This window comes from Pelodiscus sinensis, chromosome 5, assembly GCF_052426305.1.
Source record: "Pelodiscus sinensis isolate ZL-2025 chromosome 5, ASM5242630v1, whole genome shotgun sequence".
Classification (NCBI taxonomy): Eukaryota; Metazoa; Chordata; order Testudines; family Trionychidae; genus Pelodiscus; species Pelodiscus sinensis.
In genome coordinates, this window is record NC_143056.1 from 114,076,389 (window position 1) to 114,220,567 (window position 144,179).

The 144,179-nt window shown below is 42.5% G+C and overlaps 4 protein-coding genes across 7 annotated transcripts; 1 reads left to right on the forward strand and 3 right to left on the reverse strand.

Moving 5' to 3' along the window:
* Positions 1 to 6,118: 6,118 nt before the first annotated feature.
* On the reverse strand, positions 6,119 to 22,206 carry SAAL1 (serum amyloid A like 1). The gene is made up of 12 exons (XM_075928104.2): positions 21,715 to 22,206; positions 19,662 to 19,775; positions 17,485 to 17,568; positions 15,541 to 15,620; positions 14,146 to 14,205; positions 13,751 to 13,866; positions 12,788 to 12,971; positions 12,206 to 12,288; positions 11,912 to 12,100; positions 10,433 to 10,629; positions 8,927 to 9,019; positions 6,119 to 7,966 (listed from the first exon to the last, which is right to left on the reverse strand). The coding sequence occupies exons 1-12, from the start codon at positions 21,835 to 21,837 to the stop codon at positions 7,874 to 7,876; spliced, it is 1,416 nt and encodes a 471-aa protein (XP_075784219.1). The 5' UTR covers positions 21,838 to 22,206; the 3' UTR covers positions 6,119 to 7,873.
* A 3,061-nt stretch (positions 22,207 to 25,267) lies between these two features.
* On the reverse strand, positions 25,268 to 27,461 carry LOC102461675 (serum amyloid A protein-like). The gene is given in 4 exon segments (NM_001286929.1): positions 25,268 to 25,486; positions 26,155 to 26,293; positions 26,960 to 27,078; positions 27,417 to 27,461. Coding segments are annotated over 3 exon segments (384 nt in total). The 5' UTR covers positions 27,063 to 27,078; positions 27,417 to 27,461; the 3' UTR covers positions 25,268 to 25,344.
* A 5,505-nt stretch (positions 27,462 to 32,966) lies between these two features.
* HPS5 (HPS5 biogenesis of lysosomal organelles complex 2 subunit 2) lies at positions 32,967 to 76,835 on the reverse strand. Of its 4 annotated transcripts, none has more exons than XM_075928107.2 (23): positions 76,697 to 76,835; positions 72,531 to 72,703; positions 70,910 to 71,020; positions 68,563 to 68,627; positions 67,711 to 67,903; positions 64,760 to 64,893; positions 63,085 to 63,300; positions 60,063 to 60,134; positions 59,340 to 59,428; positions 57,462 to 57,640; positions 57,047 to 57,205; positions 51,213 to 51,372; positions 47,673 to 47,796; positions 44,636 to 44,785; positions 43,752 to 43,826; positions 42,693 to 43,312; positions 41,124 to 41,244; positions 40,688 to 40,843; positions 40,180 to 40,299; positions 39,399 to 39,512; positions 37,148 to 37,254; positions 36,151 to 36,436; positions 32,967 to 35,268 (listed from the first exon to the last, which is right to left on the reverse strand). In XM_075928107.2, the coding sequence occupies exons 2-23, from the start codon at positions 72,636 to 72,638 to the stop codon at positions 35,208 to 35,210; spliced, it is 3,420 nt and encodes a 1,139-aa protein (XP_075784222.2). In that variant the 5' UTR covers positions 72,639 to 72,703; positions 76,697 to 76,835; the 3' UTR covers positions 32,967 to 35,207. The 4 variants fall into 4 exon arrangements, with proteins under 4 accessions (XP_075784222.2, XP_075784220.2, XP_075784221.2 ...); XM_075928105.2 differs by having other exon boundaries at positions 76,676 to 76,814; XM_075928106.2 differs by lacking the exon at positions 76,697 to 76,835 and adding an exon at positions 76,457 to 76,592.
* A 114-nt stretch (positions 76,836 to 76,949) lies between these two features.
* GTF2H1 (general transcription factor IIH subunit 1) lies at positions 76,950 to 114,636 on the forward strand. The gene is made up of 15 exons (XM_075928109.2): positions 76,950 to 77,181; positions 84,084 to 84,252; positions 86,218 to 86,410; positions 92,389 to 92,551; positions 93,322 to 93,415; positions 94,186 to 94,335; positions 98,137 to 98,216; positions 99,023 to 99,153; positions 100,120 to 100,207; positions 102,980 to 103,068; positions 104,501 to 104,618; positions 106,472 to 106,562; positions 109,542 to 109,657; positions 110,844 to 110,936; positions 111,886 to 114,636. The coding sequence occupies exons 2-15, from the start codon at positions 84,099 to 84,101 to the stop codon at positions 111,970 to 111,972; spliced, it is 1,647 nt and encodes a 548-aa protein (XP_075784224.2). The 5' UTR covers positions 76,950 to 77,181; positions 84,084 to 84,098; the 3' UTR covers positions 111,973 to 114,636.
* The last annotated feature ends 29,543 nt before the right edge of the window (positions 114,637 to 144,179 follow it).

The window sequence follows — 144,179 nt, forward strand, 5'->3', positions numbered from 1 at the left end:
AGCTACTCCTGGGAGGGGTGGCCCCTGTGAGCGCTCCTGCAGGGGCGGACCTGGACATGCGGGGCAGGCCGCACGGGGATGTGGGCAGGAGGGGGCATTCTAGGGGTGGCTGGAGGGGGCATTGCAGGAGGGGGCATTGCAGGGGCAGGAGGGGGCAGTGCTAGGGGAGGGATGGTGGGGGCATGGGGTAAGGCCATGCCATAGTGAATGGCATGGGCTATGTGGGCAGTGAGGGTGGCAATGGAGTCAGCCATGCACGTGCACTGGGCCTGGAAGGCGCCCCAGGCCTCCTGGCGCCACTGCAGCTCCCCGTCGACGTGCTGGCGAATCGAAGCCTCGATGCACTCGACGGCCTGCACATGCCGGCAAAGGAGCTGGTCCCAGTGGCGGAGCCTGTGCCTGTGTGGTTGGGCAGCTGGGGGTGCCGCTGCTGCCAGACTGGAGGGTCCCCGGCTTGTGCTTGGTCCTGCTGCAGGGAAGAGAAGAAAGGATGGGTCAGTCAGGTAGGCCGTCCACTGTCCCCACACCTCATGCCCTCCACCCCTGAGCCCAGGTGACCCCACGGAAGTGTGGCTTGGGCCCACTCGGTTCCCTCCCTGCCCCCCGTGTTGTATGTTTGCAAGGAGGACCGCCCCTGGAGTAGGGTCCTCCTCCATGTATTGTAACCACCGGTCTGTGTCCTGGCCCCGTGGAGGGTGGGAGGGTGCTTGTGTTGCGTTAACCTTTGGAACTCCCTGCTGGTAGAGGCTGTGAGGCTTTGGGCTAATCACTGGTGTTTGACAGGGAGCGAGATGGATCCACACACAGTGCCTGGGAGCACATCTGGCAGAGGTGGTCTGGGCTCTCAGATCTCCATTGTGTGGGATGTCTCCTGGACGGAACCAGGAGAGTTACTTGGGGTGGGGTCCCATCCCATCTCTAAGGGCGGCCCGAGTGCTTCCCCCCCTTCTCCCTCCCACTATCCCTCACACACGTAGCCCAGGGACATGTGTGGCTGCAGTGGGGACTTCCCTCGGGGAGCCAGCCAAGGCACCGGGAGCAGGCAAGGGGCTCGGTGAGGGCCACGGTCACAGGGCTGTGACACTGTGGTTTACCCAAGAGCAACTGGCTGTGCCTCACAGCCAGGCATGGGACGGTGTGCTGTTCTCTGTGCTGCACCCTTGCGGAGGTGCGGGCTCTGGGCTGAGTCCCTGGCTGGTTCCAGCCGGCATCCACCCTTCCCCCTGGTCCCGCTGAATGTGTGAGAGCAGCGCAGTCCCAGGCGTGCCCTGCAGCTGCCTGCCGCGGCCATGTGCTGCTCGGTCACCAGGCTGCACGTGGTTGCACGTGCTGCATGCTGCCTAATGCTACACAGTGTGCAGCTCATGTGGCCTGAGTGACATGCTCTCCCCCTTCCCCCTCCGGGTGCCTAGCTCCACCCCCCTCTCGCCCGCCGCCCCTGTGAGTGCAAAGTGCAAGACTCACTGGTGGATCCTTCTCCAGCCTCGGACAATGCGCGGGAGACGTCAGGGCTGCTGGAGGGGACCTGCTGGGTGGCAATGCTGGCCTCATTCTCTGATTCAGTGCTGTCTCCTTCCCCCGCCTCGGTGGTCCTGGTGATGGGGGAGGGGGACGCACGCTGCTGTCCACAGGCACGTCTGGGGCTTGCGTGGCTGGCTGGCCCAGGATGGCGTGGAGCTGGTCGTAATGGGGGCAGGTGTCTGCTCCTGCCCTGTGGCTCTCGCTGGCCCGCACATAGCCTAGGCGCAGCTCCTTGACTTTCGCCCAGACTTGTTCGAGGGTCTGGGCTGGATGGCCTTGCTGGGCGAGCACCTGGGCCATGTGGATGAAAATGTCCGCATTGCGACGCCGCGAGTGGGTCTTGTGGAGGGCCTCCTCCTCCTGCCAGAGGTCGAGCAGGCTGTTCAGCTCCTCCGAAGACCAGGATGGGGCCAGTCGTTTGCGGCCCCTGGGGGCCTCCTGCGCTGGGGGTGCAGGTGGCTGAGTACCCGGAGCTGCCATGCTGGCTGCGATGTAGCTGCTGGCACGGCAGGGGCACCATGGCAGACCTCAGGCAAGAGGTCTGAGGCATGCTCCTGCCACTTGTGCTCAGCAGCCTGCGTGTGCTTTAAGAGCTCGGGTTACCAGGAAGTCTGGGGCTCCTACCGGGTCTCCCAGCGTTCAAACCGCTTTTTTCCGTCTTAGCTAGCTGTCTACACTGGCCCTTTTGCACAAGTTTTTCACAAAAAGGACTTTTGCCTGAACAAGAGCGTCAAAGCTTTTCCGGAAAAAGCACTGATTTCGGACAGTAAATCGTCAGTGCTTTTGCGGAAAATCAAGCGGCCAGTGTAGACAGCTGGCAAGTTTTTGCACAAAAGTGGCCAGTCAAGACACAGCCAGTGAGTTTTATTTCGAAATAGCGCCATAACACGATTATGCAAATGAAGCACAGGATATTTAAATCCCAGCTTCATTTGCAATTTCGAATGTCTTCATTTGCATCCCTATTTCAAAATAGGGTGCAAGTGTAGACATACTATATATATAATTTTGTTTTTCTCTAAGGGTATCATGAGCTGTAGTGGGCAAAACCCATTTCTTCAGATGAGCTCGTGTGGAGCTTGAATGTAATGAGATGAAACAGATAAAGCAGAAATTCAGCCTGAATATCAGAGGAAAAAATATCTCCCAACATTAAGCTGTATGGGGTAATGTCCTCATAAGGACAAAGGTAAAAATCCTGGTAGTTGGGACATATACATGTATTCTTCTAAAGCACCTTCAAAGATTGGGACAGAGTACAAGCATGCATTGGCAGGGAACTAGATTAAATGTTGTAACAGTCCTATTCCAGTTCTAGTTTCAAAGGTTTTATGACAGGAGGTATAGAAATTGCAATTTTACATAAAAACATGGGCCACATTAATCTGTTGTAACTCCCTTGCAGATAAATCAACAAAATTACAACATAAATTAATCTAATTTGATGCTCTCAAATACAATTCCTAGCATGTATAGAACCAGCTTAAACTAAGCCTTTTCTCTTCATTTCTCAATCTCCCATCACTGTAATAACTTGGCACTGACAAAGATTCATGTCAAGTGCAGTTCCATTGGGACCAAAATTCTGTCATCTTCCTTCAGCACTTTCATATGTTTCTCTTTTAGAACTCTGTCCTAGTCAAAGAGATGTAGCTTTCTTTTAATGAAGGAAAGGTCAGATGCCACTAAAGGTAAACAATTCCATTTCAGAGTAAGTTACCTGCCTGCACGAACAGATATAGACATTCCAAATCACTATGGTGTCGATAGCTCTGGTTTGGCCATGAGCATGATAACAAAGCTGGAAATGAGAGCCAAAACTAAGACTAAAGATTATAATCTAAACAGCAGCATGATATAAAATCCAGGCTGTGAGAGATCCCTTGTGGTGATTATGAATACTGCACTTGCATAATATCTGCACATAAGCCACCAACTAATGTAGAAACATCACTTGCAGCATTTCTGAATGCTAAAAATATTATACACTTGCCAAGTGTGCAGGGAAAATGCACACTGCCAGACTTTTGTTCCACAAATTTTTTATCACAGTGCTGCAGAGATGTAATTCTACTGTCTTTACCATTACACCAGTTTTTTTTAAAAAATGCACCAAGTCCAGAGCTTCAGCAAACTTTCTCTCTGCTCTAAATATTATCAGGAAAGAGATTATCACCAAGAAACAGGTCATGACTGACGATATTTTAAAATCCCAACTTCTCCCTTTCACACTTTTCTTGAGAATTTAGCCCTAGCTAAAAAAGTGCAACTCAGCAGCCAGCAAACTAAGATCCCTCATATGTAGACTAGACACAGATGAACAGCCAAAGCAAAAATAACTTTCCTTATACTCTCCTGACAATACACCACCGTTAAGGCAATGAAGGGCTGATTCTGCGAGGTCATGGGGAGAGAGTTTAGTCTACATTTCCATTTAGGGAATATCAGAGAAATTTTCTGGCACAATACAGACTTGTATTATTTCCAATACAAGTCTCTGTATGGAATAATATTGCAGAATAAAGTAATTTTTAGGCCAGAATGCAAGCACAATAATTACTTTTGACACAAAATTACCTTTATTCCACAAGAGGTCCATACAGAGACTTGTACTGATATAATTATAAGAGAATAATAATTCCATTATAGCAATGCCATGAAATTTCCCCAAGTAGACAAGCCCTTTGTCAAACAAATTTAGTTCAATACAGGGTTAGCTCGATGCAATTCTTTGGCTTTTGTAATACAGGACGTAAAACTAGATGATCTACTGGACACTTCTAGCCTTAAAATCTATTAATTTAACTAGAATAGTGTTTCCTTGTATTGACTGAAATCCTGGAGCTGGACAAGGAACTTCAGCTAATCTCATACAGGCCATCACGGGTGGTAACAACTTTTTGTCACTATCAAATGAGTGTGAGCAAATTATGGTTGAAATCCTGGCCCCGCTGAGGTCAATGGGACTTTTACCATTGATTTCAATGAGGCTAGGATTTCACCCTAATGATTAAAAAGAAACAAGCAACTTAGCTCATGTCACTAGTTGACTCTACTCCACCAATAAACTATTCTGTTCTAATAATCATTCCTGCACAGGAAAAAGCCCGAGGAAAGTAAGAGCTGGAATCTTAAAGCTTGGCCTGAAGGTTGACATTCTAGCACTCTGTCCGAACAGTGGGAAAAAATTTCAGAAGGGAGAGCTGTTCGCTGAGGAGTCCCTATACCCACAACAATCTATCCTATGACCAGCCCAATTTCTTTTAAGTCTCGACTTTTAATTTTAAAATTTTGCAGATGAAACGTTTAACCATGGTTGGCTTAGTTGCAAAAAGGCAGAATGCATAGAGTGGGGCATTTTCCATTCTTACAACATGCCAAAAAGTACCCATTCTATATCTTTTTGAACCATTTTACAGGGATTTAAGATAGCCCCATTCATGTTTTTTATATGACACTTTCCTGAATTTAAAGTCACCCAGGTCTAAAAAGATCTCATTTGTTTTCCTCTGTTTAAAAACAAAACGTTAAAACCAGTCACTTTTTATCCATAGCATGCGACGTTCATGATATTTCTTGTGATACTAGATATTACCCAGCCTGTGGCAGAAAGAAAATCCCTGAAAGATCTGAATCCTCTCATCCTCACCCAGTCACTTAAAAGACACACAACCTACGCATAATAGTGATAGAGATGCAGCCGTGTTAGTCTGGTCTAGCTGAAACAAAAGACAGAACTATGTAGCACTTTAAAGACTAACAAGATAGTTTACTAGGTGATGAGCTTTCGTGAGCCAGACCCACTTCCTCAGATCAATATGTGGAAGAAAATCGGCACAACCATATATAACAAAGTGATACAATGAAAAAAAAAAGTGAAGCATGTGAAATTGACAAATCAAATTTAGAGTGGGGGTGGGGGGGGAAGGTTAGTGTCTGTGAGGTAATGACATAGGGGTGATAATAGGGGAAGCTATCTTTGTAATGGGTGAGATAATTAGAGTCTTTGTTTAGACCCATACATAATTTTGACACTTTTACTTCTTCAGATGACAGGAGTATTAGCTCTGAAGTGGGTTGTGCCCACAAAAGCTCATGATACCATCTTCATGTTTTTTTAGTCTTTAAGGTGCTAAACTATTTGTTGTTTAAGTTTTTCAAATTTCTATGACACTTACTTTAAGGAGAGTTTGTAAAGCACTTACACATCAGGAGATGCCAACAAGCAAAGATGGTGGAGGCTGAAAGAAACCTATGGTACCTTTCCAATAAAGGTACATCTATGGTATCCTCCTAGTTAAACTACTGTAGTGAAAAGGTCAAAGGCTACTTCCACTGAAAAAAATGCTAATATGTCGCATTAGATTCTATCTGTGCTTTTGTCTCGTCAGCTTTACTGACAACATAATAAGTTAAAATATTTTGAGAAATGGCATTAAAAATAAATTTCCGGCAAAGGAGGACAAGTTTCACAAGATATTTGCAATAGGAAACAGGTTTCCATTGTTTTTAGAAATTACCTTTATTCAAGACAGTAGCAAATACATTACAGTTCTTCAGAAGCTAAATTTGACACAGTAAAAAAAAAAACCCGAAATGTTTTTAAGAAATAACTTTATTACAAACCTGTAGTTTTAATAAAACACTCAAAATTGCCAAAGTAGTATGAAAACCCGGTAGGCATACACGGTTACCAACTGCTTCCAACAACATATAAAAATGCCAGGAAATCACTGCAATTTTTGTGGTGACTTCAATCAGCTTTTTCAGGCTTTAAGTCCTGTTGCCAACAACAGCAATGCTGTCAATAACCTGATGGGAAGATGGAATTAATACCACCTCTGAAAACTAGAAATTGGGATGAAAAGACTGAGCATGCGCACATATACTGTATCTTTAATAATTACCATATCTAGAAGTAATTCATGGCCAGGCCCGCTGACAGGGAGGAGCAAAGGGTGCAACTGCTCCGAGGCTCAGCGATTCAAAAAGACCTGGTGCTCCCCCACGCAGTATGCTTCAAGTGGCATTGAGGCTGCTTTGAGAGTTTAGTCTCAGCCCCGCCCCTTCTACCTGAGGCTCCACCCACTGCCCAGGGTTCCAGCAAGTTTGTCTGCTCCACCGTTCATGGCAAAGTAGAAGCCAAAAGAAATCTTTATAGCTGCAGAATGTATGTATGCTAATGAGTTGTTATCCATGAACTTACTTCATCCTCCTTTATATCTCAAATCAATTTTGTGTACTTGTTGCCAGTTCCAGTTCATAAAAATAGTATGAGCCAACATATTGTTGCAATATCCTTGATGTTCAAATGCAGTACAGAAGATGAGCTGCACCTAGCTAAAACACGTAAAATCGTACTGCCATTAAAAAATATGAAGAGTGAGAGATTTTGAGAAGAGTTTGAGACAACTGAAATTCAATGAGAGTTGGGATATCGGACTCCCTTAAGCTTCTTCGAAAATCCCAGCCTAAAAAGCCATTTCTAATTTCATTCAAAACAATTCAACGTAATAACATCCATCAATAAAGAACAAGAACTGTTTGATACACACTATTTTTCTGAACTGAAGCATAAAGATCATTTCTAAAAAGCAGGGTTTTGCTTATAGGCAAGAGATTAAATCCAGATCTACTCTATAACTCTGAGTCAGACGATGTGACAACATGCAGAAGTTGCAGAGTACCCTGAATGCAACCCATTTAAAATGGCTTTGGAGCCAGAATCCCTAGATTGCCCCATAAAGAAAGGAGCTTAGAAATTAGATGTACAGACATCGTAGCAGAATAGGCCGCAACATTTCTGCTAGAATATTTGCACGTCACTAACATCTTCCAAAACAAAGCAAGCCATTTTATCAGTGTGATTTAGCTGCTTTTCTGAGGTGACGGAAAAAATAATTGCTTTGCTTGAAGATATTTAAGATGTCTTATTGAAAATCCTCTTACCAACAGCAACTTAAGAGAGGTCAGTAGCATTTTAAAAGATTCAGTACATTTCACTGTTCCAACAGATGACAAGCACAAACTCATGGGTTATTAAAATACAAAAGTATATGTACTTCTGCTTTGTGTACTAAACAAGCAGCTAGAAATCAAAAGCCTCGGTTCACAAAAGCTGACAAGACCATAGGATGAAGAACTGACTCCAAGTGAGTTTATTTCCTTCCCCATTCCAGATCAGGTTAATCCAAGATTACCCAGGGATATCTGTGAAATTTCTCAAATACGATCTGGAGGTAAGGGAGTTAAACTTATTCTTCTGAGTTTAGTGATATGCTGATTTCTAAAATACTGTAAAGAAACAGTCCACATCCTCATTCCATAGGAAGAAAATATTTCATGTACTTTCTTATGCCTGGAGCCTCAGGCTTGGGAAGTGTTTTTCTAGACTGCCAGCAAGTATCTGATCAGCCTCACGCAGTGCTTCAAGGAAACTCTCCACCTATAAATAAAATAAAAAGCTGTCAAATGCACTGAGATGGAACAAGGAATTGCCTTACTGGACCAGACCAGTGGTCTGTATATTTCAGTATCCTGTCACCGACAGCACTATGTCAGAAGAAGGTACAAGAAACCCTGCACTAGGCAGTTATAAGATAATCTGCCCCCAAATGGACAAAATTAGAAGCTGGTTTAAAGCCTTAAGCACAGGGATGGGCAATAGTTTTTGATGGAGGGCCACTACAAGATTCTGGAAAGTGGTCAAGGGCCGCACTCTTCCATGATATTAATGGAGGAGGTGTGGAGACCGGGATGGAGGTTGAGTGCAGAAGGTAGCTTGGGGTGCAGTAGGGCATATGGGGTCTGGGAGGGAGTTTGGGTAAAAAAGCAGTTGTGACCTGGGGCACGAGACTGGGGTGCAGTGTCTCGGAGGGGGTATGGGTTCAAGAGAGGAGCAGAGGGTTATGGGTTATGTGGGGTAGTGGGGGTTGGGGAGATGCAGTGGGAGGAAGGGGGGCTGGGGTGCCAGAGACAGACTGTGACTGGGAGACTTACCTGGGTGACTCCCTACCAGTAGCCCAGCAACATTCTCAAGCAGACTCCCTTCCTGCCCTATCCCCACCCCAGCTTCAGGGGGCTGTGGATGTTGATAATAGTAGGCTGAGGGGAGAGGAAGGGTGCTTCGCAAGCAGCCTGTTCTTCCCCTGGGCTTTTGTACATTTCAAAAGTAGAGAGCATGGGGGCCAGTGGGGCACTGCTTGAGACCCCCGCTGACCCTGTGCTTCTCGCGGTGCTTCCTCCTTTGAAATGTAGCAAGAACTATTTTGATTAGTTGATTAATCAAAATTTAACATTCCTAATGTTGTATTAGACATTGCATCTAAACCCTTTCACTAAACCCGGCAATACACTGCCCTGCAAACCATTTTCACCCAGGCTAAAGATTTTGTCACATACTCACTGAAGTAAAATACAGGGGTAAAAGATTCTGAAAGGCACAGGAACATTTCTGTTCACTTAGATGTCCCTGGTTCAATCCCTCTAATATGTTTTCCTAAAAAACAAATGTAAAAAGTCAACACAACTAGTATTCCATGAACAGTTTCTGAATATGCAAACTCTCAGTCATATTTATAGTTTCATATACAAAAGCCCTTTTGTTTTCAGTTTAAACTGATTTAAAAAAAAACACCACACACACACACACCCACCCACCTACACCTTCCTGGGTTTTACAAAAAGTATTATTCATTTTGTTCTGATTTTGTAGCATTCAAATATATTAAAAAAAACCTTGTTTTATTAAGAAAAAAATACTTTGCATGAGATACATATTACGATAATACATTGTGTGTGTGTGCGCGCGCGCGTGCGTATATATTATTGTTGAAGTAAGGCTACATTAGTCTAGAAGATACACACAATAAAACAGGTATGCACATAAGCTCTGAAGTATGTGCACATCTGAATACCAACCATGTATACATTTCAAAATGTTAGCAGATAATAGTTTAAAGATTTGACATGCAAAAAATGGGGGGGGAAAACCCAAAAATCTATACCACAATACATTTCAGGACTTGAGGAAGTATTAAAAAAAACAGAAGAAAAGGATAAAGTTGAGTGCATACGCTGCGAATGATGTGGCACAATTAGCCTATAAATATTTACATTTAATAATAGTTGTCAATCTACAATTATAAACTCTTTATTCAAGTGAAAAATTAGTTTGGGGATTAGAGATATATTGTTTCCTTAAACTCAGAGGTGGCATTTTGAGTTCTGTTTTAATTGTGCAGCAAACCACACTAATGAATGGAATTCAAAGCATTAATCTACTGAATATTTTCTCCCCATTCTTCCATCCACCAAAATAAACTGCAATATTTACCCAGAGAAATTATTAATAGTTTATTGCGCTGATTTTCACTTATTTTTGTTGTGGTGGTAATTAATACTGATAAATTCCTGGGTATAATTGAATAAAAACAAGTGAAGGGCCCTACATATATGTGTCCTCATTAGGGACGTAAGAGTGTAGCTGTGTACACAAAACTGAATAGGAGTGTGGGAAAACAATCTCGTAGCTTAAATGCTCTCATAAAAAATATCTTCAGATTTTCTTAGCCAAGAACTGAGAAACTGCCACTTAAATAAAGACATACATGTATTCTTTCTCTGACGTAAATTATCTTCTTGATGTACATTGATAATTCCTTTTTGAATGTGAATTAATGAATTTATCTGACAAAATAGATTTAAGTCCTCAGAAATATATTGATCTGCATCTTGTGCCATATAAGTTACAGTTGTACCTCCAGTTACTTCTCTAATCAGAACCCTACACAACTCAATTTCTGGTACATAATTATATGTAGATTGAGCAAAGAAAAGGAAAAGAATCCCCCTGAATAATATTTCCTGTTTCCCTGCTCTGCATAAAATCCACCGAAAATTTCCTCTTTACCTTAGTCAATTCTTGAAGCAAATTGGAAAGCAATTCACAACAGATATCCTTCAAGATTTTCAAATGGAAGTCTTCCTCAACTGCTCCCGACTTCTCAGTCTCCTCTGGTTCAGATTTCTTTGAGTTATCAAAAGATCTCTTCCCACAATCCTCCATGTTTTGTAAGATTCGAATCAGGCTACCAATTAGAGGCGTATCTAATATACAAAAACAGAAAGCCACAGTTTTACAAACTGAAAGACAGATTTGGATTTTTTCCAGATACTGACAAGAAGATCCATTTTAAAACATGAAGATTTGAGAAGGATGTAAAAATGTACATTCTAATTGCTTCAAGATGATGTATTATCTGTAGATGTGACTGTCAATCTTTTCAAAAGTGTTAGGAGATGAGCACAGTTCAGGAGAACTGAATTGCTACATGCAATTGGTATCTCGTTCATTTTCATAACTGCACACCACTGCTTTCTTTAGGCTACACTGCGTCTTTAGAGGCATAGCCCTATAACATGGGAGAATTTCCCCAGGAATAGCTCATCCCAAGCACAATACCTCTCATTTTTCTGAAGATGCCTAAGGCAAACCAATCTCCCCTGTTTTACTGAAAGGGTATGTGCTTTCTTGTGCAGGTTCAACTCCTTGAACCCTCTCTCCCATTATTGTACATGTAGGCTGTAGGGATGTCAAATTCCATTTAATTCATTAAACCATTAAATATAGTGCTAACGTAAACTTTACACAATAATAAACCCAACTGCCAGCCAAGTGAGCAGTACAGGCCATCCTTGCTATAAGTCCAAGATAACAAAAAACTTGGATTTATAGCAAAACAACTTAAAGTGGGGAATTTTTTTCCTATGTCTGACTTCCATTTGCACAACTTAAGAGCGGGAAATGGGAAGACTTATAATGCATCAGTTCCTACAAGCGTCAACAACTTTAGTGCAGAATGGATGTATACCGGGGCGACTTATAGCAGGAACATAGCATACAGTTTTCTGCTTCTAAAGACATCAATTCTCATTCCATGTCACTCCTTTTCATCTTAAAGGCTGGCCTATGTTTTCATCCATTTTTGATGATATTCACAATGGTTGATGCAAATGATAAAAAATCATGAATTAAATGCAGAAGTCTCCCCTACCCCTTAAAATACTGCAACCCAGTGTTCTTCAATTATTATTTCTGCAGTTCAATTACTTACCACCATAACTGGTATAGAGGACACTCAGGTGAAAATACAGCTCCAAATACTCACAAAAGTTTAGAAAATTTAAAAATTTCTATTCTGTTTTACATAAGAATTTTGCAAGCCACTCCTTTTTTTTTTAAATGGGTCAGTCTGTTACCTTTAGGGTGTTCTGAATCTATAACATTTCTGTGTCCTCAACCAGTCTCTAGTAATCAATCAAATACCCACACCACTATTGCCATGATTCTAAAGTAATCAACTGTACAGAAAGTAAAAATGAGACTTGCTTTTTCTCATCTTGACATATTCTTGTTGTATCTGTGAAGCAAACATGGCAGACAGTACAGACAAGATAGATGCCAATACGCTCTTCTGCTCTTGAATAATGATTGGTGGATCATCTGGCTGGCACAGTTCATGGCAGACCAGATCATAAAGTAAAGTCCAAGTCTCTTTTCCTCCATCAGGAGACTGCACTTGAGAAAGAAAAAAAAAATCAATTCAAGGAGAGAAAAACATTTTTTTTTAACTTCAGTATCTATCATGATCTAACTTTCTCCATAATATACAAAATATCTTACCAATTGCCTGAATGCCCTCATCCACTGTGGTCAGGAGTTGCAAGACATGCATATAAACATCAAGCCCTTCTGGATTATCTGAGCTACAAAAACAAGACAGATGTATTCATTATTAATACAAAAATTACTTCATGAACACCAGAATCCAAGGATTATCCAACTGACCCATAAACAGCAAGAAACTTTAGAACAGGAGTCCTCAAACTGTGGGTCAGGACCCACTCAAGGGATCATGAGGTTACTGCATGGGAGGGGGGGGAGGACATGAGCTGCCAACTTCCACCCCATACCTGCTTTGCCTCCAGCATTTATAATGGTGTTAAATATATTTTAAAGTGTTTTTAATTTTTAAGGAGGTTTCACACCAGCAGCTGCTCAGTGAATGGGGTCATTAGTACAAAAATTTGAGAACCACTGCTTTAGAATAATGAATCGTTGTCTTCTATATGAAATCTCGGGAAGCAAATCCTATTACTTATAAAAGTAGCCCTACTGAAATCAAGAGTTTCAGGATTAGGCTGTAAGAACATAATCAACAGTCATCCTGTCCCCAACATTGAAGGAGAAATAAAGCACATGTACCGGACTTGTTTTGCTGCTTCAAGTACACAAGGTACAATCTTAAAATCTGGACGTTCTTCTGGAGAATCATCCGTAAACTGTCCCACTGATTGAGAAGAGCCATTTTTAATCCAATTTAACATTAGTTCTTCATCCAAATCAAAAAGCTTGTCCACTACCTCACCCACTTTAATCAGCAATTCAACTGTACAGACAAAAACAGAACACATTTTAATGAATGAAAAAGATCAGCATACAAAATTCTTACCCATGTTAACACACAAAAACAGAACTTAGAATAAGTACTTATGCTGAGTAGCACTTCACTTTCAGCATTCCCACTTAAATCAAACATATGAGAAATTCATCAGAAGAGCAAAGTATTATTATATCTTAAAATAAGGTCGGGCTGACATTTTTCTAAGCCCAAAAACTGAAATTTCAGGATTTTTGCACAAATATTATACTGTTTTTATTTTGCTGAAGATTAAAAATATATTTTTACAGATGTGTAATATTTTTAATGATAAAAAAGCAACAGAACAGCTGCCTATTACTTGCTTATTTTTCTCAAAAAGTGTTTTTCTTGTTAGGACTAAACTGAAAAGAGTATATTTCAATATCAAACCTTAAACAGAGATACACTACACTGAAATAACTGAAAACATGGGCTTGTTTTAAAACAATAAAAAGGCTATGTACATGTACTTCAATTAGGATCATGTGCTTTGCCTTACTGAAAGACATTTTATCTGGCACAGATGTAAATCTAGGGCTGATTTCATTCTTCTCTTTTTCTTTAGAACTAGGACACATCTATAAAACCTGCGAGAGTGGACACAGTTAATTCTGTATTCATAAAATTTACTATTTTTAATGTATTCTACACATTCCAAACAAAACCATTTGTCTTTACAATTCAAATATATTTCAGCAGTGTGTTTTATGAATCAACATCAATACTCAAATTACTTGGCAACTTACCATTTGTAGAGCTTGACATAATAAAACACACACAGTCGTACACAGATGGGTTTTCTTTGATTCTTTCAACCCAGATATTGGCCACCTCTGCTTGAGAGAGGCAAGTTAACAACAACCTAGATAATAATTGCAATTTTAGCTTTACAGGTAATTAAAAGACAGTGGGTCAGATCCTAGTTACAGTAGCGCTCCGGTGGATTTACACTAATGTTACAGGTACTATGAAGGGAGAAACAAATCAAGCCCATGAGTGATGAAATCCAAGTGCACTGGAGAATTTAACAAGGGAAAGAAATCAAAATAGTCAGCTCACCCTCAAGGACTTTATTTACAGACATTGGAACGTATTAAAACTATCAAATATCAGTAATTCAGTTCTTAACAAGATGCCCTACCTGCTTGTTTCCAGCAGAATAGGAGAGTCTGAATCACATAAATGTTGCAACAACATCTGTCTGTAAATAAAAGTTACAATATGAAGTTTAACTAAATTGTCCTTAAAGAAAAATATTTTAGAACAGGTTTAGTTTCACATCAATTTTTCATGCCAGCAGTTTAACACAACATAAAAGTAAAAACCTCCTCAATTTGTGCAGAGATGTTTGATTTTTTTTTTAAAGAATTGGAGACAAAAATGCATGCCTGGGCATCTATCAATATATATTCAAGTGCTTATGATGAGTGACAGGAGGGGACTCATCAATAACTGACAATTCCTCACTTTTTCATAGCTTTTATTTAAACACTGAAATTTCTCGAAGTGACATTATTCTCCGTTCAGTAACTAGTCAGCTGAAATGCCTGAACTAAGGTGGGGCACAAGATGAGAAACTCTGTTCCTCTTCTTAACATAACCAATGTGAGATACAGAACAGTGGATTAATTAAGCTCCACTACACTTCTCAAAATAGACAAGCCCAATAAATGACGCTCCCTCCCTTTTTTGTTAAAAAAAGAAACACTACTATAGGAACAAAAATATTTATGATAAAATAAAATGTTTAATACTTAAACCAGGGATGTAAGCCACTAGTCAACTATCCAATAAGCATAAGTAGGAGACGGTGCAGGGAGGCGTCAGTTTAAAAGCTGGTTCCCCCCCAACACCATATCTGGGGGAGCAGGGGAGGTAGAGGCACAATAGGTAGAGGCGCAAGCAGGAACTGAAAGTCTTCGCTAGTACCACTTTCTGCTGCGATTCTGCTTTTGAAATGTAAAAGAACCCCGCCAGGGCTCTTGTACATTTCAAAGGCTGAGGGACCGCAGGGCTCTAGAACATTTCAAAGGCTCAGACGTGGCAGAGAGCACAGGGACAGTCCCCGACTAGCTCCACACTCCCTGAGGGGCTTCCATTTTTGAAATGTAGCAAGAGCTCGGCATGGCTCTTCATAAAATCCTAGAGCTGGAAAAGACCTCAGGAGGTCATCAAGTCTGGCCTTCTGCCCAAGGCAGGACCAATCCTAATTCTCTTGCTACACATCAAAGGTGGAGACGCCCTTATAGACTAATCAGTCTATAGATGGAAAATCCCATCAACTATTTCATTAGTTAATCTAAATGTAACATCCCTAATTTAAAACCTAACCTATTTGATCCAAAATCTAAGACTAAAAAGGGTCTTATTGTTTAATCCATATTTTGTAATTATCAGGGCTCAACAAATAATGTAATCTACTCATCCATGGCGAGTAGATTACAACCCAGAAGAGCCGGCGCAGAGCACAAAATCGCGTGGCTGGCGAGCCCTGGTAATTATACACATGCGATGGAAAGAAAAAGCACAAACTTACCCAAGATTCTCATCTTTACTAATAGACATGCATATGTCTTGGAAACAGGCCATATTACCCAATATTCCTACACAGATTTCCTGCAAAATCAAAATAGAGTAGGATTAGAGGACGCATTATTGGTGACAATTTTCTCTCCATGATCTCAGTGTACAATCTAACTGTGGAGGAACTGGTTCGCACTTTTATTCTACATGAGTAAGTATAAAAATTAACTTTCCACATAGATGGAATGTTCTTAGAGATGTCATGTAGGAATGACTTGGCTAATTACACAAGATGGGTAAAAGATGGCAAGTATTCCTCAGGCTTATCATAGTAAGGTTTTTTTTTAAAAACGAACATACATTTTAACAAGCTTCCCTGGTTTTGTTAGTTAAGACAGACAAATACATACTGCATATACTTGAATATAAACCCATTCGTTTATAAACCGACCCCCCCCAAATTTACAAAGAAAAAATGGTAAAAAGTCACTGACTCATTTAGAAGCCAACTCCAGAGTACAGACCTTCCAATTTTAGCTTGTCAGGGTCTGCATTGGCTGAGGGACGTGCAGGCTGCAGTCATGAAGCCTCTCAGCTCCCACTGGCTGCTGTTCCCAGCCAATGGGAGCTGAGAGGCTCTGTGCTGAGCCACAGGATGCAATGCAGGCTGAAGGACTTGCTGACTGCCAGCACAGAGCGCCTCAGCTCCCATTGGCTGTAAACAGCAAACAGCAGCCAATGGGACCTGAGCTCAACTCATCTGAGAGGCTCCAGGCTGGCAGCCAGCAAGTCCTTCAGCCCACGATGCTTCCCAAGATGTGGAAGAAACCCGTTCATAAATCGACCCCCACTCTTCACAGTGGGATTTTTTTCTCCCAAAAATAAGTCATCTTATGAACAAGCATATATGGTATGTTGTGCAAATCTATTTGGAGCTTAGCTGAATTCCACACCTTAAAAATAGTATAAGTGTGCAAAGAACTCAGCACACAAATGGAATCCCGTGACACATTCCCCTCCTGACAAAAGAAAGGATCTTCATTAAGCACGCAAAAAACCTCAATTTCTGACTGTAGTATTTTTTTAAAAACAAAATGCAATAGATACCACCAAAAGACTATATTCACTCCTGGACTATGACCAAAAGTATGTACTGCTCCACACAGAGATCAAGGGCTCCAAAGTATCTTGTGAATAACCAGTTCGAATAACAAATGTCACCAGAAACCTGGAAATCTCAAATCTCCAGAAATGTAAAGCTTGGATTCTAGCCCTGGCAGATCAAAAGGTTGAGAGAGAGTCATTTTTTACTCTAGTCTTTTAAAAATACCTTTAAATTACACCTCAGTTTTAGTAGTTACTTTGTCAATTTACTAAGGAGAGAAGCCAATCTCATGGCAGTATGTGTTAATTTACTAAGGAGAGAAGCCAATCTCATGGCAGTATATGATCAAAGAATTTTGAATCCAGCTTAAAGAATGAGATTTTCAAAAGTATTAGTATTAGTTTTAACTCTTCAGTGGGAGTGAAGACAACACTGAGCACTTTTGGAATTCCTAATCGTAATTACTATCTGTAGTTGAATTATGTGGTAACAGACTACTAAAATCACATGGAATCTGAAAAGCGGTGGCAGGGACAAGAATGATAGAATTTTGTATTGATATCTGATAATCCATTAAGACCAATAGCACTTTGAAAGACCAGAACAAATACCTACATTCAATATCTGTAACATTTTCTAAGCACTGATCATAGACCAATAAGCAGAAAGAAAACTGAAAGTACCGGATGTAGTATATTTTATAAGCTACCCTCCTCTATCTTACCATTCAAATCGGATACAAATAAAAAACAAAGGAAGGAGAAAGGGAAAAGAGGAGGATATTTTGCAATTGTATACTCAGGACGGTTACTACTATTAAACAGACAGCACTTTACATTAACCTATACTTACAATAAGTCGAGGACACTTAGATTTGGCAAACACTCCCATAAATATATCAGGGGCATTAAATTCTTGGAGAAATAATGCAACATCCTGTGGAGAAAATGTGTTAATTAGGCATCTATTTCCTTTTTAAAATATAATTTCCACATATAAATCAAATGTTTCTCTTGTGGAATCAGGCTAGGTCAAACATTTGTCAAATTCTCTAGGACATATGAGTTATCTACTAACCCTTGCAGACTTGTCAATTACAATCATTGACAAAAGAAAAAGAGACACACATGATTGTATATACCTTTGAGCTTGACCTTTTCTCTCAACTTCCAGTTGTTATAGCTTTGCCTTCCTCATGCTGATATTCAAAGCAAATTTCCTGATTTCCGAGTTTACCTGACAATGCTATGAAATCAATATCCTCTCCCAGAATTTAATCCTCCCACATGAAATGAGTCATCTTATCTCTCAGTGCTAATCCATATTGCTTCCAGTACCAAGTTGACCAAATCAACTGAAGTACCCATACTTGTCTCATGCCTACGGTTATCCTGAATTTTTCCATCAACTTCTGCTAAATGCTATCAAAAGACTGTTTTAAGTCTCTAAAGTTGTTATAACAAATTTGGTTGTGTTCCGTTTCTCTGATATCTGTCTCATCACAAATAGCTGACTTAATATTCCATTCCTGGTTTAAATCTGGCCTGCTTTATGTACCATTTCATTCTCCTCTCCAAGGCCCTGATAAGTGCTTTTCTGTACACACTCAGTAAACTGATTCCTTTATAGTTTTTACACTCATTCTTCTCTCTGTCAAATAGTTGTACATTGCTTTTAACATCTGTTCCTCATCTACTTTTAACTGCTCTGAAGATGTTTTACCACTTTCCAGCACTTTTTCATTTTTCAGACTTTTTAGTGAAATCTTTGCTTCTCAGAAATCTTGCTTCCATTCTCCTTCATCTGTACAGAAAAACTTTTCAAGGACCATTTTATATACTATAGTCTGAGCTCTGTACTGCTCTTCAAAATAGTCTCTTCCTCCTTTATGCTTTGTTTTCATCCTCAATTGTTTGTTCCGCTTGTCTTTCACTATTGATATCTTCAACTCATATGTCCTGTACAGTTCTCTTATCTTTCAATACTACTTGTTTCTCATTTTTTACTATTGCTCTTTTTTTAAACCCAATGTTCTATGTCATTTCAATGTTTACTACTTTTATTTTTTTTTACGAGAAATGTGACGTTTTTCTGCAGTTTGTGTTTTCTTCAAACATTGCTCCTTAATTTGTCAGAGATTTTAGTTCCTAGCATGTTTTCAGTTCTTAACCCCAATGCCAACACTAATATATGAATTGATCCAATATCTGCCACAAGTGATCTGCATGACAACACAACTGATTCCCACCTGTACTTCACAAGTACAAAGCCTACTGTATTCTTCCTTTGCCCATCAAATGTTAACCAATTCCATTCCTTCATCAGCTTTCTTTGTTGGAAAAGTATGTTAATTCTCACCCAGTTGTTACAGAGGCAGAAATTTAGTAGCCTCTCTCCCTCTTTTGCTTTCTTCACTGAGTTTGAATCTGCCTATTGCTCCAGTCCAGAAATCCAGTTCAATCCCACTTTCACATGAAAGATTCCCAACATTATAACATATCTTGTCTTCAAACTTCTTGCATTGCTTTCTGTACATCATAATAAAATCCATTGGTTTCTTTCTTGCACACACAGGTCAGTGCATATACTTGTACTATTTTGACTGCAGCAAATACTGAATTTTAGCACTCATGCAACTTCAACCCCTTCTCTTCCTGGGACCCATCTGCCTGTGTCCAACTGATGGTCTTCCCTCAGAGTGTTTGCTTTAGAGTGCCTGAAAAAAAGCTTGCTATTCACAGCCTGATACCTGAAAAAGCCTCGTGACAGGTAGATGGGGTTGAAACATCTTTTTTGTCAACTTTTCAGGCACACTCAGTTTAGGGGACCCTCACCAGATAAATGCCAGCTAAAATAAAGGAGCAAAACCGTTCAAGTTGGGAAAATAGCAGAGAATGTTTGTTTCTAGGTCTTCTACTAACTAATGCTATCTATACTCTTCTTTGAGGAAATTAAATTTCCACTGCAGGGAAATTTCTCAGTTTTAAAATTGTATTCTGCACATTGTTAAAGGCTGCTCACCAACATACCTCGTCCATTGACATGTCCCACATTTTACAAACGTCATTCTCCATTTCTTCATCTAGTTCTGTCTTCACTTCTTCACTGTTCAAGTTGGAGTCATTCTTTTCAGGGCTAATGACCTATCAAATGAAGTAAAAGAAATGGTGCAATAATAAGAGACAGTGAAGAAATAATTAATTTTTCAAGACAATCTATTGTTTTAGTTATCCAAAGGTAGATGTCACCTGCAACCTACTCTATTTAGATCTTCCAAAACTGTACTGCTCATTTTTAAGCATTTTCTAAATGAATCTTCTTAGGCAGAAAATACTTTCCTTGAATGATATGCAGGCTGCACCACAATTTCCCCATCTAAAAACCAGGGACAAAAACACTTACTGTACCTATCTGAGAGATTGCCAAGAAGTTTAATTAACATTTGTTAGAGGATGTGAGAGCCTCTCTTGAAAAGTTCCTAGTATTGCTTCCTTTTCAGAGATATTACACAATTGTGTGTACTGACCTAGCCATATTAAAGTTATTTCATCATAGAATGATATTAGACATGTCTGGTGAGCTACAAAGGACTAAAGCTGTAGTGAGAACAAATCAGTCACAGAGTTTCAGGTCAGAAGAGACAGACAGATCATCTAGTCTGACCTCCCATGTCTCATAGTACACCCGCGTCACCCAACACCTGGACAGTAACCCCCAACAACCAAAATGAGACAAAAATTGTACAGTCCACAAGAGACTGGACTATTATGTGAAACAGAGAATAGGAAACACTGAGGTGCATCAGTGCCTGAGATATACACCCCTTTTCCCTGCCTCCCCCTCCTCCCCTACCATGGGAGGGATATAATCCATTATGTGAGATTATGCACTATAATCCAGGCAAGTAACCCACACGCTGCTGAGGAAGGCAAAAATCTCCCAAAGCCATTGCCAATTTAAACCGGGGGGGGGGGGGGATACTCCTACCTGACCCCACATACAGCAATTGATTAGATCCTGTGTCTATGTTTATACTGCAAGCGTCTTGCAGAAAAGCAAATGTAAATGGAGCACTCATTTGCATTTCCTCTTCCTTTCCCTTTTGCGCAAAAAAAGCGCTGTGGAGATGGCTCCTTTTTGCATAAAAACCCCCTTTTGCGCAAGAGCTGTTCTTCCTCATTTTTTTGAGCACTCCATTTGCATTTGCTCTTACATAAGAGGCTTGCAGTATAGACATAGCCTGAGCGTGTGAGCAGGAACCCGCCAGTCAAGCACCTGAGAGAGAGAATGTTTGGTGCAGTGCTTTTTTGTGATGATACTGCCCAGGATGCAGTATGGGCACCTCCAGACACCATATTGGCACCTCCAGTCAGAGCTCAACAACTTTTCCTCTGGAGTACCGGCACTTTTTTTTTTTTTTTTGGTAACAAGAAAGCACTGGTTTGATGCCACCTAAGAGTCCTGGCTTCTCCTATATGCACATTTCTATCTCTAGCCCCAGCTATCCCTTCAGAGGAAGGCAATTAAAAAAGAAAATCGCTCCCAGAATACACCCCCCCCCCCCCATCACAATCAACCCTGTCAGACACTGACACCCAGACATTTACCCAGCATTCTCCTAACACTGAGTTGGTGCCCAAACCTCACAACTCCTAGGGAGGCTGTTCCTACCCCTCTGATGACTAGAAACATTCTTCTCCTTTCCAGCCTGCATTTGATCATGGACTGTTTACACCTGCTTATTCTAGCACCAACATTGTCCTTTAGTTTAAATGGCTCTTCAGCCTCCCTTATAACAGGGAACAGGTAAAATCCTGGCCACGCACGGAGGTCATTTTCTCTCCATGTTACCACACCCACTGCCCACCCCGCAGGCCCTGTGCTTCCCACAGCAGGAGCTCAGTACCTAAGAGAGTCCCCAGGCCGATGGGTGGGACTTATCCCCAGCAGGGACAGTAACTGACAAATTCTTACAGGTACCGTCCTATGGCAACCCGGCTCCCTGCCGGCTCTTCAATCGCTCCCTGCTGCCCTTTGCCGCAGCTCTCGCCGGGCGCAGCCCCCCCCCCGCGTGTCACGCACCTGGATGAGCTTAGTGAGGACGCTGAACAGCCAGTGCTTGCTGTAGACGGTGCCCCCGATGCAATCCCCCGCGCCCGCCTCCTCCTCCGCGTCGCTGGAAGGGGGCGAAGGGTTCCGGTCCATGGCGCAGACACCGCGCTGGGCCGGGGCTGCCCCGCAATCCGGCTTGTGTCCACACCACGATGGGCACGGAGTGAGCCCAGGCAAGCGCTGCCAGCCGCCCCCCGCCCGCCTCGACTCGCCCCCCCTCCCGGGCACCGGCTCCCCCGCCCAGCCGCCGCCGCTCGGGCAGGGCAGGGACAGGGGCACGGTGCGGAGGGATACAAGGAGCCGGACCCGGCCCGCTCCCGCCACCCCTCCGGGAACAACGCAGGCCCCGCGAACGGCCGCCTCCCGCCCACGGGGTTCACCTAGCACCGGCTCCCCGCCGCCCCGGCAACAACAACCCTGCCCGGCAGCCCGCCAGAGAGAGACCGGCAGCGCGCGCCTCCGCCGCCCCACAGCGCCCCGTACAGCCTCTAGCGTTCCTTGCAGGCCCCCAACACACTGCGCCTCCGCTGCCCCACAGCGCCCCCTACAGCCTCTAGCGTTCCTTGCAGGCCCCCGACACACTGCGCCTCCGCCGCCCCACAGCGCCCCCTACAGCCTCTAGCGTTCCTTGCAGGCCCCCGACACACTGCGCCTCCGCCGCCCCACAGCGCCCCGTACAGCCTCTAGCGTTCCTTGCAGGCCCCCGACACACTGCGCCTCCGCCGCCCCACAGCGCCCCCTACAGCCTCTAGCGTTCCTTGCAGGCCCCCGACACACTGCGCCTCCGCCGCCCCACAGCGCCCCCTACAGCCTCTAGCGTTCCTTGCAGGCCTCCGACACACTGCGCCTCCGCCGCCCCACAGCGCCCCCTACAGCCTCTAGCGTTCCTTGCAGGCTCCCGACACACTGCGCCTCCGCTGCCCCACAGCGCCCCCTACAGCCTCTAGCGTTCCTTGCAGGCTCCCGACACACTGCGCCTCCGCCGCCCCACAGCGCCCCCTACAGCCTCTAGCGTTCCTTGCAGCCCTCCCCTCCCCCCGACACACTGCGCCTCCGCCGCCCCACAGCGCCCCCTACAGCCTCTAGCGTTCCTTGCAGCCCTCCCCTCCCCCCGACACACTGCGCCTCCGCCGCCCCACAGCGCCCCCTACAGCCTCTAGCGTTCCTTGCAGGCCCTCGACACACTGCGCCTCCGCCGCCCCACAGCGCCCCCTACAGCCTCTAGCGTTCCTTGCAGGCCCTCGACACACTGCGCCTCCGCCGCCCCACAGCGCCCCCTACAGCCTCTAGCGTTCCTTGCAGGCCCCCGACACACTGCGCCTCCGCCGCCCCACAGCGCCCCCTACAGCCTCTAGCGTTCCTTGCAGGCCCTCGACACACTGCGCCTCCGCCGCCCCACAGCGCCCCCTACAGCCTCTAGCGTTCCTTGCAGGCCCTCGACACACTGCGCCTCCGCCGCCCCACAGCGCCCCGTACAGCCTCTAGCGTTCCTTGCAGGCCCCTGACACACTGCGCCTCCGCCGCCCCACAGCGCCCCCTACAGCCTCTAGCGTTCCTTGCAGGCCCTCGACACACTGCGCCTCCGCCGCCCCACAGTGCCCCCTACAGCCTCTAGCGTTCCTTGCAGGCCCCCGACACACTGCGCCTCCGCCGCCCCACAGCGCCCCCTACAGCCTCTAGCGTTCCTTGCAGCCCTCCCCTACCCCGACACACTGCGCCTCCGCCGCTCCACAGCGCCCCCTACAGCCTATGGCGTTCCTTGCAGGCCCCCTCCTCCCACACACACACACACACACAGGCACACAGCACCTCTGCTTCCCCACAGCGCTCCTCCACAGACACACAGCACCTCCGGTACCCCACAGCGCTCCCTGCAGCCCCCCCCAGACACACAACGCCTCTGCCGCCCGACAGCGCCCCTTGAGGTCACCTACAGACAACTCCTCAGCCACCCCACAGCACCCCCTCAGCCCGGCCACATCCAGACACCCACTCCAACCCACCTAATTTTTTGAGGTGTAGGAAAGAACAGATCAGTTAAAGTAATTAACCTACTGATGTTATTCCATGCTATTCCAGCATCCCTGTAACCATCCTTCCACAAGGGTTAAGAGATTTTTGGAATAGGGCTTTATTTTGAAATTTTGTGTTGTGTTGCGGAAATACTATGCTGCTCCCGTTCAGGCAAAAGTCTTTTTCCGAAACACTTTTGCGCAAAAGGGCTAGTGTAGACAGCAGAGATTTGTTTTCCGCAAAAAAACCCCGATCGTGAAAATGGCGATCGGGGTTATTTTGCAGAAAAGTTCATCTAGATTGGCAGGACGCTTTTCTGCAAAAATCTAGACGTGATTTTCCAAAAATGCATTTAACGGAAAACTTTTCCGTTAAAAGCATTTCCGGAAAATAATGCCAGTGTAGACGTAGCCAAACAGAAGTGGAAAACAGTTGTGAAACAGAACATTTTAAACTATTACTAAAGGGAAGAATGGGACATGTGCTGGGAGAATCTCTGTGAGTTCAAATTGCAGAGTTCCAAAGGTTTCAAGTGGAGTGGGTTTGATCACCTATGAAGTAGACAGCAAACACAGACCCTCCGCTTCACACAAGTACCAAAAACGACAGAGAAATAAAGCTGGAGGAAATCTAAGCGAATCTGTGTTGAGGCCCATATCTTAGATCAGTGGTCCCCAAACATTTTACTTTATCCCTCCCCTATTACTTCTGTTCATACCCACAAACCGCATATTCATTTTGATATGGTGTTGTTTCTCCTTTCCTTTTCTTTCTTTTTAATTTCAAGTTATGAGCATTGATCCTTTTGAATCCTCCTACGCTTCCAAGTTTTTATTGATGTACATCAACTAGTCCTGTACTTAGTTCTGCCCTGCCTGTCACTAGCTATTTTCACTCACTCTTGCTCTCACACAATGGGAGCTATGCCTATAATCCAGCCTTTCTAGCCTGACCTCTGATGGAACAGAGATTATACCTATCTGACGACAATATGGCTACGTCTACACTGGCCCCTTTTTCGAAAGGGGCATGCTAATTTTCCTTCGAAGTAGGAATAAGAGATCCTCCGGAATAGGGCTTTATTCCGGAGGATCGGGCCAGTCTAGACGCTTTTTTCCGGCTTTTCCCCAAGCCGGAAAAAAGCGGCGGACATCTTTATTTAATTCCCGCGGGGGATATTTAAATCCCCCGCGGATTTCCCTATTCCGAAGTTTAAAATTAGCATGCCCCTTTCGAAAAAGGGGCCAGTGTAGACATAGCCTATATGTTTAAAACACAAACATTATTACTGCTCATTAAAATGAAACCGGGTTCCCAACCCCATGAAAAATACTGGCCAGTACCCACTGCTTCAAAGGAAAAGGCAAGAAATCGAGTTATGGATAAGAATTAAATAATCTGGAATTTTCTTCCACACCTGGTGCAATTAAGGGTTTCCTTTTCCTCTGACTCACCAAGATAATGTCGTATATTGTTTTATTATCTCTTCTCATGTAACCGAGAGCGTCAGAATTTTAAGATTTTATTTATTGTGGGTTCTTTGCACAGTTGGTACAATAGAACTACTGTTAACTATTATGGGCTGCATTAGTATTTCGAGGGAAGGCCCTTTGGTCTGTAGCGGTTTGGGTCTCCTCCATTTCTACCCCAGGCATTTGCCTCCTGGTCTTGACGGGTGTCTTCTGCTCCTCTGCCACTAATGCCACCCTGCCAACCTTCCCTGGCATCACTGGAAAGAGGAAAAAAGATTATCTTAGACAGTTTTTAATTAAATCACAATAACTAAATTATTTACTTTTCTTCCTCACCACCAGTTTAATCCCTACATTTCTATAAAACTGAGGACACACAAAAACACCACCAAAAGATATTAGCTCATATTCCTTCTCACTCACTCTCTCTCATACACACACCTCTACCTTAACCTGTCTCTGAATAGCAGAGGTCATACCAGAAGTGCAGTAGTTCAAAAGCCTTCCCATTACTTGCCTCCATTAAGTTTTACCCACCCGTCATAAGCACCTTTGTATCATCACCATCATGTTCAACAGCAACATTCACAAACAATCCTCATTAAATGACCTTATGATCATTGTGTCCGTGCATGAAATAGCAAGGGCAACAAATACTGGTTCTGAAAGAGAGGTTTTGCAGCTTTTTAAATTTTAAAAGCCCTGTGGTGTAAACATGGGCCTCCCTATACACAGTGAAGTGATCTATATAACAGTTGGTCAGCTCAGAAACTGTCTTCATATTTACCCAATTCAGATGCTAAATAAAAAGGTAGTTGCTTCAAACAGGATAACAACTATTTATGAATTGCAGTGTACTTCATAGGTCTTGGATTACACAGGTCTCTACTGACTTTTAACTCATAATCCAAGTAGAATCAATTACCTTATAACTTTTGCTGCCAATGCACCACCAGGTCCTCTTTGGGCAGCATCATAATTCCCACGAGCATGGAAATATTTGTCTGCATTTTTATAGTTTGCCTCCCGCATGTCATCGTAAGCACGCCACATATCCCCGGCACCTGGACAAGAGAGAGAGGATTACAGGGGACTGTAAGTATAAAATCTGTGAGGTTATTCCATGCACCTGCCTCTGAGGTAGCTAAGCACCATTCTAGTCACTTCATAATGATAACTTCAAGTACAGTGATTCCAGAGAAGCCAGAAAGTCTCCTCTATACCCCTGAGCAAACACTAGAGTTTTTGGTTCAGTGGAAGATCTGAGAAGTCCCCAAAAGATGGTTTAGTTTCAAACCAATGCAGAATTGTTAGGGTTTCCCGCATCAAAATGAAAAACATAAAAAATGTTCAGGTTGACTTGAATAGACATTTCTGCAGCAAAATGTAAGAATTGTTCATTGTGAAAATTATTAGTTGTGACGTGTTTTTTCAACAAAAACGATTTGCCAAATTTCACCTAAATTTATGGGCACTACTAAAACTTTTTGCAAATTATATTTTTTAATGAATTTGGTATCCCCTCCCCAAAAATTTTCCCCAGCTTTCCTTGGCACACACGACTCCTATTACAAATACAGGGATTTGCAGCCATGTATGTTATTTTATTAACTGTAGATTGCAACACATGACATCTTTGGAGGAGGATATGAAAGAGAACTGCATCATCCTGCTGCACATAAGTTTTGAGGACACTTCTGAAGAAGAACATACAGTTAGTAAAAGCATACCTCGATAAGCATCCCTTATGAATGCTCCAGCATTAGTGAACCAGTTCTGGGCACTGACACACAGTACCAGAGACAGTAACAGCATGCAGTTGCAGAACTTCATTCTTCACTTATTTAGGCTGTAATATAGGAAAAGTAGGTGTCAGAAAACCAGGCCATATTTTAAAGACTCCAGCCATAATGCTCATTGCTCTTATAAATACTGTGGAACAGCTACATGTATCAAAAGGATCACACGCAATTCTGAAGCATTACCAAAGTGATCGTTTTTACACAGAAAAAATTAAATCCCCTCTGCAATCACAGCACCAGGCAGGGAGACAACACATAAATCTAGAAGTTTGAATTTCCGCTTAACAGTTTTACACCATAAACAGCTCTTGTTCGAAGACAGAAACAGAATTAAAACAAGGCAAAGTGGTACAAATATGAAATTTCCTCTTACAACCAAACTTACCACTGCTGTACTGCATAGTCCCTGAAATGCAGAGTTCTGATGGATTCTCAAAAGGAAAAATGGTCCAGTATTTATTGGAGGCTTTATCTTAGAGAGCAAACAGGAAATAATTTACATAAACCTGCTAACTTCAAATTGAGCAACTTTTTGCTTGTTGACTGCAAATAGACATTGCTTCTGCTGGGAATTCCTCTAGAGACTTCCTACTTTGATTTGGTCAATGCCTGCCTTGTCCATTCAATTACAGCATTTAACTACTGCCCACTGTGATGAAATATCCATCACTTACTGGAAGTTGCAAGGCAGTCACTTTCTGACTTGCTTAACATGTCTTTAAATTAGTAAAATGAGCAATATTTTGTATCAGATTTTTAGATAGAAGTTTTTAGTAATTATTTTGTATGTACCATACATGCCAAACCAGTTTTACCCTTCCCCAAAAGAGATGCCATAAAGTAGCTGGAAAAGCATTTGCCATCAGCTTGCTAGGGCATGAATTGTCTTTTCATTTTGTTCATACAGTGCCTCATCCACGGGTTCTACTCCATGAATTTGGGTCCAAGAGGCTATGGCAATAGAAACAAATAAAACATAATTACTGACCAGAAATGAGATGCCATCTTTGCAAAAATTTTCTTTATTTCCCTTTTTCATTTTTGAATTTTGAAAAATATCAACTGGCTTTTATTACCACCATTATGAATTTTAAAGGGAGATTATAGTTTGTTTGAATAGCAGTTCACTTACTGAGTAACTTTGTAGTCAATATCTGTGCCATAAGATATATGAAGTTAAATGTAAAGAGTTTAAAAAATCTTTTAATTCAAATACTACCAGTGGATTGGAATTATCAGTTCTATCAGTAATTCAGCTGACTTTGTAAAGTGAGTTTTCATTTCTAATAAATCACAGTCTTATTTCAATTGTTATTCATATGGAGTAGATGCAGTTTACATTTTTGTATCATTGCATGGGAGATCATATGAAATACTCCTATTGATTCTAATTGGAGAGATGAAGGTAAATACCTAATTCAGGTCAGACATTGACCTCGAGTTTGTAAACAAAAAAGCAGCTCTTGTAAATGTTCAGCGTGGTTCTTATGGGAATGGAATCTGAATAAAGTCATTATGATTGGGAAGATATTGTGAAATAGTCCTAACTCAGTCCTGTGCACTAGCCCAAAACAATTCTAGGACTTTTAAGGACAACAGAGTATAACTGTGTTGTCCTTACTTAATCCCATTGAACAATCTGGCTTTGAGGCGTCTCTCAGTAAACTTTCTCTGTAGAATCTCTTCCCTGAAGATATCAAATTTTCTTCCTGCATTTTTAGAGAAATAATTTGATCTTAACACATATTTATGACCAATTTACTTCCCTCCTGGCCATTCTGTAATTTGGGATTCTATGTAAAGCTCACATGTGATTTTTCAGAAATGGAAACTTAATACATCACAGAATTAACACAATAGGACACGTGACGGAAAACAAATTACGTTCATAATCCACCACCTCTTTCGTAACTTCTCACATTGGATGGAAAGTTAACTGAGTCCAGGTCTGCACTAACGGAGGAGGTTTGCTTAAGATATGCAACTCCAGCTACGAGAATGATGTAGCTGGAGTTGACACACTTCAAGACAAATTTCTCCAGCATCCCCACAATGGGAGGTCGATGAGAGAAACTCTCCTGTCGACTTCCCTTACTCCTCGTGAGTGCGAGGAGTACAGGAGTCAATGGGGATGCCTTTAGCATTTGATTTAACAGGTACTTACTAGACGCTCTAAGTCAAATGCTCGAAGATCAACCTCTGGTGCATCGATCCTGTGGTAATCATAGACAAGCCCTGAATTATTCTAAAGAATAATCATTCCCGTGCTGAAATAATTCATTCATATGTTGTCCAAGCTTTAAAACCTGAACTGAAATTTTACAAGTTTGGTCTTCACCCCAAAGGTAAACAATTCATTTTTTAAAAAGAATCTCACCTTATGTTTAAACATTGATAGGTATGATTTTAGGCTCTTTTTAACTAGTTTCCTAAGGAAAGAAAAGGTGTGCTGCTGTGACTAAACTTCACCAGACATTATGCCTTAGGGCCTGCCAGTAGTATGAAGCAGGATGGTTGTAATATACAATTTCATGCACAGAGCCCCTTAAAATTCCTCAGTGTTAAAACTTCATTTGTTCCATGTATAAAGTTGTTAATTTAGTAAAGTGCATAATTCAGTGAAACATGCTTGTCCTACAGAATATATTTAATTTTAAAAGCTTAAAAAAATACCATAAATTTCTAAATTTAAATTCACAAAGGCAAAAATAATATTGCACAAGTGCTTGCATTACAATGTATGTAGTTGTGTTGTTAAAAACATTCTTAAATACTGAAACGCAAAATATTTTTACAACTTTGTAAGAGGAAAAGAGGGAGTGAAGGCCTTATTTACTGTACATCTTAGGTATAAACTGTTTTCACAAATTACATGTGCGACTTTTGGATTCTATAGTCTTGTGTGTGTGTGTGTGTGTGTCCAAAGCCATCTGAAAAAATAATGTAATATACTTTTAGTAAAAGTTTGAACAAATAACTGAGGGCTGTATAGTGCTGCACACATGCACAGAAGTAGTGTTAAGGTTGTTTATTCAACTGTAACTTTGGCATTTCCTCACTTCAGCATGTTTCAAAGAGTGGAAGGTTTATAAATGGAGCTTTATAAATGGTGTTTGTGCAGGGAACACACTTGATAATGACATCCCATGCATTAGCTGCAGGCTGCATGAGACCCAGGCATGTGTATAGTCTATTTCATCCACAGCTCTCCAAGGGTTTTACGTATCAAGTAAGTATCTTCAGTTTCTCTTCCTGTAAGCTGAGGCACAGAGAAGCAATAGACCAAAGACCGTAACCCTCACTGGTTACCCAATTTTACTGATTCTCTGGAAGGTTTTCTTATCTGTTGAGCCTACATGGCCTCACAAAGGGTATCCAAGAGACTAAGCTTATTGTGTAAACTTGGAAGTCGGCTTGGGCATTCTAGTAGACAGATGGGTCATGCTCCCCATACGCTTTATGAAAAATGGCTTATGAGTATTAGAATGCATAGCTCAAAGATGCTTTATGCAAAATAGATCATGTGATGTCAATTTAAATATTGTAATCCACTGAATCTGTAAATCCTATTTTTGTGCATGTATCATTCTTGGGTGTAAAGTTAGAAATATGTGGTGTGCATCTGTTTATAGTTCTAAATGTACTAATAAGGGCCATTACCGTTGCTCCAGAAACTTAACTCCATACTCAAATCAACACCTGTGAATAGTCTTGTCATATAAGCCCAAACTGTGGTTGGTCTCAGAAATACATGTGGCTAGATCATCTGATGCCAAAACCCATTTTGTACTTTTTATTTTTCCACTTGAGTTGAGGAAAGTTTGAACTGAACACAAAGAATTCCTGTGTTGGGAACATAAGAGGGGAAAACAAACAATGGGGGCAGTTTCCAGACACCAGGGTTGTGTCTAGACTGGCCAGTTTTTCCAGAAAAACTTGCCAGCTGTCTACACTGGCCGCTTGAATTTCCGCAAAAGCACTGACTTCCTACTGTAAGAAATCAGTGCTTTTTGCGGAAATACTATGCTGCTCCCGTTCGGGCAAAAGTCCCTTTTGCACAAACGGGCCAGTGTAGACAGCTCAGATTTGTTTTCTGCAAAAAAGCCCCGATCGTGAAAATGGTGATCAGGGATTTTTTGTGGAAAAGCGCGTCTAGATTGGCCACGGACGCTTTTCCGCAAAAAGTGCTTTTGCGGAAAATCGTCCATGCCAATCTAGACGCTCTGTTCCGAAAATGCTTTTAAGAGAAAACTTTTCCGTTAAAAGCATTTCCGGAAAATCATGCTAGTCTAGACGTAGCCCAGGAGACCACCCCCCTCTTACTACCTACGTTGTCTGCTAGAACATCTAAGTGTGCATCTACATAGCAGGGCTTAACTCGAAATAAGCTACACAAATTGAGCTATGTCAGTTGTGTAATTATTTCAAAATTGGGAGTGTCTAAACAGTACTTATTTCGAAATACAGCACTCTTCCTCCAACTTCCCTTATTCCTCGTACAGTGAGGATTACAGGAGTCGGAGGAAGAAGTCCTCTATCTTGACATTATTTTGAAATAATGTTGTGGTGTAGGCATACCCTAAGACTGGGGAATGAGTCCAAGCTAGGAAGTTGTTTAGCTCATCAGAGACATTTAGAGCAACTGCTTAGGGTAAGCATTTGCATGAAATAAGTTTCTTAGTAGATTAAGATTAGTTGCAATTTTCTATTTTAATTTAGTAATTTATTTTGATGTTTTCACTTGCACCCCCGTCAATCCTACCTCTTGTACTTTTGTTTAAAATCCTTTTACCACCAAGTCCAGTGTAAATAACTGTTAGCTGGGGGTGGGTTGTGTAACCACTTTACATACCTCTCTTGCATCGATAAAAGAGGGCTTATCTGACCTTATGAACTTTCTCTGTGAACTTTTGCACAGAGAAGAATAGATTTGGGGGTTTGGTTCCTTTGGGGGGTTGTTCTCTGTGTGCTGAGCCTTTATAGCCGAGCCCTCCTAGAGTTGAACTGCTTCAGCATTTGTTGTTCAGCAGGATAGTTACCTTAACTCTGTATCTTTTCTGAGGGAGATCAGACTTCTGGTCCAGCAGGACGGGGAGGTGGGGAGCCCCAGAGAACTAGAAGGCGGGCATCAGTGGCATGGTCAGCACACTGGGGGACAAGCCTAAGAGGACTTCTGTGATTCAACTCTGCACAAGATGATTAGGGTGCCTCACGAGGAAAGGTACAGTTTAAGTCACACTGCAAGGAAGGCTTTTCAATTAGCCCAGCAGAGGATAGCCAGGCATCAGAATAAAGTCGGCAGAGTGTTACCACAGTTAAACCCATAACTGCTCTTGGATATGTCCATCAAAAAGATGGACACCATAACTGCTCTGTTTGTGAAACACCAGATTTAATAAAATCTGATTATGGCTAAAATAGAAATCAAAGTGTTAGCATGTCTCCTAGAATCTTAAGAACAATATGCATCGAATTTACCTAGAGAGGAATCCAGATGTTTTTACTGGATACAGAGTGGCTGGTGATTTTTCTAAGAGAGGGGATATAGCGTTCTGGTTCTTTTACAAATAGTATTTGATAGCTGAGCTTTTTTCTATTTTTTTTTTTGTCTGTTAAATAGTTTAAAAAGTAACTTAATTTAGGTATTGTTGCAACTTGATCTCTTGGTGTTTGACCATCATACGTTAATTCTTGTTGAGACTTGCCACCCCCCCATATTCAGACAATCTTACTTGCTATTATGCCAAGTGACAGGATTTCACAAAGCATTAACCAAAAAGGTTAAACAAGTGTTAAATGGGGCATAATGTATCTGGGAGACAGACTTTCCTTTCTCGTGCTTGCAATGTGCAACTGCTGAATTTCCTAGGATGAAGTCACAATGTGTCTCTCACAGCTTCATATTGGATATATATAGAATAGGGAAATCAAGAGCAAGTCAGAAACACTTTTTTTTTTTATTGAAATCTCTTAAAATTAGTTGAAACCATGAATACAAAGTCCAATTTAGGTGCAATAAACTTAAAAAAACTGTTGTAAAACTGGTTAATGTGGACAGTGTTAGGCAAAATGAAATACAAGCTCTTTGGAAAAAACTTGATTGCAAAAGTCAGCATTGTTAACTGTGCGTACAAGAACAACAAGGTTTTAAAATAAAGGTTATCGTGTATACAAAGCTTTCAGCTGTTTTCCGTGTCATTTGTCCTCCAACCAAAAGAGATTTCACTAGACTTGTGTCAGAAAGCACTAGTTATGAATTTTCCTGAGACAGATGATTCCTGTGCTTATAAAAGTCTTTACTTCTTTGAAGTGCTGCATAAAACTGAGCTTAATTAATCCTAAAACCCATATGAGGTAGTAGTATTCATTTCATAGGTTGGGAAACAGACACAAAGAGTGATTTGTTCTAAGCTTTATGATGTATGAGTACTAAAGTTATGACAATTAAGGAGTACTTCACTTCCAGTTCGTTGCTCCTATGGTAAATAAGAGTATAGTGTGCCTGAGCGTGTAGACAGGCACATGTGCGTTTGTTTCCAAACTTCAGTTAACAATCTAAACCCCAAGTAAAACTGAAGCTGAACAGGACATTTTGTTGGCTTTTTGCAGATAAGAACCTGAAGTTACGAAATAGCTTCCACTGCACATATTTTTGTAGACTTTATTCCCAATCCAGAAGAGCTATGAAATCCTCCACCAAAAGGAAATGACTTTCTAAAGATTGAGCCAGTGAAGTTACCCATCCATCTGCCATTTTATATATCATACCAAACGTGTCAGATGAAAGTTACGTTGATTAAAAATCATTAATTTTTAAATAAAAATCATTAGTTTGGAATGCAGCAAAAATGGAGGAAAAAACTATATACATAAAATATTTGAAGGCTTTTATTTTAAAGGGATACTGTCAAATTTACTCACAAAATATTGGCATAGGGAAAAAGACAAAATTATCAAGGGAGTTAGTTCTTTGGGACCATTACTGAGACATTACAGCATTACTCTAGTGTCTGAGGCCCCAAAATTGAAGTGGGCTAAAACCAAAAGTAAATCTCACTGTATTTTTACTATTCAAGCACTAGGAAGTTCAGAGTACAAGGAATAGGTGTAAAATAAGTTTTTGCAAATGATTAAGTAAAATTGGGTGTTATAAATCTTCAGTTTTAATAGTCTAAGGTTAATCCTGAAAGGTAAAGGCTTTCTTAAAAACCATGATTTTTAACTTGACAGTCTCCCTTTAAAGATACATTAGTATTAATCAGCTTTTTAAAAGGCAGTTTTAGATAAAAAGTTATGCAGTTACATCATTTCTACCAAAAAGCAGTAACAAAATATTGTCTTCTACATGGATCTAAACAAATGATCTTACCAATCATCTGAAGATGACCACATGACAGATTTGTGCAATTTAGGAATGCTGTGTTGACACATTTTTTCAGTAGTCTTAAATTAGCATTTTGAAGAGATAATGCAAATTTCAGTATATAATTAATACAACATAACATTATTTTACATAGATCTTATAGATAAAAATGTTGCTACTTAAAGAAATAGATCAAAAGAGTAGATAGTCTGTACAATTAAGGGAAAATCCGCATTCTTGCATGTGTTCTCTGCAGCTATTTGCAAAAGCAGATGTCAGGAGGGATAATGTGAATGTTTGGCAAAGGGGTCTGCTATGCTTGCAATATACACAGAATTAATCATCATAAAGATTACATCTTGACCAACCTACACAAGTTCCTAAAGACAAAACCCAATATCTTAAATGATTTTTAATTAATCAAATTATTCATCTGAATAATTTAATGTTCAAAGGACTGTACCTTTAACTGTTTTAATTCATACAGAGTTACTGGCAAATTCATTCAGCCCTTTTAATTTGTATTGTAATCCCTCTTCCCCCCCAAGTTTGTCAGACACTTGTGGTCTTGAAATACTCCAATGTTTATGCTGAAATCAATCTAACAATTTCTAAAACCTGTTTTAAAGGATTTAAGACGAACTGTGGAAGAAAACCCTATTTAGGTGCTATTTTCATGCTGTATGTCTGAATACATTATTTTGTCGCCAAGAGTTTGTTTCTTTAGAAGGTTTCTTTATAAAGCTTAAGAGGCACTTTACATGTAGAATATGCACAATACACAACTTCATTTCAATGGCTCCTGGATATTTCCTATGCCTGCTGAGACCAGAGAAAACGGTCACACCTTTCCAGCATGGACTGTATCAGGGCTCTACAAACGAAAAAGGGGGGGGGGAGAAGAGAGGAAAAATCAAACCTACTACTTACTTAAATTGCTGCAGGTTACTAACATTTACATTTTAAACTGGCTGTTGCAGTGAAGTAGGATTCGGATTCAGAGAAGGCCCTATAATTCCACTCCCCCTCTCCCCCCCCCCCCCACACCTTTGAAGATTTTCACTAACCTGAATGAAGAGCATGAGTGACAAACCATAAAAAGTAGAAAAGAGATAACAGGGCTTGTTTCATTAAAAGCTAGTATTTAGGGCTTGCTAGATTCTAGGCCTATGCTCTTGCTTTTAATTACCCCTGAATATTGACATCACAAGAGATTTCAAAAGGACCTTCTCAAGTGACATCTTCTAGAACTTAATTCCAAAGAGTCTGATATTTTTCCACGTACGAGCTTTTTAAATGAATTAAACAGCATATCTGTGGGTGAACTATGTTGACATCATCTGCAGTGCAAGTAAATGCCTGAATTCCACCTACTGTAATGTCTCATCACACTATTCTAGTGCTTATGAAGCAGTTATCAGAGCACCATACAGGTAAGATGCTGCTGAACTCTTCAGCTGTAGACATGTGAATTTCGTTTTTGATCCTCATTTTGAAGGAAATATTAATTTTGAGTGTATTTTTGTTAATACATTTTTAAAGCTACATGCCTCAAATATATCCCTTTTACATTGGGCATAGAAGAATTTTTAGGTAGCTTTTACCATGCTGTAACACTGTATAAACTCTTGGTGGTTAAGTCTGAAATGATTTGACTATTTTTTTTTTAATATAATGAAAAACCAAACTCTGACTTAAAATGACACGAAGTAAAGTATTGATACATGTTCTCTACACGCACACCTACATGTCTTACCTTTGCCTTTTTTCAGCAATTCTCAGTATTTCACAGATCTTGGTAAATCTCTCGGACAATTCAGCTGTCAAACCACACTCCTGCAGTATTGGCAAGGCACGATCTGGGCCTATTACCTTAGCCAACAGAAGAGCTATGTTTTCAACAGTAATGCAATTTGACCAGTTAGCGCTACCATTGGTGACAGCACTGCCATTCTGTGCACTATGATAGTGGAAATCTGTGCTGTGACTGTGAGCAAGGTGGAGAAGGAACTTCCATTCTTCCAAGGTCTCTGGAATCAAACCTAAATGCAAAATTAAATTACTGGCTATAGCTATCTGTGAGGGGAAAGCTTGTAGCATTTAAAAGAGGCTAGTTTTCTAGAATTAGTATTGTACATTAATCTCTTAGTTCAGTGGTTTAAAACGCATTTGATCTTTTGACAGTGACACAATATTTTCCAGTGTATAGTTGTTGGGACTTTTTTCATAGCCATTGCTGAGGTTCTGGATTAAACTAAGAGTCAAAGAATTCCTCTGTGTGTCTATTAAGGATATTATAGATTTTCCCTGGAATTCTGCTACCCGATATAGAAAGTTGCTCACTATTCACTAGAAAACTCACTAGAGTGTGCTGCTAGTGAATTAGCTGATTCTCCAAGGTAGTGGGCAACAAACATTCAGAGGGCAAGCTGGAGCCAAAAAATTTAATTAAAATGTTAAAAGATTTGAACCACTTGACAGAACGCTAGGATTTAAAAAACAAACAAAAAAACACTTTTGTTGGAAGACAAGTATTAAACTTCTGTGAGGAGAGTTTCTGATTTATACTCAGTATATTGTACAGCATAAATATAACTATGTGAAGTTACACAAGATGCCAAGTAATCTTGCTATACCCAAAAGACTTCATTCAACTCTGGACAAATGTTTTTCTATAGTTAATCAACAATCACTACATAGTCAATATAGACAAGGTCTTATACTGGTGAGCTCACATGTGAAGATTCACTAACCATGTTCTCCATCCAACAGATTCATATCATCCAAATGAACAATATTAGTAAAGGCTTCTATTCTTCTATCCAGTTCCAAACACACAGAGAGGTATCCAGGCCAGAAGCTAAAAGAAGAGATTAAAATTTTCCAGAATCAAATAAATGTTTATTCTAAACTAAAGCCACTGATAATGAAATACTGATTTACCAACTCTTCAGTAAGAGCAAATAACGCTAAATACTAAGAACACCCTGGCCATTTCAAAGTGGCAAAACACAGGCCATGCCATAAGTCCTGAGAACATTCAGATTACTGAGGCCTTTGGTCAAACAATGCCCTCAAAAAGTCATAAGTGCTCTTTGATAAATACACCTATGTGGTCTCGTTACAGTGAGTTTTTGTAAAAGATAGTGAGAAAGGGTCAAGTGGAAAACCACCATCATATGGAGGTAAGACCTGCATAGAGAAAAGAATGGAAGTCATTAGGGAAATATGTGGGAGTAGTTAGGAACAGAGGGAACATCTTTATGCATGCAAGAGGTCTATGAAGTCCAATAGATAAATTTCTCTCTACTAAAGCAGGTTACATAAGGGAAAGGCATTAGTGACCTGCATTGGGGTTATTTCTTTGCTCACGTTTCAGGTCAATAACATTTATTGAGTAATAAACAGGGCGTAACACAGGGGTGGACAATAATGTTTGATAGGGGGTCAATCCAAAACTTTAGTAAGTGGTCAAGGACCACACTTTTCTATTATATTAACAGATTAATAAATATATTATATTAGTGTGGGTCTGGGAAAGATTTGGTGCAGAAGAGAGCTCAGAGTAGGGGAATGGGGTGCAGGAGAGGGTTCGGGGTCTAGTGCAGGGGCTTGTGCTGTGACATGAGGCAAGAGGAGGTTGTAACTAGAGATGTAACAGTGTAGTCGATTAACTGATTAACCAATAAGCAAAAGCGTATAGGTTAATGCTATAGACTACACGCATCTCCCGCCCTCACCACCACACCATCATAATTTTTTTTAGCAGGTTGACCAGTAGCCTGTCTCAGACCTGGCTTGCGCCAGTCCAGGACCTACTTGCACCGCGGCTCTGCATTTAAAATGTTATTAGAAGATAGGCAGGTAGGCAGCCCAGCTCAGTTCCAGCTCATGCCCCGGTTCAGGAGCTCAGGCTCCCCCTTCGGACAGAGGCTGCTGTCACCCCTGTATCAGAGGCAGCAGCGGGGGTGACAGTCCACAAGGGGAGCTGGTTTTTAAACTGTCTCCCCTTGCCAACCAGCTCCTAACTGGCACCCCACACTGCGGATACAGAGGCTGCGGAGTAGCACGGGGCTCCTTGGGAGTGGGGCTGGAGTGCACTGGCTGCCAGTCCCGCCCCCGGGAACTATACAATAGTCGAGTAACCGATAAGAATTCATGAGGTTACACAATTATTTAATTAACCAATATTTAACATCCCTAGCTCTGACCTTTGGCAAGAGATGCAGAGGGTTAGGGTGTGATCTAGGGCAGGGAGTTGGGATGCGGTCAAGGGTAGGCTCTGGCCAGGAGGTGCTTCCCCTAGACAGCTCCCAGATAGCAACCCAGCGGGAACCTCAGAAAGGCTGCCTGCCTGTTGAGCCCCCATACATCACTCAAAGCGGCTAGCTGCTGGTGCTAGTGTGCATGTCTTGGCGAGATGTGTGCAACTGGGGGAAGAGGGGCTCCCTGAGCTGCCTGCACTTGTAAGCATGGCCCAGACAGCTCCTACTGGTCAGCTTTCATCCAACTGGAGCTGCATGGATTACAATGGGAACAAGGGCAGCGCACAGAATCACATAAGCTGGCTTCAGCAGCCTGCTGTTTACAGCAGTGTGGGAGATGTGGCAGGAAAGGCGCTACCTGAAGGTCTGTCTGGCTGTGGACACTGGCGGCCCAGAGGATCTTTGCAAGTCAGATATGGCCCATGGGCAATATTTTCTCTGCCCCGGCTTAACATGTAATGGTGTAGTTCGTGTTAAGCTATGACTATTGTTTCTTAGTTACAAAGAAAGGTAATACCACAGAGGTATGCTTCACACTGGCTATTTATAATCTATACATGATGACACTTTAAAATATATACTCATCCACAAAATACTTCATATAAATAGAGTTAACTGACAGACTGGCAGGAAACCTATTGGCTTTCATTTGTATACAGTATTCAGTGGGCCAAGATGCCGAATAAACTACATTTCAAGAAGAAGAATTTTTCAGTAAACTACCAAGTTTTCAACTTACCCATAAGATTTGCAGATATCAGCCATCCTCTCTTTTGTTACAAAATCAGCTGGGAGTTTAATTAGAAGCAAAATCAGTTGGCTATAGCCCCAGGTAAAGAAATGGGAACGTGGTCTGGGAAGACAGATTTATTCACAAGTTAAACGTTAACATTCTCCTGAGTTTATAAGAACTATTTTTATTATGAAGCCAAATAGGTGAACAGAATTATTTCATCTTTTACATGAAATGTTGACAATATTAATTAAAAACAGCATGGCCAACTACTTTCTTGATAGACTCACTTCAACTGAGATTTTCTTTTAGGCACAGATGCAATTAGAGAGGGACAGACAAAAAAGTTACTGTAGCCTTTTGGGATACCAGCATCAATGTTCAGAATCTATGCCCATGTGTATATTCCAGCTGAAACAGTAGGAAAATTTCACACACCTTAAAAAATGTGTTCTCCAGAAATACTCTGAAAATTATTCTTACAAAGTGGCAGCTTCTTAAGAGAGATATGTATTGATAATCATTACAGATCTTATTCCTAACTGGATTATGATGTTAGAAAAGTTGTTTAATCCTTTGGTTGCTGCTGTTGAACATCTTGAGGTATGGGAGGTAATATACTCTAGGGAAAAACTGAACCTACTGCAGAATTGCCAACGCACAACTATGCATCACTTACAGCTGTTGTTTAACTGAAGGTAGCCAGCTCCCCCATGGAACACAATACAAATCTGGACAACTGCATGTTTGCAGGGTGCAATTCAATATACATGATTTATTACCTTACCTAGGGTTTCCTTCAGAATCCACTGTATTTGTTCTTTGTGGAGCATCATGGGAAACAGCCAAACACAGCCAATCCAGTCGTAATGCTTCAGGTTGAAGAAGAGATCTAAGGAGGGATGACCTAAAAAAGTTTGAAAAACCATAGTGTTTAAATTGACCAAATATGGCAATATGATAAACATTTAAAAATTCCCCTTAATCTTCAGAAATATTACTGAATGCATCCATATTTGAGTTTTACATACTGAAGTGTTGCCCAACGCTAATTTGATAAAGTAAAGAAATGAAGCTGCTTTATAATGAAGCAACATGGGAAAAGACTGAATGCACAGAAATTAACTGGCAAAACAAAAATGTATTTCATGTTAAGTTCCTCTCTATTTTTAATATGCAGACAAAGCAGTGTTTAAATTTAAAAACCCACACAGGATGACAGCTAGTGTTTGTATTATATAAGTATTTCCCAACAAGAAAAAAAAGGAACGCAGCATACATGCAAGCCCCTTTACCTTTCATCTTCAGGCTTTGATTTAATGAGACTGTCTAAATATGCTAAAAAGTGGGCAGGGTGATGTCTACAAAGCTGCATGATGTCCGAGGGCAAGATTGATGGATAGAACTTGATCAAGGGCCTTACAGCTGTTTCCCCAAACTTTTCATAGAGCCTGTACAAACAAAACACATTATCTTTAATGCCAAACCACAGTAAGACTGCCACACTGATAAGAAAACAACTCTATATTTCAGAATTTTAATTCTTCTACCTGCATGTTTCAAGTTCCTCTGCTTGAACACTGCTAATACTAAAATTATCACCACAAAGTCTCACAACATTAAAGTGGTTAGTGGGAATACCAAACCAGAGCAAGATAAGACAAAGCAAACAGACAGCATGAATTTACCATATTAACCAACATGAAGAAAAGAAAATCGCACTCTACAGACCTTTGGGCATGTGCCAATAACAGAGGACTATCCCATGGCCCCAAGTCATTTAACAGTTTTAGTATTTTCAACATATCTCCATTTTTCATTGCCAAAATCACTGGACTAGCATGGGTCAATTCTGAAACACAAATCATTGCAAAACATTTTAAGGTTTTTTTTAAAATCAAAGCTATATTAGAAAATAATTAAGGACAGAAACATTTATTTTATTCTTCCACAGTCCCCATCATGGAACTTTATCTCTAGTCTTCAATGGTAGCAGGTGAGTAAGTCACACTTAAAACTGTGAGGTGTTTGGCTTCGACAGAATTACTACCAATGATGTTACAAGAAAATTAACATTATTAAATAGTTTTTAAGGAATTATTTTATAAAAAAAACTTCAAGATAGTTTTCCATGTTTCTTTTCCTTTAAAATATAAGGCAACTTACTTTCTTTTATATAAATTTACATAATCTGTATGGAATTTCAGAGCTTATGGCTTCATGTGTACAGAAAAGACCGCCCTGAATTTATTTTTAAAACCAACTGACTTAAATTCATGAAATACAAGTTCCACTTAAAGCTTAAGTTACCAATTAGGGACATTACTGAAGTCACTGAGAATTCTGTCGCTAAAATTATAGGAACCAAACTGGGCGCATAAGCTCTACCTTACAAAGCCTCACATCCTTAACAGTATGCATATAAGAAGTCACACTCACATCAACCCAGAGATGCAATTAATACTTTTCTAGTCTAAACTACACTCAAGCCAACATGGAACAGATTTCTGCATGCCCAGACATAGCCCTCCATTCAGCAAAACACTTAGGGTGTGTCTAGACTACATGGTTCCATTGATAAAGCCATGTAGTCTAGACACACCCCTAGGCATATGCTTCACTTCTGTGCTGAATCAGGATTCTATCAACTTGAAGCCCTGACTATAAAGGTTTTGCTTCAATTTTAAAAGTTGCATGTCATGGACCAAATTCTGTTCTCAATGACATACAAAAGCCCCATTCATTGGGACTGCAAGGCATAAGAAAGGACAGAAGGGACTTCTGAAGAAGAAAAGAATGTCTGAGGTGATCAACTGCATGCAAGGAATGTTTTTCCAGTCCAGCACTGAGCTTCGTGAATATGTTGCTGTCCAAACTTTGGAAACAACCTGAAATATCTGGGTATACTTGCACCCACTTTGCCAATGAGAATGTGACTCTCTTCCTAATTGTAGCTTTATGTTAAATAATTGAAATGACTTGATTTCCATAGCAACAATTTTTTTCAAATACTCTTTGAAAGTTCCATATTCTGTTTCAGCAGATGTTTCATATCATTACAGAGTTCAGCTAACTCAAGCTGCACTATTCACTTGTTCAGTAATGACATCAGTGTTAAACACTTAAAAAAAGAAGCATTTCTCCATTAGAAGTCAATGGTTCTTAACTTAATTTTGTTTATAAAATAACTACAGGTGATTCAGAAAAATGATGGATTTTAAACAAAATCTGTATTTAAGATAAAAACCTAAAAATTCAATTGGTTTAAAAGTAAAAACAAAAAGCCACCAGAGTCATTACCTTTCAATCCTTCAATGTAAGTTTCCCAAACACCGGGACTGTTCGCGTAATTGATTGTTATACATCGCTTCAGTCTTTTTAAATCCAAAAGAAAGAAATAGTCCTTTATAAACTGACAAGCCAGGACCCATGAGATTGTTAGCTGCAAATCTTGTTCGGAACTTTCTTTTGCATTCCCTTCCTTGCAAGCAAACACATTTAATTCAAAACATAAAGTTGTCAACTCTACTAGATCCTTTTGGATATCCTGTGCTATGAGACATGGAGGATACACTTGAAAAACATGGCCTGAGGCTCCCTTCGAGTCAGCGTCATTTTCATGTACTTCTCTGCCAAAATGAGCTTTGTTAGTTTGATCCTGTCCAGTATTTTCTTGCAAGACACCAGTGTGTCCTTTGCCTACATGATCTTCACTGTGCTGATCTGGTTCAGTATTTTCTTCTAAAATCTCACTCTGCTCTTCAGCAAGCACATTCTTATCTTTCTTAATGGATAAGCAGTCATCTGAAAAGGAAGGCTCTTTGAAACCAAATGTTTCTTCCAGACACAAAAACCACTCCTGCAAAACTTCTCTCAGGCACCGTGGTTCTAACAAAACCAGTGGATCTTGCAGTTTGTTTCTGTAAAGTGAAGTAGAAATGTGCTGAACTTGCTAGTCAGTAGTCAAGAGATGCCAGTGCTAATTTATTATACATATCAAGTAATCAACAAAACTGGTAGTATATTTCTAGACACTGGTCATACGGATGCTATTTTTCTGAATAGTTAGGACAGGAGGAAAGTCACTATATAATTTCTACAAGCATGCTTTTGTGGCTCTCACCTCCAAATGATTCGTGTAGCTTGGTAGGCAACTGCCTGAGTCTACCTCTAAGTCCGCTTATTCTTAGCAAAAGTCACAAGTTATATTTTTTTATTAAAAAAAGCCACTATTCACATAAGGATTTTCAGACAGCATTACACTGTATCTGGATATATTTGCACAGCATCATTTACTGCAGATATGTACAATAAAAGCTTTCTGCCAGGGTAAAATATAGCTCTATATTCTCTACTTACATAGCTTCTATTGTCGCTACCTTGAGATCACTTAGTCGGTCCTCTTCTTGAGGCTGGCTCTGTACTACTTCTACTCTGGAAAGAAATAGGAATACAAAATTGTGTCATCTAAAAATCGAAATGTGGATCTTTTTAAAACAGAGAAAGAGCATTAATTCTATTATGAGAAAAGCAGGGGTTATTTTTCATGAGAGAAAAAATGTGACTACAGTAATTATGGAGCAGCTGGACATGACAGCAGAAGAAAAAACTTCAGTGGCCTATTAACATAACCTTTTCCATTTTGTCAGACATTATCTATGATGGTTCCCAGATACCATTTGTAAGAAACTATTACAAATTCATAGCTTAAAATATTTCAATGATTTGCTGATTTAATTCCTGATAATTTACCTCTTATTCTTTATTCATATGACTAAGCCAGTACAGTTTTGTTTTCTTGTCTAAAACAACCCTGTTTTGAGGATGATAAAACTGCTTGTTCTTCTTTTCATTAGAAATAGGACATGGGCTTTAAAATTCACATGCACCAACAAGCCTGCTTAGGTAATCCCACAAGGGCAAAGAGGAAACTCAATTAGTTTCTCTTCCTCAACCATTCCAGAACCAGAAAGAAATGCTGTTAACATGTTGAACTATTAACATCCATTTTTAGAAGAGTTTGACACCTGAAATGACTCTGAGGGAGAAAACTGAGACAGGGAATAGAATAGGCCAGATGATTACATATAGGCTCTCTATATAGCCAGCTAAAAAAAACATGCACAGCAGAATCATGTTATTTTCTATTCTATTGAAATGAATGGGCTTGTTGTGGAAAACAGGAGATACTTGTCCTTTGGCAGCTGGCGCATTCAACTAATAAACTGTGAGCTTGAACTTACTCATTTTCATCTTCATCCTGGGAGCATGCTGCTGTACTAGCAGTCACTTCATGAGATTCCTCCTCTTTCATTTCCTGTTTCACTCTGACGTCAGGATTCATATGAAGGGTGCCAATCTTTTCAGTAGTTTTGCGTACAAAGCTGGAAACACTAAGTCGAGAATTCAAACAACTAAGACAGCAGTAGGGGGAGAGTTCATAACAAAAACAATAAATCTCATTCTTTCTAGTCAGCCTCTTACTTCAAAAATCTTTATTATCTAAAGGGGCAGGAAGAGAGGTTGGAGGCACTGGGAACCAGCAACTATCAGTCAGAACCTACCATGAAAAAAATACATGTTGCACTCAGTAGGAAACATCTCAGAACTTGTATGCTTTAGTCAAGTTTACTACTAACAAGACTTTCAGGGCCAATAGAGACCACAAATTAAAACACTGGACATTTGGTTTTGTACTGCTTGGTAGAGAGGATTTTACAATTATGCAAATGCTAAGATTTTTATTTGCAATGCAGAGCAGCTAATTCTTCTACGTTAAAACCTCTACAGTAGCATATGCACAAGAATTTTGTTAATTATCTTTTAATTTGTGCTATACTTACATTCTCAATGATGAAGATTTTTCAGGTAACATACAGTTAAGAAATTAAAGGGCATTCTAAAAGGTTCTGTTTCATTTATCCATCTCTAAACCCTTAAAAGGTTTCATTCTAAAGGAAGAAGGTTTACCTACATTGTAAAACTCTAACATACTAGTCCATAACATGCAAGAGTTCTTTATAAAACTGGAAATTAAAAAAAACAAAAAAACCCTCAAATTCCTGTACTTCAGCTCAGAACAGTGTTAGCAGTGCCAGAAAAATACCTGTTACCTACCTTCCCATACTACTGTACTTCAGAGTGTTTTGCACATGTCTATTCCAGTGCAGGTGCATGCACAGCTCATGCAAACGTTGGAAATTTTTTTCCTCAGCAGTACCCTTTGAAGCAACTCAAGCACCCTCTAACATCATGCAGTATTACATGTAGGTATGAGGGGAAGGAGCCACCCATGTACCTGCTCAGTTCCTTCTTCCCAAATAGGCTCGGATACAGATAGGAAGGAGCGTGTGGAGTGTACACATGCAACAGTTCACAGAACAATTCCAGACAGGTATCCATTTTTTCTTCTTCCAACAACAGCACATGTCCATTCCACCGTAAGTAAGTCAAAAGCAGAGATGAGCTCAGAGACTACCTGAATAGTTATGACGGAACAACCCATCCAAAACTGACATCTTTCTTCGACTTTTGGAAAATTACATAATGAGCAGCCAATGGAGAATGGATGCCTGAGTGGGCTGCTGTGCAAATGCTATCATTGAATGAGCCAAAACTGTAGGTAAGAAGTAGAATGACAGCTGGCAGCACAAACAAGCACAAGAGAGGATTTTATCCTGGATTTCTTAAGTGGAAACCGGCTGATCTTTCATCCTGTCTGCATATCATGACAAATAATTGTGTTTGGAGCGGACGGGTATGGTGCAGCCCAATTAAAAGGCTAATGCTCTCCTCACATCCAACCAATGACACCTCTGTACATATGTAGGCTTTGGGGGGAAAGTTGGCAAATAAATTGCCTACTTAATGTTGAAACTTGAAACCACCTTTGTCAAGAATTTTGGACAATCCTTATGGAAAACTGAATAAGGAGGCTCTGAATTCAACCACTCTCCTGGCTGAGGTTAACACAATCGAAAATGCCACTTCTTCAGAGAGAGAGAGGACTACTACCGAAAATCAAAATGTGATTCATAAAGAATCTAGAAACTGTAACCAAACCCTAGTCATACAGTATAACTAACTAAACAGACTATATACAAAGAGTGAGGGAAATAAGACAGGAAATGCTCCAACCATCATCACCGGGGGTGGGGGGAGGAGGGGAGGTAAGGAGGTCGGATGCAGATTTGTCCTGTTACTTTTGCAAGCAGTGGCACGTGATGGTAGCGAGTGCTTGCGATACCGATAGGAAAAGGATCTCTGACAAGTGTGTGAGGCACACACACCACTACAGTGGAATGGACACATGCAATCACTCAAAGTAGAACGCCTAAATTCTCTGATTAAACAGTTAACATTCAGCACTCAAAGAGCCCCTCCCAGTGGTGACACAGTATAACTCAAAAAGAACTTCCGTGCAAAAAGAAGAGGGAATGAGTTTAAACTAAGGATGTTAAATTTTTACTAACTAATTGAAAGTTGATGGGATTTCCATTGACTAGTCAATTAGTCGGCAAGAACTAGCATCCCCACTTCTTCCCCCCATCTTGCTGTCTCTTTCTGATAGAGGAAGCAAGGGGGGGGGGGGGAAGAAAGGGAGAGCAACTAGTCGATTAGTGTGTTGACTATCCAATAAGCTTTTGCTTATCATATAGACAACTAGTCGCCTACATCCCTAGTTTAAACCCAGTAGAATACTGATGTTAAGATAGTGTCAAAGGGAAATTGTTATAGACTACAAAATAAAAAAATACAATAGTTGATGCAAACCTTTAAACTGGTGTAACCAGAATGTAGCACATGAATACTTACGGATTTGATTTTCTGCCTGTGTAAAACTTAACATACCTGGTAACCAACTTCTTCCAAAAGGATAGAGCTTGGTATTTGGAAAGTGCAAAATGGAGGCACATATTTTGGTAATACATACCATCATTGAAATACCCAGCAGTTCCTTAAAATATTAAATAATCTAAGTACCAAAATGCTAAACCCCATAACCACAGTCAATACATTGAAAGTAAACATTAGCCACTAGATTATAGCATGTATTCTTAACCTCCATTTAAAACTCAAGAGTTAAATCCTTGCTTAACTGAAGTCACTGACAAGACTCCCATTGTCTTCAATGGGGTAAGAATTAAAATCAGATTTGATAGGAAAGTTAATCTTGTATATTTTATGTAACATTTTATCTTTAAGCAAACTATGCATAACAATGGTATTCAGGAAAAAAAAAGGAATGTAATGGATGAACAAATATCCTAGGATTTTTACCTTTCCTTGACAGCCTGGAGGGAGACCAGAGGAGAAGGTGAACGAAATGACAATGGGATACTGAATGGGAGAAAAGTCTCATTCCGATCAGTCTCAACCACCACAGAAGCATGAGATACGTTGTCTAACAAATGGAATTGAAATAATAAAATTATGAAAAATGAGTTGACAATGAAACATATAATTCAATCATGATTATGACCCATGCTTTCCTTTAATTGGGAAATTTTACTCTTCTGTGGCCTAAATTTTGTTTTCTTTTTTACTTGCAAGTTATGTAATGGATTTTTTTTATGAGAATGGGGACAGCATAGGATAGGGACTAGAATATACACACAGTTGTTGGGATCAAGGGCAATCTCAGCATTTCTTACTTTAGACCTAGTATGTATTTGTTCTATTTATCAAATAAAAGATCCAACAGATTAAGATGCAACTAACAAATCAATGGCAAGTAAGAGAACACTGAGTGGCTGACTATCTTCTGTACATGGATTGTTGGCCTAGCCTGAGGTTACATCTCCATGCTATTTTCACCAGGTAACCAAGATGGCTCCCAAAAAAAAAAGTTAACATGTCATATCAAAATGTAGTGATATTGCATGGACATTAGATTGCATTTAAATATACATGTCTGTGCAGAACAGCCATTACTAAGGTGTCAAAATGTAAGGAGGTATAAATGTGTAACTTTACCCAAACACTGTGGCTCTTCATATTGACTGAAGAAAATGAGTAACCAAAAGAGACCACCCCACACCTATACTGCTATTTTGTATACCAATAACTACCACGTGATTTGGTCCCTTTGTGATGCAGGCTGAGGAGGTCAAACTAAAACCTAGTTACAGCTAAAAGCACAGACAATAGCTTATAGGCAGCCTAGTGACATCTCTTATTTCAGAGTTTAGGAACAGTGGGGTGTTTGCATTTAAATCATATCCTAATACAAGAAAAAGACATGTACAAAGTGAATTTTTTTTTTAAAGTAAAATGATTATTTTGAGTAATGGCGACAATGCCCTTACTAGCCCCTCAAAACTAAAAGTTTCTCTCTCTTAAAAAGGAGCTGCACTACTCTTGTATCTGTGGTAAAGGGATTCTAGATAGTACCTAAGGGTATGTCTACACTACCACCCTAGCTCGAACTAGGGTGGTTAATGTAGTCATTCGAAGTTGCAAATGAAGCCCGGGATTTAAATATCCCGGGCTTCATTTGCATCTTGCCGGGCGCCGCCATTTTTAAATCCCCGTTAGTGCGGACTCCGTGCCCGGGGCCACACGCGGCATGGAGTAGGTAGTTCGAATTAGGCTTCCTCGACGAGTAACGGTAGTTCGAATTAGAAAGCCTAATTCGAACTACCTACTCCGTGCCGCGTGTAGCCGCGGGCACAGAGTCCGCACTAACGGGGATTTAAAAATGGCGGCGCCCGGCAAGATTCAAATGAAGCCCAGGATATTTAAATCCCGGCTTCATTTGCAACTTCGAATGACTACTTTAACCACCCTAGTTCGAGCTAGGGTGGTAGTGTAGACATACCCTAACATTCACAAATGGAGATCCTGTGTGGAAACAAACTTTTTGTTCACTAAGTAGAAAAGTACCAATTTCAAGACTAATTGCCATGTAGTGGGAAGAGAGAAAGCAATTACAATGCAGACTAGAAGGCAGCATTCATTAAAGTGTTTCTCTCAGGAAACTGTCTAAAGCAACAAATGAAGTTCATATGCACGAAGATGCAGAAGCATCTAGAACTATAATAGTTTGAAATAACTAGCCGCTTTGTGTTCATTAGCTGAGCAACAATAGGAAAAGCTCTAACTCCAAACATGTAAAACCAAGTCTCTTCACTTGAGAATTTGACTCTCTGAAATACATTAAGATGACAACTAAAAAAATAAAGAGGGGTGAACAAATCTCACAAAATGACAAGTGAAAAGTTTATGGCCACAAAGCATGCATTTATTAGCAGTACAAAACTACCTAAAGACAGATAAATAGTAGTCCTTAAACCTTCATTTTTTCCACATTTTCTTGCTTGACACATTGTGAGGAAGTCTATCAACCCCTTGGCAAAAAAAAGATGCATTACGAAATTATAGTTCCTAACACCAAACAGATTTCTTGAAAAGAGAGACTAAAGAAATTCTAACTTGTTTTCATAGACTTGGGTATAATCCACCTAGATTTTAGGAAAGAATGAGTCTATTGTCTCAGCTGCATGCTTCACTTTCCCTCTTGACTAATCAGAGCAGGATCAAGCCAAGATCAGGAAGAACAAAAGGGACACTCCCATTCTACAGGAGAGAGCAGGTTGGGTGTGTCTAGACTGCATGGTTTTGTGGATAAAAGTACATTTTTGTCGACAAAACTATACCTTTGTCTACACTGCTGCTGAGTTCTGTCGACATAACGTTGACAGAACTCAGCAGTTTTGCCGACAGCTGTAACCTCATTCTACGAGGAATAACACCTTTTGTCGACAAAAGCCATACCCGTTGATTCCCTGATGAGAAGGGACCCCATACTGTCTCAGATAGCAGCTCTAAATTGGGAGGGTGAAGTGGAAAGAGTTTAAGAGTTAATAGGAGTGGGCCTTCAAGTCTGCCTCATCCAGCTCTTATGGTGGATCTGAACAGACAACATGTATTAAAAAAAATCCCTAACCTTATAGTCCTGGAGTATATTTCTGGCACAAGTCCAGGAGCATCTCTGTCTGCAGGCCAGTCTACTGCCTCCCCAGCTTGAACTTTCTCTAACACCACAAAAAGGAGCTACTTATAATGGTATGTTTTTCAGAGAGGAGAGATCACATTACCCCTTGAAAAACCAGAAAAGCCTCTAACTTTTGTCCAGAATTGGGTATTTGTTGGGAAAAGGAAAAGGAAAAGGAAAGAAAAAAGGTGGCTGGGTGGCATAACAGGGCTATTATTTCAAAAGGTTGCATCCCCCATACAAAAATGTACAAACATACAGGAGAGAATCACCTCCAAAAACACCCAGGAAAGAAACTCTACAAGAAAGTTAAAAGTTCTTGACCCACGCCTACCAGCTCCCTGGCATCAATAGAAGGCCTGGCTCAATGAGAGCTAGAAAACGGATCTCTTCCCCCTCCCCCAAAAAAAAGCAGCAATCTGGCTAGCAGAGGCTGGATTAACACTGATGGAGGATGGTCTGTTTTAATGCTAACAATAACCTAGCTGTGTTACCCATAGAAAATGAAAACTTGAGTGATATCCTGGCTCCACTGAAGTAAATGGGAGTTTTGCCATTTACTGCATGCTGAGATCTCACCTCTAAAGATTTCACTACAAGGTTTTACCACAAGAGGCCACAGAAGAGCTGACTTTAGGTTTACCACTAGCAAGAGGTGGCATATGTGATTCACCCAGCAGTTTACAGGGTTTAATCAGAGATACCTAAATGGTGGAAGACAAGTGGAAGTTATAACTCGGAAGGGTTTTGTTGTTGTTTTAAACATCATATCACCGAACACAAAGAATGCAACTGAAAAGCATATTTTTATGGGAAGCCATTACCAAGCTCCACCTGCTCTTCTTCCTGGTGTGCAGTAAACTCTTTAAGTCTCTCATCTTCTGACAGCGTTTGGCTGTTTAGGGAACAAGAGTCCTCATCTGACTGACTGCCTCTTCGACTAATAACACGATAAATTCCAGAGTCTAAGACACTGAAACTTTCCTGTCGGGCAAATAATAAAGTTACACAAGGCACAAAAATATCCTCTCATTCAACTACACTGAGAATTCAGTGCACCAACAGGTCTTTTAATTTGAAATTGTGGAAACGAACACATGTATGCTGATATTTGTATGCAGAGGAGTATGCCACATTGTATGTTTATACAGAAACTGAAGTAAGAGTTAAAATGCAACTTTTATAAGGAAGAGTAACTACAAACAAACCTGCAAGTCTGTTGGGCTGAGTACAAGATAAGGAACTAATAACTCTACAGTTTTAATGTCATGTTTCACAAAGCCACACTATTTTGGGTATGTCACTTCCTCTCTGCACTGGGAGTTTTGGTTGTGGTATAATTGCAGTTAACGGATTTTTAAATAACTGGCTAGCTAACAATTGTAAATGCAATTATAGACTCTCCATAGCTTGTTCCAAGACACGTGTCTCTCCCCGGTTGTGGCTCAGCTCAAGCTGCGTATTTCTGCATCGCACGTTTCTGCATCTCTACACATAGGTAACCTCACAGGATGTAGTGAGAATAATTAGTTGTCCAACACTCAAAGATGAAAACAGTTATGTTAAGTACTAAGTATGAAACGTATTTTTCCTTTTTACAACTTAATAAAAGTTAGGGCCACCACCCAAATCAGCTACAGGAGTAATGATATGTCTACATTTGCACCTTCTTTTGAGAGAGGGATTCATGTGCAGCTGAGAAAAATTGCAAATGAAGCATGGATTTGAATTTCCCGTGCTTCATTGCATAATCGTGAACCAGCGCTATTTCGAAATACCCTATTTTGAAATAAACTCTGTGTAGACACAGTTATTTCGGAACAAAACCCTTCTTCCAAAATAACCGGTAAACCCCGTTGTATGAGGAATAAGGGTTATTTCAGAAGAAGGGTTTTTCAAAATAGGAGCAGTCTGCGATTATGCAAATGAAGCACAGGAAATTCAAATCTGCACTTCATTTGCAATTTCGCTCAGCTGCATTTGCATCTCTCTCTCGAAAGAGGGTGCAAGTGTAGACATACCCTAAGACAGTACTAGAGGCTTAAAGAATATCACATTTCCACACATCAACTCTTTCTGAAGAATACTATGGCACTCTGAAATAGAGCTTTAGAAGAGAAACACTATAATGCAGGAATCATTGTGGGTCACAGAATTAAGTAGCCCAAGATGAACATTAAATCTATCAAATCATGCCCTTACAAATCTAGAAAACTGCATAATTAACATCTGTAAGTTCCTACCCCAAATACTCTGGCTAGTAACAGACACCCTAAGCATCTTGCATTGTGGTTTAGAGATGTAAAATCCTATTTAATTGGCTAACCAGTTAAAAATATTGTTTAACTGGTTAACTGATTAAGAAGGCAAGTGGGGAGGGATGCTCTAACCCAGCTTGGACCCTGCCTACCACTGGGTTGGAAGGACCTCTTCCCCTCCTCCTGCCACAGGCAGGGGATGCGCTAGAGCAGACCTTGCCTGCAGTGGGTCCTGTGGAAATGGCAGGAGCATCCCCCTGTCCATGACAGACAGGAAGCTGCTCCAGCCCCGCCAATTAATCTTAAACAGTAAGCCTCACCCTTTAAGCATGAGGCCTACTGGTTAACCAGTTCAACTTTCACGTCCCTAGTTTGGTTGTAGCTATGTTGATCCCAGGATATAGAAAAGACGAGATCAGTGAGGTAGGGATGGTACTGGGTCCTGCTGTGAAGGCAGGGGACTGGACTCGATGACCTTTCAAGGTCCCTTCCAGTTCTAGGAGATAGGCAATCTCCATTCATATACCTTTTACCGGACCAACTCCTGTTGGTGGAAAGTAAAAGCTTTTGACTGAGCTATGCAGAGGTCTTATTCTAAGGTTGCCAATCCTCCCACTTTCACTGGAAGTCTCCTTGGAATCACATGCTATCTCCTGGAGACTACTTCAGCCAAACTGGGGGATTGTGTGTGGTAAGTGTCTGTCATACCAGCAGAGCTATAGTGGGTTCCCTCATCTGACTTGGCTCCATGCAACTCCCAGCAGCAGCTGGCATAATCTCTGAAGCCTCTGGTGGGAGCAGAGCATCTGAGCACCATCTCTGCAGCTCCCACTGGAGACCCACTTAGCCCCACTCCTAAGAGCCATTGCCAGATGGCGTGCTGGTCTCTTTCGAGAGCTGTCCAAGGTAAGCACCAATTCCTGCCTCCCTCCCGCATCCCAAAATCTACACCCCTTACCCAACAGTCTGCACTCCTCACTGTCTCCTGTACCCCAATCCCCTTCCTCAGCCCAAAGCCTGTACTGCAACTCCATTCCATATCTTACATCCCTTCCCCAGCCCAGAGCCCAACACCTCATCCTCTCCCAGAATCAAACTCCCTTCCAAAGCCTGCGCCATCCCTGTACCGCAACCCTCTTCCACAGTCTGGTGAAACTGAATAGGGGTGGGGTCTCAGAAGGGACAGGATAGAGGATGAGCCAAAGGGACAGGGCAGGGGTTTGCAGGACAGTTGGTAACCCTATTCTTCTTAGATCTGGGGAAAGAAATCAGAGTACATGAGTACCAATGGGACACACTGTTAAGGTAATGCATGTTGTCAGAAGCCGCTTGAAAGGAAATAGGCAGAGGGTTAGATTGTTATGCATCAAGGATTTGAAGTGGACAATAAAGGGTAGTAGGCAGTTGAGGGATGAGGTATTTCAGATTGCTGTAATGCACCATAAAACCAGAGTCCCTGTCCAGTTCGTGTTGTTGTTAGATAGCAGAGCTATTAAGTTTCCAGGCCCATCTTTCATAGAATCATAGGGCTGGAAGAGACCTCAGGAGGTCATCAAGTCCAGTCCCCTGCCGAAAGCAGGACCAATCCCAACTAAATCATCCCAGGCAAGGCTTTGTCAAGCCGAGACTCTGGTAATGGACCATAAAACCAGAGTCCCTGTCCAGTTTGTGTTTTTGTTGTATAGCAGAGCTATTAAGTTTCCAGGCCCATCTTTCGAGGCATCTGAGAACAAAAATTCAAAGAATAGATATAGCGCAATCATTTTATGAGGAAAGTTTGCCCATAGGCAATATGTTTTTGTCTTATTTTTCTGTAAGAGTGTATTCAAGACTGTAATAATTGACAGGTTTCACTCAAAGTTGTTTTGGGGCATTTAATGTACTGAATGAAGTTTGCCACATCTTGTGATAAGCATGTGTAGGATGCACAAATTTCAAAAGATGTGCTGTGTGAGGTACTGATCATTGCAGCAGCAGAGATATGCTTTTTTGGCTCATTGCAACAATTTGTAACACCCCTCATCCCTGCCCGTTACTCTTAACTGCCCACTTTAAACTCATTACACATAAAAGTCTGACCCTCAATTGCCCACATTTTTTCAAGGGACCTTCTACATCTTCTACATGAGTTACCCCATTATGTTTAACAATCTATCCCAAACTGGATTTAGCTAAGACACTCTGATTTCTTTCCCCAAACTTGAATAAGAGCTCGATATAGCTAACGCTTGTACCTTTTACTTACAGAAGTTGGTTCAATAAACAATGTTACTTCCCTGACCTCATGACCCTAACTATCAACAACTATCAGTGAAAAAAGGCAAATATAAGATGACCCTTTTTACTCATCTGCAGAGTGAAGGATGGCATGACACTAAGCCAGCATGGGTTAACTAACCAGCAAGCTCAATGATTAAAAAAGTCAGCCTTTAGGGCAAGTGTGAGCAATAATTTTCACAAGGGGGCCTCAATGAATTTTGGTACATGGTCATGGGCTGGCTCCACACCCAAAAAGGGTGGAGCTTGGGGCAGATGGGATGGGGTTGGGGACTAGCCTCCCTGCACAGTGTCTGTGGCCAGAGGCTTTCAATTAAAAACACAGCAAAGGGCTCACGGCTTCTGGCCCTGCTACTACATTGCCTGGCAGGCTATTTAAAGGGCTCATGACTCCAGCCCCTGCTGGGGTAGTGCTGCAACTGTGAGCTAGTTAAATAGGATCCTGCTGCCTGAGCCAGCACCTGGAAATTCAGTGGCACAGACAGCAGGATATAAATAGAAAACAGCCAGATGTAGCCTGTGGGCTGGATCAAAGTGTTAGTGGGCCAGATCCAGCCCCTAGGTCGCATCTTGCCCAGCCCTGCTTTAGGGACATACTAGAATAGAAATGAAATGGTAAATAGGACCATTCCTTGTGTGGACTTTTCCTTAAGAAAGCCATGTTTAACAGACCACAGTTCTTGAAATATAAACCTGTATTGTTAGAGAAGTAAAAGCAGATACTAATTGTATTGTCTGTTTACTTATGTCTTATTAGAAGTTTAACAATGTGATCTAATTAACTTGTAGATGCTAAACTTTGGCTCCTGTCTATAATGTTTCATTACTATGTTCTATTGATTCTGAGATCAAAAAGGGATATTAACATTTAGATGAGACTTGAGATGTAACAATATCATTGTCTATTTCTTTTTGAAGTTTGTAGTATGCTACAGTACCAATGATACATTTTAATGGATAACTGTGATATGCTAATCAATGCAATTAATTTATCTGTGTATTCATAGGAAATAGAAGTTTACTTTCAAAGAAACATTATATGCTGCCTATTCTTAATCCTGAAAGGCCCCTGCTGTGATCATTTGCTGTCAAGAGTCTGCTGAGCTTTAGCTATAAAGGGCAGGGCCTGATCCTTACTATCTCAAATCAGCTTAAACGTTGAGAAGGGAGTTCAAGTTTAGGGATGGGCAAATACTGGCCCACAAGTCGAATCCAGTTCACCAGCGTTAGCTCCTGGCAGGCGGCTGCAGCTATATTTACCTGTGCCTCTTCAAGGCCAAGTGATTGCAGCTCCCACTGGCCACAGCCTATGGAAGCTGCAGGAAGCAGTGTCCCAGTCCACGCCACTTCCCGCAGCTCCTATTGGCTGGGAACGGTGATCCATGGCCAACGTGAGCTACAATCTCCTGTACCTACAGAGGTGCAGGTAAATATAGTGGCGGCGACCTGCCAGGGGTGAACTGCCATTGTTTTCTTGCCCAGCCCTGTTCAAAGTAGCAAGACTGAGGTCTCCGGGTGTACTCCGAATTATCCATGCAAATTCTCATGAAAAATTTTGAACAAATGCTATACATTGACTGCTTATTGCACTACAACCTAGTGAACTGATTCTGGAAGGAATTTTAAAAATTCCTCACCAGCTCTAATATGAAACTGACCTAAAAACTTGTATTCATATTTGCTTGTATAATTATTTTTAACCACAATAACCTTTTTATTTTTAAGTAATCTTTGATTAGTTAATAAGAATTAGTTGTAAGCATGTATTTGGATAAGAGCCGAAAACATCATTGACCTGATGGGTCATGTGTCTGATTCTTGGGGACTGGCAAAACTTGATATATGGTGAATAAAGTTTTAAATAATCCTCACCATATACATTTTTCTGTCCGGGTGGGAACCAAAGGCTGTATTGTTTAAAGGGAACCAGAAGAGCATTATAGAAGTTGTTGAATCTAAGTATTATAATAAACCACCAGTTTTGAGGATTGTCTGCCCTATTTTTTTTAGTTTGTCTTGATAAATTCTGAGTATCACCACAGTCACAGATGGCAATATATAAGCTTATACAAAATGAGGAAGAACTCAACTAGGGGAAAAAAATCAAGTTTATATACACCTACATGTGATGAAATACTGCTCCTTCTGCTGCTGCATGCAGAATCTAAAGGTTCCAGCTTTGAAATCAATTCTTCCAGTTGGCTAATGACATCACTTTGGGTTGAGAGGTCCAGCTGTGATTTCAAGTGTTCTAATCTGTCTAGAGGCAAAATTTTTCTTGCCTAACAATAAAAAAGCAAGAGGTTTGTTAATACTTATAATCTTCATATTAAACAGACTGGGTTTGGCTTACTACCCACAGATGTTAAAGTTATTAAGTTTTCTAATAAAGGAGTTGTTGCTGATTAGTTCTATGATCGCATTTCAACATGACAAAGCTCCAAAATCCAAAGTGTAGAGTTTTATAGGATATGGTTTAGGACAAAAGGACTCAACTGAATAGCTGTAGCAGAGAGGTGAAAAGAGGTCCTAACTTACTCTGCAAGAAATAATAGAGTTCTGGAAGAGACAGCAGACTCTGGCACCAAGACTCCAGAAACCTCTTCTTAGCAGACGTTCTACACAGCGCTCCACTAGCAGAAGAGAGAAGTGCGAGACTTTTCCATTCGTATGTAGACAGAATAACTCATTTCTGTACACTGCTATGTCCTGTATATCTATAAAAAACAGATGAGCAGAAAGGCTTTATGGTGAATGTACTAACAGCGTTCCTTTCCATTTCAGGGTAAACTTGGAAACAATTTAGAGAGAGAAAATGGGTGAGATAATGTCTTTCATTGGACAGACATTTGGTCTTTTTGGACCAATACAACATAGAACAGATTTAGCAGAGACACTCTTGAGTAAGTTCCCCAGACCTGAAAAAGAGCTCTGAGTAAGCTAAACAGCTTGTCTCTCTCACCAACAAAAGTTGATTCAATAAAAATACATTACCTCAGCCATTTTGTGTTTCTAATATCCTGGGACTGACGTGATCACAACCACATTGGAAATAGTTTGCACTTTTCAATCTACCTACTAATGACTACGACAAACTTCCATTCCTGTAGAATATGGGATAACAGTAACTGGCACTATGTTAATGTACAATTATTATTGCATACAATTAAAATCTAAGACTCTTTTGACCTTTGCTGAGTTACTCAGAAGTATGTAATAATTTATGTACACATATTTTCAAAGAAAAACAAAATGCATAGACTATCTAGCAAAATGACAGACCTCATTATTTAAAATTAATTAGTCGCTTGTTAATGATTTAGTTTCTAAAATTTTAAACACAATTTGGAAGAACGTTGAAAAAAAAAGTCTATTAGGATCAGAGCCGCATCAGATATTCTTTGAAAGATAACTAGGGGGCTGCACCCGCTGCTCACTATGCTTGCCAAACTGCCCCCTCCCCCCAGTCGGGGTGGCCCTGGCTCTCTCTTGCCCCTCCTCCTCAGCTCTTTCTTGCTTCCTCCCGGCCTCCAGGGAGGGCCCAGACCACCCTGGCCCTAGTTCACCCACGCCACTGCTGGGCAGGGCTGGGCCAGGTCCTGGCACACCAGCCCTAGCTCTCCCCCCAAGCTAGGTTGTGAGTGAAGGGAGCAGGGGAGGGGGCGCAGAACACTGGAGAGGGGGAGACCACCGGGGAGGAAGGAAAGAAGAGCCTGCATGGCTCCTGGGGCTGTCCGGCTCACGGCTTTCACCCCTCAACCAGAACATGGGGGAGGGAAGCTAGGGCAACGTGCCACCCCAGCCTCACACTTACTTGGAGGGCCAGGGGGAGAGTGCACTTGCACCCCCCCCCCCCCATATGTACAGGCCTGGAGGGGCTGCTGGGGAAGAGGTTGGTCAGCAGGGAAGGCTGCTGGTAGTGTGGCAAAAGGCCGTTTCTTGGGGAGGAAAGGGGGGGGGAGAGGAAGAGAACAGACCAACATGTTCTGGGCTTGGAATTGGGGATGTGGTGACAGAGTGACTTACAACGTCTCGCTGTCATCCCACAGGACATTTTTTTTTAAATATATTTAGAGAGAGAGATAAAATGGAGTAAGTAGTAAGGAAAAGAAACTGCAATATTAGTGATATTTCATTGCATCACATTTGGTCATTTTATTTCTGAGATTCAATACACTGTCCCCAACCACTCATTTCACAAGCACCCAAACAGAGAATTTGTAAAAATTCATTTTCAAAGAGTTTTTTATAATAATTTAAAAAATTGCCATACAATTTGCTGATTAACTATAAAGTTATTAGTGAGTGTTAACACCTTGTGGAAATGGAAATTGGTTTGCTCGACTGTAAGTACAGGATTTGAAAGTCAAACTGTAATGAACAATGCAGCAAAAACTTAAGTTCCTTAAAGTTCACCTTTTACTTCACTCCAAAGTAAAACTTGAACATTCTGAGGAATGAAGACATAAATTCCTCTTTCTGTCCATGTCATAACACAATGCTCTCTGTAAGCAAACAAAAAGTATTAAGCATTGTTTTAAGAAATTTGAATGTATTCATTTCAGAAGGAAATTATCTTGCCAGAGTACTCAATTTAAAAATATGTTTAATTAATCTTTGATTATTTTTTATTTAGAGAAGATGAGATTTGAACTTTAAGACACAGCCTCCTTTCCCTACACCTCTGTTTTCTCTAGTCTTTAACCAAGCCTGCATAAAAGTAATTCAGGTAAGATTATTTTTATAGATATTACATTTAAAATATTTAAAAACCTGACTTTCAGACAAGGTTTGAAGATTTACATGAAACTGTGAACCCATAAAAATATGTTCAGTGGAAATGTTGAAAGTTAGTATATATTTATATTTTGTTTAACAAACCTAGAAACTAAAAGAACAGTCATTAAAGTTTTGAAACTACTTCTCTAGACAACATGGGTTGGGGGTTTTGGCTGTTGTTTTTTTGCGGGGGGAAGGTGAAGGAGAAGAGGATTAAGAAAAATTGGAGCATAGAAGAAGAGGATAAACAAATTAATACTATTGCTCATGGGCTTTACGTGATGTTAATTTGAAGGGATGTGAGGGAAGCTAACACAAAGACAATATTGTTAATAAAGCAGACTGCTGGTAAATACTTACGTCAAATACAACAGTTTTGGGAAAGGCAAAGACTGGTAGGAGCAGATAGACGTATTATACTGAGGATCCATCCTATATAAAACAGAATATCTAAATGGCAATTGACAATAATTCATTCCAATTACAAAACACATCAGCTCTCCATTTAGTAATAGTTATTTCAGAGCATCCAAAGACAACACTGTAGTCTATAACAGTGGTGCTCAACCTTTTTCAATTTGCAACCCCCAGGGCCGGGAAAATTTTGGTTATCAAAAAAGTAAACACCACAAAAATAAAACACAAAACCCCACAAATGTCGGCCAGAACATTCTGCTGCACCTCCTTTAATTTCAAGCGCTGGTCCGCTCCCCTATCACTCTCCCCGCCCCCTGCTGCGCATATGTCAGGCACCAAGCCACGAAAACAAAATGGTGGCCAGCCTGGCGTTGCAACCCCCCAGAAAGACAGCCTCTTGCACACCACTAGTCTTTAACTTCGATAGCATGTTTGCTATGAAAAAATGTACCCAAAATTCAAAAAGTGTAGATTCACTTTTCTAATCAAATGTGATGACCATTCGCTACTCCTACTTCCTACTGGAAGCTGAAAATGACTATGGGTATGTCTACACTACAAAGTTAGTTCGAACTAACCTTCATAGGCGCTACACTAGCGCTCCGTTAGTTCGAATTTAATTCGAACTAACGGAGCGCTTAGTTCGAACTAGGTAATCCTCATTCCACGAGGATTAAGCCTAGTTCGAACTAGCTAGTTGGAATTAAGGGCTGTGTAGACCCTTAATTCGAACTAGTGGGAGGCTAGCCCTCCCCAGGTTTCCCTGGTGGCCACTCTGGCCAGCACCAGGGAAACTCGTCTGCCCCCCTCCCGGCCCCGGACCCCTTAAAGGGGCATGGTCTGGCTACGGTGCCCGTGCCAGATGCAAGCCTGCCAGCACCCAGCCAGCAGACCCTGCACCTGGCACGGATCGAGCCACCAACCAGATGCCCCCCAGCCTTCCCCCTCTTCCCGGGACCAGGCTGGCGGCTCCTGGGAGCTTGCCCGGGACTGCAAGAGGCGGGCACCCGCCTGGGCTAGTGCGGACATCGTGGACCTCGTCCGCGATCTCCACACTAGGCACAGGAAAGTGGCCAGCTAGGGCAGGAGAGCTGCCAGCCTGGCCACCCAGGAGCAGGTGTGCAAGAGAATCAAGGGGGTCCACTGAGACCCCCGACCCTGCGCTTACAATGACCGTACTGGGTCAGACCAAAGGTCCATCTAGCCCAGTAGCCTGTCTGCCGACAGCGGCCAACCCTAGGGACCCTGGAGGGGATGGACCAAAGACAGTGACCAAGCCATTTGTCTCGTGCCATCCCTCTCCAGCCTTCCACAAACCTTGGGCAGGGACACCACTCCTACCCCCTGGCTAATACCACTCCATGGACCCAACCTCCATGACTTGATCTCACTTCCCTTTAAACTCTGTTCCAGTTCTAGCCTTCACAGCCTCCTGCAGCAAGGAGTTCCACAGGTTGACTCTTTGCTTTGTGAAGAACAACTTTCTGTTACTAGTTTGAAGCCTGCTACCCATTCCTTTCCTTTAGTGTCCTCTAGTCCTTCTTTATGGGAACTAATGAAGAACTTTTCTGTATGCACCCTCTCTACCACACTCCTGCTTTTAGAGACCTCTATCCTGTCCCCCCTCCATCTCCTCTTTTCTAAGCTGAAAAGTCCCAGTCTCTTTAGCCTCTCTTCATATGGGACCTGTTCCCAACCCCTGATCATTTTAGTTGCCCTCCCCTCTCCCACCCTCTCTCTTCCCCTCTCCCACCTCCTTTTCCCAGTCTCTCCCAGTTTTGTTAAATAAAGACAGAATCCATTTTGGAAGACACATTATCTTTATTTTCTACATCAAGAAGAGGGGCTAGGGAAGGGTAAGTGGAAGGAGGTGAGAGGAATGGGGCACGAGCCCCCGATGGGGAGGACTGGGCTGGCTCTGCAGGCTTCTGGGGGTGGAAGCTCTCCTGCAGCCCCCCAGTTACCCCCTCTCCCCAGATGGCAGCCTGCGGCAACTGCAGCCGGGCTGATGGCCGAGTGGTGTGATGTGCCCAGTGTGGGTAGTCCGGGCAATCCAAGCCAGGGCTGCTTTGCAAGCTGGGCACCCCTGAGAACTGTCTGTCCAGGGTGGGGGTCGGGACCCTTTAAGCACAGCCCTCGGCTAGCCTGAGACAGCATCTCCACGCTCTAAGTCCTCCTCTGATGCCCTGCCGGCACTGCTTCCGGCCATCCTTAACCCCGGTTCAGGGTCCACTTAATGTGGACATGCTAGTTCGAATTAGCAAAACGCTAATTCAAACTAGTTTTTTAGTCTGGATCCGTTAGTTCGAATTAGCTTAGTTTGAATTAACTAATTCGAACTAAGTTAGTTCGAATTAGCGCTGTAGTGTAGACATACCCTATGAAATAACGACGAGGTGTCCTGTGGCACCTTATAGACTAACTGAAGTGTAGGAGCATAAGCTTTCGTGGGCAAAGACCCACTTCGTCAGTGGGTCTTTGCCCACGAAAGCTTATGCTCCTACACTTCAGTTAGTCTATAAGGTGCCACAGGACTCCTCGTCGCTTTTGCAATTCAGACTAACACGGCTACCCCTCTGATACTTGACACCTATGAAATAAAGAAATCAATTCTTACAGCACTCCTCCACATAGCTGCTGCCAACATAAAGATATACAAGAAAAAATTGACTTCAAATTGAAATGGAAAGCATGACATTAGTCAGTATTTAAGAATTAACTTTTTGTCATGGGTCAGAAGCTGGATTCCCCCACTCCTCCTTTTAAAACAACACAATTCTTTGATGCAAGTGGGTGGACAAGCGGATGCTATATGGTACAGATGCAAAATGAAAGCTGTAGGGTAAAGTGTTTGTTCATGACTTTATGTCACTATATTTTGTGATTCTCACATTGTTGCTTTCACAGAAAGTCATGGAATGAAACCATAACCCAATTTATCACAAGCCACCATTGATAACACTACCTTAGAGTAATAACTGGGAGAGGAGGTGATGACAGCAGCTGCTTGAATTGATGGGTACTTAGCACCTCCCCTTCAAAGTTCACCTCCCACATCCTTGACCCAGGACGTGCACAATATATTAATGGCTGCTGGTTCCCACAATTCTTTCCAACTGGGAAAAAACAGGCGCCGTATTCTCCATCTCTTTCTTTGTTACCAATTTTCCAGAATTTTTCTCTGGGAGGGGGAAAAATACGTTTAGTCAATGTAAAAAAAAGGCTCTGTTTCATTTTAATATTTCCTTAAAGAACTGTATTCACTGTAACAAAGCTCCTCCTCAACCTTGATGGGTTCCGTGCTGTCAGGAGGGATTACTTGCCTCATAGGCTCAGAGTAGCCCTCAATTTAGACACCACCTTGCTGTTTGTTGAGCTACTCTCATCATTGGCTAGCATGGGGAAAAGAGGGGAACCAAACTTCATAGTCTCTGTGGCCCCTCCGAGTGATCTAGAACAAGAAACTCCTGTACCAAAGCCAGTCTCTTTCTAGTGCTGAAATGGGAGCTGATGGTGGGGAAACCTGGGCCTGCTCTCTATTCCGGGTTCCAGCACCAGGGACCTTATGATAGCAGCTATCTGTAACATCTATGGTAACAGCTGACAGCTACAAAACCCTCAGCCACTTCCCCAGCACCTTCTTCCTCCTGCTTTCACTTTCTCCTCTCTGGCTCTCCACATCTCCCTCTCTCTTTAAATTCCTTCCACAACCTAAACTGAAGAGGAGCTCTTATTAACCAGTCTCAACTGGTTGTTAATTGGCCTCAGGTATTCTGATTAGTCTGACTCCCTTGCTTCTGGAAACCCTCATTGGCTCAAGATGTTTTAATTGCCCTGAATGCCCTGATTTATTTTAACAGGTTCCTGCTGGTTCTGGGCTAGCCCTTGCTAGTCTACCCTAACAGCAGGGACCTATTTACTATGGGGCTAATATATTTCCCCTCCACCATTCTCTTGTAGCCCTCTGCCTGACTTTGTCACACCACCAAAGGACATTCGTAAACCTAAACTTCCAAAACATTTCTTAGTTTGTATTTGATATGGTAACATTTATGTTAACTCAAAAAATCTGATTATAGTTCTAAGTATAGAGTGATGAGATAGTTACAGTTTAACAAAAACTAACCCTGTTTGCTTGATACAAGTCAGTTTTGCATGACTTTTACACTTGTACTTTATGAAAACGCTGCATCTTTCTTGCATTAATTTTTACTATTTATTTTGCATTATCAATCTAAATTATTTCTGCGCTATTTGACCACGGTCAATTGGGTCTATCTAAGTAGGATCTACACAGCAGGACCAGTATTTTTCTTGCTGTCTATGCTTGGCTCAAAATGTAGATGTGTCAAACTGCATGTGCTGTGCAGATACTAAACACTATTCTAAAGAGCTATAACTAAAGGTAAAGCTATAATTCATTTTAAAACCATGAAACCCAAATCCTAAGATCAGACACAAAACAAAGAATTAAGTTAATACTGCAAGCAGGTGACATCTAGTCTACAATATGCCAATAAGTCTCTTTGATGATGACTATGTACGACCAGCTAAATGGTAATAATTTCAAGTGATCCATTTGAATCAGTTTCCAGATACAAGATATGTCTTGGTACTTTTTCAGTTAGCATAGAACTTACCTCTCAGTATCGCACAAGTAAGAGCGAGTAAGTGAAGAAATAAGCAATCTTCCGTCCAAATAATCAAGCTCAACTACACGTGAGTCAACAGTGGTTATAACTTGAACTGGAAACATTACAAAAGCAGCTGCTGCCTAATGGAACAACACATACTGGACTTAGGTTGATGTTGATAATATTCCACAGAAACTATAGGAAAAAAGTTAGTAGCGAAGCGCTATGCTCAAAGGTCAGAAAATAGCAAACTTCAAGCTGTTTGTGACTGTTCATGTTAACTAAACTTTGCCCAATATCCAATAACATACACCATTGTTTCTTCCCCTACAAAATAAGACCCTGGATTTGAGAATATTTATGTGCATGAATAGCCCTACAAACTTCAGTGAACTATCCACATACACAGTTATTCACATACGTGCTTGCAAGAAGGGGGCCTGGTCTACAGCGTCTTGTAATTTTTTTCCCCATCAATATACACTTAAGGCTATGTCTTCACTGGCAGCTTCTTGCGCAAGAACTCTTTTGAGGAAGAGTTCTTGTGCAAAAACTCTTCCAGAAGAGAGCATCTACACTGGCATGTGCTTTTGCACAAGAGATGTGCTTTTGCGCAAGAGCATCCATGTCAGTGTAGACGCTCTCTTGCACAAGAAAGCTCTGATGGCCATTTTAACCATAGGGCTTTCTTGCGCAAGAAGTTCATGTTGCCTGTCTACACTGGCCTCTTGCGCAAGAATAGTTGCGTAAGAGAGCTTATTCCTGAGCGGGAGCATCATAGTTCTTGCGCAAGAAGCACTGATTTCATACATTAGAATGTCAGTATACTTGCACAAGAACACACGGCCAGTGTAGACAGGCAGCTAGTTTTTGCACAAGAGCGGCTGCTTTGGCACAAGATCGCGCCAGTGTAGACACAGCCCTATATTATATCCATTGTTGCATATCATAGTCCTCTTTTTTTTGTTAGTTCTCTTTCTATGTAAGTGTCTCATTTATTTAAGACAGCAATAGTTTCCCTTAGGTATATTCCCATAGGGATCTGCTAAGTTAACTTAGCTTCATGTTTAAGTTGCCTACATATGCCAGAAAGTTTCATCGTAACTCTGTCTAAATACCATTAATTAATAATTCTCACAGATGCAGGAGCGGCCCCAGACTAGCTACCAGCAACTGACGCCCTAGGCGAACCATGCAGTTGGCTCCCCTACCTCCAAACTCCTCAACAATATTGCACCACCATTTGGCGCCCCATTGTGTCCCATTTAACTTGGTGCCTAGTTCGCCTATAAGGACGGGCCGCCCCTGCATAGCTGACTTGTATGGATTGTGGGACATACATCCACTCAGGGTGTTGCAGCCAGGCATATGGGACTGCAGCAACACTCAGATTTGGCCTGTCCATGATGAAGAGGTGGCTGGACCAAACCTGAGCAGTGCTGCAATCCCGAATGCCTCCTTGCAATGCCCCAAGTGCAGGACTGCAACATTCAAGGGAGCACTGGTTAGGCTTGCTCTGAAGCCTCATCCTTTTCCATGATAGGATTGGGATTGTGGTGTCAGAGCAGAAGGCGTTTCCCTGCTGCCAGAACCTCTTTCTGCGGCAGGAAAAGGACTCTGGCAGTAGGACACGCCACTGTTAATTACAGCAGTGTAGACTAGGGATGTGTACGTGCAATCGACTATACAATTAACAGATAAGCCTTGGCATCCCCCACATGGAGGAAAACAGGAGCCAGTGCTGGGGGGACCCGACTTAAAATCCAGTTCCCCTCCCCTCTCAGCACTGGGTCCGTGATGCCACTCATCCACTCCTGCACTACTGCCTCCGTGGGGGGGGAAAGGGGAGGAGGGCAAGGGAGATTGCCACAAAGCAGCCTCCATCCACAGGGGGCCTGAACTCCCCGCAGACAGAGGCAGGGCTCTCCGTGGACAGAGGCTCGTCCTTAGCAGCAATCCCATGGATAGGGTAGGCAGAGCAGCCTCTGTCCATGGGGAGCTCGGACCCCACTGAACAGGAGCTGCTGCCACTCCGTGCTTCTGCCTCTGTATGAGAGGCAGCAGTGTGGGGAGGCAAGCAGCTGGGCTGCATGTGGAGCTGGTTTTTAAACTGGCTCCCCTCATTGACTGGCTCGTGCCTGGCATCCCATGCTGCTGCCTCTGATGCAGAAGCTACAGCATGGGGCGGCAAGGGGCTCCCTAGCCGTGGGGCCGGAGCACACTGGCTGCCAGCCCCACTGCCTAGGATTATAGAATAGCTGAGTATCTGATAAGAATTCATAGAGTTACTCAACTACTCAATTACCCAACATCTAACATCCCTAGTGTAGACATGGGAGGCAATGCTTGAGCATGTAGAGAGCTGCATAGAGTATATATTCATGTGTTCCCCATGGAGGGCACTCTACTCTCCTAAGCCATGTCTACACTATTTACTGCTAGTGAGGCGTGCAGTGCCTGTACTTTATATGCAGCTGTAAATGTAGACGTACATTCTGTACAGCTATAGACTCATTCTATAACTGTGCAGAAGTACCATAAACAGAGGAGCATCAATCCTTCCATTACTCTACACTATTTAAAGTAATAGTCAAGACAGAAATAGTGGACTTATGCGCAGACTTCTTTTTAGAAGTTGTGCCATTGGGCAGAAAATCCAAACTGAACTCAGTGTCTGTTAAAAGTGGTCAATGATATCTCTAAGTTGAATGATAATGTACTTTGGAATATTTACATTATATTGTAACTTGCTGGACTGCATACATATACCAAACCAACTATTTATACCAGTATCTGGAAAAAAAATCCAGCACTCCTGACTGGTCACCAAAATGAGCAGAACTTAATTTGCTACTGAATTCTTTTCCATATGCTGATAACCATGACAGACACAAAAATTCATCTGTCCATCAGTCGGAATTTCCTCTCATTGCAATAGAAAATGGGTAACATTTTACCTTTCCTTGTTTAGACATGTTAATCTTGATAGCAGACACTTTTCCCACATGATCTCCTACAAAAACTCGAAGCGTAGCTGTATCCCAACAAAGAGCTGTTATTTTTTTGCCCTTGTGCTCAGTGGAAACATAAATCCGTTCTGGCTTCCCACGACGCTCATGATTGAGTTCCCAGACTACTACAAGGCCTTGACTGTAACAGTTAGGAGATTTACATTTAAGAGAAATGGTCTTTCGAAGATGACCATCATTTCTACCAATAGTGAAGAAAAGCTGTTTGTGGAAAAGAGGCAAACTAAACAAAGACTTTATTTTAATATAAAAGGTTGCATGTTTGAATTCTAGGATAATGAAAAGTGCTAGACTGACAGTTCTGAAAATCCAAGTGCTACATTTATCCAAAGGTAGGACCACTGCATGCTTCCACACAGCAACCTACCATTGTACATCAGCCCTGACTGGGAGGGTTGCTCACTCAGTTCTTGGCCTCTGTTCTGAAACTGCCAGTAGAAGTGTCAGTTGTGAGCTAAATACATGCAACTAACTGGAATTTCAGCTACCCATTTCACTTTTTCCCACTCAGGAGACATACTTTCATACGTTGCTGAAATGTCGCAAGCCCTAGCTAACGAGCAAACTGACCAGCATGGCTATGGTATAAGTTACTCCACAACAGCTCTTTCTGTGGGAACTCTTCAGAATAATTACTCTACTAGAAAAGTGATGGGCAGCTACCATTCAGGTCAATTTTCTTTTGTAGATAAGGCCTCAAAATTTGCAAATCCACACCAGAAGAGTTGCCTTATATGTTTGGAGTAGGAAGGGGACAATTAGTTTAATCAAATCTCTCACCTGGTGGCAACAGCTACATAATCTTCATCATATAGAGAACAGGCAACCCGGGAAATTGCACCTTCCTGAGGCAAGAAAGACTAGTCAAGTGATGCAGTAAGTAGATTTACAAGTGCAGTAGTAAAGTCAGTTCTCATTAGTACGTTTAGTTATAAACAGTTCTTATCCTCTATCTGCAAACTACAACAAGAGATGAGAGTCAGTCTACATAGCCACTTCAAGTGTTCTTGGATTCTTTACCTTCTCTTCAGTTTTTTTTAAAGTGAACTTACTGTTATAAAAAGTATAACTGGTAGCCCTGAAGACAGAACCTCTGAATTTATCCACAGAAGAGGACCATAAATAGTGACAATGGAAACTACTTCAACGCAGTCTAAACAACATCTCAAATTCTGAACAAAGAGGAACCAGCTCCACGCGACAAAGATTTGGTTTCCAAGCCCATAACTGTCAATTTCTTTGAGATTATACCCAGTCTATCCAAAAGGAACTGAAAGAAGTTGGTGGCTTCAATTCACTAAGCAGTGTTAAATTGTAGATATGTGATCACTGTGGTTTAATGTTGGATTCCAAACTGATAACTCAATACAAAGGCCTCCATAATGAATTACCAATTACCAGTGCAAACAGGTTCACTTGACAATCTATTTTAGCTAGGGAGGTAATAGTGTATCTGGCTAAATGATTAACCAATAAGCAGGTATTAGCAGCAACACATCTCCCTCCTCCCCCTCCACCCCGCCCCTCCCCAGCTCTGAAAGTAATTTTTTTAGCAAGCTTGCTAGCAGGATGTCTTATTCCAAGCTCATTCCAGGTCCCAGCAGCTACCACCGCTGCAGCTCTGCTCAAAATGTTATTTAGTCTGCCTTCTTGCCAGCTCCTAAATAACTTTTTGTGCAAAGCCACAGTGGAGGTAGCTGCTGGGAGTTGGCATAAGCCAGGACTGAGCCAGCCTGCTTGCCCACTGGCTCCTAGAATGCTTTACTTGCAGAGCTGTACCGGGATTGCTGCCAGGACCCGATGCGAGCTGGGGCTGAGCCAGCCTGCCTGATGGCTCCTAAATAACTTTTCTTGCAGAGCTACAGCAGGGGTAGCTGCCGGGACCTGGCGCAAGCCGGGATCAAGCCAGCCTGCCTGCCTGCCAGCTCGCTCCAAAGCTACTTTCAATGCAGAGCTGCTTATTGGGTAAACATATAACTGACAAAATAATTGTCAGCTACACAGTTACTGGATTACATGCAATTTAACATCCCTAATTTAAAAGACAAGTGTCCTGAACATGGAAAGTAAGTACACGTTTTGTATTAGACGGCATCCTCATCTCTGTGGACTTCAGGTAACAAAGGGGATCTTTCGTATGGCCTTTAAGCCAAATGCAAATCTGTGGTTATATATTTTTTTCAATTGTAAACATGACTCAAGTTTCCTTGAAGTGTAACTTTGAAAAGTAACTACATAGAGGAGAAATCCTAGCATAAAGGATAACAATAAAAGCATAACTGTCCGTCTCAACAAGACCAAGAAAAGAACACAACAGAAACTTCTTTAATAGAGGTGCCTCCAAATCACTTGGTTGACAAGGACCTTTAGTGATCTCATCACCTGCATCAGTTAGAAATCAAGACTTTTAAATAAAACCTTTATTCATCCATCATCCTCCCACAAAAATGAAACACACCATTTGATACCCTAATATTGCAGCGATTGAATAAAGCAGCTTTTTGAAAACTGAGCCACCACCCTTCCCGCAGAAAAATTAAATCTATCGTATGTGGCTTAAAGTCAACAATCCTTCAATTTATACATTGTCCACGCTTCCTCCAGCCCAAGTTAGTCTTTTAGACTTTCATAATATACTCCCTTCCCTCTCTTATATACAGTGAGCAGAGTAATAGGTAAAAATGTTAATATTTATAGAATCATTACTGGCATTTGAATTAGCACTCGTTGAAATAAATGAGCCAGACGACAGCGCAGTTTGTGTTTCGGGTTCTCTGCAAATTCAGACAGATGTCTCCAAATTGATTATGCTGACTTCATATTTTGAAGGTTTTGTTCTGAACCATGACTGATATATTTTTTAAAAGGTAAGCTATAACTCTGTAGAACTGAGAAGCCTATGCATCCTTTCAGACTCCTCCTTCACTCCCACATGCACACACTTTGCAAAGCACTATTTTTGCATACAACAGCATCTCTCGCTAAAGACAAGTAAGGAAATTCAGCTTATCTGGATAATTCAAACAGTCTTTACATTCCTGGGACTTAATATAAAGATACCATTTTCTTGCTTCTGCAACTGAAATATTACCCTTCCTGAAGGTTTACATACAATTCTTAACCTTACCTTATGAGTGAGGAACAGCCTTTGTTTCCAGCCATCTTTTTGAATCAGGTTTAGTCCCCCTCCTGAACTGCCCAGAGCCAGCCATTTCCGAGACACGGCTATACATGTGCACTGAAAGAATTACATCACATGATGGCTACATAAATAAATGTAAATTCCACCGATAGTGGCATCTCATTTTTCCTCAAAGCTGCTTTTTAAAAAGCAAACAAAAAAAACCAAACAAACAAAGAGCCCATTCTGAAGTATGTAACAGCAAAGTCAAGCTGTCAGAGAAGTGCAACAGTGCATTCTAAGAGAAGAATGAACAGCAAAAGCAAACAAACTTGAGGGCTCTTTCCCTGAAAGTATTTTTTGTGCTAGGTCACAGGAAAAAAAAAAAAAAACTTAATTCAGGTTTTTTCCCCAAGGTTTTTCACAAGTACATTAAAACTTGTTAGGCTACATTTGTTTAAAAAACAAGGGCAATTTTTTTTATAGATCTGCCATCAATAAGCTCAACAAATCGTTCTATCCAATGATTTATGAAGTTGTTCAGAATAACATAGCATCCAGTTAAATTTTAACCAATCATCCAGTTTCATGGGCTGACCAAAAAAATAACTGTACATCGTAATACAAAATGTTTTAACTCAAATTAAGTGACTATGCTCTCAGAATCTTTGGGGTTAAATATTGCATTTTTTCCCCTGTAACTGACTAATCTATTCTCCAAAGTACCTTATATTAATAATTTGCTTCAAAAAAACAGAATTAGGCAGCAAATTATTGTGACTTTAAATGAGGATAAGCAACCATTTTAAAAATAACATGCAAGATCTTTCTATTTATTTGATTACAGACAAAAGATGACCCATCTTTGTGGGCATCCTGCAGCTCCTATCTGTTCTTTCAAGCCACTGCTCCTGACCATGCAGCTGACAGTTGTAAAACTGTACCCAAGCTTTACATAGCAACTATCATGTCATGATCTGTAAATTGCTGCTCTGGAAGCTAGTATTCAATCAGCAACCTAGGTTGGGGACTGAGCCGCATGAGTGGCCCTCCATCTCAGTGGGTCACAAGATTGTCATAACCAAGACAGTCTCCCAAGATAGGATGGTTTTGCTACATGTGCTACATAGAATTTGCGGGGTCTGCCAATTGAACCATAGCAACAATGTTGAGTGGATGCTGACGAAGTGCACAGCTCTCAAAGTCAATATTGAATTCAGTAAGCACACCGCTGATCCTGGGCTTCACAGGGCACTGATGCTTTGAAATGCCATGAGGAGCATGGGCCCTGGGGTTGTTTCTACACTTCAAAGACGAAAGCGCCCTTATTGACTAATTGAATAGTCGATGTCAAAATTTAACATCCCGATTTCACGGACAAGCCACATTAGTAATACAAGTAGGAAAAAACCTACACAGATGGAAACGAATGGAATCTAACAACCCTGCATGTGGGCAACGGTAAACAAAATGTCTCATTGCCCACCACTGTTTTGGAGCTATACAAATGAAAGTAATTTTATGCCAACAATTCACCAAGCAGTAGCATGACAAAAATGTGGACTTCTGTGTCTGAAAAAAGGAAATAGTATATATAGTAAATGCAACAAGCATGAACCAAACTGACCTTCAAACGACTGGAATCCAACCTGAGTGCAGAAAGCAATGGATCCAAACATTCGAATTCTGCCAGTACATGGCTGTAAGATTCTGGTATCATTGGCACAGATGTCATAGAATTAAGAAAGTCTGGCAGTACTCAATCATTGGTTCATTTTTTACTGAAGCTTTTAGCTGTCCCTGAAAAAATTAATTAACAATACAATCATTTCTTCATCAATTACAATTTACCTTCTAGTCCCACCTTGTTCTTTGAGGCTTAATCTATACTTGAAAAGTTTGCTGGCACAGCAATGTCCCTTACAGCAGAAGAGGAGAGGGAGTTGTCACACTCCTAACCCAATATAGCCTGACAGCTAAAGCCAAAGTACAAACACAGCTATAGCAGCATATCTTATTTTGTTCAGATAACTGGTGGAAGATATATCAGCAAAAGAAACACTTTGCTTATATAAACTTTGCCTGTACTAAGAGGATTTGCTGGTATATCTATATAGGAAAACCCCTTTTAGCGCAAAGACTTAAAACTGCTCATAAAGGTACGAAGGAGGGAGATGTTATAAGCCTCAGACTTGATCCTGCAACTGGATCCTAAAGGTCTTCCTGCATGGATTTGACTGTAAGGTCAGAGACCTAGTTTGTTTTGTCTGTGAATTTACATTGAAATTAATACATGTTAATCTGTTGGATGATCTGCAATTTGATTATTCCTAAAGATAAATATTTGGTGGTCTCCCAGGCAATCTAGCCCTAGCCCATTCACCAGAGTTCCTCCTAGGCTATGTCTAGACTGCAAGCCTCTTTCGAAAGAGCGTCTAGACTGCACGCGGAACTTTCGAAAGAGCAAGCCGCTTTTTTCGAAAGAAAGCACCCAGTGAGTTGGATGCTCTCTTTCGAAGAAGCCCTATTTACATTCAAGAACGCCTTCTTTCGAAAGAAGCACTTTCGAAAGAAGGCGTTCTTCCTCGTGAAATGAGGTTTACCGCCGTCGAAAGAAAAGCCGCGTTCTTTCGATTTAATTTCAAAAGAACGCGGCTGCAGTCTAGACGCAGGTGAAGTTTTTTCGGAAAAGGCTACTTTTCCCGAAAAAACCCCTGAGTCTGGACACAGCCCTAGTGGGCCATTGCCCTGCTTTGGGAAAGCCACTAGCAGGTCCATGCCACTTTGTTTACTTAAATGGTGTAGCCATGAAGCCTCATGGCTCCCATTGGCAAACCTTGGTTGGAAATGAAGAACTGGGGTCAACGGGAGTCGCAAGGACTTAATGTTTAACCAGTTTAAATGGGATTTTATATTCCTAGTCAGTACAGTGATTGGCACTGATTTAACCAAATTAATCTTAAAAATTGATTTTTAGTTAAATCATTGCAATTTTACTCTGTGGCAACGTTCCTCAAAGTGGCCATGGCCAGGCTAGAGTGACCCCACCCTCTGCCACAGACAGGTGCTGATCCAGCCAGTTGGAGCAGCCCCTGCCTGCCACGGGAGGGCTGAGCTGGGCTTGCCACAGACAGGAGCTCTTCCGGACAGCTGCCTAGAGCACCCTCTGGAGCAGTTTCCTGCCCACAGCAGGTGGGAAGGTGCTCCAGCACCTACTGGTTAACTAGAACCAGTAAGCCTCACCCATTAAGGGTGATCCTTACCGGTTAACCATTCACATCCCTAGTACTAACTACTTTAAACTGATATTACACACAAAATTGTTGTTAAAATATGACTGTTATAATATCAAGCACTCAAAAGTAGGGATCTAAAACCTCGTTTAATTAGTTAACTGGGTAAGCTTTAAGTTTAACCAGTTAAACAAGGCAGGCAGTGCAGGGGCACAACCAGGGTGGAGCACCCATGCCTGCAGTGCACGGGGCCAGGCCCACTGCAGACTGCTGCATCTAAAATGGAGTGCTCATGCCTGCAGTGGATCCCGCAGGGCTGGCATATCCCCCTGCCCATAGCAGGCAGGGTGCTACTTCAGTCCCCACTGGTTAATTCTAACCAGCAAGCCTTACCTGTTAATGGTGAGGCTCACCAGTTAACTTTTGAGTAGCAGTGTTAATGGCTATGTACACTATGATAAAGCCCTAACTATGTACAGTAAAACTCCAGTGGTCTGGCATCCAATGGTCCGGCACCATCTGGAACCCAGAAGTGCTCCCGGCAGCCGGACAATTGGAGCAGCTCTGCCCCCGGCTTCCGCGAGTCAGCTGCAGGTCAGTTTCAGCAGCAGCCGAATCGGGGATGCCTGGGGCAGAGCAGCTGGGGTGCTGCCGGGCTGGTACCGTAGTGCCAAGAGGCACATCCCCCCCACTCAACCCCAGACTCCTCATAGCCCCCCCTTTCCAATAGTCCAGCATATCTGATAATCCAGCACCCCCTGGGTCCTAAAGGTGCCAGATTATCGGAAGTTTACTGTACAATAGTTTCCACAGAACCCATCGTTCATACACTAAAACGTGATAACTATTCAACACTTTTCTTCATACGTCAGTGTGTGGCCTCATGTATTTGCCACACACCAAGCAAACCTTGCACTGAATACAAAATAGGCTGTTTCCTCATAGGCTTTTTAATAAAACATATTTTTATATTTAATAGGTAATCTTATTTTGTGCATTTCCTAGCTTCTGAATGCTTGACTTTACATTTTTAAAAATTAACTTTCTGAAAACTAGAACTTAAAAAAACCCCACAACCCAGAAATGCCATCTTGTGAAATCTTAGTGATGCTACATGTAAATAACGGATGTGAAGGTTTAATTGTTTAACCGATGGGGCTGGAGCATTCTTCTGCCTGCCACGGGCAATGGGCTAATTCAGCCCTGCAGGGGCCCACCACAGACAGGGGCTGCTCCTGCACAGCCCCAGCGGGTCTGGGCACCCCACAGGCCAGAGCAGCCTCTGTCCGTGCCAGGTCTGGGAACTTTTCTGACCAGCCCCCACTTGCTGGGCACCCTGGCCCGCTGCAGGCAGGGCTGTTCTGGCATCCCGGCTGGTGCAGTTCTGCCACAGGAGGAGGGGGAGCGGGGAAGAGAGAAGGGGGGAAGGTCTGCAGGCAGGGGCTACTCTGGACTGCCACAGACTCTGCTTGTGGAAGGAAAGGGATTTTAGATCCACAGCACAGACCTCTACACTTAACAGGCAGTACTGTTATTGACCGAGGACCAGCCACTAGGGATAAGACACATATTTTGACTGAGAGTTTCACAGGTATTTGCTGACAGAAGAGTAAAACTGGGACTTCTGGATTTCTTGGTTCTGTTCCAGGCTATGCAAGGGAGTATCTCTAAGATTAAGACATTTGTTACACATTTTAGGAGTGATTTGGTCTCACAAACAAAATAGTCTAACCACAACTCCATGCATACAGTACTCTCATGCTTAGCAGTTTGAATCCACCACTTCCCCAAATATGGTTCGGGGAATGGACCCACGCCTGGAAAAGGATTTTTTCACTACCTGCCACAGGCTTTTGACAACTATTGGAAGACACTTTGCCACCTTCCCCCCCTCAAACTCAGCTGGGGAGTGTCCCCACCCGTTCCTCAACTCCCCCCCCCCCCCCCGACCCTTTTACCTCTGAGAATAACTCCAATTCTCATGTCTACTGCCCACAAGCCCGCAGTGTCCGACACACTAGGCACGAGCCCGACGTGGCTATCTGGCTGGGTGAGTGTGGCTAGCTGGCCAATGCACGGTCTAGTAGCCACGCTCACCCGGACAAAGAGCGGCCACGACTTCAGAAAGGGCCAGGAGGTGGCTGGGGGGCCCCGCCCGCTGCAACAGGCTCAGCACAAGCGCCCCCGCGGCAGCCCCCTCCGCCCAGGCAGCGTCCGGCCTCGGCACCGGGACCCCACCCCACCCGCTCCCGAACCAAGCCGCTGCGCCCGGCGCGGTGCCCACGCGGCCCCTCGCCCGGCTCCCCGCGCGGACACTCACCCCGCCAACCCCCGTCAGCTGCTTCGCCAGCCCCGCCCCCCTCCGCACGGCACGTGATCCCTGACCCCGACAGCTGACACAGCTCAGCCCGCGAGAAAAGTACGTCACACGCACACAACGCCGTCGCCCGGTCACGTGAGAACGACGCTCTTTTTCACCCCTCCCCCCTCGGGCGGTTGCCTAGGGAAGTCCCCGCCCCCCCCCTCAGCGCCGTGGTACCCTGGAGCGGACAGACGGGACCTAACGGGCAGAACGAAAGGGAAGGAGCCGGACGCCTCGCTCTGCGGGGCCGGGTGACCGGGATGGGAGGGACCGGACGGCGGTGGCGGTGGCTGCGTTGTTGGTACTCCGTCACCACCCCCTCCCGCGCACTGTCATGGCGATGGGGAGGGGGGAAAGAAGGAGATACCATCACGTGATCCGGGATTTCTACGGTGGCGGGGAGAGCCTGTCATGTGACCAGGAGGTGTCATGGCGATACCAGCTTTCCTCGTCACGTGACCCGGTCTCCCTCGGCGCGTCGCGGGACTTTGGCTAGTTCCGGTCACGTGCCCCTTGCTGCCCAGCTGCTCCCTGGCCGCCCCATGGGCGAGCAACCGGCGAGACCCCCCAGTAGCGGCACCGGCAGCGGCCGGACTTAGCTCCCGGTGCCTCCCGTGCCCCCAACCACTCGCACTCGGCGGCAGCAGCCAGCGGCGGCCTGGGCCCGAACAGCCGCCCGCACGGTAGGAGTCTGGACGGTGTCCAGCGGCTCGGCGGAGTCTCTCGGGGGGCGGCGGGCCCGTGTCTGGGGGGGGGGGAGGATGTGCCCGGCCGGGGTTCCTGTGCCGGCTCCTGGCGGGGAGTGGGGCGGCGTTGACAGCCCGAGAGCAAAACGCGTTGCGGGTGCCCCAGCCATCCTGCCCTGAGCGGCGGCGGGAGGCGGATTTGTCAAGGCGCCTGGAATGCTCGGACGTGGGAGCAGGAAGTGCAGCTGGGCGAGGGAATGACAGGGCAAGCGTGGCGGGAGTGGACCAAGGGGCGAGTAGGTCCAGTGGCGGTGGTATGAACATGTGCCTCCCCGGGAGGTGGGACTGATCCAGCGTTCCCTGGGGTCAGGGAGTGTTGTCCTGCTGACGGTGCCCTTCCAACTGAGGTAAAACGAAGGTCCTGCCCGTGTGTGTGTGTTAAAGACAGACAGTGGTATATTGCAATGATTTGGCTTTGACGACTGCAGATGTGGCTGAAACCCAGCTCAGATAATCTTGTGCCTCCCTAAAACATGTATATTGGTCATGCAGGCTGCTTCATGCAAGTAGACTTTTGTACAAGTGCAGAATCCCATGTGGGTGTGAAAGCTTGTTTGGAGCAGCTTGTAAGATGAAGTGAATATTTATGAGACTTTTCTTACCACACAATTTTTTTTTCTTATAAGAACCAGCATCCCTTTTTAGATCTTGTTGCCATACATTTTGATTGACATAGGCTTGTTCACATCTCAGCATGCTGGGCTTCTGCTAGGAGTTGAGCCTGTTCACCAGTCAGTACACTGTGCTGTCACTGCGGATAAAAGCACCACTGTGCAGGAGCACAGATGGCATCAACAGGTTTGATGATCCTTTTCTGTTCAGTGTATACTTGAGACACTGAAATTTGGAAAAGGGAGGGATAAGACTGGAACAGAAGGTTAAGGAAGGGAAGAGATGGAAAGGTCACTTCCATCTTGCTTCTGTTCAGCTATGTCACTTGGAATCTAGAAGGAGCAGAGAACAGGAATGGTGGGGGAGGGCTAATTAAAGAGAACATAAATAGTCAGGCAGATGACTTGAAAAGAACTGCTTACTAGCCAGTCTCTACTGCCTGAGTTCATATACAGCTTTGTCAATCCCAAGAGAGGTTTTGTGCCTCCCCGATGGAGTCCCACATGCAAGTAAGAACTATTGACTTATCTGTGTGGTTTTTTGAAATATTATTTATTTTATTATTTCAAGGGCCTTGTTGCAGAACACAGATGTTCAATACCATAACCTCATGTTTCATAGATAATTTACTACTAGAGCTGGGTGTTTAGGCAAAGCAGCAAAAACCTGTATCTAACAGTATGTATTTTTATATTGCTTACTGCATGGCATGAAAAAAATCCATTTACCAGTCTTTAGTGGGGGTCCCTAAGTCATCAATTTCTGCAGGGTTGAAGCTTTAAATAAAACCATGTTTCTAGCCTTCTTGGTTGCAAAGGTAATCTTTTAAATTTGAAACAAGTATAAACTAATTAAGGACCATCTTCCTGAGTTTCAGCTAGAAAACTACTAGGTCTTTCCTGCTAATTTATAGCTTTGCTAAGCAGCAGCAGATTAAGATTAATAAAATGTATCAAGTCAGCAACTGAATTTCATACCTCTTTGGGAGCAGCAGTGACACTGTCATGAATCATGTCACTTTCACAGTGATGTTGCAGACATCAAAGAGAAAGTACATTTCTAAAATATGGAATTGGGAGGGATGGGTAGAGTATTGGAAACCTTTCCTTGCTAGAAAGTTTAAAATGGTGGGATGGGGGAAAGAGTCTTCTCCATTCAATTCAATAGACTCTTGTTATCCAGAGATGGCACAACAGAGCATCCTTCCATCAGCTATTATAGGAAAATCAGTTAGATATATATTTTTGGTATTGCCTCTGAACCTAACCAGTAGACCCATTTTGTCTTATTAGATAGTAGGCATATAGCAACTATCAACTTTGGAAGCCCCAGGGGCCACAATGATACTCTCAGCACATGCTGAGGGCTGCAACTCAAGTGTGGCTGCATAGAAATGCAAATATATATACAAATATATGCAAATAGCTTCTTTCACACTGATGGGCATGAATACAAGATTAAGGCAAGACTACACAACACACAGGTCCCATTTATATTCACATGGATGAATATAATTTGTTGGGAGAAAGTCAACATGCTTTCTGTAAAGGGAAATCATGCCTTACTAAAGTACTAGAGTTTTTTGAGGGGATCAACAAACGTGGACAAGGGGGATCCAGTGGATATGCTATACTTAGATTTCCAGAAAGCCTTTGACAAAGTCCCCCACCAAAGGCTCTAAGTAAAGTAAGTTGACATGGGATAAGAGGAAAGGGCCTTTCCTGAGTTGATAACAGGTTAAAAGACAGGAAACAAAGGGTAGGAATAAACGTTAAGCTTTCTGAGTGGAGGGAGGTAACAGTGGGGTCCCCCAAGGGTCAGTCTTAGGACCCATCCTATTCAACTTATTTATAAATGATCTACAGAAAGGGGTAAACGGTGGCAAAATTTGCAGATGATACCAAACTGCTCAAGATAGTTAAGACCAGAGCAGACTGTGAAGAGCTTCAAAAAGATCTCATCAAACTAAGTGATTGGGCAACAAAATGGCAAATGAAATTTAAAGTTGATAAATGTAAAGCACATTGTATATGTATTTGACATTATATTTTCCAATGTGATGGGGACTAATTTGTCTATAACTACTCAAGAGAGAGATCTTGGAGTCATTGAGGATAGTTCTCTGAAAACATCCACTCAGTGTGCAGCATTCAAAAAAGTAAATGGAATGTTAGGAGCCATTAAAAAAGGGATAGAGAATAAGATAGAAAATATCTTATTGCCTCTACATAAAACCATGGTACGCCCACATCTTGAATCTCAAAAAAGATATATTGGCATTGGAAAAGATTCGGAAAAGGGCAACAAAAATGATTAGGGGTTTGGAACGGGTCTCATATGAAGAGAGATTAAAAAGACTTGGACTTTTCATCTTAGAAAGAGGAGACTAAGGAGGGGGGGCTATGATAGAGGTCTATAAAATCATGACTGATGTGGAAAGAAATAAGAAACATTTATTTACTTATTCCCACAGTATAAGAACTAGGGGTCACTAAATGAAATTAATAGGCAACAGACATAAAACAAACATAAGGAAGTGGGTTTTTTTCCACTCAGCACACAGTCAACCTGTGGAACTCCTAGCCAGAGGATGTGGTGAAGGCTAGAATTTTAATAGGGTTCAAAAAAGAGCTAGATAAATGTATGGAGGTTAGGTCCATCAATGGCTATTAGCCAGGATGGGTAGGAATGGTATCCCTAGTCTCTTTCTCAGGAGGTGGGTGACAGGGGAGGGATCACGTGAAGATTGCCAGTTGTGATCCCTCCCTCTGTGGCATCTGGTATTGGCCACTGTCGGCAGACTGGATACAGGGCTAGATGGACCTTTGGTCTGACCCACTATGGCCATTCTTATATCCTTATGTAAGTCAGTTCTGCTGATACTAATAAAATTCAATATTTACCCCATTTCCACCCATATGACAGCACTTTTAATGAGCAATGACAGTCCAGGAATTTAACTACTAAAACGCATATCAACAGAAGACCATTATATTGACTTGACATTGTGGAGCATGTTTCCAATGGAGGCCATGTTCAAAGGATCCCACCCGCGGGCCGTGTGTTGAGCCCCGCATAAACCCAAACCACACCGTGGGCCACAAACAAACGGGCTGCAGGCCACGTGTTGAGTAGCCCTGAGCTACGTCTACACTGGCAGCTTCTTGCACAAGAACAGCTGTTCTTAAGCAAAAACTTGCCTGCTGTCTACACTGCACAAGTGTTCTTCTGCAAGTAAATTTACAGTATACCATTGTAAAACAGGGCTTCTTCCAGAAAAGGAATAAGTCCTCTTGCACAAGAGCTCTTCCACAAAAGGGCAGTGTAGACAAGCAACATGAATTTCTTGCACAAGAAGCCCCTATGGTTAAAATGGCCATCAGAGCTTTCTTGCGCAAGAGAGCGTCTGCACTGCCATGGATGCTCTTGCGCAAAATCACATCTCTTGCGCAAAAGGACATGGCAGTGTAGACACTTTCTTGTGGAAGATTTTTTGCACAAGAACTCTTGCGCAAGAAGCTGCCAGTGTAGACGTAGCCCTGGCATATAGTATTTTTAAACCCCAGATTAGTGAAATATTTTGATCCTTAATGCAATGTTTAAAGAGGACTCAATTTTTCTCTCTGATCTTGGATAAGGTTTGCTACTTATGAGCAGTTTGCAGACAGAGCTATGTCAGCTATCATCTTTAAAGTGTGGTTATTATCAAGGCATGAAAGCAAAAGTAGCAGCAATGACCAAAAAAGAACAGAAGAGCACTGTGTTAGTGCATTCAGTTTCCCAGACAATGGAACAAACCACTTATGGGATATTATGCATTCAGAAGCTGCACACTGCAAAGTACTGTGCCAGAAACATTAAGTCTTTATTAGAAAAATCAGTAACAGCTGATTTTTGTTTTTTTTTTTTATTTGGAAGACTAGTTCTATATAAATGAAACACAGCCTAGCTGAGAGAGCATAACAGTGCACAAGCTTAAGCATGAAAATGCTTTTCGTTCATCTCAATTCAGTGTGATATGAAGTCCATTGCCTTTAGTGCATTTGTGCTCTCTTTCATCTGTAATAAGCTTGGGGAATATAGTTTTAAAATAACAAGTGAGATAAATGTTCAAGTCCACACTATCAAAAGAAAACTTTGAAGTGTCACTCTGTGACCAAATCTCTACCTTCCAGCAGCGCAAAGAGCCCTACAGAGGCTAAAGAGCCAGAAATATTTTAAATGAGATGGTTGTTCTTCAGGCTTGTGTACCATGAAAAAATATTTGTATTGGGAGGTACAGGAAATGGCACAGAATATCTTGGATGCTACTTTGAAATTATGTCTTCATAAATATCTGTTTTCCTCAGAAACAAAGTATTACCACAATTTCTCTAGCTATAGCACTCTAAAAACCAAGTATTCTAGGGATTACCACAGTTTTGTCACAAACAGGCAGAAATCATGTAAGTGCCCAATATTGCAATATTGAAGTCAATAGAAAAATTGTTCATTTGGCTGAAAGCCTAAGTGCAAATACATCTTACTACTAAACATCTTCTCCCATAAATATTGTACTGAACAAGCTTGTCTGATTGCTCAGCGTATAATATTTTCACTGAGCAGAATACTTACTGGTCATTAGGGATTATCCATATAGATGTTCAAGTTTAAAACAGATTTTCATTTTCAAAGTTGTATGGCATTTAAAATGCAGATAAAAATACCCATACGTATGTGTAAATTGATATGTATATTGATTTGTTATCTATACCTAATATGTGGTAAAATATGGTACAGATGTTCTTTTAAAGTTCTGATGTAGATATTAGCAGTTAAAATGTAAATGTGTGTATTCAAAGTATTAAAAGGATTTCTAAATCTACTCAATACACTGGTAGAAATGCTAGGAGTGGGCTGTAAGGTACATAGCAGATAAACTACAGGGGCTCGTCTACACTGGCCCCTTTTCCGAAAGGGGCATGTTAATTTCAGAGATCGTAATAGGGAAATCCGCGGGGATTTAAATATCCCCTGCGGCATTTAAATAAAAATGTCCGCCGCTTTTTTCCGGCTTTTCTAAAAGCTGGAAAAGAACGTCTACACTGGCCCCGATCCTCCGGAAAAAGCGCCCTTTTCCGGAGGATCTTATTCCTACTTTTCCGGAGGATCGGGGCCAGTGTAGACGCTCTTTTCCGGCTTTTCTAAAAGCCGGAAAAAAGCAGAGGACATTTTTATTTAAATGCCGCGGGGGATATTTAAATCCCCCGCGGATTTCCCTATTACGATCTCTGAAATTAACATGCCCCTTTCGGAAAAGGGGCCAGTGTAGACGTAGCCCAGGAGTAGGATGGGTATATAACATTTAAACAACATAATACTGAAAAATGCAATCATTCTGATAGGTGTGCAGTGTGTTGTGATGGAGTATAGCAAGATTCATATGTTACTATTTATCAATTCCCTTGAGAAAATTAAGATTGAAAAAACTGTAAAGGAAAAAAGATTGATACTCCTGTTATCCTCCTTCCCAATTACAAAAGGACTTATTGACATCAATGACAAAACTCTCATTCTTTTCTGTGGTTGCAAGATGAAATCCTAAGTATTTTGGAACAAAATAAATAGGTCAGTTCAAACTGATATTGTGTCAGTCTCATTCCCGTCTTGTATGGGTAATTGGTGGATTGTGCTGAAGGAAAGGGAAAGTACCTGATTCCTCTCTTTACTTGCAAGGTGTAAACAGTTGCAAAAAAAACCTGTAAGTCTACTGATATTTTCATCCCCCTCCCTTTCCAAGTAGTTTGAACATAAAAAGTTTCTTTCATGGAAAGAAAGCACTGTGAAATGCCCCGTGAGATTTGTAGTGTACGTGCTCTCTGAGGTAAACTGACTTCACAATGTGACAAACCAGTAAAGAAATCTACAAAGAGAAATAGACAATGTAGGAATTAGTTGAAATGTAGGTACAGCTGGAGAACAAGGAGGATTGGAAAAGAAATCTAAGTATTATATGGCTGTATGTGACTACATTTTATTTAATGTGAAAAAAGTTTAACTATATGTATGAAATGTTTCTCTGATAAGGCTTGAACTGTATGCTGCTGTTAGTTTACAGAATGTAAGTATTAAAGTGCAAATACAAGTTTTGACCTCTTGTAACAAGTTGGAATACTGGAAAAATCTGTCAGTAGAAAGATTAATTACTATTGAATTAAATAACTAACTGTATCATATACTTTTAATAGCACTTTATAGTCGTCATGGCAACATCATCTGAGGAAGTGTTACTGATAGTAAAGAAAGTGCGTCAAAAGAAACAGGATGGGGCTCTCTACCTTATGGCTGAAAGGATAGCCTGGGCACCTGAAGGCAAAGACCGATTTACAGTCAGCCATTTGTATGCAGATATAAAATGTAAGTGAAAACTTTCTATTATATCTATTGATCTTGTATGCAAATTCTCAGTAACTGCTTTAAATAAGACTCAAACCTTATTTCACATGTATTTGGCCAAATTGGGTATTTCATTACATTAATTCTTTCTGGTAAGCATGAATGGAACCAGGAGTAAATTATAGACATAGAAGACGCTCTACAATTCAAAAGTTTTTTCAGGTGCGTTTTTAATACAGACCCTAAATTTCTTAAATATTTTTTTCATTTTCCCAATTTGTCATCAATCTCTACATTACTTCGGAAGCTGAATTATGTGTTGTTGTCTAAAGGAAAATCAGCTAGTCCATATGTCTTGGTTTGGAGAATGCAAAATTTAATAGGTATAAGAGGTAACTTTCTAACCCATTTTCTGATAATTAGGATGTACGGGCAGTCCCCGAGTTACGCGGATCCGACTTATGTCGGATCCGCAGTTACGAACGGGGTTTGCTGCCCATCTCCCTGGTCTGCTGGAGACCAGCAGACCAGGGAGACGGGAAGCAAAGCCTCTGAGGACACCGACAGCGGGACAGCCGCGGCGCATCTGGGCTGTCCGCTGCCCGCGTGCTCGGCAGCTTTGCTCCGGACGCCTGTGGTACAGCAGCTGGGGCGCTGCCGGTTGGTCCCGTAGCGCCGCTCTGGGCGCTACTGGAGCAACCCAGCAGCACCCAAGCTGTTCTGCCCCAGGCGTCCCCAAGTCAGCTGCTGCTGAAACTGACCAGCGCTGACTACAGGAAGCCCGAGGCAGAGTTGCTCTGCCCCGGGCTTCCTGGAATCAGCCGCTGATCAGTTTCAGCAGCAGCTGACTTGGGGACGCCTGGGGTTCTTAAGTTGAATCTGTATGTAAGAACTAGCGCCCAGATTCAGCCTGTTGAAACCGATCAGCAGCTGATTCCAGGAAGCCCGGGGCAGAGCAATTCTGCCTCAGGCTTCCTGTAGTCAGCCGCTGGTCAATTTCAGCAGCGGCTGAATCTGGATGCCAGTTCCGACTTACATACAGATTCAACTTAAGAACAAACCTACAGTCCCTATCTTGTACGTAACCCGGGGACTGCCTATACATCTAATTCTGGCACAGTGTATTCTATAGAACCCAGCTCACAATTAGATATAAATTGATTAAAGTTTAATAGGCTTATGTGGTGTGAGAGCTTATTATACTAGCCTCTCATTTTTGGAAATCTAGATTTAAAAATCTGATGTACATTGGGGTCATAATTGAAAATAAATTCACTCATATCATCTGTGTCCTCCAAAATTACTTCACAGTTTGGCTTGACTCTTGTTCAGTAAACGCCCACAACTGAAATAGTAGTGTGCTATAAGTCAAAACTGAGTTTCCATAGTGCTGGCTGTTTCAGGTTAGTGCTATCTGTCAATACTTAATACCAAAAATCACACATCCTTGCAAATTGCATACATCTTTTTCTGTCTACAGCATATGCTATCTAAATGTATATAGGATAATTACAACATTTTTTTAAAAGGGGTGTGTGTGTGTGTGTGTGTGTGTGTGTGTGATGTATTGTAGTCAAAACTTTAAAATGCACTGCTCTAACAGATATGTTTAATAACAATTTAGAAAGTCTGTTCGTCTATTTTATACATAGTTTTTGTGATGGTCTTATCTTCCCCAGCTATTGAGCCTATCATAGCATTTACATACTGTATTTTAGAAGATTGGAGGAACAGATAGGTGTTCTTGCAGACACTGAGTAAATGAAGTAATTTTCTCTCCCCTTTCTTTCTCAGCAACATTTACATTGATGAGCACTGACATGGGTGAATGCTTTTCTTCCAGCCCTGGAAGAAATGCTATCAATGTGCGATATTTAGATTTAATGGAGTGATGCATACAACAGCCTATAAATTATTGCTCAGGGAAGAAAGTTTATTACATAAAGGTACTTTATAGCACTAATTTCTGTTCTTTATATATTCTAGGCCAGAAAATCAGTCCTGAAGGAAAGGCTAAAATTCAGTTACAGCTGGTACTGCATGCAGGGGACACAACCAACTTCCACTTCTCCAATGAAAGCACTGCAGTGAAAGAGCGAGATGCAGTGAAGGACCTTCTTCAGCAGCTGTTACCCAAATTCAAGAGGAAAGCAAATAAAGAACTTGAGGAAAAGAACAGGTAAAGTGGGAGGGGAGAGAGAGAAGGTCTTCAAAAAGAATCTTCAGTCATTTCCTCCTTTCTAATAATAATGCTTCTTGTGCCTTATGAACAGCTCTTTAGCTGTAGCTCAAGAGTGCTTATAGTGTTTCTATACCAGCTGAGGCTGGCCTGACTCTGGTGCACTATGGGCAGGAATGGTCGAGCCTGATAGGAGCAGCCCCTAACCATGGCGGATGTGGCTGGGCAATGTACCACGACCCAGCAGGCAGGGGTTTGTGGCCCACCACTGGTCCGCGGACCGGTGGTTGGGAACTGCTCCTATAGAGGATGGTGCAGGGAGGCTGAGTTTACAGGTCCCCTGTTCTCAATGGAATACCTCCTGAAGTGAAGGTCTGATTGGAGATAATGGGGCCTGGAGAGGGTTGGTCCCTAGAACAAGGGACTGGTCAGGTGTTGGGGGAGTCTGGTCCCCAGAGTGAGGAGCTATCTGGGAGCAGTGGAGCATGGTAGGATCAGGATCCCTATCACTCTGTCAAAGCTGGGATGGAAGACACTTCTTTTCTTTGCCTCTTCCTGCCATCCAGAAGCAAATTTGGTTACTGTGCCTGACTGGACATAGTAGGTCCCTCCACAACTAATGTCTCCTTCCCTACCCAGATGTATGCAATTAATGCAGTTAAAAAAATTAACCATTAATTAGTCACAGGCATTGTGTGATTGACCCCTCCTTTAAATCTTTTCTGTGGCTGTAATACAGCACTGATTCTTAGACTGCTTTTCCTGGAGTCATTTTCATAGCAGATTTCCCTCTACCCATACCTCACTCTCTCTCATCCAAGGATCTCCCTGCTTCTTGCAGACTTATAACGTAGGGCCTCCCACAGGATCTTAACTTGCTCCCTGTGGTTCCTTATCCCTGCAGGATTTTCTTGCTGTCTGTGACCTCTGGCATAGCCTCCTCTCCAGTTGTTCTTTCTCAAGCCTTTTTTATGAGGCCCAGTTGTTCAACTTAACTGTCACCTGATCATGTTATTCCAGTCCCCTCAGGTTAAGATAATTATGGCACATAGATGTACATAGGTACATTCTACTTTTTGTTTGTTAGACTGCGCATTGTACCCAGCCTCTGATCAGATGGGACAGACAATCCCCCCCCCCCCCACACACACACACACACAAAATAAGAAAGACTTCACACTTATGCCAAACACAGATCATAATCTGGTACTTTTTTTCACTAGGGAGTCTCAAAGCTTTCAAAAGAGGAGAGGCATTTTCAAAAAAAGATCTTTTGCCTTGGCCATGACTTCATCCCAATTCTCCATCTACATCTAAATTAGGGATGTTAATGTTAATGCTCTGGTGCATCACCGGCAGAGGTTGAGCTGGAGCGGTTAACCGTTTAAACTTAATATTTAAACAGGATTTTATATCCCTAATCTAAATAATTATTTCAGTGGATTGGTTGAAAGTTGTGCAGGGCAATCTACTAGATGAACGTTCTTATTTCTTGTCCCATTCTTTATACACACAAAATTGGGAATCTTCTTCTGTGCCACATTCCTGCTGTTGACTCAAGGACTGATGAGTCAAGTTATGAAATACAACACAATGACCACTTTTTATGTAAATAGGCAGGAAGCAGCCTATTCATCTCCATTTTGTGGCAGAAGGATATGGTTTGGCTATGGAATTTTGGTGCATTTAGCATTAACTGTCTTCTAGGTCTACACAATGCTCAGCTGGTCTGCTATATCAGACATTTTTCATCACACCACCAGTGGATGATCAAGGATTCTGGTTTTTGCTGCCTTTTCTAGGAGGGGGATTATCCTTCAATAGACTATTCACAACAGACAAGAGCAAGAAGTGTGTCAGGTTCTGCTCCAGAACACCTTCCTCGTTCACTGATCCCTAGGGATGATGTATGCTTATCAGCCAATCCCTGCTTCCCAGGGTGCTAAGGAAGAGCCGATAGGATGCTGCCACATTTATAATAGCTCCTTCTTGGCTGAGCTTTGGCTACCTGGAGCTGATGCTATTATCCGTTCACTCACTGAACACCCACTTCTATCTCACTTAATATTGCAAGACATCACGAACAACTTGCATCCAAATCCTGCCTGTCTCCATCTCACTGCTTGACTGAGTGGATGTCAGACAGTGAAATCATTCTGGATATTGCAGGAAAATGTTTTAATCCAAAGTAGAGCAAATTTATACTGCTAAATACAAAATATTCAGGATTTGTTATGAACAGTATAAATTAGTTCTGTAAGGGTGCAGCTACACAGCAGGGCTTAACTCGAAATAAGCTATGCAAATTGAGCTTCAATTGCATAGCTTATTTTGAAGTAGAGCACTCTTCCTCTGACTTCCCTTACTCCTCATATAGCGAGGGTTGCAGCAGTCAGAAAAGTCCTCCAGCTTGACAGTATTTTGACATTGTCAAAATAACTGCCTGCTGTGTAGTTGTGGACTAAGTTATTTTGAAGTAACACTAGTTATTTTGAAATTATGTTGCTGTGTAGATGTACCCTTACAGTGCACCTTCAGCCCCTTCTCCTTATCATACCTTACCTGGCCCTGTTGAAAAACTAAAGTTTCTTCCTACCCCATTATGGTAACATTCCTCAAATGCCTTTTATGTTTTTTCACCAGTAAGGAAACCCCTCAGTTCATGGGACCTTAATATGGTTGTGGCATACTTAATGCTCTTTCCCTTCTTCCCATTTGAATCCTTAGCCACTGTGTGACTTAACTATGAAAACATCCTTTTTCATAGCAATTACACCAGCTATTTAGAGTTGGGGCAACGTAGGCTCTTATGACAGGACCTTCATATACCGTATTTGTTAGAGATAAGGTATTATCTGCCATCCCAGTTTCTTGCCCAAATGATTCACTTACCAATATTCTTCCCTAAGTCACACATTAATCGAGGGGAGAGGAGGCTGCAAACCTTAAATCGGGTGGGGAACCTACAGCCTCTGGCCAGTGGTTTCCTTGGATTACTCGCACTCCCCTGCCTTTGGGGTGGAGGTTGAGGTGAATGTTTCTCAGCTGGGAATACTTTTTTCTTCTTCTTCTTCTTTCCTCAATTGTATGTAGCGCCTGGCTGATTTTTCTGTGGGTCAGTGACCCTTGACCCCCAAAAAAGGCTCCCCACCCCTGCTCTATCCATTTATTTGCAAATCCTTCAATACCTCTCTGAATCAATTTACAGCATTTGCTGAGAGAATGAAAGGTCAAGCAGAATAGCCCAGAGGCTATCCATGTATATTTCAGCCGGTATTAAAATTTGCTACAAATTAGCTAGTTTAGATACACAGGAGCTTCCTAGCAAAGCATGCCTATTTCAGACCCCCTGAAAAGTGGTTGTGTGCTTCAGCCATACCCTAGCAATCTTATTCCCTGATAGAAATATTGAGGTCTGATTCTGTGCTGCAATTTAAGTAAACTCTAAGCACTCATCTAATTGCATCAGGTCACTGCTTAAAAATCCCCAAGAGTAATGACCACCACTTGAAATAAAAAAAAGTTATTTGAAATTTGTTTTTCATGTATATTCCATGACCCATCCTTCTTCCATGCTACTGTGGAGTCCTAGAACTTCTGGATTCTGTGATAGTCACGGACGCAGTGGCAGTTGGGCATGCTCTGCCCTTTTTGAGCTTGGAACAGGTAGATGAGAATACTGAAGGAACATGTGCATCCCCACTGGGCAGTGCTGTCCAAAAGACTGACTCCAATCTCAGTCACATGGCCCTCAAGAGTGACTATATACTGACAACAGCTTTCAAATTACACTATCCTCTAGATGCTACGGCACACCTGATGGCTGGGCTATGTGATTTTGTCGTCACCCACAACTATTTCCAATTTGGGGACGATTTATGCCTTCAAGTCAGTGCCACTGCTGTGGGAATCCACATGGCCCCATAGTATGCCAACATTTTTATGGCTGACCTAGAACATTTCCTTAGCTCCCATCCCCCAGCACCCTTCCTCTACTTGCTCTACATTGATGACATCATCATGTGGACCCACAGGAAAGAGATTCTTGAGTTCCACTGGGATTTTAACAATTTCCACCCCCCTATTAACCTCAGCCTCGACCAGTCCACATAAGAGATCCACTTCCTGGACACTACAGTACAAATAAATGATGGTCACAAACACCACACTGTACCAGAAACCTACTGACCGTTAGTCTTACCTACGTTTCTCTAGCTTCCAGCCAGTATATATCACACGATCCCTTGTCTACTGCCAAGCCCTAAGATACAACCATATCTTCTTAAATCTCTCAGACACAGACACCTATAAGATCTTTATCAAGCATTCTTAAAACTTAAATGTCCACCTGGGGAAGTGAAGAAACAGATTGACAGAGCCACACAAGTACCCAAAAGTCACTCACTTCGTGGTTAGGCCCAATGAGGAAAACAGACCTCTACTGGTTATCACCTACAGCCACCAGCTAAAATCCTTTGAGGATCACCATTGACAAACTATACCTATCCTGGAAAACAATCCCTCATTGTTACAGACCTTAGTCAGGCCAGTCTTCACCTTCGGACAGCCCCCATCCTGAAGCAAATACTCACCAGCAGCCACACACCAGATACACTTACCCAGGAACCTATTCCTGCAACAAATCCCATTGCTGGCTCATCCATCTGCACGTCCACTAATGTGATAAATGCAAGCAATGCCACTCTACTATATTCGCCAAACTGAATAGTCTCTGTGCTAAAGGTTACATGGACACAAATCAAGCATCAAGAAAGGTATACATAAACTTGTAGAACACTTTAATCTCCTTGGACACTCAGTAATGGATTTTAAAATAGCCATCCTTCTATTAAAAAGTCTTCAAAGCCCAATTACAAAGGAAAATAGCTGAACTGCAATTCATTTGCAAATTCAATACAATTAAATTAGGGACTGAAGAAAGATTTAAACTGGTTAATGCACTACGAAGGCAATTTCCCTTTTCTTGATATTCACATCTCCCCATCAACTGCTGTGAATGAGCCACATCCACCCTGACTTGATTAGCCTCATTAACACCAGTCCTATACTTGACAAATAATGTCTTTCTTTTGTTGTACTTTTTATAGATACATACACACACCTGCCTCTGTAATTGCTTCTTCAACTCATCTGATGAAGCGAGTTTTAGTCATAAAAGCTTATGCCCCAATAAATCTGTTAATCTCTAAGATGTCACAGGACAACTCATTATTTCATATTAACTTCTTTCTAGGGATCATCATTTTTCCCCCACTAAAATTATTCCTCATCCAGCAGCTTTATTTCTGTTTAGGGCTTGTCTACATAAAGACACTCAGGAAAGTTAAGAGAAATGAACGAAAGGTGTGAAATTAACTAAAGGTGTATATATTAAAGCACATTAAACCTGGGTTTAAGTGAGGATCAAGCCAAAGGCCATTTTAATTTTAAATGAGTAACCACACAGAGGGGTTTAATGTATTTTAAACTAATGCTTGTTAATGTTATACCATAAGTTGATTTGTCTTTACTTTCCAAATTGTCCCCTGTACAGAAAAACCCTTAGTTTCTCCCCTTTGGCCAAGATGAATAGTAATATTGGTCTCAATATCTCACAATTAACTAAAGCCGGTCCCCGAGTTGCGAACGGTCGACTTACGACCATTCGCATTTATGACCGAAGCTGTCGTAAATGGCAGACCCCGAGATACGAACGTGATCCGCGCTTACGAACAGCATGGTTGCGTGTAACTCTGTGGGGTCCAACTTACAAACAAACGGCGTTACGGACCAATTGCTTGGTCCGTAACCGGTTCTTAAGTCGGGGAGAGGCTGTATAACTTTTCTTTGTCAATGCTGTGTGTTTCTTACCTCCCTGTGATCTGTTCCCTTCATGAACTCATAGGGCTTATTGACATGGAAACCCCGGTGAATTAGTGTGGAATGTTTCAATTTTATTCAATACATTCTTTTACTAGAATGCTGCAAGAAGATCCTGTTTTGTTTCAGCTTTATAAAGACCTCGTTGTGAGCCAAGTAATTAGTGCTGAAGAATTCTGGGCCAACCGTTTAAGCATGAATACTGTGGATAGTTCTACAGCGCCTAATAAGCAGGATGTGGGCATCTCTGCAGCTTTTCTGGTATGTTTGAAACCATTTTAGGAACCCTTCATATGTTGGCTGGATTTTCTGTGAATGAATTTAAATTTTACCTCCAATACAATTGCTTTGAAATCTTTTTCTACCTAATGCAATTTTTAAAAAAAGGCCCTTATCTGAATTACATTTAAGTAAAATTTCATACTTCGAAACAAGAGTATCTGTTAACTTCTGAGACTATGGAAAGATAAGCCATTCAGTCAATCTCCTTGTCAGTGTAGGATTTGTCTCTGTCTATACACCCTAAAAAGTTTTGTGTCATCTATTTAAATGCCATCAGAATGGAAGAAACTTCCTATTTCCTATTCCACATCTCAGTGGAGAAGAATAGTGGAATATAAAGGTTTTCCTAATAACCAGCCTACATTTTCCCCTTCAATTTCATTCTCTTAGTACTTGTATAATAGTTCCTCTGTCCTTTTGCTACCCTATCGATACTCACAGGCTATCTATCATTCACCCTTCCCTTATTCTTGTCTTAGCCAAGAAATCTATGTTTTCAGTACTTTTAATATTTATTGATAAATCATTCTTCCAACCTGAAAAGATACTTTTGTAGTAGAAAAAACATTTTGCTGTAAGTAAGTAAATTAGTGTTTTTAAAAGACAATCAAAGCTCACTTCAAAAACAACCCTGAATCATCTATCTGCTCTGCTACCTTAAGTATGGGTTCACACTTCAGTTTTAACTTGTCCCGTAATAAGGTTTTACGCGCTTCAATAACAGTCTTCTTATGTTGTTGTTCCCATAGGCTGATGTTCGGCCTCAAACAGATGGCTGCAATGGTCTGAGGTATAACTTAACTTCAGATATTATTGAATCCATATTCAGGACATATCCTGCAGGTAGGTAGAAAAATCAATACATATGCGATACTAAGCTGTCTAAGTTGATTTTAGTAAGTTTTATCATTAGAAAACTAGAGGATTAGTCCTACGCTTGTTTCTGTTGATAAAGAAGCCCTATACATTTAACATTCCTTCCTACCATTGTCTGTGCTTATTATGCAGTCTTAATTCCTTATTTCAATATTTTTTATAGATTCTAGAGATATATTTTAATGCTTGAGCCTGAGACTCTTGAATTATTGAGTTTGCTTTGCTTTTAAACCATGAGAAAATGTTTTTGCCCAAGTGTCATGCTCTATTTGAAGGATTCATTTTAACTATTTTAAATGTTTCTAATGAGAAGTTGTTGGTAAATTCTCTGATTTTTAAAATGCTAGATTGGACCCTAATACTGAAATTAGTTTGGTCACTCTTGCTTGAAAAAGAACCAGTCCATCTTGGGAACAATTTGGAAGGATTCTTCTTAAACTGCTAGACTTTTGGCATTTGAAGTTTTCAGGATGTGCCTGGCTATTACATTTTTAAGTTTATAAGCTATTGATATTTCTTTCCAAAACGTCATCAGTATTGTTGGGCATGATGCAGCTTATATTTGTTGCATAAATTGCCATCTCTTTTTAAAATCCAAACTCCATGTGTTTTTAGTAAGATGTGTGTGTTTTATGCGGAATTCAGCATAAGCTTAGGTCATTTGCCATCTCATACTGATAGGTAGTACATTATTTTGCATTGCAAAATATCTTATAAACACATTGGTTTGTTTGCAGTAAAAGTGAAATATGCAGAAAACGTTCCACATAATATGACAGAAAAAGAATTCTGGACACGGTTTTTCCAGTCTCACTACTTCCATCGAGATAGGCTGAATACAGGTTCAAAAGACCTCTTCGCTGAATGTGCCAAAATGGATGAAAAGGGTAAGCTTTTCCTTCTCTCTCTGCAATAGACCATTGTGGTTGACCATTACACTGAAAATTCAAAATTAATTTAAAAAAAAAATCTAAGGATTTTTACAGCCACATTAATCAGATAAAACCAACATAAGTTATTTTTAAAAATGAGGGTATGTCTACACTACAGCGCTAATTCGAACTAACTTAGTTCAAATTAGTTAATTCGAACTAAGCTAATTCGAACTAATGGATCCAGACTAAAAAACTAGTTCGAATTAGCGTTTTGCTAATTCGAACTAGCATGTCAACATTAAGTGGACCCTGAACCGGGGTTAAGGATGGCCGGAAGCAGTGCCGGCAGGGCATCAGATGAGGACTTAGAGCGTGGAGATGCTGCCTCAGGCTAGCCGAGGGCTGTGCTTAAAGGGACCCGACCCCCACCCCGGACAGACAGTTCTCGGGTTCCCCGCTTGCAAAGCAGTCCTGGCTTGGAGTGCCCTGAGTGCCCACACTGGGCACATCACAGCACTCGGCCATCAGCCCGGCTGCACTTGCCGCAGGCTGCCATCTGGGGAGAGGGGCCAATTGGGGGGCTGCAGGAGAGCTTTCACCCCCAAAAGCCCACAGAGCCAGCCCAGTCCTCCCCATCGGGGGCTTGTACCCCATTCCTCCCTCACCTCCTTCCACTTACCCTTCCCTAGCCCCCCTTCCTGATGTACAAAATAAAGAAAACGTGTGGTCAAAAATAGAATCTCTCTTTATTGAACAAAACTCGGGGAGACTGGGAAAAGGAGGTGGGAGAGGGGAGGGCAACTAAAATGATCAGAGGTTTGGAAGAGGTCCCATATAAAGAGAGGCTAAAGAGACTGGGACTTTTCAGTTTAGAAAAGAGGAGACTGAGGGGGGATAGGATAGAGGTCTATAAAAGCATGAGTGGGGTGGAGAGGGTGCATACAGAAAAGTTCTTCATTAGTTCCCATAATAGAAGGACTAGAGGACACCAAAGGAAAGGAATGGGTAGCAGGCTTCAAAGTAGTAACAGAAAGTTGTTCTTCACAAAGCAAAGAGTTAACCTGTGGAACTCCTTGCTGCAGGAGGCTGTGAAGGCTACAACTGGAACGGAGTTTAAAGGGAAGTGAGATCAAGTCATGGACGTTGGGTCCATGGAGTGCTATTAGCCAGGGGGTAGGAGTGGTGTCCCTGCCCAAGGTTTGTGGAAGGCTGGAGAGGGATGGCACGAGACAAATGGCTTGGTCACTGTCTTCGGTCCATCCCCTCCAGGGTCCCTAGGGTTGGCCACTGTCGGCAGACAGGCTACTGGGCTAGATGGACCTTTGGTCTGACCCAGGATGGCCATTGTAAGCTCAGGGTCGGGGGTCTCAGTGGACCACCTTGATTTTCATGCACACTTGCTCCTGGGTGGCCAGGCTGGCAGCTCTCCTGCCCTAGCCGGCCACTTTCCTGTGCCTAGTGCAGAGGTCGTGGACGAGGTCCACGATGTCTGCACTAGACCAGGTGGGTGCCCGCCTCTTGCGGTCCCGGGCAAGCTCCTGGGAGCCGCCAGCCTGGTCCCGGGAAGAGGGGGAGGGCTGGGGGGCATTGGGTGGCTGGCTCGAGCCGTGCCAGGTGCAGGGTCTGCTAGCTGTGTGCTGGCAGGCTTGCACCTGACATGGGTATTGTAGCCAGTCCGTGCCCCTTTAAGGAGTTCGGGGCCGGGAGGGGGGCAATAGAGTTTCCCTGGTGTTGGCCAGAGTGGCCACCAGGGAAAGCTGGGGAGCGCTAGCCTCCCACTAGTTCGAATTAAGGGGCTACACACCCCTTAATTCGAACTAGTAAGTTCGAACTAGGCTTAGTCCTCGTACAATGAGGTTTACCTAGTTCGAACTAAGCGCTCCGCTAGTTCGAATGAAGTTCGAACTAGCGGAGCGCTAGTGTAGCGCCTATCAAAGTTAATTCGAACTAACGTCTGTTAGTTCAAATTAACTTTGTAGTGTAGACATACCCTTAGGTATTTGTTTATTATTTGATAAATGCTGTAAGATGTTAGGAGCCAAGACCTATTATGTAATCTTTGAATGGTGTTGATCAGACTGAATGTTTGACCCACTATAGTTACAGTATCTGATTATAGAAGACTTTTTAGGTTCCATACTAAAGTGCTTAAAAACAAATTAGTGCTTTAAAAGATGCCAGCACTAGCAACTCCTTTTTCTTTTTGCAAAATGAATGCAGCATGGATAATATCAGTGAAAGCTTCCTCATAATATACAACCAAGGGGCCTTAACAGTATCTCTGATAATAGGGCATAGTTTTGTTCACATAACTAATCATTCTGTGATGTCTTTGCTGAGACTTGTGACAGATGTGACTTTTATGATAAATCAGTTCTCTAGAGAACTGATTTAAGATTGATTTCTTTTACGGGCTACTTGAATATTTCTACATTTATTGACCATCGTAGTTCTGGGCCATGTTTGAAATAGGGATGTGAAGGACTAGTCAACTATCTGACGATCAGCAGGAGGCAGAAAGGGGGGTACTTCCAAGCAGCAGCACCATGTGGAGCCTGGGGTCAGAGCCCGGGCTCCATGTGGCACTGCTGCTTTGAAATTCTGCATGCAGCCCCGGGGCCAGCTGGGTTGTCCCCAGGATGCATGTTGTGTTTCACCGTGGCAGCGCTGCATGGAGCCCGGGGTCAGCGGGGGAGTCCCCAGTTGACCCCAGGCTCCACACAGCACTTTCGCCAAAGGCTGTGGTGCCCTATCAGTTAATCAAATAGTTGATGCAAAATGCATCAACTATTTGATTAGTCAGTTACTCGCAATTTAACATTTCTAGTTTGAAACAATGACCTCAAGGTGAAAAACCCTCAGTTATATTCTGAAAATGTCTTCTTCCTTTGATGCTTGTGTATAATCTGGGAGTTATACACACATGTATGGAGAGAAGACTAGACTCTTTAATATACAAATGAATGCTTTGCATTCTAATGTCCTTCATCTGACAACTCCAAAGCAAAAACAAACAAAAGCCATACAGTATCATGAGATGGGTAAAGTTAGTTAAGTGTTTTACCAAAGACCACACAGCAAGACAGTGGCAGTACTGGAAACAGAACACAAATAGTCAGTAGTAGTTAGAACAAGGAACTGGAAGTCATATCTACTTAAAGATTAAATATAATAACCAATATTGAATGCAGTACCACTGTTGAATTACTAAAAAATATTCAGAATTGTAGGTGGAAGTTCATAGGAAGTATCTGGAACTAGTTAGAATAATTCCTGCAATAATTTTAAAAAACACAGACCAAAACCTGACTTTTTAATGACATGTACTAAAGCGCAGAAAGCTATTGAACATAATAGCACTTGGACACATGCAAAAGCTTCTCACACTACCTTTTTCCCCAACCATGGAACATATCAAAGGATTAAAAAAATTCATTGTTTTTAGAGATACCTATATACTAAAAGACAAAGCCTTCTTTTTTTTGATACCTGTAGTGTTCAGTTCGCAAGTCACCACACACCTATATAATGCAAAATGTACCAGATATCTTAGATGTTGGTTATTTAAATACAAGTTCAAATTTGACAGCAGATAGTGTTGTTGTTTTTAGAAATACGTTTCTTGCACACGTTGGTGTCTAATATTAATCTGTGCCATACTCTATTGTGTGATTAAAATTACCAAATCATATAAAGGTGGTGACATCCAGATAACTTGAGGCATATGTTTTATCAACCCTGAGTGTTGACAGATGTTCTCAGATACTGCTCTGATAGAGAACACTGTTTTTTGTTTTTTTTTCCTCCTCATAGGGTTAAAAACAATGGTGTCTCAAGGGGTGAAAAATCCTCTTCTGGATTTAACGGCCTTGGAGGATAAATCATTAGATGAGGTAAGTACAGAGAGTGTTTAAAAACATCTATATACAATTTAACTTGATCACCTTATTAGCTTTAAAAAGATTACAAACAGTATTAAAATACAAACTTTCTACTGCCCAAATGCTAATTAGTCAGTGAATTTCTCCTCTTTGTATTAATGATCTGAGTCTGAAAACCTAGTAGTCCTTGGCATGCTGAATTTCTCTAAACATCTATGAATGTAATATTCGCAGCTAACAGTGTAAAAATAAATTGGCATGAGTAGAGAGGTTTGTATTCAAAGTGCTAAACAAACATTAATCCTGTCAACATCCCTCTGAGGTTGGGAAGTACTATCCCCAGTATACAAATGGGGAAACTGAAGTGGAGAAGGAAAGAGGCCATGGTGTAAGTAATCAATAGAGCAAACATTAAGACCCCTAAGGATTCTGGACACTATATATATTCCTCTAGATCACACTGCTGTGCTGTTCATTCAGTAAAGTCCAGGAAATGCGGAATTCCTGCTACATATCTGATCTAATGGAAAATAGGAAATGGTCTCACTTCTTTGACTCAGACTTTAAAGACTGAAGGGTCCAACATGACCATCTAGTTGGACCTCCTGCACATTGCAGATCACAGAACCTCACCTGCTCACTCTTGTAATAGTCTCCTGACCTCCGGTTGCGTTACTAAAGTGCTCAAATGGCTTAAGGACTTGAAGTTACAGAGAATCCACCATTTACACTAGTTTAAACAGGCAAATGATTTGTGCCCCATATATAGCATTTAATTTAGAATAACCTTAACAAACTATTCATTACTTTACCTGCAGGGTTATGGTGTTTCCTCTGTGCCGTCCACATCAAACTCCTCAAAGTCCTTCAAGGAGAGTAGCAATGCTGCCATTATAAAACGCTTTAATCATCACAGTGCCATGGTCCTTGCAGCTGGGCTCAGAAAACAGTAAGTTCCAACATGGGAAGGAGCTCTCAGAACTGGAGACTAACTCAAACTTGAACATTTTACAAATGTTAACTTGCAGCTTGTGGAATATTATGATCTGAAAAACAAATCTGATCACATAGATTCTGTTTTGACTTTTAAAATCCTTTCAATGTATCAGACCTCACCAATCACCAAAACTAAAGTTATTTTTGCATAAGGTAGTATAAAATATTGCAGTTTGGAAATATATATTCCTCTTCTGTATTGTGTCTCAAACATGGATTTTTTTCATGTTTTATTAAAAGAAAAGTGTATCTTGACTGAGTCACCTCAGAGAATATTTGACAACTGAGAACCTTGCCCAAACTATAGCCCAAATTAAGACCTAGAAGGCCATGAGTGCAGCGAAGCTGGTCTGGCTTTTGCCATACAGAGGGATGGATAGATTGGATGCAAGGATCTCATATCCAATTTATACCACCTGCATATGGAGCATAGCTTGTAGGGGCTTCTTGTACTCCAATACTCAGGAGACATGGGACTGGAGAGCCAGGGCAGCTAAACCTAAATGGCTCAGTTACAGGTCTGTTACAGTAGTGGCTGCTGTACAGCCTAGGCAGGATTCACCACTGGAATTCTGCAAAACTCACCCAACTATAGTCAACTTATTCAGTCTGTTCTTTAGGAGGAATATTTTTCCCTTTAATGCTTCTATTTTTGCTCATATGACTTATTTGTTTTCATTTAAATAGAATACGCTTTTTTTTTCTTTGCACAGAGATACCCATTAAGGACAAGATCCCGATCCTTTTTAGAGTGACGCACATGTCCACCATTTAAGTGCAAACCTTTTTGAAAGAAATAATTTGGAATTCAATATATTTTGAATCAGATTAACCAACTACATGTCCTTAGTCTAAATGTCAGTCTCTTACAAAATGACTTGCTGTCACTTCCTTTAATGTACTGTGTTTTTATTTTAAGAGAAGCACAAAATGATCACTCCAGTGAGACCAGCAGTATGGATGGAAATTCCAGGGATTCAGATTTCTTTCAGCCACCAATAAAAAAGGTATGAACAAAGTGAGTTTGCTAGTGCAGTTCCAACTGAAGTAGAATACTGTCAACAGCTGCATAAAGCATTATTTAAAGTACAGTAATTCCTCATTTAACATATGCCCACTTAACACGTTTTTGCGATAGCACAATTTTTTTTTTTTTATTTTTTTTTGTTTTTTTTTTTTTTTAGGGAACGTTTTTTGAATTACATGACCGTCCCCGGAATGACACAATTTCCCCAGCCGGCCTGTTGCCGGCGGCTGCGCAGGGCTTCCCCCTCCTCCCTGCAAAGCAGTGGAGGGTTCGCCACTTGCCGCGCCATTCCCCGCTGACTCCCCCTTGCCGGACGCTTTGCCCCCTCTCCTTTGCCCCCACTTGCAGACCGACGGCTGGGTTTCCCCTGCCAGCCTGTCACCAGTGGCTGCGTAGGGCTTCCCCCGCCTCCCTGCAAAGTGGCAGAGGGTTCGCTGCTCACCGCACGGATCCCTGGTGACCATCCCCTCGCTGGACACGGTGCGGGTCCCAACAGACCCGTCACGGACATATTCCCAACCCAATCCTCCTCCCCTCTCTTCCCCTCCCCTTCCCTTCCCCCAGAGCCAAACACCTCCCCTCCCTGCTATAACCCAGTCCCCTTTCTTCCCCAACCTTATGTCCCAGTCCTAACCAACACCACCGCTTGAAACACAACCCCCACTTTTTCCATTATTTTCAATGGGAAAACTGACCCCCCCCCCCATAATACGTTTTCACTTAACATGATCATTTTCTGAAACTTATCTATAGTGTTAAATGAGGAATTACTGTATTAAAAGTATGAAGATTGATATGAATAGAATTCTTGGGCAGCACCATAATGGCCAACAGAGACTTCAAGAAGGAAGTGACAAAGATGGGAAAAGCATCCATAAATATAGTGTATGGAAATCTAAGATACCGAGAACAAAACTGAGAATTTTCAATTCTAACGTACTCTCAGTGCTCACATATGGCCTTGAGATAAACATGCTGTTGACACAGAGCTCTTTATTTAAATACAAATAACTTGTAAAATTGATAGTACAATCTACCCGTTAATCTTTTTTTCTTTCACTGAACGAACATTAACATTTTTCCCCGTGTATTTGTAACAAATCTTAAAAGGTATGTTCCTTTCATTGTGTGTGGTTGTAATTATACATTACCACTCCTAAGTGCCCACGCACCTTTGGGGCAACATTCAGGCAGAGAATTAGGATATTAGTAGTCGATGGAATTAATATATTGCAAAAGGAATGTACACTTATTACTTATGCGTAAGACGAATGCTAATTTGATGTTTCAACGTAAAGGGTTGACCTTGCATCAGAATCAATCAAATTTGAAACTTATTTTCAGCTGATTGGGGCACAGAAATGAGGCAACGGTAGTGTTTCTCTTAAAATTTTTCCATGGGAGCTTCTGTATTTGATACTGGAATTATGTAAAAATGGTTAAGATGATGGAATGTTTTCAATGACTGCATCCAAAAAGCTGAGGAAAATTCCAGTGACTTAACCCTTCCACGTACACTTCTCAACCCCAAAAAATTACTTGAAATCCACACAAATAGCAAATATTTTTAGAAAATACCCATTGTAACTTTTGTGGCAGTCAATAGTTCTGACTTTATTGTAGACAGCAGTTCTGAGTGGGAATGAATAATAGGATTAAAGGAAAATCTCTCTGTACTTAATGATGAAGAAAAGAGATTTCTAAAACCACTTTCGCTGAATCATTTAACTGCATTACTGTCAATGCTCCTTAATATTTTCTGTCCCAAATGTGCACCTTATTTAGCTGCATACCTGCAATGACTCTGATTACATTCCTCCACTAAAAATATTAACCTTTTTTCTTAAATACATATGCACATAAACAATCCTTTGTACTCCCTGTTTATTTCTCAATTGTCATTTAAAAATTGTATAACAAGACAATGATTTTGGAATTCTTGCAAACATTTTTGTTTTCTTGGTCTCTGTGCTTTAATTAAAAAAAATCCTTTTGTAAAATTATTTCTAGCATGTGACTTCCAATGCTTTTAAGCACCCAGCTGTATTCTGACATTTTCACACAATCATTGACTCTGTTCTGTAATTATATCTTAACATTTTCAAAACTGACCAGTGGTATAGAGTGTCTTGAGTTTTGGGTGCCCAGTTTTCAACCGTTAAAGGGGCCTGACTTTCAGAAAGTGCTCACTATTTGGCCTCTGAAGACCTAAATCCTTTAAGATGTCAGCTTGGATATCCAGAAATGGTTGTCGCTTGTAAAATTAAAACTGTCTGGGTAAAGGGCTTCAGGATTTGGTGGGAGATGCTGGCTGAGACCACAGCACAGGGTGTGGCCGCTTTGTGCTATGCTTCTGAGGGAATCTTAACCACGGGGCCAACAGTCTATCATGGAGGAAGACCTACCTATGTGGAGGTAACCCTCTTGTGGCAAAGAGATATTGCCACAGGCTGCGGGTGTTATGAGAGGAAGGAGCCTCCCCCCATGCTATGGAAATTGTATAGGGATCTTGCAACCTCCATAGCCAGCATCACTGAAAATCATGTTAGTTGGCCAGAGCTACGTATGCATCTCTCCTTTTGAGGTGATACACTGGGTGATGCACTGCTAGACCAAAGAATCTGAGTGACTTGGGCTTTTTTCACCTTTTCCCCCATTCTTTTAGCAGGAGACTCTGGACAAGGGAAAAAAGCAGAGTCTACATATGTGCAACCATAAGCATTTGATTTTTAGTTGTCTTATTATATTGCAGGTGAAGCTACAGGAGGCTATTGAATATGAAGATTTAGGAAAGAATAATAGCATTAAAACTATTGCACTAAATCTAAAGAAATCTGATCGGTAAGTTCAATGGATAAAAGAAAACAATAGTTCTTTGGATGTTTCAACATATTAAAATGAATATAAATCTCTTTCTGGTCTGTTCAGAACAATATGTTCCTAATCTGCTTTGTTTTACATGGCTTTTTTTCAAGTAGTTACCATTTTCAAAACTGCATCTTTAGTTCAGGAGGACTTTTGTGAATTTAGTAAGTATTTACAAACTGTTGCCGTAAGAGCCGTAATTTTAGTCTGAGTATGAAGGTCTAACATTGTTAAACCGCTCTAATCCACTCGAAGATCTTGTCTTCACTGGACAGAAGATTGACAGTGCCACTATTGATCTTCTGGAGTTTGATTTAGCAAGTCTGGTTAAGACTCGCTAAGTCAAACTCAGAGGGTGCCCTTGCTGGCAGCCAGTACTCCTGCTTGTGCATTTGCACCTGTCGATCTTCTGCTGTGGGGAAACATGAAACAAGGTTAATTACGTAGCTGGAGTTATGTATCTTGCCTCGATGTTCTCTATTAGTGTAGACCTGGCCAGAAACAGCTTGCAAGCATTTCTATTAGTATGATGCATTTAGAAATACTTGCATTCTCTGCACAAGATTTTACATCACTTCTTTTGTGATGATTTCCCTTTTGTCTTCCGAAACATAAGCTTTCAGTTTGAAAAACATTACATCTCCCAACATTTGCAAAAATAACCTTCCAAATGTGTACCAATGGTTGTAGTGTTCTTTGTGAAATACTAGTCCTGAGTGGGGTGACATGCCCCATTCACCTGAATCCTGACAATGTGACATCTAGTACTGCCAGTGTTGATTGAAGCTTTAAAAAGAGGTTTAAAGGCTTAATGTCATTAAGTCTTCAATCATAAAGACCAGGTTTATGCTACAGACGTATGGCGGTAGAACTGCACTGTTCAGGGCTGTGCAAAATCCATGCCACTGAGTGACAGTTAAACCATCCTAACCTTCCCTCCCTCCCTTCACCCCGACACACACATCCCCTGTAGACTGCATTTTGTCAATGGGAAAGCTTCTCCTATCAACATAGCAACTGTCTCTCTCAGATATGGACTAATTATGCTAATAGGAAAAGTCTGCTGTTATGCCAATGCAGTGTTTTATGTGTAGAGCTGCATATTAAATAAAGAATGACATATCCCTTTTCATTTTGCTGTCACACATGGGAAAAGCTTAGCTTAGGTCACACATGGGAAAAGCTGTAGGTGAAATTTGGAATCTTACCTATTTAAAAAAAAAAAAAAAACCAAACAAACCTCTGATTTTCTTTTTTTATTAGAGGCCAACAGCCAAGTTTGTACAACACCTAAAAGCTGAAAAGTACAACTGCTACATAAATCTTAGTCTACTGGGAATTAAGTTTTTGCAATTAACATTTTGCTCTGTAATATTCTTGAGGTTTTTTCCTTTCTCTCTTCCCATAGGTATTATCATGGTCCAACTCCAATTCAGTCACAGCAATATGCAACCAGTCAGGATATTATTAGCTCTTTTCATAGTATTAGACAAGAAATGGATGCCTATGTACCCAGATTAACTCAGGTAGGAAAAGATCATTTTAATTCAACTACCAAAAAGTAAAATTCCCTCCTTAATATCAGAGAGTGAGTGTCATATTAACTTTGTCTATATATTTCTTGACATACTGGAATGATGGTACTTTTGCGGTTTTGTTCCTCAAGATGAACCTGATTCTTTTTGTATTAAATTGCATAATGTGGGAAATTGTTTTAGAAGTGAAGTCTTTAATCAGGACAACTCATAATTTACCTGAATTAAGCTTCAGAGCATTGTTTTAACAATTTTGCTTCAGCTCTTCTCTGAAGCTGTAACATTTAAGACAAGTAACTACAGATTTGCTAGTATTAATGGGCAGATTCTGTAGTCCTCCCACGGCTGTGAAGATGCTCCAAAGATAGTGGAATCAGTGTTGCTGTACTGCACAGGGTAGAATGGAAAGCCGCATGAGGAGACTTAGCACCATAACGTGAGGCTGGAAGTGGAGCTATCTCTGGTGGCCCTTACTTTGTGCATGCAAAATGTGTTGTTCAAAGGCAGTTCAAGGTCACAGCCAATGAATTTGTGACTAAGTGGATCTGCTTTACCCTGAGAGCGCATGTAGGAGGTTGCCAGATGGCTGCATGTGTGCTGTGCCCACAGGTTGGCTGGGATAGCAGGTTTTCTTAGCTTTCCTTGCATGGGCAAATTTACATTTGGCCCTAATTAAATTGCCAGAATTGTTTGTACCCCATAGTTCTAGTAAAATAAAAAGTCCAGTATTGGTGTTCTTTACTTACATATGTACCAGTTATGCAATATCATGCGCATGTTAACTCACAGTAAAGACTTCAATTTGAGAGCAATACTGGTGGATAGGTGCGGTCGATGTTCCGATCGTGATTTCTGGAATTTCCACAAATAACATGAGTTGATGCTTAGTACAGGTTAAACCGCCCAAATCGGAGACTCTCTGGTCCAGCAACATCCGTGGTCTAGCAGAGCCACAGAAGTTGCTGGACCAGAGAACCTGGAGGAGGTGACAGCAGAGCAGGGGCTGGGGAGCCCCCACTCTGACCAGGGAACCCCCAGTAGTACCAGGGCCAGGCGGAAGCCAAGGAGCTCCTGCTTCAGCCGGGGAACCCCTGATGGTAGCAGGACCAGGTGACCAGGGAGTCCCACCCTCAGCTGGGGAACCCCTGGCTCAGTGGGGCTGCCTGTGGCCAGGTGGTCCGGGCCAGGAATCCCAGCAAACCCCTGGTGGCAGTGGGGCTAGGGTGACTGGGCAGCCTCTGCCAGGGAACCCTCTAGTTAAAGTGGGGCTGGCAGAGGCGGACGGCTGGAATCCCCAGCAGCAGGACAGCCCTAGCAGCAGGGTGGAGCAGCCAGGAGCCTTGGCTGGGAAACCCCTGGCAGCAGCAGTGCTGGATGGTCCCACCTGGGAACACACTGCGGCAGAGACCAAGCAGTCCCTCCTGGGAACCCTGAGGCAGTGGGTAGGCAGCAGGATGGGGAGCTGTGTTGGGCTAACATTACGGGTGCCAGCAGCAGGGAGCCCAGGAGTGGGGCAGCCAGCAGGGGAGTACTGACCTACCCTGGTCTGACAAACTCCTTGATCCAGGACTAATCAGATCCCAAGTGTTCCAGACCGGGGAGGTCTAACCCAGCCTGTAAGAACTACTTGTCCAGTTCCCCATCGCATCAAAAGGCAGATGACTTTTATACTTGCAACATTCTAAGTTATTTCAGTCTAAGATCTCTAATGTCCTGGCTGATGTATCTCAGCCAGTGTATTTCACTTTTAAGATTCATTTTTCAAAAATGTTTTAAAGCAAGGCACTGGGAAAATGATACCAAAGGACTTTTTTTTTATTATTATTATTATTATTATTATAAAGGTTCTTTCAAGTGGTGCTGCTACTAGCATCATCACAGCCCTGTCACCAGGAGGAGCACTTATGCAGGGTGGGACACAGCAAGCCATAAACCGTAAGTATTTGTATAGTAAGTTATTCATTAGCTATTGAGGGTAGAGGAGCTTATGGCCTGCTGAGATTTTGGGTTTTTTAAGAGTAATGCTGGGGTTGTAAAAGTGGGGTAGGGTTAGGCATTGGAAGAAGACAGCAAAAAAAAACCAGCATGGGAGGGAAAACTGTTATTCACCACCCTTTACTGACCCCTTTACATCCATTTTCCCCTTGTGCTTGCCTGACTGTGGCTGTTTCTGTTATACTTCCTATCAGTTACCAGGAAAATGAGTGCAGGCACACAGCTTAAGCCTGGTTTTTTCTTCTCACTCACTCATTCACTCACAATCCAATCTACACAGCTTCAGCTGTGCAAATAGTGTAACTGAAGTTGACCTACTTACCGCAGCATCCTCCACACAGCAAGGTTGGCAGTGAGGCTCTCCCATTGACTTCAGCTATTCTCCTCATCCTGGTGGAGTACTGGAGTCGAGAGGAGAGTACTCAGAGATCAATTGATCACTGTAGTGTTGAGCCACAGCATAGTAAGGACAAGCCCTGAGTCTTTGCAATGCTGAAGAGACAGGATCTCAAGGAGGTACAAGTGGGATCAGTAAGAGAGGCAGAACTAAAGCGGACACAGAAGGCCTGTGTGGAACAATTATCTCCTTGTAATTCATAGGAAAAATTAAAATGGGGTAATTATTTCAGAGACCAGATAGATGATCTAATGTCTTCAATTGCATCAACTTGTAGTGGTGAGCCTCACACAATAGGGATATAAAAGAGCAGTCAAGTCGACTACTTGCATTTCTCCTCCCTCCCCCCACCTTGCTGCCTCTATCAGAGGCTTCTGGGGGCGGGGGAGATGAGAGCAGGAGCCAGTACTGGGGGGAGCCAGCTTAAATGCTGGTTCCCCCCCAGCACTGTCTCCGTGATGCTGCTTCTCTCCTCCCCCATGCTGCTGCCTCTTATCAGAGGCAGCAGTGCAGGGGGGCCAAGGAAGGCTGCTCCCGCAGCAGCCCCTGTCTGCAGAGGTCCCAACTCCCTGCTAGGAATCCCCATGGACAGGGGCTGCTGGATGGCCGCAAGCCAGGACTGAGCAAGCATGGCCCAGGAGCTACCCCTGCTGCAGCTTTGCAGTTAAATGTAGTAAGAGCCTGACTGCCTGCGTGCCCATCTCTTACTACATTTAAACTGCAGAGCCACAGTGGGGAGGCTCCTTCTGAGCATCTTCGCTTATCAACTAATCATGTAGTGGATACAAATTGTATCGACTACATGATTATCCAGTTACCCGGCTCTTAACATCCTTAATGCACAGCTTCAGGGTGTCACAGCTACGTCCACTTAGTCGTGATGCTTGGAGTACCTTTCCGAGACCCAAAGAGCTCTGTGTGGCTCAAGCTCATTCCTCTCTCCAACTGCAATTGGTCCAATAAAGTTATTACCTCAGCCACCTTGTCTCTAATATCCTAGGATTGATCCAGCTATAACTACACTGCATACTGTTATTTCACAGACAGATTTGACTTCACAAGCTGTTTCCAAATCAAATCTACTGCTTGCTCTCCTGGAATAAATGAAGCTTTATTTTGAAAATGGCACAGAAAACATCAAAGCCTCCACGTTCACAGTGTGGCACTCCCTGGCCTTGGAAAATATGCCACAGGCTAGAGCCCTGCAGCTGTGTGTGTTGAGACAAATTTGGGGTCCTAGTCCATCGTTTGCTGGGACCCCACTTCCCCCATGCAAATTGGGAGCTGTCTTGGCTCTTTCACTTGTACTGCTGCTTCCTCATTGACTATTTTATATTTGTGCTTTTCTCTCCTCTTGCTCATTTTGTCTGATTGTTCTTTCCCTAAATTTCTTTTCATGTTTATCTGTCTCTTAATTCTTTTCTCTTGCTGATTTATTTTTTTCTCCTCCTCCACCGCACAAGTTTTTTTTATTCCTTCTACCACTGTGATTTTGCTCTTGCTTCTGTCCCTACCCCATATATTAAAAGTAAGGAAGGACCATGCACAGTGCTAATATGTGAGCCAGTGGGATCCAATAGAATCCTAACTAATTTGTGTTGCTTCTGCTTTGCAATGAGCAGGACTTGACAAATCATGTAATCTACTCGCCGCTTGGCAAGCCCTGGCAATGAGTAAAATGTCACATTTCAGACTGGGATGCTTCTCATGCAGCCCTTACCCTCAGCCCCCACTGGAAGAAGATGGAGGGTTGTGAAGCACTGGGATGGGTTACCTAGGGATGTGGTGGAATCTCCATTCCTAGAGGTTTTTAAGTCTCGGCTTGACAAAGCCCTGGCTGGGTTGATTTAGTTGGGACTGGTCCTGCCTTGGGCATGGGGCTAGACTTGATGACCTCCTGAGGTCTCTTCCAGCTCTATGAATAAGCACCAGATTAGGGTCCTGTGTTCCTAGCCACTGTGGATTTGGAGGAGTGGGGGGTCCTATTACCTTTAATGGGGTGGGATTTACACTTTAATGAATGTTTACATTGCCACTAATTATCAAGGAAGTTTAAAGTTTAAGAACAAAGTGTTTACTAACTTTTTTAATGAGTCATATATCATCTCATTTAAGAGACATAAATAAGGTACAAGAAACCCCTGCTTTACAACGGCCTGAGTTGCGACCCCCTGCACTTACAACCATTTTTGTAAGTGTGGAAGGGGCCAAAACCCTCCGATTTAATGTCCTCGACCCGCATTTACGATGGTGCACGGCACCTATTGTAAATGCGGATTCGAGTTACGACACCCCCAACTTGTGATGCTTCCCCAGGAACCGATTGCGTCACAAGTTGGGGGCCGCTTGTACAGAGAAGTTGTGTTGACATTCAGCTTATATACTGGTACAATATAGTTGTTTGACACTGATACCTGTAATGGGCAATCTAACAGTTTTCTCTGTGTATTAACCAGATCTTATTTTACTTACGCATTCCATTAAGTAAGCAAACTTTTAGAAATTTTCTTTTCCTGTTGCAGAGATGGTGCCAAATGATGTTCAGTCTGAACTGAAACACATGTATGTGGCAGTTGGGGAGCTACTGCGACACTTCTGGTCCTGCTTTCCTGTTAATACACCATTCCTAGAAGAAAAAGTAAGAGGGATTTATGGTATAAACTGGCTTTTATACTAGAAAGTTTAGCAACAATACCATTTTGGATGTGTGTTTATTCAAGCTGAAGTGTCATGTTGTAAGTGATGGGGCGTGTATATATAACCAGGGCTCAACAAAGTATTGAATCTACTCACCCGTGGTGAGTAGATTTCAGCTGGGCGCCCTGTTCATTTGCGGCATGCGCAGTGCGGGTCTTGCGCAATGCGGGGCTGGCGAGCGGCTTTTGCCGCCATTCATCAAGCCCTGTATATAACTCTGCATGTTTTTTCTTTCACTCCTAGTGATTATAGCCAGAAAGTGACTGAGCAGATCTGCTCCCTCTGTGTAATGGGAGCATGATCTGCCAATGCTATTGCCTAACACTGGCTATTGCTGTCCTGCTCCTGTTAACTTTGCAGAAATGATACAGAAAAAGAGGCTGAATTTTTGTGGCTCAGGAACTGTCAGTAGAATCATTACCTATGTTCCACTTGTAGAATCCTGATTACTGGTAATAGAGCCAGAAAAAAAATACATTGTGCAAGATTAGTATAGTAATATCTCACACACACAAGCATTGTGCCATTTAGGTCACCTTTCAGACTATAATTGCACTTCAAAAAAGCTAGCATATGGGACTAAGAATGAGAAATAAAGCATAGGATTCTAGCTCTGCCACGGTCTTCCTGTTTGATCCTAGGCAAGTCATTTAACCACCATGCCACATTTTTGGATTGGACAAAGTAGGCTATTGTATGAAATGGAAACACCTGTTCAGATGTCTTGGGCCTTCTGCTGCAAATTGTTTGTTTGTTTGTTTGTTTGTTTGTTTGTTTGTTTGTTTTAAACTCACAATATGCTGTTGAAGCAGAGAGAATGTGTAAAGTATTGCTGACAAAGATATTCTAGAAAATAAAACAGTAAAGTTACAGCATATTATGCTTCGGTAAACAACTTAAGCTTAAGAAAAATGAATAGACATTTACTGTTTATTTCCATATGTTTGAATCAGAGATTCACATTTTCAATGCAGTAAGAATTTCCTAGCAATTTGTTGTAAGTATACATATTTACAGAAATCCTAGATACTAATTACAAGGGTATTTCAATATGCAGGAGCAATTTGCTACAAGAAAAGTATCATATGAAGAAGTTTGTACACTTTTCTCCTATTGATCTTTTTCAGGTTGTGAAAATGAAGAGTAACTTGGAAAGATTTCAGGTTACAAAACTCTGTCCATTCCAAGAAAAAATTCGGAGACAGTATTTAAGCACAAATGTAAGGGGAAAATATCTTATCTTAAATTATTTGTATCCATATTGATCTTTAAAAAAAAATCTGGCTCATTTATCACAGGATGGCAGATTTTGCTCTTCTGTATTTGGGGGAGGGGTAATTTATCCTGTTGAACATCAGATGTATATTTAATTTTTCTAAAGTGTTTCATTATCCTCATGCCACCTACCCATCTAGAAAGAAAATGACCCAGGGCTGATAGAGAAAAGGATGTAGGATTATTCCATACTGAATTTTTTTCCTTAAACGATTTTTCAAGTTGATAGTCTGATTCCTCAGTGACTGGATGAATGGCCTGGTTAGCTAGTTTCCAGTTACTATAGTAAGTGCTTTTAAGTACATCACTTGATCATACGTTGTCTGCATATTTTCCCTTGAACTAGCTAACTGCATATCCACTGTCTTTACTTGAGGGTGTGTCTAGACTACTGAGTTTTGTTGACAAAAGTGGACTTTTGTCGACAAAACTATACCAGCGTCTACACTACCGCTGAGTTCTGTCGACATAACGTCGACAGAACTCAGCAGTTTTGTCGATGCTGGTAAACCTCATTTTACGAGGCATAATACCTTGTGTCGACAGAGTTCTGTCGACAGAAGGTGTTATTGCCTGTAGAGTTGTATCTAGACTACAGGGTTTTGTCGACAAAGCAGCTTGCTTTGTCGGCAGAACTGAATGTGTCTAGACGCTCTATGTCGACAGAAGTTTTGTCGACAGTATCTGTCGACAAAACTTCCGTCGACAAAACCCTGTAGTCTAGATGTACCCTGAGATTCTTGACCAATAAAACTTTGAAACATTGTAGAAAATTCTCCTTTCACATCACATTCCTTGGTACAACTCCCAGAAAATCAAGCCCATTTTTATTTGATCACAATAAGGGCACACGTTTCTCATATACTGGGACGATCCCTTTGTTTTATCTTTCAGTTGATAAATCATATAGAAGAGATGCTGCAGACGGCCTACAATAAATTCCACACATGGCAGTCCCGACGTATGCTCAAGAAAACGTGAAGATTCATGCTATGAAGGTTGGAGAGGGAAATCTGCAATAGCAGTAGGAATGCAACCTGGCAAATGTGCATATCTTATATATTGCAAATACATCTGCAATATGTGGATTCCTGGAAATGTTGCTAACTGACCATGCACATATTTTTGGAAAGGACCTGTGATTAAACTTGAAACTAGGGAGAAATTGAGAGAGAACCAAAACAGAAGAGCTGAGAGGGGAAAAAAAAAAAAAAAAAAAAAAAAATTAAGACGCTGTTTACTGCAGTTACTCAGGAACTGCTTTTGATTTGCATAAAGAGCTGCTTTTCAGAAATAAACTTTAAAAAGGGTGTATTAATAAATTCTGAAATTGTTTGTCTATTTTTTTTAAAGGTGTATGGCACAGGGTAGAACTTAACATTTTTCTTCACTGGATTCTGGTATTTTATTGAATTCTGTTTGTATTTACTGAAACAGGTTAACAATGACATTTTAAATATAGCGGACACTGTTTTTGTTTCAAACATCTGAAGAGATTAGTTATCAGAAGACAAGTTTCTGCCATACGTTGCACCACAAATTGGAAGCAACAGACATTGCACTGAAATCTGTTTTGGGTTTGGAGGCCGTAAAGGCACAGAGGGGAGGTTATATTTCGCATCATGTCTTGGATTTTTATGCAGAATATTTCAGTCATCAAGTTTGCATGTTTTCCTTTGAGTACAAGGGTTGCTACTGCATTTTTAAGGTGGCATCTGTTTTCAAAAGGAGAGAATGCGTTTTTAAAAATAAAGTTTCTTACTAAAGAACTAGAAGAAAAGTCACTTATTTTCATCTTAGAAGAAAAAGACTCTTCCTAAATCTGCTTTTCTCCACTCTTCCTTGTTGACTGTTACACTATTTTTGGCGAATTGATAATCATTGCAAAAGAGTGAAAAGTTATGTGAATACGCAACCTCCTGAGAGAGATCTTGAATCTGTGCCATATTTTGTTCCAAATAGATAAACTGTGAGAGTTGATCATAAGACCTACCTGTCATGTATTAAATATTTGACTTAGACAAAGTAAACCTGTTCTATATTAGTAGATGCAGTTTAATGACACACAGTATTTTATTTGTTTCATTTTGATAATTAACAAAGACCATGGTATGGGCTACTGCCATTTTGACTTGGGTTAAACGTGACTGTTACAGAATTAGGATGCATTAACTACACTGAGACATCAGAATGACTCCTAATCCTGAGTATCTGTGTGCATTTGTGTATACACGGACATGCACAGTTGCAGAATCTGTCTGTGTCCATGTTCTGCTGCTGCTCCCTTGGGAGGGGAGGAGGATTTTCTCATTGAGTGTGTCAGCTATATGCTTATTATATGCAATGGTTTCGGGTTGCTTAGTCCAATAAGGGTTTTGGTACAATCAGAATTCGTCTCTGTCTGCACTGATGAAGCCTTGTTCAGAAATGTAATAATGCATTGTTAACCTAGCTTTCTTCAATCTGCCCTTGCAGATAGGTGCATGGTTATCTGCTCTGTGCTAACTACAGTAATATGATTCTGCTACCACACACAAAAAAAACCAATATTTCTTCCCTTACATGGTGAAAACTATAGGAGGAAGTAGAGAGAGCCAACTTGCTAAAAATGCAGTGTGTGTGCTCTAGTAATATATTGTCTGTGTGTGTTTAAAAAAAAAATTACTTATTCTCAAACTAAAGTAAACTTAATTCATCCCTGCTCTAATTCCATTGGATTTTAACAGACTCATACTAGGGAGAAATATGACCCACAATAGCCTTTAACATAGGATACCTGTCAGTGTCAAATCTAGCTTGTAAAAGAGCCACAAAAAAGCAGGATGCTTCAAAGTAAAGACACAAAGGGGCAGGGTTTTTAGAGTACAGTACCTTTCTTCATGGAGAAGCTTTCATCAGGCCAGAGTAACTGTCTCTGAAACTATGATAAACATAAGCAAGATTGCACTGAATTTAAGCAACCCTGTTGGTTTAACATTAGAAAGGTAGGCTTTTGAACATTAAATTAAATGGCATTTAGGGTGAAGAAACAGAATTAACCATTCTTGCAAATGTTGTTGGGCAAAATATTTTAGTAAGTTTCACAGCATATGCACTCTGGCAGCTCCTTGCCTTGCAATCGTTGTTTGAAGGAGGAATATGTTCCTCTTCCCAGGTCCTTAGGCTTACATATATACCAGAGAGCTCATTGATACCTAAATATATTGTGTGCTCTGAAGAAATGTTGAAAGCAGCAGTGTTGTCCAGGAACAATGCGAGTGAGGCTGCTATGCACTTTGCATATTGCTCTTTCAAATATTTTGGCAATAAAAGAGGCAAGCCCCTCCTAAGGTAAGGGATGCAGTCCCCACTCATGCAAATTGAAATGCTCCTTCCTCGAGATACCTTTCTCCGGTTTTGTCTCCCGAGAGCATTGATTTAAATAATTTTGTAGCATGGTCCAAAAAAAAAAAAAAAAAAAAAGAAAGACTTGATAATTCCTTAACTGTTTTGAAACTGAATCGTTCACTACCTTGCATTATATGCTAATTGGAATCTTTTATACTGACTTGTATTTTTAAAGGAAATTCATACAACTTGTATCACTGGCATTGATTCAAAGTATTTGTAGAATAAACCCTACTGAATTCTGCAGTCAAGTCTTCTCTAATGCTTCAAGCCTGTGTATTTGTGATGGTCAAACAAATCTAAAGCAAAACACGCTGCCTATGGGTCTGAATCAGTGGAGCTGCATATGGCATAATAATCAGCTGTCTTCTTGGCAGTAGAATGCTTTTCAGAAGAGGACCTATTAGTGGCCTAGGAATTCTCTTCAGTCTGTCACTGAAATATCTTTTGAAATGCCTCATTTAATTTTTAAAGTTAGGAAACATTTTATTGGTGATGCAATAGTAGAGTACAGTTTTCTTGTTGCTACTCCATTATGTCATAATGACTTTTCCCAATCAGTCGTAGAGCAGCTATTGGATAAGAGGACATGGGTGGTATATTAAGTGCTTCCCTTTTAAGTCTCAGAGCCTTGCTGTAATATAGAAAAACCTTAGTATTACACTAACATAACACCTTAAAATACCAAAATACTGTGCAGCTTTAGGTACTGTAACAATTGCATTATCTGGCGTTCAAATATAGGCTTCCAAGGTGGAAGATGGCAGTGACTTGATAGCAGGTACTAACCCTAAAATGAGAATGAAAAGGGAAGAGCTTTTACCTATTGAATTCTTAATGGCTCCAGTAACTTAGTTACAGTGGAATCTGACAAAACAGGACTAAACCGTATGGAATCTTTGAGAATGGGGTTGGGTCCTTCAGGTGGAGGCCTCACTAAAAGATGGATGCTATGCTGCCCTCAGAAGCACTACCCTAGCACTGAACCATTGATTCAGAGGAAAGCATGTCATCTGTCCTATGGGCAATGCTACTTCTGCTGCACCTGTGAGTTTTGTTGTCCAAAGTCTAACTTTTCTTCTTGTGATCCTCTGCAGTTTCTACACATCTGGATTCCTGGCTTCTTTTAATATAGAAAAATCAACTTTTTGGTCATGAGTTAGCTTGATTTAAAATAAAGTTGTTCTAGGTTTGCTCACAATTATATGTGAAATAAATAAATTGCAATACTTTTAAAGTCACTTCCACCACCAACCCTTTCATCACTGAGAAAAGAAACTGTGGTCTTCTCTCAAAACCTTCACAGGGCAATTTTTTTTTTTTTTTTTTGGCAGCATGACTGGAAAGCATTTGGATCCAAGGAAGAGAGCCAGAATCTGAGTCTTCAAAAAGACTCCTTGTCAGCCCTCTTTCATAGTGAGCTTCAGTGCCCCTCCTGACCACACTAGAGGCAGAATGGCACAGGGGGCTGGGTGATCTCTCCAGTAGGCTAATCCTGGGCCACTGAGGCCTTCACAGATCATAACCAGCCCCTCACATTCCACCCAGACACCAATAAACTGCCAACACAGATTCTATAGCACTGGTGTTAGATGCCCCCCACCCAGTAATGAAGCCACTGTGTTCTGTATCAACATTAGGCTCCAGCTAATTTTAACGTGTATCCCAGAACTGGCCAAAATGTGATCTCTCCAATTCAGAGGAAACACTGCAAGGTTGGATCAAGTCAGACTGGATCCACATTTTTTCAAACATTTCCCCTGAACCAGAAATCTCAACCCCAAAATAAGTCATTTTGAAGATGCAGACAGGTGATATATCCAAAACCAAGTTTGCTCCACAAGATCCGGATAAGTGCTGAGGGAAAATGACATTGTCCGTTTCCTGACTGCTATGAGCAGAGGTAAAACTGACAACATTGATTTCACTCAACAACTAGAGCTACCAAGTTGTTGAGTGAAACAACTACCAAGGTCAGGGACAACCCTGCTATGCAGACTGCTGGAGGCTAGGGACCTCGGGACTTTCAACTCTTGGGCCAGCTGGCCCCTGCATTGAAACCTGATACAGTGGGACTTTCCCCGAGCTATAGACCCTGGAAGATTGGGTTCCTCAGCAAGTTGTTGGGTTTCCCACAAAAACCTTCTTTGCAGGCAGGGGTCCACTGGAGCACTTGCATTGAACCCTGTAATGTTTCCATGAAATATTTTGGGTTCAACAGACTGACTTTTCTGATCAAACTGTTCAGTCAGAAAATTTCCAACCAGCTTCCATATAGCCCCATGCAGAGTGCATATGATGTAATCTTCATGTAACAAAAACGCATGGATAAGTCTGGAAAAGTGACAAAATCCTAAGGAGATGCAGAGGTAAAAAAGTGAGTCGGTCATTACGAGTTGGACCTCCCTCATCTGGCACCCTTATGACCTGACTAGTCCCAAACCAAAGAGTTTGCTGGCTCAGGGGAGGACAATGACAGCCCCTCTGCTGCCAGACTCTGGGCCCTGCACTCTGCTCCCAGCCACCAGCTCAGCCCTCTAGTCCCGTAACCTGCATAGTCCTGTTCTACCAGTCCCCCTCCCCCCAGGAGTACTCCAACCTGTGGGGTCCTGACAATGCTGGATCATGAATGTTTCTGGACCAGATAGTCCCGGACTAGGGAGGTTCAACTGGTACTGTAATATGTAATAAATGGCACCTGGGAAGAGATCCAAACGCATCCCTGCATTGTCATTAATTGCTAGTGTTCGCAAACTAGTCAAAGAGAGGAACTGCTATCTGTAGAGTTTAAAGCCAGAAGGGACCATTAGATCACTGTGTCTGACCTCTTGTATATCACAGGCCATTCAGTTTAAAATCCTAGAAACAAAGGGTTGGAAGGGACCTTGAGACATTGAGTGGGACACTGAGGCAGGACCAAGTAAACCGCACCCTTCTCTGACCAGTGTTCTGAAAAACCTCAGGGATGGTGGAATTCAACAACCTCCCTTGGAAGCTCATTCCAGAATTTAAACTACCTGTATCGTTAACTCATCTTAGCATGTGCACACCATGCTTCAGGTGGCATGTGACCTGGATTCATCTCCAGATTTGGTCAGCTGGTTAGACTATTAGCGCTTCCCAATCTCTACACCTAAATCTCTCTTGCTATAGATTAAGTCCATTACTTCTTGCCTTATGTTCAGTGGACAGAGAGAATAACTGATCAGTCCAAGAGTTGTCAGGTCCCCACTCAGTATGTGCATGTCTACACTGGGAAATTATTTCACAATACCTTATTTCAGAATATTAGCTTCTGAAATAACTGTTTCAAAATAGCATGTCCACACTACAGGGAAGCCTGGAAATTAGTCTGAAGCCAGGCTCCCTTAATGTGGATGTGCTACTTTGACGTAGAGCCCCAGGAAGCACTGAGATGTAATTACTTTGAATGACTCTGGGGAATAGTTATTTTGCAATAGCAGCAGTGGAGCGTCCACAATACCACTATTTTGAAATAACTATTTTGAAATAAGCATTATCCCTTGTGGGTGATAATGGGTGAGTTATTTCGAAATTACAATTTTTTGTAGTGTGGACAGTCCGCTTGTTATTTTGAAATAAGGGGGGGGGGGGTTATTTTGAAATAGCCCTGGTCTACACTAGGAAGTTCTCTTAAAAAAAAAGACAAACCCTTGTTACATACATCAAATTTTCTAAACCTTTTATCAGCATTGTACCCCACTAGAGGCCTCACCCATTCCACAGAGGCAGTTACATCTCATGCCTTATGTACAACACTTCTGTCAATACACACCAGACTTTTCAAAGCTGCATACATTGTTGACTCATGTTCACTTTTGATCAACTCTGCTCCCAAGAACCGTTTTAGCCGTTCTACCACCTAGCCAGCTATTTCCCATTTCCTAGTTGTACCTTTGATTTTCTCATCCTGTGTGTAATTTGAACTTTTTGTTTTAATGTTATCCTGCTGGTTTCAGATGAATTCTCTAATTTGTCAACTGCATTCTCCCAATTACCTCTGGATTGAGCCCAATCACTTGTCTGACAAAAGCATAACTTCCAGACAGGCATCCAAAGACACTGAGAAATGGAAAATCCACCACTTCCCTTGATAGTTTGTTCCCATGGTTACACACCTTCCCTGTTAAAAACCGGTGTATATACTTCTAGTTTGAGTTTGGCTTCAGCTTCCAGCCACTGGTTTTTATTTGCTAGAATCCAGAGCCATTTAGCACCAGGTATTTTCCCCCTGAAGATTACACACTATAATTACACAACTTCTCAATTTTCTTCTTGCTTAGCTGAACAGACTAAGCTCTTTTAAGTCTCTTGAATTCATCTCTGGTGTAGCTCAGTTAACCCAGGGCTCTGTCTTCCAACAGGAGTTGTCCCAAGAAATGTGTATGAAGACAGAAAGGGATTTGCCTACTCAACCCCATTAATAAGCTTTGGGCAGGGCTACACTTTATTTACTATTCTTTGTATATAAGAAGACACAAGAGAGTGTGTGCTGTTTTCTATGGTGCTAGCAAGTTAAGCATCTTAAAACCAACCAAGAACATAAGAACGGCCGTACTGGGTCAGACCAAAGGTCCATCTAGCCCAGTATCCTGTCTGCCGACAGTGGCCAGCACCAGGTGCCCCAGAGAGGGTGGACCGAAGACAATGATGAAGCGATTTGTCTCCTGCCATCCCTCTCCAGCCCCTGACAAACAGAGGCCAAGGACACCATTTTATCCCCTGGCTAATAGCCTTTTATGGACCTAACCTCCATGCAATTATCTAGCTTCTCTTTAAACTCTATTATAGTCCTAGCCTTCACAGCCTCCTCTGGCAAGGAGTTCCACAGGTTGACTACATGCTGTGTGAAGAAGAACTTTCTTTTATTAGTTTTAAACCTGCTACCCATTAATTTCATTTGGTGTCCTCTAGTTCTTCTATTTAGGGAACTACTAAATAACTTTTCTTTATCGGCCCTCATCCACACCACTCATGATTTTATATACCTCTATCATATCCCCCCTCAGTCTCCTCTTTTCTAAACTGAAAAGTCCCAGTTGCTTTAACCTCTCCTCACATGGGACCCGTTCCAAACCCCTAATCATTTTAGTTGCCCTTTTCTGAACCCTTTCCAAGGCCAAAATATCTTTTTTGAGGTGAGGAGACCACATCTGTACACAGTATTCAAGATGTGGGCGTACCATAGTTTTATACAGGGGCAGTAAGTTATTCTGGGTCTTATTTTCTATCAATTTCCTAATAATTCCTAGCATCCTATTTGCCTTTTTGACTGCCGCTGCACACTGTGTGGAAGTTTTCAGAGAACTGTCCACAATAACTCCAAGATCTCTTTCCTGATTTGTTGTAGCCAAATTAGCCCCCATCATACTGTACATATAGTTGGGGTTATTTTTCCCGATGTGCATTACTTTACACTTATCCACATTAAATTTCATTTGCCATTTTGTTGCCTAGTTTGGTGAGATCTTTTTGGAGTCCCTCACAGTCTGCTTCTGTCTTGACTATCCTAAACAGTTTTGTATCATCTGCAAACTTTACTACCTCACTGCTTACCCCTTTCTCCAGATCATTTATGAATAAGTTGAAAAGGATTGGTCCCAGGACTGACCCTTGGGTACACCACTAGTTACCCCTCTCCAATCTGAAAATTTACCATTTATTCCTACCCTTTGTTTCCTGTCTTTTAACCAGTTCTCAATCCAAGAAAGGACCTTCCCTCTTATCCCATGGCCATGTAATTTACACAAGAGCCTTTGGTGAGGGGCCTTGTCAAAGGCTTTCTGAAAATCTAAGTATACTATATCTACTGGATCCCCCTTGTCCGCATGTTTGTTAACCCCTTCAAAGATCTCTAAGGGTATGTCCTAGTTTGAACTAGGGGGGGTAATGTAGTCATTCGGAGTTGCAAATGAAGCCCGGGATTTGAATTTCCCGGGCTTCATTTGCATGAAGCCGGCCGGCGCCATTTTTAAATGCCGGCTAGTTTGGACTGCGTGCCGCGCAGCTACACGCGGCACGAACTAGCTAGTTCGGATTAGGCGTCCTAATCCGAACTAGCTGTACGCCTCGAGGTGTACAGCTAGTTTGGATTAGGAAGCCTAATCTGAACTAGCTAGTTCGTGCCGCGTGTAGCCGCGCGGCACGCAGTCCGAACTAGCCGGCATTTAAAAATGGCACCGGCCAGCTTCATGCAAATGAAGCCCGGGAAATTCAAATCCTGGGCTTCATTTGCAACTCCGAATGACTACATTACCCCCCTAGTTCGAACTAGGGGGGTAGTGTAGACATACCCTAACAGATTAGTAAGACAGGATTTCCCTTTACAGAAACCATGTTGACTTTTGTCCAACAAATTATGTTCTTCTACATGATTCACAATTTTATTCTTTACTATTGTTTCGACTAATTTGCCCAGTACTGAAGTTAGACTTACCGGTCTGTAATTGCCAGGATCGCCTCTACAGCCCTTTTTAAATATTGGTGTCACGTTGGCTACCTTCCAGTCATTAGGTACGGAAGTCGATAGGTTACAAACCACAGATAATAGCTCAGCAATTTCCCATTTGAGTTCTTTCAGAACCCTTGGATGAATGCCATCTGGTCCCGGAGATTTGTTAACATTAAGTTTTTCTATTTGTTCCAAAACCTCCTCTAATGACACTTCAATCCGGGACAGTTCCTCAGATTAATCACCCACAAAGGACGGTGCAGATTCAGGAATCTCTCCAACGTCCTCAGCCGTGAAGACTGAAGCAAAGAAATCATTTAGTTTATCCGCAATGGCTTTATCGTCCTTGATTGCTCCTTTTATATCTCGGTCGTCTAGGGGACCCACAGGATTTTTAGCAGGCTTCCTGCTTCTAATGTACTTAAAAAAACATTTTGTTATTTCTTTTTGAGTTTTTGGCTAGCTGTTCCTCAAAATCTTTTTTTGCTTTTCTTATTACATTTTTACACTTGATTTGACAGTGTTTATGTTCTTTTCTATTTATCTCACTAGGATTGGATTTCCACTTCTTAAAAGATACCTTTTTGTCCCTCACTGCTTCTTTTACATGGTGGTTAAGCCACGGTGACTCTTTTTTAGGTCTCTTGCTATGCTTTTTAATTTGGGGTATACATTTAAGTTGGGCCTCTATTATGGTGTCTTTAAAAAGTTTCCATGCAGCTTTCAGGGATTTGGCTCTAGTTACTGTGCCTTTTAATTTCTGTTTAAAAAACCTCCTCATTTTTGTGTAATTCCCCTTTTTGAAATTAAATGCCAAGGTGCTGGGCTGCTAAGGTGTTCTTCCCACCACAGGAATGTTGAATGTTATTATATTATGGTCACTATTCCCAAGCATTCCTGTAACGGGTATATCCTGGACCTGATCCTGCACTCCACTCAGAACTAAATCAAGAATTGCCTCTCCCCTTGTGGGTTCCTGCACCAGCTGCTCCAAGAAGCCACTGAGAAATTTTATCTCTGCTTCTCTTCCTGAGGTGACATGTATCCAGTCAATATGGGGGTAATTAAAATCCCCCATTATTACAGAGTTCTTTATTTTGGTAGCCTCTCTAATCTGCCTTAACATTTCAATGTCAGTATCGCTGTCCTGGTCAGGTGGTCGGTAATATATCCCTATTGCTAAATTCTTATTATTGGAGCATGGAATTACTATCCATAGCAATTCCATTGAACATGTTGATTCACTTAATATTTTTATTTCATTTGATTCTACATTATCTTTCACATACAGTGCCACTCTGCCACCCAGCCGGCCTGCTCTATCCTTTCTATATATTTTATATCCCTACCACAGTGTCCACTAGAGGGCAGATCAATAAAGTGCTGGCTCCACAGGCAGCACAGCGGATGGTGTCTACTTGCAAGCAGTAAATCTACCCAGGGAGAGAGAACTGCAATACAGGCCACAGTAAAGTGAGCTAAATTTATACATCCAAAGTTCAGAGTCCCTGTATTTAGTTTCTCGTACACCCTTCTAGCCAACTTAAACAAAACAGCCTTATCGCCTCATTTTAAAACAACCACCCCTTTGCTTATTCTGTCCGGTTGCAGGCAGGGTTCCCTGTAAGCTGCGCACTTGAGAGGGCAGGAGGGCTGCCAGGAGAGATTCAAATACCACCCTGCTGATGAGCAGAGTGCACACAGCCAGCAATATGTGTTTCTTCTGTGGTGCAGATCTGTACATGCCTTGGTGCACTTAACATTCTGCACAGGGCTGGGGAAACATTAGAGGGAACGTCGGTTGTAGGTGAGGTGTCTGTACAGTTCCCAGTGGAATGGGCTCTGATCCTCATTGGATGTTACTACAATATGAGCAAGTTGATGAGTTCTCACACCAATTCAGAAAATGACATGAAAGGTGCCTCAGTGAGCCCCAACCACTAGGCTCTTATGAGCACAGATCTAACCCGTTCTCTGCCAAGCCCTGTATTGCTCCCACTGTCTGGGAGGCAGCAAGAGAATTCAGCACGAAACTGCTGAAGCTGCTTTTCCTTCTCATCTCCATGGTTTTATTTTCCAGAGACCTGACATCACCAGCTACTCCACCATTTCCAACTATTGGAATTACCCACCTCCCTCCTCCTGTGACTGAGCTGGGCTTTCATTCAGCCCAAGCTCTGTTTAGACATTTCAGCTGAAACACTTGATTGGGTTCGTGTCCAACTCAGCTTCCTTCTCTAGATGCCTGGCTTGCTCCAGAACACTCCATGAAGCTACCCTACAGCTCTCCTAACCAGACAGGGCCAGGCTACTGCTGCTGAGCCAAACACGTCCTCACCCTGGCTCGCTGCCTCTGAGTGTGTAAGGGTGAAAGCTTGTTCTGTCCATCAGCGAGAGAAGCCCCTTGCCTTACCTGGATACTTCCGAGGCATTGTTGGTCCCCTACTGGCCTCCCTGCTCTGTAACCACAGCACCATCCTAGACCCCGCCTTCCCCTAGAGCTGCCTATCACTTCACCAGTACCCACGTACGCCATGGATCTGACTCCACCGCTCTGCCAGTGCCAGTGTCTCCCCACGCCTTCAGGATAGCTGCTCCCTTCTCTGGGATCTCCCCAAGCATCAGCTGTCCGGCTTCCAGCATGTTCCCAGGGCCATATTTCCAATGAGGCCCAGGAGGCGTCCAGGGGCACCAGCATTCTAGGGGCACCTTGCTTCTCTCAAACTGTACGCACAAAGGCCAGCAGTAGGCAGGGCATGGGGGCGCTGGAGATCTTGTGTGTAGGGGCATGTGGGGTAAGTCTGGCCCTACATGTTCCCCATATTTGTCCCAGCTGCATCCCAATGTTTATCTAGTGAGGGACCAGCGTTAGCGGTCTCTTGGATATAGTCAGCTGCTGGCCTCTCTCGCTTCCAAAGCTACCAGCAAAGGAGCCATCTGTCAGCCCTTCCTTTCAGTCTTTACTCAGGTCCAACACCCAGTAAGGAGATCAGGCCCAAATAGAATCCTGGTCTATGAAATGGACAGAGACCATGAAACTCTTCGGGGCAGGAACTCTCTCTTTTGAGGCACATGCCCAGCGCTTCAGAATGGGCACCAGTCTCCATTGGCATCTCTAGTTCCCTGGCGCTCAACCTTTCCAGGAGCCTAACTTGTCTTGTGTTCCCTCCAGTATCATGTCACTTACAAATGACTCACTAACCAAATCAGACATGTGTCACAGCACACTAGTCCTGAAAAATTGCTTCTGTTCTTATTTTTACCAGATAATTATAAATCCATGGGCATATAAATACTGTACTTACGTTTCACTGTACAACATAGAGAGCTGTATTAACATGTCATTTTCTGTATGAAAATGTAGTCTGTACTGACTTTGCTCATGCTTTTCATGTCACCTGTTGTAAAATGATGCAGAGATAGATGGATGGATATAGTCCCTGGGGGTGTATCGACACTGCGGGGCTTAACTCGAAATAAGCAACGCAAATTGAGCTACATCCATTGCGTATCTTATTTCGAAATAGTTTATTTAGAAAATGGGAGTGTCTACACAGCACTTATTTCAAAATAGAGCACTCTTCCTCCGACTTCCCTTACTGCTTGTACAATGAGTCGGAGTAAGAAATCCTCCAGCTTGACAGTATTTTGACACTATTTCGAAATAACTGCCTGCAGTGTAAACGTGGACTAAGTTATTTCGGAATAGCGCTAGTTATTTCAAAATTGTGTTGCAGTGTAGACGTACCCTGGGAGACCTCTAGGGACAGCCAGGGGTACATGTATCCTTGGTTGAGAACCACTGCTCTAGTTTATACTGTAGTGTCAATAACAAAAGCACTAGTTGCCTACCACATACCGTTTGTAGTTTTACATTCTCTCAGTGCGGGACAGGTTGGATACTGCAAGTTGAAAAACGCTGCACAAAATGCAGCCATCTTGTGATTAGAACGGAAAGCTCTGATGCAATGGCCCAGAAATAGCCAGTTCCCGGTGAGAAATCTCCAACATTTTTCCTGCACTCGATGGGTGTGGCTCTAACCCCTGCCTAGTGACTGTAAAATCATACTTCCCATCAGATTAACTATAAAACCAGCTTATCTATAATGACTGAGCACTGCACTTCCTCAGACGTGCAGGGTGCAAAGGCCATGCTTTGCAGGCAGCCTTGTATGATCCACTTTTGTTAGGAACTACTCAGCCAACAAAAAAATACCCTAGAAAACAAGTGATCTTTTCCTACCAGACTTCGACAGCCAGGCACAAACACGGTTTGGGTGACAGCAGGGAACAGACACCATATCTGGGAAGTGATCTGATTTTTAAAAACTAGCATGTCCCTGTGTGAAAAAGGCACATGGCAGTGCTGTGTTGACCCAGGTGTATTTTGTAAGGGAGGGAAAATGGAGACTTGAGCCGGCAATCTTGCTTTACTCAGAACTGTTCCTCTTAGCCCTATACATTTCATAGGCCAGGAAATTAAATCCTTAAAGATTTTTCTGCTTTCTTGTGAAGGTTTAAGCATGGTAGCAGAAAGAAAATTACTCGCTGCCACTCCTGGGCGGTCAGTAATATAGGCTAGAGAAGGCACAGCCTTCCCAAAACTGCCTACCCGCCCGACTGTCTAAGGCTGGGGCTGTCGCCGGGGAAGGCAAGGGCCATGGTGCGTGAGCCCAGCCCAGCTCAACAGCCTGGTCACCAGGGAGGGCTGGGGCCACGGCACAGCAGCCTGGCTTTGTCTGGCTGCTGGGGGAGGAAGAGGCAGTCCAGCTCCACCCAGCCACTGGGAAAGGGCATCCCGGCTCGAGACAGCCCAGCCATGGGGAAGAACTGAGGCCACGGTGCAGCAGCCCTGGCTCTACACATGGCCACCAGAGTGGGCCGGGCTGGGGACTGCAGCCCTGGCTCTCCACGTGGCCACCAGGGAAGGGAGGGCAGGGCCCGGGCTGTGGCAGCCCTGGCTCTCCACGTAGCTGCTGGGGAGGGCCGGGCTGGGCTGGGAGTGGTCGAGGTTTGTCTCCAGGGGTGGGGCTTCGAGTGGAAGGGGCGGAGCTGAGGCTTGCCTTCCCCAGCAAGGCTTTGACTCAATGTCCATGCTGCCACTTGTTAGCCCATCACTTCACCAGAGGTGGGCAACCGACAGCCCATGGGCCACGTGCAGACATTGGGGTTGGGTGTGTGGCCCATGAGACATTTTGTTTCCTGTTGCCAGATGACAGTGGTTGCTGCCATCGATGTCATTTTTTTCCTACAGGTGTTACTAAAGGGACAGGCACGTAAATCACAAGCATGTGAAGCGAGATGCCTGCTGATTGCACACACCACTGACTGTGAGAGCTGAGCACTTCCTCTGTATCCAATCAAAGTGCTGCTGCAGGTCAGGCCACACCCTGCAAATTCTGTATATGAAAGCGCAATTAGCAAAACTACCCTATCCCAGGAGACTGTCTTGGTTACAACCATCTTGCGGCCCCCAGAGGTGAAGGAGGCCCACTCCTGTGGCCCCCTCACTGTCCATGGCTTGATCAGGCATGAAGAGCACAACACCCAGATAGCCAACGATAAATGGCTGGCGAGCACCCTATTCATTCCCACCGGTAAACTCTGCTACACTACACGGGGGCCAAACCCCAGGAATGTATTTGTAGATGCTACTTTATCCCTAGCGTGCACAAAACATGCTGGAGGGAGGCAGTAGACTGACTGACTGAGGGTGTTCAATTCTGAGACCAGCTCCAGGTGGTCAGACTTCATTAAATAAATGGAGGCTCAGTGATTAAACTGCCACCTATCAAAACAAGGGGTTGGGTTATGCAACTGCTGACATGCTTGTCCACTCATCCCCAGCCAGAGGGGCTGACTCCTAGGTAGGCTGCTGACAATCTTACTGCCCACCGGCCACCCTGCCTGTGTCGGAAAGTCTCCTCTCTCTGTCGTAGGCTGAACAGCTGAGTGCATTTGGAACTGTCTCATACTGCAGCATGGTGGGGGGAGGAGGAGCGGGTGTTGTTGGGTGAAGTGACAGGTTTGGGAAATTACCATTCCTTCAACAAGAGAAAGGGAGGGGAGGATTAGATGGGACCCTGCATATAACTTCATACAGAGTCCTGCCAAATCTAGGGTTGAACATGTGCAAAAGCATCATCACAGTATCAGGGGTCAGGGACAAAAGGCATGTGCTGCTCCGTTTCCCCCCTCATTATTCTGGGGATCTTAGAGGGGCAGTTACCTTTCATGGAATAACCAGAAAAATCGACCCCAGAAACTGTGGTTTTAGGAGGAAGATCAGGAATTGACTCTGCACGTGACAGTCAGGTGCTTTTGCACCTGCTCTGGGAACACCAGCCCTTGGCTCCCACCCCGCACAGGCAGTGTGGTGCTGCTGCTTCTTCTGAATGCTCTCCTGCAGAAAGCCTAAGGCTGCAAAGTCTGTAGCTACACTAACAGGAGTGAAGCTCATCCGAAGAAGTGGATTTTGCCCATGAAAGCTCATGATACCATACAGATATTTTTGTCAGTCTCAAGGTGCCGCAAGACTACTAGTTGGTGTAACGTAGGTCACTCAGAGCTGTGAATAAATCTAATGCCCATACTGCGTGACATCGGTCACACTGATCTCTGTGCTGATGCGGACAACACTATGTTGGCAGGATAGCGTCTCCCGCCAACACAGCGACTGCCATTTGGTGAGCTGGTTTTATTACGTCAACGAGAGACCTTTCCCCCATCAGCATCATGCGGCTACTCTAAGGGTACGTCTAGACTACAGGCTTTTGTTGACAGAAATTTTGTCGACAGATACTGTTGACAAAGCTTCTGTCGACAAAGAGCGTCTAGACTACATCCAGTTCTGTCGACAAAGCAAGCCGCAAAGGACAGTGTAGATACAACAACACCTTCTGTCAACAGAACTCTGTCGACAAAAGGCGTTATTCCTTGTAGAATGAGGTTTACAGCTGTTGACAAAACTGCTGAGTTTTGTTGACATTATGTCAACACGACTCAGCGGTAGTGTAAACGCAGGTATATTTTTGTTGACAAAAGTCCACTTTTGTCGACAAAACCCTGTAGTCTAGACACTCCCTAAGATTCTAAGTATAGAAATGGCCTAAGTCATCATTCATTTTTCTGGGGATTACCTATGGTGCTCAGGGACTGGGCAGGGGCGGCCCGTGCCTATAGGCAAACTTAGCAGCCACCTAGGGCACCAAGTTAAATGGGGAGCCAAATTCCCTGCCACTTCCCTTTCCCATTACGCCTGTCGTCAGCCCCAGAGGAGGAGCATGGCGGCTTCCCTGAGCTGCAGGAGAGGTGAGTTGGCCCCAGGGGAGGCATACTGGAGTGGTCGACAAAGGCTTCCCTTGTCAACCGCACCGCGTCTGAACTGCCGCGCTGTGCCGGATCAGCTGATCATCGGGACAGCATGGCAGCCATTTTTATTTTAATAAAGTGGGGATTATTTAAATCCCCACTTCATTGACTATGCCGAGTAAACTATTTTTTAGTTTAGACATGATCCACCCCAAAATGTACAAGAAAACTAAATCAGTCACTTTTTTGTATCAGTAACTGTTCTGTTGTATTTGGAGAACATCCAGTATCCCTAGGATGGCGACAAATTAGCTCCATGCAAATATTTACTATGTCATGCTGTTTGTGAACTAAAATATTCAGCAACGGATGGTCCATTTATACCTTACTGGGGCAGGACACTGTTCCCAGTGAAGAGCCGGAGAAACCCTACTGACTTTGGTGCATGTCTCCGTAGTGCAGCTTTATGCCTGGAGGGAGCTGTGTGGCTGCTCTCCAGGGACGGTGAAGGCTTATGAAGCAGTGGTCTATATTTCTGAAATGGTTTATTCGCAGCGGAGGCAGTCACGCAAGCAGGAAGAGCTGAGTGAAGCGGACTTTGCACATGCTCCGTTGTCTGCATCCCCACATACAAACTGCCTCGGGGAACAGTGCCAGTCTCTCCCTCCCCCCTTCAGTTTCTTATTTCGGCTTTAAAAAAAAACAGCAGTACGGATGCACCCCAGAAATTAGCAGTGTCAGTGGGACATTCCCCAGCCAGTTCAGAAGGACCTCCCGGGAGGGGACGTGTTTTCCGGGGGTTTAGAAATCTGGGTACTCTTTTTGCACCAACCATCCTTTTACTGCCTGAGTCAACTCAGATCAGGTCAATTTAAGCAGGCTGGAAGGACCTCTGGGCTGACCCCATCATTCTGCTGGAGGTCATGGGGAGATACCAGATGTGTAACCAAGCATGGCAATCTCAATGGCACAAAATCCAGGCGTGTTTTAAACTTCCATTCCTCAAAGAGATCTCTTACTAGCGATACTGTCTGATGGGGATGCTGCTCTCTGCAATAAGCCTGTGTGCTTTAGCACACAGCAGTTCATGTCCTAATTGAGGACACTACTCACTTGGCTAAGTTCAGGGAATAGAAACAAAAGACAGGACTACACAGCACTTTAAAGACTAACTTTAAAGACTAAAGTGCTGCACAGTCCTGTCTTTTGTTTCAGCTAGACCAGACTAACACGGCTGTATCTCTATCACTAAAGCTAATAAAAACACACCAAAACCACCACAGGGGTTTGCTTATGTCCTAGACCGACTCTTTGATCTTTGGACCCTTCAGTGCTGACTTTTGTCTGATATTAACAGTCCAAACACCATTCCCTGTGTTCACTACACACAGAATCAAAGGGTTATTATCCTCTTGTACTCTGCTGCTGTGAGACCTCCCCCCTTCCTCCCAGCTGTGACTCAGCACTCAGCTCAAGCTGTCTCCTCCCATCCTGTCAAAGCACTTCACTTCCTCCCAAGAGGTGCTGCTTCCCAAAGTGGTGCAGGGAGGAAATGCTCTGTCAAATCAGCTGCATGTCCATGAACGAGAGAGACCCCACACACGTGGTATGCAACCAAGATTTGAATATCCCTGCACACAGTCACAGTCCTGTATAACGTAGGAATCCCAGGTACTGTTGCTAAACACATGCAGAAATCATTGGTACTGCATAGGTTTTGATTATACATGGGCCAGACACAAAAATCTGGATCCAAATTCCCACAATTGTTGCTGCCCGGCTCCATTCCTGCTTCCCATTCCACCAGGGCTAGAATTGCTACAGCAGCTCTAGATTGTCATTGAGCAGCCACAAATTAACTCTTCTTCCAGGTAATTTGACTGGACAAATATGTCATCTCGTTTTCATATGCAGCTTTTCCAGCTCATTAGCGTAACAACAGCTCCATACTCTAGTGGAGAGCCCATTTCAGTAAATGCTGTTCAACAGGCAGTTCTCTGCCCCAGACCCAGACAGATAGGATGACAGACCACCACAGGGCCAGCTTTTCAAAACAGCCTTATACCGAGAGTCATACTCCTAGAACTCTGCACACTTATTTGCGCATCTATATTTCTGTGGCCTCGGCCCAGCATGGAACCTGTTTGCACTAAGTGTCTTGGTTGAACCATTGATTTCAATTGAAGTAGGATCGTGACCTGCTTGGGAAGTTCCATGCTTAACTACTCTGTTTCAGTGCACCATCTTTGCACCCATTTGGCAGTCTGTGTGCACACGAACAAATAAGGTTGCAAAAACATAGAATCAAGATTCCAGGTACGTGACTGAGGCCTCAAACAACTTGGCATCAAAACTACTAATATAATTACAAAATTACAATAGGGTTGCCAGGTATCCGGTTTTGAATCGGACAGTCCGGTATTTGAACTTTCTGTCCGGGAAACAAATTGAGAAAATACGGGACATATAAATGTTCTAATTAAGTAAGTTTTATTATTATCATGAGTATCAGTACGTAGTTGCGTACTGCCTGGCTGGTAGACACACCCCAGGGCCAGACTCACCAGTGCATCCTGCTGGGACCATGCGCAGGATGGGCAGCACCCCAGGATCTGCGTGCGCCTGGGCCAGCCCCACTCCCCGACGGCCGGTTCCCCTGCCCCCGGCCAGCCCCACTCCCCCCAACCTCCTTCTGGCCAGCCTTGCTTCCCGCCGGCCAGACCCCCTTCTGCCCCCATCCCATTCTGAGATCACGTGTATCCGGTACTTTTTTGAAACCCATCTGGTAACCCTACAGTACAATCTTGAGTCATCCACTTTTGTGCACTGTATCAAATCAGCTCAGGCACTCAGAAGTCATGTCTCCAAAGGAAATGCTAAATCATCATCAGCATGATATGGTCTGTGTCCGTCCGCTATGTACATTGGACAAATGTCTCAGACACTTCGCCAAAGGATCAATGCCCACAAAACAGATATTAGACAGGATCACAAAGAAAAAACAAGTTTCTTGCCATTTCAACCAGAAAGGACATTGTCTCAATGACTTAATTACCTGCATCCTGCTTCAAAAGCCTTTTAAGAATACACTTGAAAGAGAATCCTCTGAACTGTCATTCATGCTCAGATTTGACACTTTACGCTTAGGTTTGAACAAAGACTCTAATTACCTTACCCATTACAAAGATAGCTTTCCCAATTATCACCTCTAATATCATTAGCTCACAGACATTTACCTTCCCCCTCCCCATCCCACTTCTGTTCTGAAATTTGATTTGTCCTTTTCATATGTGTTCATTTTTTTTTATTGTATCCTTTGGTATATATGGTTGTGACAATTTTCTTCCACTATTTGATCTGAGGAAGTGGGTCTGGCCCACGAAAGCTCATCACCTAATAAACCATCTTGTTAGTCTTTAAAGTGCTACTTAGTCCTGTTTTTTGTTTCAGCTACACCAGACTAACACGGCTACATTTCTATCACTATCTGGAAGATAATAAATTGATAGATAACAACCAGCATGGACTTGTAAAGAACAAATCATGTCAAACCAATCTGATAGCTTTCTTTGATAGGATAACAAGTCTTTCGGATAAGGGAGAAGCAGTGGACATAGTATACCTAGACTTTAGTAAGGCATTTGATACGGTCTCGCATGATGATCTTATTAATAAAGTAGGCAAATACAACTTAGATGGGGCTACTATAAGGTAGGTGCATAATTGGCTTGCTACACATTCTCAGAGTGTAGTTATTAATGGTTCACAATCATGCTGGAAGGGCCTAACAAATGGTGTTCTTCAGGGGTCTTTTTTTGGACGGGTTCTGTTCAATATATTCATTGGTGATTTACATATTGGCATAGAGAGTATGCTTATTAAGTTTGCAGATGATACCAAGCTGGGAGGGGTTATAAATATGGAGAAATACCTATCTCATAGAACTGGAAGGGACCTTGAGAGATCTTTGAGTCCAATCCCTTTCCCACATGGTAGGACCAAGTATCATCCCTGACAGAGTTACCCCAGATCCCTAAGTGGCTCCCTCAAGGATTGAGCTCACAACCCTGCGTTTAGTAGGTCAATACTTAGCAGGCCAAGGTGCAAACCACTGAGCTATCCCTCTTGCCTTGCTGCTGCCTCACTTTCTAAGGAGTAAGGGTTATTTCAAAAGAAGATTTTCCCCCCTCAAAATAACCGTGCCTACACAGCGCTTTTTATCTCGAAATAGGGTATTTCAAAATAGGGCTGGCCGCGATTATGCAAATGAAGTGTGGGAAATTCAAATTTGCACTTCATTTGCAATTTCGATTGGCTGCATTTACATTCCTCTCTCGAAAGAAGAATGCAATGTAGACATACCCAGTGATCTCTTGAGGTCCCTTCCAGTTCTAATATTCTATGATTCTATTATTCTAGTAATGCCCCTGACTTCAGGAGTCAGACCAGGAATTAACTGACCCCGCTGACCATAATTGGAATTTTGCATGAGTAAATTCTACAGAATCCTATCTTTAATACTGTTCTATATTATTTATTTTTAAGCTGAACTAGAGGTGAAACATGACAGGCGTGTGTACTGCATTTTGTACAACCCCTGTGCCCATCAAAAGCGTACACTAGCAACAAATAACCTGTGTGTAAGCAGGCTGGAATAAAGCCATGGAAATGTGAAAGTCTCATTTCTAGGGGCCATTGGTGGAGTTGCAAACCGTAGTAATTTACAAGGATTTTAAGGCAGCAGTGCCTTAACTTTTCCTGTCACATCCCCGCCCCCGGTAGCAGTACAGGAGTCTTTCCAAACCTCCCTCCCCCCCATTACTACACTGTTGGCATGGCAGAAGAGCTTGAGCTGACAGAGCTGGGGCCAGAATGAGGGAAGGAGCTAGGGCTAGAAGTGGAGCTGCCCTGGGGACAGAGCAGGATGTGGAGTGCTCCTTCCCTCCTCCCTACAGGGGCTGGCCCCAGGCCATGTTGCACATGCCCCCACCCCTGTATGTTCCTCCATACTACCCCCTAGTTTGTGGGCCTCTGCTTTAGGGCCCCATTACAAAAAAAGATACATGAATATTTTTAAACTTCCATGAAATTCCACTTAAAATTGTGCAGAGTTAAAATTAGACCTTAAAATATTTTTAAGTTGGTGAGAAATAGACAATCATGATTTTTCATATCTATTGGGGTTTTTTATTTGAAATTTTTTGACCTATCTAATAACAAAAGACTGTGCTCTTTTGCTCCTTCTGATAGCTCTGCCACACCAAACCATCAAGCAACATTGCAGTGACATTCTGGGACACATGTCTGCAAGGCGCAACCCATCAAGCCTGGACACAGAGTGTGGAAACAAAGCCTGAGGTCAGACCAGGGCCATTTGCAAAAAGCGTATCCTGATTTGGGTTTGGAATTCCCCTGAAGCGCAAGGGCTCTCAGATCAGAAATTCTGGTTTAACCATGTAAGCAGGATTTAAGCCATGTAAGCAGGATCGGCAGGAATGCGTCCCTTACAGCTAGAAGTGGGGAGAGACCTTGAGTATGTCTTTGTAAATACAATTTGTTCCTGCTTTGCCTAGATTTGTTAGGGATTCCGCAGCAGGAGTGGTATTTCACTCATTGTAATCAACTTAATTTGTGACCCAACACCAGCTATGTTTGCATTAACTGCAGCAATACGAAATATGTGTAAGGGGACTGTTACCCCTTACTAAAACTCTGTGGGAGTTTTTTGGTTTATCAGCATCAGAAGGGGAAGGGTTCATGAGACTGACAGACCCCAGAGACAATGGAAAGCAGTCAACACTCCAGCTCAGCCTGACTGACAGGTTGTAAGTGGGGATTGTTCTGGCTCTCTCTGAGCAAACAGGGAGCTGAAAGAGCAGAACAAGCTGTGTGCAGAAGAGGTCCTGCAAAAGACAGAGAGCCGAAAAGAGCAGTGCAAGCTGTATGAAGAAGTCCTGCAAAAGGAACAGAGAGCTGAGACACTGCTAAGAGGAGTGCAAGCTGTGCTGAGGGGCAGTTTTTGCAGCAGCAGAGTCAGGCATACACAACTCAAGGAGAGCAGACCCTGTGTTGAGCAGCAGACTGGCTGGGCTCAGAGAGCAAAAAGGAACAGAGAAGCAACACAAGGAGCTGGAACTGGCCAAGCAGCACAGCCTGCAGCTGGATGTGGTGAGCACCTGGGACCAGCAAAGTGTGGGGAAAGGCTCTGTACTGGGAGAGGGGTCTGGCCACTTAGAGCTTGAGGCTGTGTGGTCACTACCAGAGCTAGCGTGTCCAGCCTGTAGCCCCCCCTGCAGCATATCCAGGGCCTCTAAGAAAGAGACTGTGGACTGTCCTTATACTCTGCAGGCTGCTGTTTTGATGTCCCTGTGCTACATCAAAGAGCAGGGCTGTGTGTTCTCATTTAACCATTCTCATTTTTTTCTTATTCTTTTCTCTTTAATCCGTTGTTGTTTAATAAATTGTATTTGCTTTGAACCTTATGAAGTGGTCACTGGGCCAAGAAGGCCTGCAGTGTAAAGAGAGCACCTCGGAGTGGGGACACCCTAACTCCTGCCCCTAGTGACTACAAGGTCAGGGATTAAGCCCCAGGAAACCTGGGCCCAGCCTTGTTGGGGTTTCAAGGGCTCTGCTACTCAGGAGAGTGGAGGGGGAGCCCTCAGGATCAGGGAGCCGTGGGGTAAAGGAAGTGGGAGCGGGGACTCAGATCCTTTCGCTGGTTCATTTCACCGGGGTGTATAGAAGCCAGGGAAGTTCCCCACAATAGCGGGACCATTCCCCCGCTTACATATGGTTACAAATGTTTGTATTTTGTGGACTCCTTCCCCACCCCCACAATGTTTGAAGAACAGAGCTAAATAGGCATCATTAGGAGTCGTCTTCTTATGTTAATTGTCTTGGAGCTGTGTTTCTTCTATGCTGCTTGCCAAGGGCTTGTCTTCATCACATGGTAGATCCACACTGCAGCGCGATTTATCAGATCTGCTTAGACATGGTAAATCGACCTCCAAGTGCTGTCCCATCCACTCTGGCTACTCTTCTCGTCCTGGTGGAGTTCCAGAGTCGGCAGGAGAGCAGCCCCTACCGACCTTACCACGTGGAAGACATTGCAGCAAGTTTGTCAGCTTCAGCTATGCTAGTTGTGTAGCTGAAGTTGTATAGGTTAGATCGATCTAACCTATAGATTAGGCCTGAGAGTTGAAATCACTGGGAGCTGAAATCAGTCCAGAGTGATGGCTAGAAGTCAAACCTGAGAAATGGACGGCCATGGATGGTGGCTGACAGCTAGCGAGGCAGCAGCAGAGAGGTACAATGAGCAGCCAGTAGGGCTGCGCATGGCAAGTGACCAGTGGAGTAAGATGCCTCTTTACCTTCTCCCACTCAGGATGGGAGGTGAACTCTGAGGACGCACCTCTGAGCTCTGGGTCTGCATTGACCAAGGGCAGTGACTGTGAATGGGGTGCAGAGAAGATTTGGGCACGTGAAGGGGACATTTACATTTCTAGACTTAGGAACCTGAGAGGAAAAGGACACTGCTCAGCCTCCTTGGGGTGGGACTTTTACTCCTGGTTTATGTTTATGAACCTTCTTAGTGTTTTCCCAAATTAATGCCAAGTTACTTCCTTCCCTTGGAAAACTTTTTTTTTTTTCATGCTCAGACTCTGTGCTTGAGAGTGGGAAAGCATTGCCTCCCAGAGGCGCCCGGGGGTGGTGTGTGAATTTCCCAGCTTACTGGAGGGCGGGGGGGGGGGGGGGAATTTGAGCCTGTTCTGTATTGGATGGACAGAAAGGAATCCCCTTGATCCTGGCCCTGGACCAGGCTGTACCTAGCAGAAAGGTTATATCCATTTTGTAACTAACTCTGCTCAGCACCCAGGTCTGCCAGAAACTCAGGCTGCCTCCAGAACCCCACATCCTTTTTGCAAACTGAAACAAACAAGAGTGAGCTATGAATGGTGTTTGTGGGCACACTAGCTCCTGTTCATGAAGATCTGAAATGTCCCCAAAAAGCTCCGCCGTGTCCAGGGAACACGTCTGCTTTTTGTGGAAGAAAGACGCGCGCTTTCGGAAGCCCTGTCTTCCTCCTCCCATGAGAAGGGCTCTTCTGAAAGAGGAGGCTTTTCCGAAATTTGGCCCAGTGTAGGCGTGGCACATTTCAGAAAAGCCTCTTCCGACAAAACTATCGGAAAAATGTCCGCAAATTGCGGCACACACTTTGCATAGATCGATAGATCAGTGCAGTGCAGACATGTGTCAGGCAGGCTTTCTGCCACGTGTCCATTTTCACAGCCTCTGCCCAATATGTGAGTACGGTGAGGCTGAATTAAGAATGGCATGGCTGTGCATAGGCCCAGAATATGCATGTTCTTCTACGTAACCAGCTTAACTACCACAGCATTTCAAGGTCTGAGCTCAGCCAGGTGAAGTCAGGAGGGTGTACACACCTTGCTCAATGCACAGATACATTGTTCAGCAAGTTTGTCATTTATGCTGGGTGAAAGAAAGAATCCCAGTTAGTTGAATAGCACACACAAACCACACTAACACAGCTCATGAATCATGCTCAGACAGTGAGGCTTAGAGAAGCAAAACCCATCTCACTTCAGGTTTTCTTAACTGCTGTTTAGGTCACGTGATCCAGGAGGGAAGGCCCATGCATTAGCTATCTAACCTGCAGTAATTTTAGGAGCGGAGCAGAGAGAATGTGGGGGCTTTGATGCATCTGAAGCATGTGCCAAGTGAGCATTTCACCTTTTGGGGAATCTAATCTTTTCTAAATTGGCTCCTGCTTTAAATATATTTAGCTCCCTTTGCCTCGACAACATAGAATATATGGTTTTTATCAATGCAGCATTATGCTGCCTTTGGGAAATAGGGCTCGTATCACCTCATTAACCAAGAGAAGTCAAGGAGTGTTTCATGTGCACAGACTCACTGAATTCTTTGCTTTCACATCTGCTGTGGTATGATTAATTTATATATTAAAAATAAGCATGCCACTGCAGATCTGAATAGGAAGCTTTATAAATGCTCTCTCTAAACCTCTCTGCCTGTACCGACACTGACAGAGAACATTCGGTATGACAAGCTGAAATTCCTCCTTAGCTCTGGGATCAGTCAAAAGCTTGACTAACCTGAAAATAGATCAATATGAACTTCTGGCTCCAATAATAATAGAAGCATTTCTTTTCCTATTGTCCATCCTGTTGGCAAACCAAGATTTAATTCCTAAACAACTAACCTTATCTGAAATATTTTCATAAAGGTGGTCATGAGCTCTCAGTTCTACAAAGAGAAGGTCTCCCAAGCAGACTGTATTTCACAAGTGCTGCTTGGAGTAAAGAATCTATTACTGTATATAGATCTGTTAAACCTCAGGATTCCCTCCACTCAATTATTTTGGTAGCCTCTTGGGCTTCCTACCACAATCCAGTTGTTTACCTTAAAATGAAAGTGTGAAATACAGAGTTGTCCTACTGCAAAAGATGTGCCTTTTCTGACCTTCCAATGGGTTATTTTTACTTCACTTATACATCCAAGATCTCTTACAGCAGTCACACACTGAAAACGACCTTTGAAAACCCTTTGCCTGAGTCTGAAACACTGCAAATGATTCCTTATTCTCCCTTGAACATATGTCCTTCTCGCACTCAAATCCTGCATACACCAAAGCTGTGTTCATGCATATTTTATAGGATGACTATTATGGATAAATGTAAAGAGGCAAACAGCAGACTGCTTATGAAGGGGGGATAATTTTACAGCAGTACAGATAAGCAGCAGGAACGACTACAAAGAACCAAGGGCCCACAGTGTGTTAAGCACTGCCTTAGAGGCACTGAGTGTTCTCATCTTTCAAAACTCTGCACCTCACACGATCAAGACCCCCTAAAACAACTACTACTCTAGTAGCACTTTAAAGATTAACAAAACATGTAGAAGGTATCATGAGCTCATGATACCAACTACATGTTTTGCTAGTCTTTAAAGTGATACCAGATTATTTGTGGTTTTTTCAATTTATCCTGTACAGACTAACTGGGCTACTCCCTGAAGCTTCCCCTATAACACTAAGCCAGAAAGGCTTTAAAGGAAAATAGATGTGTGCATTTGACGTACTTCCCTCAGCATAGTCATGCACAACTAGAAACAATACAAGAATTGGTGGGCCAATGTCAATCAAATAGATGGACTCAGGCCCGAAGGAATTAAACAATAGAAAACAACAAACACATCTAGCCATCACCCGCCTGAATATGCAAACAGACTTTACATTGCATTCTTATTGCCACAGCATGGGCTCTACTTACCTAATGGCTGAAGCAAATTCTAGAGACAATACCCTCTCCCTAAACTGAAAACATTCTACCTCAGTTTGCAGGAACTAAGGTGTCAGGAGGTCAGTTGACCCAGCTGATTTTGTAGTTAATTAAAAAAGAGGACTAGACGCCAAGGCAAGGGATTGTACAGATCCAAGTCAAAATCCTGACAGTTCCTTTGAGGATCCACAACAATACAGCACTAAGTGAGTTTGTAACTCACCTTCCTTCTGACCTAGAAGCACTACATTTTTAAACCATCTCACAGAGCATACAATTAATCGAATGCACTAGCGTAAACAAAGGGGCCTCAAAAGATGAGAAACAATAACCAAAGCAGGGTAAAGATGGTGAGAAACAGATTTACTGCACCAATTAGCAAAGAGCTTTCCTCGCACACATGCATAAAGAGAAATCTTTCCACAGTCAGAGCCTCCAAAAGGTTAGACTACATATGCTACAGTACCAGCCAGTCAGGGTGTTGCCAATTTTTTGTGTACAACACTAATATCTATTTTAAAACATATTTGCATTCTTGGCATTTTCCACTCCAAATCCTCTGATGAAGGGGGTTTTACCCATGAAAGCTCATGATGCTGTGTATTTTTGATAGCCTTCTAAGGTACCACTGGACTGCTTGTTTTTAAAGTTACAGATTGACGTGGCTACTCCTCTGAGGCTCTTTACACCATGGTTGTTAGTGCATGCACCAGCCAGCTGCTTAGTACATATGGATGTGTCGAAAAAAAGCGGCAGCCATTTTTATGCTAATGAAGCAGGGGAGATTTAAATCCCCGCTTCATTAGCAATTGCGATACGTCTAATTTGCACCCTTTTCCAAAAAAGGGATGCAATCTAGACATAGCCGGTGTGTGTCTGTCAGTGTTCCCTGTAAGCTGAGCACTTGTGTGGCACACAGGACATTCAAATACTGCCCTGATGATTAGCAGAGCACCCACAGCTGGCAGCATGTGTTTCTACTGGCAGTGTACATTTGCACATAGCAAAATTTATTCCACACAGGGACAAAAAAATTAGAAGAAACACTGGTTCCCATGTATAACAACCCAAAACCTCATCTCTAATTATTTACATAAAGCAATGCTAGGTAGATGCAGCAGAAAGCCAAGAGGTTTTAAAAGCTTTCCTGCTAACTATCCCCTTGCCTGGCTGGTTCTACAGCAGAACTATTAAAGAGACAGAGGAACCTTCCCTATGAATATGGTTCCATTTCTACTCCAGGCAATTTTACTGCCAAAAATACATGTATTTTAACTGATGTTTAGCTGCCTTATTATGGCTAGTTCCATAGGACAGGGACTGCCCTTGTTCTGTGTTCACGCAGAGCCTAGCATGACAGGTTCCTAGACCAGTGTTTCTCAACCTTTTATATATATATATATATATATATATATATAAAGTACACCTTTTTCAAAAAAATAAATTATAAGTACCCCCAAATATCTACAGTTTTCAGATACATTTTTTTTCTACCATTGCAACACATTTGTTTAAACAACTTAATTGTAGCCGGGCAGGTGATGAAATTTTGGGGTATGAAAAGTACAAAAATAATAAAGCACTGTTAAACTTAAAACAAAAAATCAGTTTTCTCCAAATTTCAGTTGTGTTGATATATCCCCAAACTTCTCTCAAGTACCCCTAAGGGTACTCGTACCACTGGTTGAGGAACACTGTCCTAGACCACGGGTAGGCTCCCTATGCATTAACAGTACAAATAGATAATAAGAAGTTACCTTTGCATACTGTTCTCCCAGAGCAAAGCCTTTAACAATGCCTTAAAAAGGTTCTGTTACCTGAAGAGGAACCAAACCAGCAAACTTTCTTTTCCCTGCCTGACAAAATAATCAATGGTTCCCTGACAATTCCTGCTATTATGGCTGAGCCAGCCCGGCTGCAGCCGTTTTAAAGAACCCTAGGTGTGGCACTGAGCCCTGGAAATGAAGCAGGGAGAACTCCTGGCACTTCTCTAGCCCCATCAAGCCAATCTCAAAGGGTTTGAGAAACATGAGTCAATAAAACTTTTCAGCTCCCATCCCAGAGGAAAATATACATTACTCCATTTTATGGATGGGGAAAATCAAGTCACAGAAATCCCCTTTGAGCTTGTCTGAGTAGAGGCACCTCAGGCAAATCTGGGAAATGAGTCAAAGCCTGAAACGGAAGGCAACACTGCAAACAAAGTGGCTTGCTTAACAACGCTGTCAACAGGGATGGTCTGATTGAGAATTAGTATCAGTGTTTATTTAAAAGGAGGTTAGTGAGATTCACTGAAGAATACTGTTGTCCTTAGTTACAGCTTTGCATGGCTAGTCTGGATTTTGATATGTGCCCTAAATGCAAAACTTTGAATGAAATTGTTTAATTGAATCTTGGACTGCCTCTGCCACAACATTGCAGCCTTATAGTGTCATGCATGTGACCTCTTTTGCCAGAGCGCTGGAGTGTGAGATATCTGCCATTCCAAATCATTTGCCTTCTAAATGATCAAAGCAACATTAGTTGTTTGTCTAGAAGTATGTTAGTTTCTTTCCTATGGTTCTTCTTGTGCACCACTTTACTCCTTTAAAGTGTTGGGGGCTTTCCCTTTGATATTTATATACCCGCTGCCTCTTTCCCACCCCCCCTCCCTCCTTCCCTATTTATTTTTGGTTCTGAACATCCTACAATCTGGTCATCTGAAGAAGTGGGCTGTGCCCACGAAAGCTCATGATACCATCTACATGTTTTGTTAGTCTATAAAGTGCTACCAGACAATTTGTTGTCCTTTAAAGTGGGCAGTACTGGAAGCTCCTATGTGGAGATTATCAATATACACATAGCTTAGACAGGGGGTCTGGGGAAGAAGGATAAAAGTATGTCCAGAGTCCTATCTAATAATCTTTCTGACATATAGGATATAATTACTCCTAGTACAAACTCCAAATATTATAAGTTAATAAAATATGATTTGAAGAGGTGGGACATGTTTGGCACTCTGATTCTCTGATGGGATCGATACAGTCAGGGCCGGCTTGAGCCATTCCTGCGCCCCGGGCAGCGGGCACGTGACACATGCATGGCTGCATCCCCGGGCGCACAGTGAATGTGCAGTCCAGCCCCCCCCCCCAGCGGGCTGCACCCCTTAGAGCTGCCATCAGGCGCCACGTGGGTTCTGGCCCCCGGAGTGCGGCACCTGATGGCAGCTCTAATGGGCACCATGCGGCCCCCAGCCCCGGGACGCCTGATGGCAGCTCTAAGGAGTGCCATGTGCCAGCTGCCATCAGGGCGCCCCCCATACGTTGGTGCCCCGGCAGCTGTCCAGCTAGCCCACCCCCCCTTAATATGGGCCTGGATATAGTTTGTATTCAAGAAGAACATGGGTACTACAGTGGTCTAAGGTCTATAAACATACCAGTGACAGAGAGAACACTTTGATCAGATAAATGAAAGATATGGAGAAATTACTTATTAGCTCTGAATAGTTTGTCTCCCATTTATTTTTGTATGTGACTTAGCCATCCAACTGGCAGTGATATGTCTGGTGTCAGGTGAGCAGGAATAAAATCTCCTGAGTCCTACTCCCCTGCTTTATCCACCAGGCTACACGGTGTCAGTGAACAAATCCCTTTTTTGCTGTATAATTTGGTGAAGAGGCTGTCAGGCCATCTCAGTAAAGACCTCTGGTGATATAACTGAAAAGTTCACCCAGACAGTGTGGTATTTTCAGGTTGTGTCAGTTATGTATTAATTCACCACTGAAGATACATTTCAATTACATTTCTCTGATATTTATTTTTGTACTTTAATAAGATTTCAAAATGTACAGATGAGAATTGCATCAGCTAACTCCACCCCATGACTGAGCAAAAAAAAAAATGTTTTAAGACTTCAGCCAGTACCTCCTTCTAATAAATAGCAAAAGCACTGGATCCTTGTAATTCTACTTGGCTCTGCCACAAGAATATTTTCATGTTCAGGAGCAGAGAAAAAGAAAGATGAAATTGTAAAGATTATTTATTATGGTAGATCAGTTGGATGCATAAGAAATCTGTTCGAGACAGCTAAGAAGGGTTTCATTTTTGAGCTTTGGTTCTCTTAGGTTAGTACAAACCTTTTAAGTGGGAATACTGTGTTGTAATTTTTGGTTTTAGAAACATAGGACTGAAAGGGATCCCTTAAGAAATCAAATCCACTCCCTGCCATCACATAACCAACTGACAGACAATAAAAGGCACATCTAGATCCTTTTTATCTGATTTCACTCAGTCCATTTTAGGATCTGGTCTAGTCTAATCTACTTAAGGTATGTTAAAGCACCAAACAGCAGGAGATAAAAGTACCATTCCAGAATCTCTCGATAATAATAATTAGCAATTTTATAGGATTTTATGTTTGAAGTTTGTTACAACTTTTTAATCCTCAAGATATCACTAGGAGGTAGTTAAATATTATCTTCATTTTACAGATGGAGAAACTGAGGCAGAAAGCTGAAGAAACTCACCGCAAGATGCAGAACGAATCAATGGGCAAGCCAGAAGTTAGATTCCTAAGCCAAAAGGAACCATTGTGACCATCTAATCTGGACTGCCCGAATATACCAGGCTGTGAAACTTCTTCTAAATAATCCCCAGAACGTATCTTTAAAAAAAAAAATCCAATTTGAACTCATAATGTCCTGGTGTCCAGCCCCCTGATCTTTTCTTCAGGACACTGCCTCCTTGTGTAGACAGGGCTTCATTGGGACTGCGGTGTGAACAAGACCTTCAGACCGGACCCCCAGATCACAATGGCATAATGACCCTGGCTGCGTCTAGATTGGCAAGTTTTTCCGCAAAAGCAGCTGCTTTTGCGGAAAAACTTGCCAACTGTCTACACTGGCCGCTTGAATTTCCGCAAGAACACTGACGATCTCATGTAAGATTGTCAGTGTTCTTGCGGAAATACTATGCTGCTCCGGTTAGGGCAAAAGCCCTCTAGCGCAAATGCTTTTGCGCAAGAGGGCCAGTGTAGTCAACGCAGTATTGTTTTGCGCAAAAAAGCCCCGATCGCGAAAATGGCGATTGGGGCTTTCTTGCGCAAAACCGTGTCTAGATTGGCACGGACGCTTTTCCGCAAAAAGTGCTTTTGCGGAAAAGCGTCCGTGCCAATCTAGACACTCTTTTCCGCAAATGCTTTTAATGGAAAAACTTTTCCGTTAAAAGCATTTGCGGAAAATCATGCCAGTCTAGATGTAGCCCCTGAGTACATCATAGCATCAGGTCTTTTCTCAGGGGGAGGAGGGTCACTATCAGCTTTGAGTTGGTTTTCCAGCCAGAAAGAGAACACATGCAGCTGACCAGAGGCACCAAGACTGAATAATACCTCAAACCCAATAGTACAGTATCAAAATGGAGATAAAGCCTCCCACTAGGTAACTGTTTTACCCAGAATATTGGAAACATCTGATGTGATGACAGTCTCAGCTTTTAGGGTGCGCTTTAGTTTACAGTTAAAGCTGCTTCATATCACTCAGTTGAAAAAACAAAATCCAGATGGAAGAGAATGTGGCATAGCTAATTTCTGTTACGTAACCAGGCCCAGATTCCGTGCCCATTGAGGTCAATGGACAGATTCTCATTGTTAACAGGGGACACGGAATGTGGTGATTAACTCAAGGGGGCAATTTTTGAAGCCTGTGAAAATGGGGACTGAACGCC

Bases quoted from the DNA above. Each gene is read 5' to 3' on its own strand.
- SAAL1 (XM_075928104.2), bottom strand. From the start codon at position 21,837: ATGGACCGGAACCCTTCGCCCCCTTCCAGCGACGCGGAGGAGGAGGCG. The intron at 19,776-21,714 runs GTGCGTGACACG...TTCATTTGATAG, and splicing joins TCCTCACTAAGCTCATCCAG to GTCATTAGCCCTGAAAAGAA. The intron at 17,569-19,661 runs GTATGTTGGTGA...TTTTCTCCACAG, and splicing joins GGGACATGTCAATGGACGAG to GATGTTGCATTATTTCTCCA.
- GTF2H1 (XM_075928109.2), top strand. From the start codon at position 84,099: ATGGCAACATCATCTGAGGAAGTGTTACTGATAGTAAAGAAAGTGCGT. The intron at 92,552-93,321 runs GTATGTTTGAAA...TTGTTCCCATAG, and splicing joins GCATCTCTGCAGCTTTTCTG to GCTGATGTTCGGCCTCAAAC. The intron at 104,619-106,471 runs GTAGGAAAAGAT...ATTATTATAAAG, and splicing joins ATGTACCCAGATTAACTCAG to GTTCTTTCAAGTGGTGCTGC.
- HPS5 (XM_075928107.2), bottom strand. From the start codon at position 72,638: ATGACATCTGTGCCAATGATACCAGAATCTTACAGCCATGTACTGGCA. The intron at 59,429-60,062 runs GTAAGTATTTAC...GTTTGCTTACAG, and splicing joins CCAAAACTGTTGTATTTGAC to AGAGCATTGTGTTATGACAT. The intron at 37,255-39,398 runs GTAAGTTGAAAA...CTCTTCTTTTAG, and splicing joins GATATCTGCAAATCTTATGG to CTTCTGGCCTGGATACCTCT.